Consider the following 105,116-nt stretch of genomic DNA (forward strand, 5'->3'; position numbering starts at 1 on the left):
CTTATACAATTTTAGTACTGACCTCCAATAGCTGCTGTGGCAGAGGCCAGTCAGATGAGACAAGGTAGAGGACATATTTAATTTCTGAGTGGGAACAGTTTCTCTCACACATATCTCCAGTCTTTATTTTGCATTACAGTACAATTTCCTTTTTTTTAAAAAGCACAAGTGATCAGACTCAGGCAGGAAACAAAGAGACTTATGATTGATTTTGCTTAGGTAAAACAGCGATTTCTATCACACTAGCCTTTACTTGATGCTTTTGGCTGCTACAAGGAATCGATTTACTCTACTTGTCATAAAAATCAAAACCAAAACCAGCCCAGCTCCTGGTACAACCTGCATGAAAAGAACGCCTGGCTTGCAGAACTTAACTCCACTTTTCTGCAGTAGATGGGCAGGAGTTAATTACCTTCAGCAAAGGGTTGCATTTCATTACCAGTGAGCCTGACTCTGACTAAATAAAAAAAGCTGGAATGGGAGAGCAATGATCACAATAAGTGGCCAAAATTCCACGTGATGAGAGGAATTATTTCCCACTGCCGACACTTAAATACAACTAAGGTGTTCTGCAATTTTACTTCCACAAGCCAGAGGGTTTATTGTAATCCTGATAAATTATAGTAACAGAAGCAGGCGAGAAGTGGGACAGAAGAAGGGAAATGGTAATGCAAAATATAATGGTAATGCAGAAAAGAATGGAGAGAGCCAGTGAGCAGTTTGTTATCATTTATTTTTCTTCAACATATCATTCGATTTCAGCTGTCTCCCATCTCACCCAGATCTCCACCATTTCTCAGAAACGTCTTTCGATGGCATCTCATTCTCCTCCTGTCTTTCACCATCGCTTCATTATTTCTTAACTGTCCCTGAAAGGGCCCGGGCAGGCGACAGGGGGAAAGTGAGCAGGGGACGCGGGACCAGCCTGCGCCCCACGCGTCCGCCGCATTTAAGCAGTTTGCAAAAAGCGGGCGGGGGGCGTTGCAAATAATGTTAAATGTGATTAATCTCCCGGATTCCTGGAAATCTGACATGCATGAGTTACAGCGAAACCTCTTTTATTTCGCCATGAAATGCTTTTGCATAATGAGAAAGAAAATGTCCTCTGTGCCCTAATCAACTCTGACAGGTCCTGGACTCCAAAATACTTTTATTTATGGCATTATTTATTTCACCCCTAATAACCGGGGAGGCGAGCCCGCGGCTCGCTCCGTGCGGGGAGAGGAGGAGAGGGAGGGAGGGAGAGAGGGAGGGAGGGAGGGAGGGAGGGATGCCCGGCGGGCGGCGGGGCTCCGCGCCCGGCCGAGGGGACACAAAGTTTTCGCGGCGGCCGTCGCTCGGCGGGGCGGGATGGTCTGGCAGCCCTCGGGCCGGGCAGGGCCGGACGGGGCCGGGCGGAGGCGGGGGGGCCCCGGAGCCGCTCGTCCCCCGCCGCAGCTCACCTGCCCCGCGGCGGGTGCCGGGGGCGGCGGCGGCCCCGCCAGCGCCCGCCTCCCCGCCCCGCTGCCATTAGCGGAGATTACCCTAAACACTTGCCGGTCGCCGCCCGTCTCCCTCCAGGCATTGGCGCGGCCGCCTGTCAATCAGGCCGGCGCCCCGCCGCGCCGGGGCTCCGCCGTGCCACAGAGACGAGCCGCGGCGGCGGCAGACACAGCCCCGGAGCGGGGCCGCGCCGCGCCGGGGGAGGCGGCGGAGGATGGAGGAGGAGATGCAGCCGGCGGAGGAGGGGCCCAGCACCCCCAAAATCTACAAGCAGCGGGGTCCCTACAGCGTCCTGAAGACCTTCCCCGGGAAGCGGGCGGCGCTGGCCAAGCGCTACGAGAGACCCACCATGGTGGAGGTGCCCCGCGGGCGCGGAGCGGGGCAGCCCTTCCCGCACGCCGCCGAGCCGCTGCCCTACGCGCCGCACGGCGCCTTCCCCAACGGGCCCGCCCGCCCCGGCGCTGCCCCCGGCGCTGCCCAGGGCCACCCCCGGCCGCCGCCGCCGGCCCCGAGCTCCTCGGGCCGCTACGGCCCCTGCCCGCCGGTGGCGGGGGGCGGCGGCGCGGAGCTGAGCGCAGGTACCCGCAACTCCTCTCTCTCCTCCGCGCAACTTCGCGGGGCACTTTGCGGCAGGCGGGAGCGGGATGGGGCTGCGGGCTCCGCCGCCGAGGCGCGCACCCCTCTCCCGGGTGGCTGGCGGAGGGCGCGACGCCCGCGGGGTGGCCCCGCTCGGGGCTGGCGGCGGGCGGGGACGGGGCGGGCGGCGGGCTCTGTCCGGTGCTCGGGCACCGCCGAAGTTGCCGCGGCGCGCGGGGCCGCTGCCCGGCCGGCGGCGCCCCGGGGCGGTGGGCAGGGGTGGCGGCGGCGGGGGCTGTGCCCGCAGCCGCGCAGGACTTGGCGGGGCAGGCGCTGCCGGCCGGTGCGCACCTGCGGGAGGGAGGGAGAGGGAGAGAGAGAGGGAGAGGGAGAGAGAGCTGCTGCCGCTGCTGCCGGCGGGGCGGGGGCGGACGGGGGGAGCCCCGGGCCGGCCGCTCCGCTCCGCTCAGCCCCGCTCCGCTCCGCCGGGGAGGGCGGCAGGCTGGGGCCGGCTACCGGAGGAACTGCTGGTAATGGAGAGGCTGCTGATAGAGCGGTGGTGATTTTAACAGAAAGAAAATAGATCGGCTGCTTGCCTGCACCGTTTTCATAAGATGCAGTGACAAACAGGAGATCAAATTTTTTTTTTTTTCTTTAAAGGTGTAAGATACCGAGATGCTGAACACATATCTTTCCTCTAGTGATGGGTTGGAGTTAAAAAACCACGTAGATCTTGATATGCAACCTAAATTTGGCATCAGGAAATGGGAAATTGCATCTTTAAGCAGAGTACAATCAAAAATGAATTACAATAAATCCTATATAATTGCATAGGTCATTCTCTTTAATGAGATTTTATTAACCTGACTGTCAAGCTTTTGAGTCAGGCAGATATTTTATCTTCTTCAACTGATAAAAGTGTCAGCTATAAACCACCATATAAATATTCATAAATCTACACATCTGTGGCAGCCTATCAGCATCATTCTTTTGGACATTAAAAGCATTCTAATTACTTTCTGTCTAGCAGAGCTGAAATGCTGCCTGTTATAGTATGTGCTTGGCAGGCATGATTGCTTTTGTTTGCCATCACAAATAGCAGCATCCTATTTTATATACTGATGGTCCAGAATATATTCAGGGTTTGACTGAACAGGATGAATATTATGAAGCACCATCTGGTTTTGATATCATCGGGTATATTAACTCATCTGTTAATTTTTGACACATCATTGATTTATTTATTTAGAAAAATTGGATCCTGTTTTGGTATGTTGCTGTTTGCCTTTGTAACAAATGTGATGACATTTCCTTACTAAACAGGGAGATACTCTAGTTAATAGGATATATGGCTATGTTCTAATGCCTGTTTATGCTTAGAAGTAGCCTTGTAGTGGATGAATTTAGCATGTCTTGTTACAAATAATTCAAGTACTTTATCAAAAAAGTTTAACACTTGAATAGATTAGCCAGAGAATTCACATCTCTGGGGCATAGTTCTGTGATCCATGGCAGAAGGTCATCTTTCTTCATGAAATTGCTTCTTATATGAAATGCCCAAATGGTGATATTTAAGTATTCTTTGTGGCCCACAATCAAAACACTGATGATAAATGTGACACCTACATTTCTTTACAGAAGCAGATTACGCCATGGAAAACATTCAGCTGTCTGGTAGATGATATATGACACCATATTCACAGCAAAGCCCTCTGGGCTTCGATGAGCAGAAGTTTGGACTTTCTTTTTCCTGATACATTGTGCTAACCAGGCACTAGAGCAGGCTTCAGAGCTTGTCTTTGATTCAGTTCTATGCTAAAGAGAGTGAAGGAACTGCCATGTGTGCCCCAAAGTTCTTTGAGGTCCCTGTCCCTTCAACTGCACATTCAGGCTTTACTTTAGGTTCCTGTATGAGTCCCAACTCACCCTTTGCTCAGGTTAAGTACCAAGAGAAACAGAACAGGAGAAAACAAACCAGAAACTTGCTACAGTGTGTACAAGTAGTATTTTGCACAAGTTGTTACCAGAGGTGGCCCACAAAGTTGGAAAGGGGACTGGAGCAGGTCCCTATGAAGACAGGCTGAGAAAGACAGGCTGTTCAGCCTGGATAAGAGAAGGCTGCTTGGACACCTCATAGGAACCTTCCAGTATCTTAGGAGGGCCCACAAGGAAGCTGTAGAGGGACTCTTGAAGAGGAACTGAAGCAGGACAAGGAGTAATGGGTTCAAATTGAAAGATGGGAAATTTAGGTTTGATATGTGGGAAAAAAATTTACTGTGAGGCTGATGAGGCACTGGAACAGGTTGCCCAGAGAAGCTGTGGATGCCCCATCCCTGGCAGTGCTTAAGGCCAGGCTGGGTGGGTCTTTGAGTAACCTGGTCTAGTGGAAGGTATCTCTGCCCACAGCAAGGGGTGAGGAACTAGATGAACTTTAAGGTTTCAAGCAAAAACATTCTGTGATTTTATAAAGCAATAGGCAAGGCTTAGATCTCCTGGGTATTTTAATCCCATAGGTAGACATGCTTTGCTGAGCTGTGTGCCCATCCTTCCTGCTTGCTGGTGGAGTAACACAATGCAGCTTGTTCCTGGGAGCTGTAGCCCTAAGATGAGCAGGAAGCTATTTGGGACCCCAGTGCTGTATGCATGTGAAGAAGTCCCATTGTCCAGAAGCTTGAAATCCTCTTAACTAATGTGTGACCCAACTTAATAGCACAGGCCACCTCTGGGGAAGCAGAGTTGGGGTTTTGCCCCTGGAGAGTGAGAGCATTTACATGTTCTCCATGCACAGTCACCCTGTACTTTGGCCAGTACCTGTGAGGTCTCTGGGTTCCTCACAGCAGCATGAGAAGCAAGCCCAGAACACCTCTCAGCCAGAGGTTCATCTCAAGTGGATCTCAAGTGGTAGGTGTTGTAGGGAGGGACAGATCATCCCCTTAGGTGTCCAGCTGCATGTGCATTCTCCACAAGGCAGTCACCATCCATGATGTGTACAGTTTTCCCACTTAGCTTAGCTTATCCTCAGCTCTTGGCAGGTGCTTACTTGAATAAAGGGGTGGAGTGCTGTAGGGCAGTTTTGTAGGGATACCGACTTCCTAAGTTCAGAGATACCCCTGTTTTTGCTGATACCTTTTCACTTGTGCAGGCAACAGTGACCAAATAGCTAGTAAAACACCACTCCTGGGATGCCTAACTCTGTGCCAACAACTTAAACACCTAATGCAGTTGATTCTTAAACTTCAGGCATGGCATTTCTGGCCCCTTAGGATTCACAGCTCCAAGTTTGCTTTTGCAAGTGGGCACCTCAAACACAGTCACAACTAAAGATGCTTCCATAGTTTTGCAGCTTTTTCTAATGGTTAGAACGCTTCCCAAGGGTAACCAGATTTTCCCTCAGTTGCTCTCTAAGATACCACTCTCACCTCCAGACTCCAACAGAATTGTAGGAAGAGGGGCTAGGGAAAGGAAGAAAAAACAGGAATTCTCCACCCAGTGCCGTGGTGAAGAAAAATTTAGTTTGAGATCCCATCATGCAGGGAAAGATCCTGCTTGAGAAATGTCATCTTACAATGAGAAATGTGAAGCTGCACTGCAACACAATCCTTCTCTCTTCTCTAGAGGTTACTCTGACTGCTGTTGCTGCTGTGAGCCACACAGATGGATTCATTCAAAGCACCAGCAGATACCCGTTTTCTTCTGTAAAATATAAACTTTTTATTAATCTATTCAGGTTATTTTCCTGGCATGAAAACTATCTGTCTTTGGTAGTATGTGCATTGAACAGCACCATAATCCACCAAAGAAAGTCCTTTTCCTTAGGAAAACATGGTATAGACCTTAGGAAAACATGGTATAGACCTTACAGTGCAGCTTAAAATTTAGGGTGGGATTTCATGGAAAGCAGAGGAAGAAGAGCAGAACTGGTAACACCTGTTAGCAGTGCCAAAAGCATGGCATATTTAAAATGACCAGTTAATTAAGCTCTGTTATGCCCAGACAGAAAAACAGTTTGTTCCATGAACAGCTAAAATGAAGATTAGTGTTTTGGAACTTGGAAATTGTGAGTCCTCATCTGGAAGCAGATCTCTCAGATAAAGTACTGAAATGGCCAGACACTTGTAGTCTTAATCCACTGGACTGTCTTGATGATCTGTATGCAAAATGCCCAAGAAAACGTTGTGTAGTCATAGGAGGTGTCACATACTCTCAATTTTGTGACCTAAGCACGATATTTACAGCAGTGGTCATATCTAAAAATATAATGGCCAAGTCTCTATGCTTGGATAAAGGCCAGTTTGAAGGATACAAGGCTGCTGCCCCAGGGTCTCAATTAATAAAACTATTGTAATAAACAAATGAAGAAATACAAATAATCAGGTGAGAGGGCTGAGTCACTGCAAGGTGAAGAGTGAGACGATTGGAATTGCTAAGGAACCTGAACATCACAATCTTGCTGAAAATTAAATACCTATTAATATATTCCCTGCAGGGGAGAATGTATGGTGTTCAGACCCACTCAATACTTACAAAGATGACTTTTTAAACCAGCTGCCCAAGAATACAAAGGAAACTTTGGAAAATCCACAACCTGAATCCAGAGCCACTGAGACCCAACACAATGCTTATTACTAAAGCTGTCTGATCTAAGTATTGAAAAGATCCTTAGGTGTGGGAAAAGCTGAAGTTATACCTGCCAAATTTTCCAGACATCTTTTTTGATGCATTAGTTAGTGTAAATTATCAGAGTGAGTTTCAGACATATTAAACCCTGTTTTCAGTCTGGCAGTTGAATAGCTAAGAACCTCCCCTAGTCCCAGAGTCAATGAGAAAATTATGTAAAGATGAATGCTGTGTCTGGAGTTGGTACCTGATTTGCCATATGATAGTGTCTTCTGGTTGCTTGCGGTCCCTAACAATCTACTTAGGAATACTTATGCTTTTAGCAGTTTAATTCTGTTCTCTTGGCACTTCATGGGTCTTAGGCAGCAAGTCCACCTCCAGGCAAATGTCTAGTTAAAGTCAATAGAAGTTCTGTAAGACTAAAGACTCTGGGGTCTGAGACATTAGAATTACATGGTTGGTGAGCAAGGTAATAAGGAAAAGGAATATCACAATAAGACTTTAATAAACTGCTTACACTGTTTGAGTCCAGTGCAGTGATTTCACTGGAATCCTACTTTCATAGAAAATACATACATTATGTTAAATCAATTAAGAATCATAGATTGGTGTTTATTCAGTAGTAATCACATAAAACCAACTTTTTGTCATTTCTTAAGTGATTAGACATTGCACAGTGCTTGCATTTCTAATTATAGACAGTCTGTAAAAGCTGAAATCCCAATTTCTACAATATATGCTAAATGGGCAACATTTTTTTTTCTCCATCATAAGAAATAACTGCAGTTATCATTCTCATTTAGGGTTGTTCAGACTGTGGGTGTGTGCACTATTACTGGTGTAGAAGTCTCTTCAAAGTAGAACCTACTTCAGCACAGAGACAGATATTTCCAGAATATGTTCTGAGGGCATCCCTCACTATTGCTGTCCAGCAGTACCCAGAAAAAAAACATTTGTGATCTCTGGGTTAGCCTCTCAAATGAGCCCTGCTTTGTCATGGCTCATTTTTATGTCTTTGAGTATGGGTTGAAGTTAAGAAAAAAAACAGTAATTGCTGTTATTGTGTCTTTGTAATAGATCTGATACTGAAGATTAAATCAATAATGTCATTTCTGTATAAAATTTCAGTTACATTTTAAACCATTATCACAGTGAATATGCCTAATGCATTAAATTTTAAAACAAAACTAATAATTAATTTAATCTTTACTGCTATTAATGTGTATTTTGGTATTCTTCAAAACTAGTAATTTGAATGTCAGGTTACTTTTTGCTGTTTTTAGAATAAACCATAATATTGGAGTAACATCTCTTACAAGAGTCTAATCCCTTTTCGGTTGTTTCATTCATATCTTGTCCCCATGCAACAAGGATATGCAAAGAATACGTAACTGTTTGTGAACAGAGACAATAATGATTAAAATACAAACAGTATAGATGAATTCAGGTCTGGAATCAGATTATAGGATTAAAATGAATGAAAAAACCATTCTGTAGTAGGATTGCAAAGTCAATATCATCCTGTAATAATTTTAAAGGGCGAATGTGGAAAGAAGTAAAACAAAGAAAGCACATCTTGGGGTTGTTAGTGTTGCTTGAATTTCCTGATTTCCTTTTGGTTTATCAGGTCTCAGCTGGAAAGCTGCCATGTCACCAGGATTCTGTTCTTCTAATTCATGTTACATCTCCTGTGTTGTTTTGCAGTTGCATTGATTGTAAGGGTTAAAGACAGCTGGCCTTAGGTTAGTGTAGAAAAAGAGAAGGAGAGGCAGTGGGTAATGGACCTGGCACCTCTTTGGCACCCACTTGCAAAGGGGGCAGCAGTGCCTGTGCATTTCTGCCCTTTGCAGTTGTAGTATGGACAGAGGGTATTGCATAAAGCTTTGGATCAAAGAAGTGTTGTAGAAATCTGCCTTCATTAGTCTGAACCTGTCTCCAGGAGTGTGATATGGCTCATAAACACAGGAGGCTGATGCTGAGGATGCTTGCAGTGGTCTTAGGGCTACTCCAGTCCTTCCCATGGAGCCCCTGGGCAATCCCTGCATGGCCCCAGGCAGCCTCATGACCCAGCACTGGGCTTGGGCTTGCTCTGCCCAGGACCCTCAGGTTCCTGTTTTTTCAGTTAAGTCCTCAAGAGGTCACATCCTTGGGTTTTGTGCCAGGGAGGTCTCCTCTGGCTGCATTTGAGGCTGAAAGTATCTGTATGCTGCTTCAACCCTGCCCTCTTTCAGAGATCTGGAGGATGGTACAAATGCAAATTAGTGTTGGTTCAAATATTCTTCAGGTCAGCTGTAGTGACCTCAGTGTAAAGTAGATTTTCCACCAGACAGTGGTAGATCTTGAAGAAGTGCTGTGAAAAGTGCTGTGCTATTTTCAGGGTCCCCCGTCATAGGGAGGAAATGATGAATCTGACTCCATGATCTTAGAAGGCTAATTTATTATTTTATTATCTTATATCATATTAAAGAATACTATACTAAAACTACTAAAGAACAGAGAAAGGATACAAAAGGCTAAAAGAAGAATAATGAAAAACTTGTGACTCTCTCCTCAGAGTCCGACACAGCTTGACAGTGATTGGTCATTAAGTTAAAACAATTCACATGAAACCAATGAAACAATGACCAGTTGGTAAACAATGTCCAAACCACATTCCAAAGCAGCAAAACACAGGAGAAGCGAATCAGGTATTTATTGTTTTTATTTTTCTCTGAGGCTTCTCAGCTTCCCAGGAGAAGAAATCCTGGTGAAGGGATTTTTCAGAAAATATGACAGTGACAAAGTGCCACCCCTTAAAAGCCTGAATTCTGAACATTTCTGGTTTTTATGTGTTATGACTGTGATGAGTCTACTGATGAAGTTAGGGTAAATGAAGGTCTGGGGTGCTTATTCTCATGTATCTGTAGCAGGTTGCCTTTTCAAAAGAAAAAATGCGTTTGTCACTTTCTAAAAGTCAAGCCTGCCTGAGAAGTGCTCTCCAAAATTGGCAGTGCTTTAACCTACCAGTCTTTTTTTTCTTTTGCAAAATGTTAGTTACATCTGTTTAGATACCTAGAGGAACTTAGCTTTGAATAAGGTAAAAAAGATTTAAAAGGCACTATTTTTGCTGGGAAGCCTAACAGGTCGTATCATAAATATCTTGGTCATTTTCTATCTGGGCCCAGGAAGTATTATAGCAGCTTGAGCTATACATGTAGACATGGCAGAAATGAGCCATCCTACTCTGTAGGTTTAGCTTGTAGCTGCTATTGCTCCTTGAGACATGACACCTCCTGTCATGAGAGGAAAGCTGACTAGGTGCTGCATGGCATCCCTATCCTAATTCCAGAGCTGAGCTGCTGTCTCCAGAAGCTGCTGCATAATCCTGTGTAGTTTCCTGATTGTATGCTGAGCATCTTGAAGAACTCCACTCTCCACTGTGCCATACTGGCCTGCCTGCAAACCTGTAGGATGCCTTTGTGTGGTTTAAGAAGAGGGGTTTGTGCTTATCACTCTGGGTAGTTCCTGGGCATATCTGGAACCTAGAGCAAAAGGAACAGAAGCAAAGTCCATTGAATTTAGCGTCAGTTGTGTGGAGTGTCCTGTGCCCAATGTCAAACAAGTGCATCAAAGACAAAAAGGAGAAATAACAAAGCTTGGAAGCCTTGTTGGAGAGGAACTGGGCATAGGACAAAGGTATGGTGCTAAGTCCTACAAATATGTACAGTTAATGCCCTCCAACACCTTGAAATAGGCTTTCTGGGTAATACTTACTTGAACTTGTAGCACATTGGATGTAATTTGTATTTTCTTCCCCATTTTCCTGACTTAATCCCTCTGAAAGAAGATGTCAGTAAGCAGTGTCTATCATCACAATGCATTTCTGATTAACAGCAAGGTCACAAGGGCACTCTCAAAATAGAAACAGAGTCAGGATTGTTTTAAATCACAGTGTTGCAGAAGTATTAAAGCAGAAGCCATAATTTTAATATGTTCAGAAATAAAATGCATGCTACTGTAAACAGTTATGTACATTCATCTAACTGCTACTGTCTGGCATAACCTCTTGCATTAGGTTTCTGTGATTCATCTTTTCTTTTGTTGCAGAGAGTCGAATGATTCTGGATGCCTTTGCTCAACAATGCAGCCGGGTTCTAAGTCTCTTAAATTGTGGTGGAAAACTACTGGACAACAATCACTCTCAGTCCATGATTTCTTGTATAAAGCAGGAAAACCCAAATTATAGTGAAAGACAAGAGCAATGTCAGCTTGGGAAAATGGTCCATAGTCAGACGTCAGACATTTTAGACATAGAGATGCAGTATATGCAAAAGAAACAACAAACCTCAGCCTTTCTGAGAGTTTTTACTGATTCCCTTCAGAACTATTTGCTTTCTGGGAGCTTCCCTTCTCAGAACACCTCATCAATAAATGATTTTAGCCATTTGGCAGATGTGGATCCACTTTCAGCCTCTCCAGTACACACTTTAGGTGGATGGACATCTCCAGCAACATCAGAATCTCATGGTCATCCATCATCTTCTACACTTCCAGAGGAGGAAGAAGAGGAAGAGGAAGAAGGTTACTGCCCTCGGTGTCAAGAGCTAGAGCAGGAGGTAATTTCATTGCAACAAGAAAATGAAGAGCTTCGTAGAAAGTTGGAGAGCATTCCAGGTAAATAATCTCCTGCCATGAAATGTTGCCATTGAGTGATAAAAATAATGTGGGTGATGGTTTATTTCAAGTTCTAGTATTTTTTAAAGGTTACAATCATAATAATCAAACATTGGATTTTGTCTCCAGCCAAAATTCCTACATCTGTGCCCAGTGGAAAATTACCTGCTGATACTCATCTCTATGAATATTGGGTCCTACACTAGTAAGGTGTGTTCAGGTGGGGATGTGCTTGCAATCCCGAATTCCAAATATCAGGTGGTTTGTCATAGTAATTTCAAACATATGCTTTCATAACTCTTTATCTGTCTTGTTCTTTAATTGACATTGCAGCTTATAAACCTAATTCCCTTTTGGGGCTCCTTTTTTTGGTTACTTAAGGGAACTATTCAAAGTTACATCCATGGTTTTACCTGAAATAATTTTGGCTTTTACTTTGAACAGTTTCTCTTAAATTGCTGCTAGCTTAGTGAGAAGCATTACTACATCTCCTCCCATTCATCTTCAAATAAATCTGAAAAAAAAAAAAACCAAAAACCAACAACAACAAAAACTTAACATCAATTTTTCCAGTTCAGCAATACCTAGAAGCCACTGGGAGAGAGAAAGAAATCAAATAGAAACCCCTTCTGTGAAAAGCTTCTCTTGCTCTTTAAACCTAGGACCTCTCGCTGTCCAGGTGAGCCAAGATACTTGAAGAGTAGTATAGGATAACAGCAAAGTTTCTTGGACTTGTATTTTCTAAACTTTCAGCACAGGCAAAAATACACCTCAAATAGTAATGCTAAAAGCAGATTGCAATTTAGCAAAGAAAGAAGCATACATCATGCTTTTGACACATATAAACACTAGGGAACTGCACCTTTTTTACCTGAACTCAAGGTGCTTAGGGTAGATCCATAAAAAGTTGATTGAACTGATCTCTGAATGGCAGAAAAGCATGTCTAGTACAGTATGAGCTGCAAGAGACAAAATACTTCAAAGATGCTAACTATGCAGAAAGGAAGAAGGCAGTAACCAACTACTGCCCCAACATGTAGAGGCTGTTGCAAAATCTGAGCAAAATGCAAGCAGTAGTCTTCATCATTCTTCTCCCCAGCTATCAGTGATGTACTATGCATTATTTATAGCACATCCTGTTTTTCTTTTGTGCAATGGTCCATAGGGATGCTGGCAAGTCCCATAAGCAGCATTGTTCAGTGCAAAGAAAACCCAAAATTTAGAGTAACTCCCTCACCTCTCCCAAAAACATAGTTACCATAACTCATGCACTCTCACTGGTTTCAGCAGGGGTTAGTACATCACCTGGTACTGCCTGACAAAGGGAATTGTGTGGACTTCAATTCCTGGGGAGTCCTACCTTCAGGTGTAGGACCAGAAATGATCCTGTAGGGTCTGTAACCTGACTGACAACTTTCATTCAGTCATCTGTACTGAACACAGTAATATTTTTCTGACTTTCACTAATGCATAACTTGTATTTGACTCAAGTAGTATCTCATACAGCCTCCAGTTTCTGGTGAGCAGTGGCTGTATCCCTTACCTGACATTTGGTTCCAGTGCTTAATTACACTGGTGAAAATATGTGCCTTGTTCCCTGCCTGACTACCTGAAGTCAGCTTTTAGCCATTGACTTCTATGCTTTGCTCCACTAAATGAAGTGCTCTATAGGTCTTGGTACTTCTGATTGAAGGTACTTACAGACTGAAAGCTGACTTAATTCCCATTTTAAATAAACAAAGCAAACAGTACTGTTTGAAACTCCTCAAATTACTTGAATCCTTCTTTGCAGTTTTTTTCCTCCCCTTCTGCTAATTTCTTTAAAATCTGGGCACTGGAAATGCATGCAATATGTTCCTATGAGCCTGATCAAAGGTGAATAGACTCTTCACTTGTACCCCTGGTTTTCCTGGTGGGTTGTGCAGCTGAGCTTCTCATTCTGTGCACATTTCTTCCTAAAAGTACACACTTTGTGTGTGTTCATGTACTAAGTGTTCCAGATTGCTCTGACTGTCCCACTTGCCCACTGATTTGTCAGTTTCTGTATCATCCAGAATTTTTCAAATTGTTTTTAAATTAACTTTGTGATACTGGTTAGGAATGTTGAATAGTTTTGAAGGTATTGTTAGTCCTTGAAGGTATTTTGAGGGTATTGTTAGTCCTTGCTGGGCCTCTCAGAATAGAAACATGCCTATTAATGATGATTCCTGCAATGACAGATATTTGAGATGTCAATAGCAGGTTCCTAATATATATTTGGTTTGGTCTGCTGGTGTTGTGCTGTTACTTTTGCAATCAACTAACTCATGGTAGGAAGTGACGTGCCCTTCAGGAGTCTGGGTATCTTACATTGTTCAGCCCAGCTTTTTCAGGCTAATCTATACGCTTATCTAAGAATGACAATCAGGTTAGTCTGGCAAAATCTACTTTCCATAAGACCATTTTAACTGGCATTAATTATATTCATATTCTTTAGTTCTTTGTCATTTGAATCCTGTTTGCGATTACCTGTATTTTGCTAGGTTTAATGCTGGGTTAAACAGCAAGTATTTACCTGGGTCATCACACTTACCCTTCATCTCCCTTTAAAGGTGATAAACATGCATAATCATAGTCATTTTACACCCCCCAGGAGTCATGAAACTCCTTGTTTACAGAGTATCAAAGGAAGCAGACAAACATAAAAGATGTGCAAGGAGGTAGGACTTCATCTGCCAGCATAAAATCATCATCAGATACATCTGCTGCTTTCTGGTGACATATCCAAATAGATCTGAAGTGACCCATGTGTTTGCAGAAGTGTTAAGAGCCACAGAAGGTCCCTCAGATTTTGCTACATGGTAGAACAGAAATCCTCAGGCAGTCACACAGCCACCACTGAGCAAAGTTAATCAAAAATCAACTAAAGGCAATGTCTAATTATTTTTGTCTCTAGTGTTCATTTTGCTCTTGTGAGCTTCTACTACCAAAAAAGCTGGCAGAATTTTTTCTGTGGTGCCCAGCTCTGTATGTAAACAGGAGCTTGCTCTCTGTGCCTTTTTTTTTTCTTTTTTTTTTTTGGCCCATCAAGATGTTGCATGCCTCAGGAGGGAGACAGAAAGCCCTCTGCAGAGTGTCAGTGTTGTGTGCCACCATCTATCACATCAAAGTAATCTCAGAGCACAAACTTTCTTCCCTGCATGTTCATCCACCTCCTGCAGGCCATCCGCTGGGCCAGGGGAGGCCCTGAGCGTGGTGGAGAGGCAGCCAAGGGGGCAGCTGGGTGAGTGTGAACGTTGCCATACTGTCTCCATCGAGCCACTGAAGGGGCAGGACTTTTTTTTTACCTCGTGGTTTCTCTTCCCATGCTTGGGGGAGCGAGTGCAGAGGTGCTGGCTGAGGCTGGCAGGGGACCCTGGGGCGATGGCAGTGTGCACCATGCCCTCCCCACAGTCGCTGAGGCTCCCACTAGCAACTCTGCCAGCAGAATATAAAAGCACCAACCCCTCCCTTCTGCTGTATAATATGAATCATTCTATCCTTCTCCTGAAATACTTTGCATTTCTTTTTTTTACTTTCCATATGCAAAAGCCCTTTTAAAATCCATGAGAGTTTGCGATCTAAAAATAGTTGCCGCTATACATCTCTGCCTCAAGCTTTGCAAAGCAAGGCTCACAAAGAGGCTACCACAAAAAAGAGTGTTTTCTCTGCAGATGTAAAGGCAATGAACACTTTTTTCTTTTTTTAACAAATATTACAGAAGACATATCCTCCTGTAGCTTTTGGACACGGAAAATAAGATTTTTCAGTTTTCAGGACTCTGCCCTGTTGCTGTAGAACCCTTCAGTTCTGTAGGATCTTTTTGCCTGTAGCCTAGCATCACTCTTTGGCAGATTACCACTGGAGAGAAACGGTTACATGGATAAAATACCCCATATATTTTGGTTGCTGGATGGGTAGATTTTTTTTCTCAAAGAAACCCCATTTGATTTGACTGAAACAATACTTAAATTTGTGTGAAAAATTAATTGTTCCAGCTGTAGAATGAATGAAGAAAAAATTGTATTTTAGTGCTTGGTGTTTAAAGCAGTGCAACTTCTTTCAACTTGTCCAGTTTTCCCAATATTTAGGGCAAAATATTAACCAAGCATTTTCAGTTTTCAATTCAACTGAACAGAAGAGAAGCGTTTTCATTCGGTGTGTTATTGTGTCTTCTTCTGAAAAATAATTGAAGTTTAGGTAATTCCTGGAAGGAGTTTGGCAAACTCATCATTGATTCTTTAAGGTTTTGAGATCATTAAGAACAAAACAAAGTAATCCATCCACATGAGAAGTGTCTCCTAGTTTCTTTCCTCTGTATAGAAATGACTGTGGCTGTGATATTTCCCAGTAGTAAATCTAAAGACATATTTGTGGAGCAGCATACAAGACATGGATTTTAACCATGAGGATATTAAACAGTTCATTATTATCAGCATGATTTTCTCACACTTTTTTTATCTGAAAGGGGGAAAGTATTTCCAGGTAATTAAAGCAAAAGTCTATAATCATGAGTTAGGGTTTGTCTCCTGGTGCTCCCAGCTTTGCTGCGTGGTTTGGATAAACCAATCTGAAAGCAAAAAAAAGTTGTGATTTAGTAAGTATATGAAGCAGTGTGTGACAAATACAATGATTATTCTTACTTTGTTAGCCCAGCAGCAAAAAATACTCCAGCAAATAGCAGAGGGATGGGGAAGGAAAACCCCCTCAAATGTTGAGTCCTGGTCACCTATAGAGGCTGCATTCATGGTGGCTGGAAGTAGCCAAGGCAAAATGGGATTTGCAGGTAAAGTTAATATCAGTGTAATTGAAAAGTCAGACCAGTTTTCCAGGAGGTTTTGTATGCCCAAAGCTTGACTCTTCTTCCTGACTATTGGGTGATATAATAAAAGATATTACTTTTCCCTACAAATCCTGTCTCCTTTATACTTTCAGAGCCTCATGTTTCCAGAGAGCCTACCACAGCCACAGTGTAGATAAAGCAGCCATCAAGGGTTATGATGAACACTTTTTCATGTCCTTTTTTTTTTTGTCCTTTTTCTTGATGTTCACATTTAACCACTTCTTTGGTTTCCCTTGATGTTCAGATGTTTTGGTCTGATCTGTGGCCTCGTTCTGCTCTTCAGCTTCAAAGTGTGAAGTCACAGTGAGAAGAGAGAGCCTCGAGCATGGTCACCCAATGTTTGGTGCAAAAACCCCTTTGAATTTGTAGCGCAGCTTTGCTTGCTGCTGGGGGTGACAGCTTACTTTGCTAAAGCAGCCTGAGTACAAGAACTTACTGAAACATGTAATTGCAGCAGACCAGGGCTTGCTTTATCTGTTTTCTCTGTGTTTCTGGATACAAACCCACAAGAATTTGGGAGATCAGGTTTCTCAGCCAACTTGGGAAACCAGAGCTGGTTAGAGTTTTGTGGGGAGCTGCAGTTCAGCCTGTCAAGGGTGAACTCCCAGGTCTCAGCTTTGGTTTGGCCTTTGCAAGTAAACATTTGGTTTTTAGTGACACAAACTGCTGTCCCTTCTCACAGGGGACTTCCTGGTTTCCCTGTTAGTTACCAGCAGTAGAAATGTGTAGTAGAGGGGTTTGCAGATGATGTCCCTTCCAAAGGGAAGACTTCAATGCTGAATGGGATCACAAGAAGAGGCTCCTTCTAATGAGTAGATGGAAAGTGAGAGAGCACAAAAATAAAAGCCACAGGAGCATGTGGCAGCATCACTTAAATGAGATGCACAACTGCCTTGTTTTATCTCTTTTAATCTGTTGTTTATGCAGAGGTGTATATCCCAGGGGCATATGGGAGGGGAACATTCTTTTTGCTGGAAGAAATTTATTGCAAAAGAAAATTAAAAGTACAATGGCTTTTCAGATGCAGATTTATAGAAATTAAATTATTTGCCTGGAAAACACAGCTGAGAGGGATTTTTAAAGTAATGGGATATTTGCTTGAATTTTTCTCCCTTCCCTGTTTTCAGCTGGCATGTAGGTCAGTTTAGGAAATCTCTAACACCCTCCTACACATTGTGTCAATTCTTTTGATTTCTGCTTTATGCTTTCGCTACAAATGAGTGCTGGTTTTATTTTACCATCCAGTCACAAATATCCAAGTTTGCAGGCTCTTGAGCACTGAAATCAGTTCCTCCCCTATCTTTCCTTGCCTCTTGCTGTTTTTCCAGCCCATCACACTCCAAACAAACTCGTCTTCGTGGACCATCCATGCAGCTTTTGCTGGCTTTCAGCTGACTATTGAAATAAATGACCGTATGAGCTAAAATAATCCAAGCCATGCACACTTGTCCAAATCTCAGGCAGCAAAGGCTTCTCCATTAATGCTATAAGAAATTCACACAGCCCTGTGGTTCGTCAGCACGTTCCCTATCATTTGTTACATCTTTTTGACAGTCGAGCATCAATTTAGAAATGCCCTGCAATGAACTCGGAGAGAAGCCTCGCTCAAGGTCAAGTGAAGGAGGACACAGTGCAGTGCTGAGCCAGTCTGAGCTAACAGCTGCTGGCCTGAGCAGTGTGGGTATAGATGTACAGCCTTCCCAATTTTCCTCCCCTCTGGTGAGTCAGAGGTAAATGGTCTCGAGTGCTAAGGGATTCATCTTCTGCAGAGCACCAAGAGGAATACGAGCCAGTGTCAGCTACAGAGCACAAAATCTTATTAATTACAGAATAACCAGATTTCTTACTGTCTGTTTATGGGGCTGAGGCCACTGCAGAGACACACACAGCCAAACTGGGGTGAGCCATCCCATCTCACTGGGACTGTCTGATGCTGCAGGAGAGATTGGAGAGACACTTTATTTACCTTGGAGACGTGCCGCATTTACAGCAAGCCCAAGCATCTCTTCACAGTGCTGTGCTTTGGCAATGTAAACAGCTCTGGAATGTTTTACACTGAAGGCTGCAGTGGATTTTGGGTGGATAAATGAGAGTTCTCATTTTGACAGATATCAGTGTAAGTGATTGTGTCCCAGTAACATTTATAATGAGCAAAAACCCAGCTCTAACCAATAATAGGGATGTTCTTGGCTCTTCATAACACTGGAAACAATTATCAGAGGCAGAGGTTTAAAAAGAAAAAAAATAGAGTGGGTGATAATTGGGAAACATTAAAAACCTGTCACTGAAGGCCCCAAAAGGCTATCTAGGAGGAAAAGTATAATGTTGGTTACAGAACCAACCAGTTTAGAGGGAAAGTAAAGGAAGAGTTAGAAACATAACAAATGGATTCAAGGGGAAGTTAATGGTGATGTGCAAAAAGCAGTTAGGTCAGTGGTAAATTAATGATTAAAATTAAATGTGGAGCATTGTCTAGAGAAGGCTTCTTTTCCCTGGCAAAATAAAGGAAAAATATGATATCCTAACAACAGTGTTGGACCATTATCAGACAGAAATAGATTTTATCAATAATATGGAACTGTTCCTTGAGTATTTCTCTTCTGGTACTTGTGAAGGGTAGCATGATGCAGTCACACCAATATAATGGTGATGGTAAGCAGGTAGAAATATTTTCTCTTTCCATTGTAATTCTGGGTGTTACCATACATTCATCAGCAGCTTCATGTGGAACTGCAGCCTCAGTGCCTGTCCCAGCTGCCTCCCAGTGCTGGGACTCTGAAGAGCTGCTTGCACACCACAGCTTTTCATCTCTAAGTGCACATCAGCTTACTACCAGAGGCTCAAGGCAGCTGCTACCAAAGCGTGATGTTTTCAAAACTAGGAGGTTTGGACAGCTCACTTCAGGAGCTAAACCCAACATGAAAAACACAATTCTGATCATAACTTTTCTTTATGCTTTGTAATATATTGGATGCTTCAGAAGACTGAAAGATGGAAATAGTATCTGATTTTTTAAAAAAAGACATGAGATATCCTGGATGATGGTGATTTCGTTGGCCTGATACTGAGCCAGACAAACTAATTGCACAGCTGATGCCAGCTTCAATTAATAGAGTGCTAAACCAGAATAATGGCATTAGTACCAGGCTACATCTTGCCAAATTATGGTTTTGATGAGATGAAAAGTTTGGTTGATGAGTATTGCAGATATTCAGGGTGTTACATAACATTAAATTACAAAACAGGATTTAAAAATACAAATATATTTGTATTCAGGAAATTTGGGGAAACTGCCATGATGCAGTTGAATTTCTGGAGGGATGTTTTTTTGTGAAACTGTTCACAGCCCATGTTTTTAATACTTTAATCCATGAGCACACAGTCATTGCTTACAGCTTGCAAGAGGTGCAGAGGTAGCTGTGAGAGAGGAGGATGTGAGGTGTCAGACCTGGCTGATCTCTGTGTATTAGGGCACAGAGAACATGGCTCTGCTTGGTTTCAGCTCCTGGGAAATGCACTGGGAAAGGCACTGAGTGCCTTCAGTGCCCTGAGAAAGGCTTTGGGAAGTCACAGTGACTTTCTGCTTGGGTATTGATGCACAGCATGGCCAAAAGACCCATGGCCATCAGCTGTCAGACAGGAGATGTAAGGAGGTGTAGGGACTCTGCTTTTTAGCGGGAGCCCAGCACCTCTGGAAGGTCAGTGTTGGGCTTAGCAAAGAAAAAATTGAGAAATTACTTTACGTCCATTAAGTATGTAACAAGTAACAGGCATTTTCCATTTCTTTTCCAAAAAATTTTGTAAACCCCAGTTTGAAGGAAAACAAAATGCAGACTTGAAATAAGGTTTATGTACCTGTGGGTAGAAACTGCATCACTGGGAGATGACTGCTTGAGTTCTATGGTGTTTTACCCACTGATGCTGTCTGTTGCAGGAAGGATTTAGTCCAGGGAGTTGCTGTGCTGTGTGGCAGCTTGGGCTGAGAGATCATAGCCTGGATTTTGTCATTGGCACAGGGCATGCCCACCACAGTCGCTGTTCAACTGTTCATTAGAAATTAGGATTCTCTGCAGAGAAAGCTGTGACAAGCTGTGCTGAATAAGCACTTGTTACAACATACAAATACCTAGAATAACAACAATGTCTTAAACTTGGATCAATGACAGCAAACACCTGCCACCTCCTGCATGTGTCCTGGTTAACATCTTAGCCAGACCAGCCTTCCCTGGCACACCAGGTTCCCTGTAGGCCCCACTTCTCCTTGCCCTTTAGCTCCTGCAAAGACCTTGCTCTTTCATTCTCTGCAGGCCAGGCTACTTTGCCATCTCCAGTGTCCATTCTGAGACTCTGGCACTTCCAGAAAGTAAAGGCTGTGGAAACTTCTTCCCTAATGGGCAGGAAAATTAGTGCCTCCCCACAGGCTTTCTACTAAATCATAACAAGTGTTATCTCAATGTTGGTATCTCTCCCACTACTTAGATAAGAACAAATCCCTGTTGGTGATGTCCTGATAGTGGATACCTGCATAGGCATGCAGAGTATCAGCCCATGGGGCTATGGTCCTGTTAACCCTGTAGAGACCCCATCAAAGATAAACAGAATAAATAAACTAGTAGACTTAAATGATTATTCATCTTCTCAGCTGGGATCCCCAGGCTCTTACAGAGCTACATTTCCTGAAGGGTTTGGAGGAAACCGTTCTCAGCAAAGAGAATATCTGCAGAGCCATAAGAGGGACACAGCAGCAAAACCAAAGCTTTGACTCTCCACCTCGTGCTGCCCTCTTTGTGGTTTCTTCTAGGCTTCAGTTAATATGACAGCCCAAGAAGTCTGGATTTGCAAGTAGCACCTGGTGTTTGAAAGGTTGAGGTTGTTTGTACCAACAGCAAACTGTGCTGTGTCATGGTTTTAAAGTCAGAAGTCACCAGCATCCTTCAGTCACTACAATGGTTTAAAAAAATCAAACAGTGTTCTGCTCAAAACATTGCTGCTTTTATGAGGATAGAAGTTTTTATAAGCTTTGGCCAGCTTTTAGTACTTTCATGTTTCTCAGTGGTAATGAGAAGGCATTTTATCAGTAGCATAGAGTTCAAGTAAAGCTGCACTTCATCTGCTGGGGACACAACAGGTTAAGTAATTTCCTGTTGTCTTCTCAATTGTGCCCAAAACCCTTGGAAGAACATAGGTAAACACATCCTTGGATAGCCTGCAGTGAGATTACTTACTGTGTGAAAAAACAGAAGCAGGGGTAAAAATACACTGATGGGTTGTCTTTACAGAGAAGTCAACATGGGGTACAATATCTTTGAAATTTATTCATCATATCAGACACTTTGCATGACTTCTGTGTGCAGACTGCTGGATGTAACTCCTCTTATCCTACACTAAAGGGTCTGTTTTGCACAGAGTAATTTTGTTTTGCCCCCTGTCTGCCTAGACAGGGGCACAGTAAGCTGTGTGGTGTGAATGCCAAAGAAAGAGGGCAAAATACCCATAAATCCTACCTTCAGACATTCTCAGATATTTCAGACTGCCAGCTTAAGATAAAGCCCAAAACAACACATTTTTTCAGAAAAGAAATAATAAAATGCCAAGAAATAGTAATTTAAAAAAAAAAGGAATGTAAGTACTTCTTCTGGGTTTTGAGCTGAAGCTATGATTAAATCTGAATACTTTACAAAAACAACCCATTCAAAATGTGAAAGTCGTACGGTACCTTAAAAACTATGCTTATTTAGTCTTGCACAAGTCAGTTGTAATGTTGGATTAATATCTGTTTAATTCTCCTATGGTGTTTCAGGCTCAGGAGAAAAGAGCTGTATTTCAAAAATACTCCAGAGTTAATCAGGGATGTGGCAGCATCTGCTTAAGAGAGACCCATAATTGAATCATCCCTAATTAACCTATCACCTCAACAGAAGGGAATAGGATGTTGGTACCACTACTGAAATGGATAAGAGTGATGGGAATGGAAAGGGGGGAGGATGAGGGCAAAGAGAAATAAAGCAATTTGCCTAACACCTAGTTTTATAATAAATTTGGGAGGAGGGAGGGAGTAGAAATTGGAGTATACAGGTCATTGAATCTCTTTAGTATATTTAATCAGACTGTAGTTTCAAAAACATTTAAGCATATTTACATGTTAATCAATGCATTATTTAGGTCCAGTAAATGTTTCCTCCTTTGTATGGTTTGGGATTTTTACAGTATTTACAGATATTTTTTTTCTTACTCTCATTACTGCTGACCTAATTTGTATTTGGAGTAATTATATTTCCAAACTTGGAAAAAAGGCCCTTTGAAAACTAGTGGGCAGAAAAATAAAAGTAATTTCAGAGATCTCAGTATAGGCAATACGATATTTGTACATTTATTACATGAAATATCTTCACAAATCAAAATAAGAAGTATTTCCTATTTGAAGTAAATCTCACAGAGATAGAACAGAGATACTAAGGAACACTGCTTGATTAATGTTGTTGTTCTATTTTGTGCTTTATAGCTAATGTACAGTAATTGCAATTTGTTTCATGCAGTGCCCTGCCAGACGGTTTTAGATTATTTGAAGACTGTACTTCAGCATCACAACCAGCTCATGGTACCACAGCCAACAGACCACCCAACCGAGGTAGTGTACAGTGAAAACACTAAGCTGCATCTCTTTATGCTGGGTAATTCATTACAAACATGCAGGCAAATAAATCAGTAGGTGTTTAGTAGCAAAAACAGGTTAAAAACTGTCATTGTTAAGTACAGTAATACCCTAAATGGAGGAAACACATCATTAGCATAATCTAGAATTACTTTACTGAGCAGCACCTAACTCCCTCCATCAGCACCAGGTGTGCTTGCCTTGCTTTGGGTAGTTTTTCTCTCCTCTTTCTTCAGAAACACCATATTTGTGGGTAGAATTTGGGCTAGGCCTAGCTGGTGACAGCTATAGCTACATGACTGAGAGTGGCTGCACATGACATGCAGCAGTTCAGAGTGTGTATCACTTTGCTCCTCCATTCAGTTTTATCCTGTGCAAATGAATATATACATATTTATATTTATATTTATCACTAGCTGTTATCATTCAAGTATATTCCAAGGATTCATTTTCCTTTTTTTAATGCTCTTTTGCTTAACTAAAATTTTCAAGTACTGTAAAAACTGAGGCTGTCCTGTAATGTCTCACAAGAAATAGCTTGTCACAGTGTGACAGAATTTTTATTCAATTAAACGCACAAATATTAATCTTTTATTCATAAATTTCATCATGTACAAATACAAGCAGAAATACGTTTGTATTTTTGGTTCTTCCTTCAGAGTCTGCTTATTTCATTTCTGGGAGTTTTTATGTTTGTTTTAGTTTAATGACTGCTGGACACACCAAACCACATCATATATTTAGTGAGAATGTTTTGCCCAGAGTGCTTTACTCTCTGAGAAAGCAATGAAAGTGTATCTGTAGCAGGAATCCAGTAATTGTTTAACAGAGTAGCATAACACTATATCATGCCTTGGAGAAGAATGAGGAAAAATATCCAACATTTCAGGGGGAACAAGAGAGAAGTGTTATAAAATTGAGGCTGAGGAGTTACACAAAATTTATTACCCTCTCCTCAGTTAATAGCAGGGTGAGGTCTCACGAAATCTAGATGTTGGGCCTTTCTGCACCCTATTTTCATCAGTGCTATATATGTATAAACACAAAATAGCTTCTAGGATAGCTTGCTGCTTAGCAAAGCCACCCATGAGCATCTGTCCCTAATGCACATGAGCAAGCCTGGAGCCTAACCCTGTGCCATTATGGGCTTGCATTGCATAAGCCAGGCCTGGCAGAGCTTAAAAGCAAGGCAGCACCTACAGTCACCTGCAGCTTATACTATGCACTGGTATCAGTAAGAATGGTCATTGCTTCACTAAAGGGTTTTTTAATAGGAAAAAAATAGGTTTCAGAAATTAAAGGTAGGAAAATAACTTACTTTATATAAAAGGGATGTGAAGCTACCTGCTGAAAAACAATTAAGTACCAGCATGAGGATCACGTGGTCCTTTGTTCTGACGCAGTGGAACAAGCCAAGGGAGTATTCCTGCCAGCTCCCCTTGTGACAGAGTGGTCACAGCTACTTCAGCATAAGAATATATTACCTCCAAAGAGCTTTCCATGCTGCCCCTCTGCTCTTCTTCCTTCCCCAGCTCCTTCACAGTGTTGGAAGAGGACAGGGAGCTGGACTGGGTGGATTGTAATGTTCTTCCATGGCAGAGCTCTTCAGACATTCAGGCTTCCCATGTATGGGCAAAAACTAAAGCAGCTGCCTGTGTCATGAGTGGAGGGGCAGGAATTGACCCTGACCTGTTTGCGGTGATGTGAGGAGAAAATGAAGTGCAAAGAGAAAGCCACAAATGTAACAGGGCTAGACCCTAGGTGAAGGGTTTTTCTCTTAGGGGTTACAAGCTTGAATTTACAGCTACAGGGGAGTGAAGTGTTGAGGTGTTTGGGGAGGAGTGGCCCTTCAGACAGACAAAGCCCATCTCTTCCCTTATATTTTGGCTTTCTTTGCAGCTTTTTGGGCTTGTCCACAGCTGTCTTTGCCAGCAGCTTATAGCAAGGCAAACAAGTAGCAGACAGCCACACAGGCTGAGCCCTCAGTGATGCTAACCCCACTGGGAGGTGGTGTGACTCTAGATCATAGAGATTATCTAATGATAATCTCAGCACAGTCTTCACTAAATTCAGTCTTCCATATTTTATCAAACTCGCAAAAAAATTAAAAACAAACACCTGAGGAAAAACTTCAAAGATGCTCTCAAGCTGTCTCCCAGGTTGCTATAATAAATATGTGAAAGAAGGCAAGGGTAGTCCTTAAAATAGTTTTCAGATATCAAAGGCCTGGAAGTGAGAACTTTGCAGCACTTGCCCACAAGTGTGGCATGTGGCTGAGCACCTCCCTGAGCATCAGACCTGGGTTTCTCTAGCTCACTGCAAGCTCCTGTCAAACCTCAGGGCTACACAAAGAGTTCACTAATTGGGCTATCAGGTTTATGGGTTTTGATGAAGAGGTGCAGCTGTAAAAGTGAAGGAGTCTCTAGGAGGGTGTGGTTTGGGTTTTTACTGGGTACTTCAATTATTTCAAGTATATTAACGGTACCATCTTACATTAATTGGGTAATCCTGAACTATAGCGTTTTATGGGCAACAAGAATTAAGTACAATTTAGATACAATTGACTTAAGAGGGCTTATAAATGTGTGTGGATTACAGGAATCCCCATAATTAGTCCCACAGCATTCATTTAATGTTGGAATATTGAAGCACACAAATTATGAAGGTTAAAAGCAAAATTTCTTTCCAGCTGACACAGTGGCATTTCTTTAAAGCTTTAATTTGAGTTAATACAGCATTCATTAATAATAATGAAGCTTTTAGTTTTCATAGTTGCTTTACTTATTTTCTTTACATTTTTCACAGTAACATAATTGCTGTCAAGTTTCAGGTGTGTTCTACAGAAGTAATAAATTTATTATAAAAATAGACCAAAAGAGTCGCCTCTGAAGGAAACTATCAGCTGTTGATGAAGTGATCCATTTGATCAGGCTCTTCAAAGACCCTTTTTATGCATTTTACCATATTAAGAAGAAACATTGCACTTAAATAGTATGCCCAGTTGCTGATTCTTAACTCTTTTTAACCTGCTGGTGAAAGTGGAAATTAGCAATAGCTACACCTCTCAAAATGTATTCATTGTACCTCACCCAACCTGAGTTCTAGAAAATGGAAATGTAATTTTAGAAGTACTTATTCTCTGTAAGAGTAACAAAGTGTTCCCTTTGGGTTGTGTTTCACTGTCAGTATCGTGGATAGTTAAAAACATATCTTTTGTTGCAACTGACATCTTCACTTATTTGCCTTGTAAAATAAGCAACAGAAATATTTCTCTTTTTCAGGGGAGTAAGCAGTTGCTGAACAACTACCCTGTCTACATCACTAGTAAACAGTGGGATGAGGCTGTAAATTCTTCCAAGAAAGACGGACGACGGCTCCTCCGCTATCTCATCAGATTTGTTTTCACAACCGATGAGCTTAAGTACTCATGCGGCCTTGGGAAAAGGAAAAGGTCAGTGCAGTCAGGAGAGACAGGTCCTGAAAGACGTCCTCTGGATCCAGTTAAAGTAACATGTCTCAGAGGTACTGCATCTTTTCGCTCAGTGTCCACCATATGTGATCTCATTTCACCACATTGGCTCTGCCTCAGTAGAAGCATTTTTGGCTGAACTAGAAGGGGTTTCACAGGCAGGTGACAAGCACTCAGAAACCCTCCACTTTCTTTTCATACATACATACAAGTGTGTATGTATGTATAATATATGTGTTTGGGGTGTTTTTGATGGGAAAAAACAAGGCCTCTTATTTAAGAGAAGACCCAAATGCAAGGGCACATGACACTAATACACTTTAAAAAGCAGTGAAGCAAAACCAGACATTCGTGATTACACTCTTTTATAATAAGCTTAGGTAATTTGTTAACAGCAATACACAGCAAAACTAACCAAAGGAATAGTTACAGTCTGATGTCTAATAAGCATATGATGCACAAGAACACAGTGCATCATTAGAGTTAGAAGCTGAGTTTCAGAGTAGGTGTGAAAACATCTTCTAGGGTCAAGAATATCTTCAGGTTAATTACAAAGTATACATAAGCGTGTTATCCAAAATTTAACTTTTTTTTTGCATACTGATGGAACATTGCCTGAAAATGTTAGGGAACAACTTTCCCCCATGTTTGGCCTGAAAAGGGAGGGGAGTTTTGCAAGCATTTTACAATGTTAGAGAGTGAGGATATTGCACAGAAAGAGAGCAGATTGAAAAGAATGTTGTGTACTTTGGTTTCCTAAAATTGTTTGAAAAGGCTGGTAGCATGCTTTATAATAAAACATATAAAACAGGACTTTTTAAAACCAAAGTAAAAATATGTTTTTAGTTTCAACATCTGCATTGTATAAATGCATATGCTTATTATTTCTTTAATTAACTCATAGTTAACTTTATAGTATTTTTTAGCACATACGTGAAATTTTGGTTGAACTAACCTCAAGAATGTTGTACTAATCAATGCAATGTAAAAAGCTATATTGTGGTCAGTCAGTGATAAAAATATCTTCAGTTATCCAACTGGAGTCCAAAGTGGTTATACACATCAGATATGTGGGCCTCTTCCCATTTAGGGTAGAAGAATCCAACAAGGCTAAGTAGATAAGGCTTGAGGTTAGGGTACAATATTGATGTAACCAGGTAATGAACTCAGATTTGACATACAGATAAATTAGGCAAACGAGCACTTTTTGTACTACAAAATAATCTTTTAAGCTGCTGTATGAGACTCTACCAGAACTCTATCAGAGCTAAATTGGAGGGCAAATCCATTGTACACTGTGCTGCAGAGGTCTAGAGAGAGCAGGGGCCCAGAAGTTCTTCTGGAAAATGAAGGCTGGAAACAAGCACTTGAGCATTTACTAAGTTACTTTAAGTATCACCTAATAATTTATGCACAAACACAGTGTTGATACCCTTTTCTTCCCCTTTCTCTCACCTGCCTCCCAAGACTAATAGTAAATGCACCTGTACATGGAATTTTGCTTGCGGCCACTCTCTTTTTGAGGTCCTGAACACACAGAGCATGAGGAGCACTCCTTGGGAGAAAGAGAAAGGGTAATTTCTTTAATTACCAGAAGCTTGAAGAGGAAGCCAAAACATGCAGTATGTAATGACCAGCTAAGAAAGCAGAGTAGACAGCTCTCCCCTTGGGCCTTCATGTGTAGGTGGGAACATGACAACTTTCTCCAGTGCTGAGAGTTGGCCACTAGCTCCTACTCATTTACAAGCCAAGGTAGCAAGTGTCTGACTAATTCTCAACCCAGCTAATTATGCCTTTCCACCATAGCAGAGAGTGCAAATTGGTTCTCTGTCTGCACTCAGAGTTTAAATATATATAAACATTTTTAATATATTCCTACAACTGACTGGTGTCTGGAACCAGTTTTAAAACATTCTGGCATGCTTAAATTATAGCATTACTTCTTTACGTGGTAACCATTTCTCTGAGAAAAAGATGAGTGTGGGGGAACATGTGAACATAACTAGGTAGGAATTACTGTTGCCTGTGTGGATTTCCAGGGAAATGAATTTAAAACAGAGATTGCTATCACTTTTGCAGACACACTGCTAGAGGAGGTATGCAAAAATCACATCCTAATTGTCTAACAGATGAAATACCTTGCAGGCACGGGAACTCATGTAAAAGCACAGCATTCCCTGTCTGGAGATGTGGTGACAGTAATGAAGTTACCTTACGCCACTTATTGTGCTGTTGGCTTGTCAACAGTAGAAAATAGAATTTAAAAATATCCTGGGACACACAATTCTGCATGAGGGAATAACTAATGTTACAGAATAAATAAGCAGCTCCATTTCTGTATGAGGTACACTGTATCCAGTATCTCTAATAAGATGCCCTCACATTTAAAATCATATTTAGTTGTTTAAAAGTCCAAATACACCTATTTGAGCTATGTCTAGCAGTTACAACTCCAGACTTGGCAGGGCACCTTCTGCAAGTCTAGCATATAGCACGTCAAAGAATGTGAAAAATAAATTATAAAAAATGTAATCATCACATACAAATAGCTGTATGTGGCAGCAGCAGCTATTTAAATAGCTAAAATGCATGCAGTACAATTCATTTTCTCCTGCATTGAAAACTATTGCAAAGCTCCCCCAAATCAGCTCTCTGATCTCATTTAGCTATTTCTAAGGCCAAATTAGTCTCTGAAAAAATAGGTGTAAAATACAGGGAGATGAAAATAGCAGAACTTAAAAGAAAGATCTCCCAAACAGACAGGAGCACCAAACTGAAATAATGGCAGTGACATTTTCCAGCAGGCTGGGGGCTCCTGCAGGTTGCAGGTGCTGAAGAAGCCAGCAGAGGGAGGTCAGAAAGATCCAACAGCAATCACCTTGAGGTATAGATACCAACAGGTTTCTAATGAAAAGTGTCCTGGTTCGTGTTAGCTTCCACACATACTGCACGTGCTGAATCACAGCCTTCACTTCGAATTAGTTCTTTGTATTTCCACAAGAAAGGATTTTATATCCAGGTCCCATGAGTCGCCTAGGTAGCTCAGGTGTAACACTGCATGTGGAGAAGCACACTTATGCAGAAATAAAATAGGTCCAAGTGGCATTATCATGGCATCCCCCATAAGGCTTTACTTCTGCTTAAGCAGAGCAGCAATGCCTCCTTTCTTATTTCCCATGAGCTTTTGACACCTGGGCAATACCAGATGCTGCAAAGACAAGTTGCTTTTAATGCTTGCCTGTTTTCCTGCAGAGTTCATTAGGATGCACTGCACCTCCAACCCAGACTGGTGGATGCCCTCTGAGGAGCAGATCAACAAGGTGTTCAGCGATGCCGTGGGACACGCGCGCCAGGGCCGCGCCGTGGGCACCTTCCTGCACAACGGCACCTCCTACTACGAGGGGACTGAGCACCCAGGCTCACAGGATGAAGTCTTCAACAGGGGTATGCAGGATGGATCTGGAGATTGATGGCACTGAGAAACACATCGTACTGCAGTAGCAACCACCTAATTTAGGAGAGACTGTTTGTTAAACATACTTAACCCTGCTGTCATTTAGGAGTCCAGAGCATGTTTGAACACATACTGCATACATTTCAGCTTCTCCATCCTACCATATCCCAGTTAACAGAAAGAAATCCATTTCAAGACCTGCTTTATGGGACTTCTCAGTGCCTATTATTTCCAAACCCTTCATAGCACACTCAAAGGGAACGTGCAGTCCATTTCATCCAGTTGTAGAGGAAAGGTCATTTAAAAAGAAACAGCAGCTGCTATCTCTTCAGCCCATTGATAACAATCCCAGGCCCAGACTCAGAACAGCTGGGTGCTATTTGCTTTCCCTGACTAGAAGACTTGTACAAGTCTGCACACTTAAAACAAAAAAACAAAAAAAAAAGGAGTGGTTTCCCATTTGTTAACAGAAAAGAACATAACTATGAATGCTACCTTAAAGTACCACACAAGACAGAAAATCCAGGGACTTTCTTAGCCAACTCTGTCAGGAAATTAAGCTTCCTGAGTAAAACAGCAGCACTCATCAACAGCAGAATCCTTCAAAGACCCAGAACAATAACAGGCATTTCTAACAAATAAAAATTGCATTGTATATCAGATAGACAGTATATTTATCTAGATTTCTAGAGGATTAGAGTTGATCATGACAGTTTTTATTAAAAGAAGATTGCTAAAAACAAATTGCCATTTCAGAAGACAGATTTTCCTTTGTCCGTTCCTATTCTGCAGCCATATTGTGTAGCTTTAGAGGCTTTAAATTGCCTTTTCTTGTTTTCACTTTAATTTGTGCTTTATATCCGTTCCTTGAAAGAGGTGAGGCAGTGTGCTGGTTTTGCTCAATGTTGCATTCAGGGAGGGGTTGGGCTAGAAGAATCTGGTTTAGTGTTCTGTAGTAGGTAGACATGAGATCCAGACTGAGAGCTGTAAGAAATGAGCTGTTGGAGCAGAATTTGCAATGGTGCACAACATTGGAAGCAGATACTAGCTTTAAAAACAAAAGTTAATCCACAAAAAAAGTTTAATTTTAAATGTTTAGGAGTCCCTTGTCCTTCTAAATTGAACCATGCCAGAAACATGCAATGCCAAAGAAACGATGCCCTTTCCTTTCCACATCAGGGTGTTTCCATCTCCTTACCTTTGTGTGCTCACTCAGGCCAGTGTTGGCATCCTCCACAGCCTGAACCAGCACTTCCTGAGGCAACATTTCCCCACTGGCAGGTAGAGGGAGCTGTTTTTTGGGAAGAAAGCTCACTTCACTTTTGCCCATCCTTAGTGCTACCTCATCAGCGTTGGCTCTCCTGAACGCGTCTCTCATACACCCCCAGCTTTCCCCACCGCCTTGGGCAAGCCACAAGCATAGCTACTCATGGCTCCCTTTGCCTTCTCCTCCCCTTCCCCCTGCACCAGGCAAGGCAGGAGGCACTGGTCCCTTCCTCAGAGACCAGGAAGGGCTCTCTGGGGTGCAGTGCTCCTGGAGACCCAGCCTGGCTGCAGGGCTGGGGCAGTCTCTGCAAGTTCAGCTCACCCACACAGGAGCCCCTTGCCCTCTGCCCCCTCTGCCTGTGGCTGTGACAGGTCTCTCCTGGCCCATGGGGCATCTCTGGACATGGGCTCACCATGCACTGCCATAGAGAGGACCTTGCTCAGTCCCTGTGGGCTTTAGGCCCTCAAATGTCCAATACCTCTCAGTTCACTTTAATTTTGGTGATTTTTTTGAAAGGGGGTTGAAAGGTACTCACTGGCCCCAATATAATTAATTTATTTTCTTAAAGTCAACTAGAAGTTTAGTCACTCACTAGACCAAGGGGTTTAGTACAGCATTCCTTCATTACAGGCAGGAGGTGACTTTCTTGGAGCGGTCACACCACGTGGTGGCCTCTGGAGGAGAAATTCAGTGTATAGAAATGTCACAGTACAGATATCCTATAGTAGCTTTTTGGTGTTGAACTTACACTTTTTTAAAAAGAACTATAATAGAAGATGTTACATTGCTCAGATGGTGTAAGTCTTGCTGGTCTATGTTTAATGTGGTGACACATGCCAGAACTATTTGGTAAAACATGTCAGAACGTGTGAGTCAACATTATACTGTAAATTTGTCCACAGCGATATGTATCATGCTGTATTTTCGTAAACATTGTGATGGTTTCCTTTCAGATGCTTAATTGTATGATGTTTAAGATATAAACACTTTTTAACAGTCACAGAACAGAACTACTGAACTGGACAGACCTCTCACTTAATAACTGAAAGATTTGCTGAAATAACTAGTAAGCCTAGCTTTATTTTTAGTGTAAAAAGCGTAGCAGCATCCTGGAGCCACTCACAATCCTCTACTCTCATTGTGCAAAATAACCAAAAGTATATTTTCATCCTGAAAGCCACTTTGGCAGTAGAAATGGCTTTGCAGATTCGGACCTTTCTTTATGAACAAAATTTTGTCCTCAATTGCTTATGTGCACTGGCCAGTGACATGAATCATGGTCACAGACAGGCATTAACAGACACCAGCTCATTTTTTTGTTCACGTTTTGTTTTAAAATAACAGAGTATAAAAACTTTCGTCAGTTGTCTGTTTTCAATTGCCATTGTGGCCACTTGACCCACACATTTCATTTTAAAAATCCCAAACCTTGCACAACAACTTATTCCAGTTAATTTGTTCATTAGGTGTTATAAATTCATACACATTGAAGCATCTAAATATCTGCAATATGTTAGATATGGGACCTGAAATAATAGATAGCACATAAGCCCTTGCAGAGGGAGATATCCATATTTAGGCAGTGTGCTTTATAAGCCAGCACATCCCTTCCCAGCAACAGAAGGAAACTGCTATCTATCATGTCAATCCAGGAAGTCCCAGGAGGACAGAGATGCTTGTCTTATCCTTCCATAGGCTTTAATCTTACTGTCATTTATGTATCTGCCTTCTCTCAAACTTTGTGTAGCAGCACCGCACGCCCATCTGTGCCAACATGCCTTCGCTATATTTTCTATGACAAATATTTGTGGAGAAACTGTGATTAAAAAAACATTAATCCTGATATTTTTATTGTTATGGTGTAGTTAATTCTATGAATACTTTCTTATGATGATTGTACTGTGTAGAGTAAGTACAGGTTAGGGATAGACCTTTATCAGATATTGTACAAAAGAAAAAGTGCATAGTGTAATATAGACTAGTAAGGTTTTTGTGACAATTTCTATAGGATGTGTGAATTGTTTTCTATGTGGCAACACACATTTCTTTTAAAGAATATAAAATCTTAGAGAATTTTTTAAACAGTCAATATTTTTAATTATAAAGACATTTGTTACCTACAGTTTACTATTTCAGGTGTTAATTCTAATTTGAATATTGGTTTTACTACATACCTCCAGTTCCATTTGTTCTGTTGCATAAAAAATGCACAATAAAAGTTAGTCTCTGGTTAACCTGTCTCTTTCTTTCTCTAGAGGCAATCTTGTGTCAGTGTGACAGCCATGATACCTGGGTCTCACTATAAATATATATTAAAAGTTTTAGATTTATATAAAGGGCTAGAGCATTTTCTTTTGCATTAAATGCTTGTTTGGTATGAAGCACCAGAAAGCACAGGAAAAGATTATGAAGAATTCAAGTATGAATATCATATAAATCATTTTCACCTCAATGTACAGCCACATAGATTTATGTGCTGGTTAAATAGAAAGACTATTAAAAGGAAGTACCCATCTGCAATCTTAAAACCTGGATTTTCAAGCAGTGACGTTTAAATCCCATTTTAATTCAGAATCCAGTGATGGCTGAATGTATCCTGTTCTCTTAAACGCTTTAGAAAATCCTGGCTCCAGATAATTTGTAGAGGAATTACAGTGACAAACATTCACCATGGCAAACCTCTGCTGCTGGGCTGTGAAGCCAGGGCCAGCCCACAGGCTGGTGTCAGCCACCTGAAATGGTTATTTCCATTCACATGTATATGTATGGTATGTACACATATATACCATGTGTATAAATGGTACACATTTTATAATGGTAACAAACAGTACCATTATAAAACAGTGCTTTTGGGTGCCTGTAATGCTGCAAAATTAACTGGGGTTGGGCAAGTATTTTCTAGGTCAGGGGCTTCAGTCTGCTGCTTTTTTTTTTGGTGAAGATCACAGTAAGTGAAAACCATTTTCTAATCTCCCTACCAAAGTACTTTCGGGTAACCAAGAAATGGAGGTAGAAAACCTGCATTAATCCATCTGCAAACAATTATAATTAGCTTCTCTCTGAAAAACTTTGACTTCCCAGACTTTTGGGCAATGGCTGGAAATGTCTGAGGGTAGATCTGGATGCAGGAGGGAACAGGGATAGGCTTTGTGCAAACCAAGCAGGGTGAAGGAGCAGTAGAGGCAGGAACCCAGCAGGGAAAGATGGCAGGGAAGAAGAGCACCTAAGTAGGGGACCAAAGGCAGCAATTGGGTTTATGAAGCTTGAAAAGAGAGATTAGTCTAACAGCATGAGAGGCAGTGCCTGGGGCTGGGCAGGCAGAGAGAAGGGGTGCAGAAGAGGTACCTGGGATGGGGAAGAAGCAGGCCTGGGAAGTAACTGCAGTGGAACAAGCAGCACAGATGGGGAGTTTAATTCAATAATGTTGCATTTTATCACTCTTCCACTAAATACCTGTTAAACATACTGGTTAGGCAATGGCTAAACTGTGCTCCTGCCGTGCAGCAGTGCTGGTGCCCTCAGAAGCATGCCCATGCTGGCAGTTCTATCTCTCCTGAGGCATGAGATGTCCCTGAAGAGAACTTTAAGGTCCAAGTCAGACATTGAACCTCATGCATATGAAGGTATTCAGTTTTTACCTCATTTGCTTTGAACAAGCTCAGGTGCAAGCTCATATTATTAAAGTGTTTGTAATGTTACTTTAATAAGATTACTCACGTTGCAAAATCTTGTCCTCAAGAGTTCAGCTAGGCAGGGTTTAGTCTGCCTCCTTCCCTCTGCTGAGGCACTGACTGCAGCCAGTGGACTGCCACTAGCTCAGGCAGCATGGACAAATATACAATGTCTACTGACTTGCAAAGCTGTGTTTCTGTTTGGAAACATGCACATAATTCCCAAAAGAACACCATATCTCAAAAAGAACTCATCTTTCCCTACCTGGTTTATGCTCATCAGTTACTACAAACAGTACCCCAGGGCTTCAGCACAAGGTGAGTGTGAATACAGCTCCAGGAAATCATCACATAAACCTTAGTTATTGACAGAGCAAGCCAACACCACAGAAGAGCCCTGACCACTCCTTAAGGCCTGTTTAAATCAGAGGCTCTGTCTTGGTCATTTCCTAGTGAGTTCATACATAAGCAGCTCTCCAGAGATAAACCTGCCCTGCTGCACCAGGGAGCCCCTTGCAATACTTGGCAGACCTCAGTATCTGACCTTGCCCTGCGAATGTAAACACCCTCCTCCACAGACCCTTCAACATCTGAAGCATAAAAGCAGCTTCTACTGCAAATGTCTCACACTAAGAAAAAAAAAGCCACACCAGCAGATTAATTAGCTAAGTTGAGAGAAAAAAAAAAAATCTGATATGAACTTATGCAACAATGTTGGGAAAAAGCTAAAAAACCCTTTTGTCCTTAAAAACACTTCAAACTTCCCCATTCATCTGACAGATGTAATTGCCTCAGCCTAGGTTGTCTTTGTAGGAAAATTGAAAGAAACAGCTTTGCTAATGACTCAAAGTGATTTCCCATTAGAAAAGTTAATATTAAATTTAGTTCCCATTGGGAACAGGGTCAATAGTAGAGCAGAAAAAGTCTAATTAAACCTTTCAAAAATGCTTGGTAGCAATGTGATTGAAAAGCTGCAATTCTTCTTCCAAAATTATGTGAGAACCTCAAAGAGCCAAAACCTGAACTGCTTATTGATGGAAAGAGGGAATTGTTATTTGCTAAAGGATAATCCAAAGAAGCAGAGCAGCAAGTTCCAACACAGTCTCTTGACAAACAGAATGTCAAGGAAACACCTGAGGTATCTTTCCCACTTACAGCATCAGGAAGATTGTTCCAGGCTGAGACATTTTCATGGAAAAAGTTGACCTTGGCATAGTTCTAAACCCACCAAATGCTAGCCAGAGTACCACTGCACATCTCCCTCAATGATCCAGAAGTGTCCAATTACCTACTCATCAGATGGAGCACCCAGAACACAGATTTTGGAATTAGTCTTCTACACCTATAACCCTTGTTTTGGACCACCTGGAAACTGAGATTCTACAGTAAAGGTCAAAACAATGAAATCAGTGCAAAGCATAAAGGCAAAGGAGCAGAATGAGTTCAAGCCACAGCCTTACTGGAAAGTCTTTCTTTCCTCAAGGTTTCCAAGTTGTCCAAATTCATTAGCATCTTCTTTCACAGTATTTAATTTTTATTTTTGCTGAGATGCTGAGAAAGTTGTCTATCATGAGAAACATCAGTGAGTACAAATCTGCAGCCAAAGATATCTATGTACAGTTACAAGATGCAGAGACAGAAGTTCATATATGAATGCATTTTTATGTGCATCAAATTCAAGATGGATTTTCTTTGTGACTGCCTTGGATAAAAATAAAACCCCCAAATTTAAACCCTAAGCTTAATGCTTTGTGTCTCCAGAATAGCCTGATTTAATAGCAAACTGCTGTTGAATCAGTATTTGGGGTAAAAAAATATTTCTCTAAAACACTGAATATCAGTTTACACTAGAGCAATGAATAACATTTCAGTCACCTCAGATGGTAGAAAGAGAACCTAGAAAAGATCTTACTAAGCTCCAATTCAGCATCAGAACTGAAGTCTAAATTAAAAAAATTAATAAAATCACAAAGAGCTTGGGTAAATCAATACACGTAATTTATTGGGAGCTGAGCTGTCACAACTTCTGTGAAAAAAGAAACTATGTCCCTTTTCCTAGGGTTTTCAAAAAAAGTTTAATTCAAACACTAAAGGAAGGTTTACTTTTCATGATCTTTTAATAAGTCCCTCATAAAAATATTTGCAAAGACAGACAAAACTCATTCTTGAACAGGATTTTTAAGATCACCTTCAACCAGCTGACTGCAAGGTCCCACTTCAGCCCATTACCCCCAGTTTAACACAATTATTTTGGAATGACCTTTCAATAAATGCCAGACTGCAAATAAAGAAAGGATTTTGAACATTCCCGGTCACATCACGTGAAATGACAGAGCTCTCTCTCTCCCTCTTTCAAAGTGCCTGAGACCACTTGCTTGGTTATTCCAAGAGCCCAAAGACAGCCCAGTATTTGAACTTGACCTCAAATAGACAAGAGATGAGGCCTGAAGTCTGTCACTTCTCTGTTCAGGTGGATCTTATGCCATTTGTTTCATTAGAGAAAAAAAAGCAAGCACAACAAAACCATAGGAAACCAACAAACTTCCCTTGAAAAGGGGTGTCTCTAAACTATGAAATGAAACATCTTTAGCAATATGGACATACAGTGCATAGCCAAAATCTTTCCTGCAATATGTTGCTTGACCACTTTATTTCTGATATCTGATACCATACAGACAAAAACCAATTTTTCAAGTTTCTCCACTTCATCAGCCAGATTTTGGACATTTTTGACTCTTCTTTCCAACCACATAAATTTTTTTAGCCCAATTAGAAGCAGTTCTTCCCATAAATGGATAAATAAGCTGTTTTATTGGTATTAGTGATAAAAAGTGGCACTTAAGTGTACCAGACAGTACATTAAATCCTTTCTAAGCTGACTAATTTCAAGCTTTTTCTTAAGAGGCTTGGACAGCTTTGCTGGGATTGTGAAGCTATGGTTACTATGCAAGCCTAACACATAAATCCAACCTCTTCAAGGAATTCTTCACACCCTTGGCTGTACACAGACATGCAACCCATCTGTAGTACTACCTTTCGTCACGTCACCCTCACACCTGGATCAGGACAGGCAGTCCAAACCGGAGCCAGTGCCACTGGGGCCTCTGAGCCAGGCCAAAAGTTTTCCCAGCACTGGGGAAGGAACCACCCTCTTTGAGGGAGGGAGTGAATAGGATGAAAGGCAGAGCTGCAGTGAGGTTGAGAGAACAAACACAGAGCTTGGCCAGCCTGGGCATGCTGCTCCCTCACTGGGCACATGCTCTTGAACAGTGTGTGCCAGCGTTGTGAAGGCAGAGTGCATAACCAGCACACATAGATGGACAGAACCTGTGTTTTGTTTTGCATCCATAAAATAGTTATATGCAATGGGAATTCAGAAACACAGCAAATCATCAGCTGCCTAAAGCCAGTGTTATTGCTTACTTTTCTAATACATATAAAATTGCTTAAATTAACAGAACACGACCCTTACTGGCTATGTAACATTTTACTGAGTAATTACAACTTCCAGCCATGATACAGAATGTACTGAATTCAAGTATAATTACAAAACAAAGAACATATGCAGGTAAGTATTCCAATGTCTACACCTCACAAATCAAAATGACTTCCCCATACTAATATGGAGTAACCAAGACACAGAATGAAAAAGCCAATACACAAAATGCAAGGCATGGAGTGGGGAGGGGGCTGGTGAATCTGATTAAAAGACTGCAAAATGGAAAAATGGATTTTGACTTTGACATTGTCCTTTGAAACTTCTACCACAAGTGAAAAATCCTCACTGTTGACTTTCAAATTTAATACCATCTTGGCAATAGCCAAAATGCTTTCCAAACAGTTTAGGCATTTTTCGAACACTTTTCACACAGTCCTTCAGCATATTTAATTTGAAGAGAAACTTACAAAATCCCTTTTATATTACATCATTTACACATCATTGCTTTTTTTTCCTTCTGACTTCAGATTTGAAGCAGCTGATCACAACCTCAAAAGTTTTTAACACAGTCTAAATTTAGATTACAAAACCCAAATTTATGCTAGATTATGGACCTGTATTCCACTATTTTAACAGGCACCTCTTCCCCAGAACAGAACTTTGAATGCTGGCCATACAAAAATTTGACTGGGCTTGCTGTTAGTGTAACACTTCTAAAAAGTAACCACCACCTTTCATTTTAATTGGTGGCTTTGATTTACACAGGAAAAAAATGTCCACAAGCACGCTACGTAATACAGAATATTTTCTGCCTATCTATTATAATGTACTATAGTGTCTGTGGTATTTAAAAAACATACATCCTTTTCACATTACATTTTGAATGCTTTATCTCCTCTTCAGAATGTGATTTAATTATCCACAGACATCTCAGCAAATTGAAAAATAAAGACTAACGTATTCATCAATGACTACAGTCCACTGCAAGGATTCTGCAGACCTTAGAACAGAGCACTTCTTTTCCCACAGCACACTCAGTATGGTGCTTCAGTCATCTTCTAAAATAATCAATTAATTTTCTCTTTAATTGACTCCAGCTCCCACTTCCACAAATAACATTACTCACCCTCCACTTACCAAACACATACCTCACCAGCAAAAACTGAGATTACAACATCACCCTCAACAGCTTTCAGTGGACAAACAGGTTTGTACCTGCAAGGCTGAACACCGTAACAGGACATAGTTAGAGGCTCTGATTTTCAGTATAGGAAAAAAGAGTTTTTGCTGGGGGAATTACTCAACTATCAGAATATTGGTAAAAGAAAGAAAACATCATTCTACCTAGTTTTATACATTCTAATAAAATATCATTTCTTACTATTCTTTTCTTCTCCAATCATTACTTCTTATTTCTGGATAAGTTTTTTAGATGATTTTCATCCTTTCTTGTTTCCAGGTGCTCAATGACTTGGGTCTTTTCCTTCCTTGGATTCTTTTCTTTTAATCATATACTTCTAGTTTAATTTCTTCTGCTTCAGCAAAGCCTGCCTGACTGCAGCTTTTATAGACCATACATCCACTTAAAGCTTCTGTTTTATTTTCCTCAAAGGACATACATTTCAAAAATTGAACTACTGTGCTTTAGAGTCTGGATTCCTATTTCTTTTTTTATGTAATACAGTCTACTTTTGATCTTAATGATTTGTGTCTCACTAACAAGAAAGGAAAAATTACTTAAGCTATGCAAACCCTCTATTAAAAACAAGTCTTTTTGGTACATCTCAACTTCTCATTTACATTATGCAGGTAAACTGCAAGAGAGATGTTAGTGGTACTCTCTATTCAGAGACAACAATAAGAATAGAAGCAGCACAATACTTAAGCTAGAAGGAAAAAAAGCACATTGTCATTTTATACTCACTTCTTTAAGCCTTTGGGTATGCACAGAAGGGCAGGTTTTGTACAGGAGTCAATATTCATCAATTGTTCTACCATGCCAAAATGCCTCAAGAACATAGGACCATAAAAGGAAACACATTTTTTTCAAATCTTAAACAATATGGTGCTCTGGTTTCCTCTCTAAGGAAAACATCTAAGTCAAGTTTAGAAAAAGGATTACTTCATTGATAATTTTCAAAAATTGCCACACTTTGAATAGACAGGGGCATGAAAACTCTTTGCATGAAGACTGTATTTGATGTACTCATCACTATTAGAGCTACTTCTATAATGCATATTTTTTTCTTTGTTACAGAAAAAAAACCAGCTAAAATTATTGCAAACAAAGAGGACACAGGACTGCAATCAATGTATAATAGACAAAAGATACCTAAAAATATTCCTGTACTCTCCTTTTATCAAAGAGGGGGCAGTAGAAATCTCTCAAAAAATGAGTCTCCAGACACTGATGAAAAAGAATCTGACAGAATCAGAAAACTTGGTTTTGGCTAACATGGTTTGTAACTTTCAAAGCAGTAATCACTATTCTTAACTATTAATGAACATGAAGTACAGTACAAAATTCACAGACCAAGAGTAGAATTCACCCCTGCTTTTAAAAACATAAGATGTTCATAATAGCTTCTTCCTCAAAAAGTAAGAGTTACTTTAAAAAAAACAATAAAATCTGTGTGGGAATTCAAGGAAGGAAAAAAAATAGAGTTTAAAAAGTCGTCAGGTCAAGGATAAGTCACAGGGAATAAAGGATGTAAACTTGTCCTTGTAAAAATGTGCTCCCCCCAGTACTTCTGGAGCAGAACACAAACCACCAAACAGTCCCTGTAACACAGTAATCCACTGGGGTGTTTACTACTGGCCCTGTATCCTTCATAAATGCTTTAAAAGGGGAGGGGGAAAGGGACACCACATCAAATGCTGAATTCCAGTGTATAATGGAGACAATTTATACTTGAAGTTCATTGCTTGGGGAAAGACAATCACTTCAAATTTTTATCCTTTACAGAAAAAAAAAACTCTATAGAAAAATCCATTATTAGTATCCAGCCAACTTGGACTTCAAATACATTCAGATCATTCAGAATATTGGAACACTAAGACAAGTTTCGAAAACATTTCAAGTTTTACAGAACTATGAGTCACTGCACAGCATGTAAGAAATCTTCCACAAAGCAGAGAGGGTGGGCAGCCATACTTTGAACAAAATTTGAAAAAATAGAACCTGCAAGGTCAGTCTACAGAAATAAATTATTTTAAAACACCACAACCTTAAATGAAAAAATCCTAGGATATAACTTTATTTTTAGGTAAATCCTCACTTATTTTCTTTAAACTCTGTAAAAAAACCCATTTTGTAATTCCATTTGTGATAAAGAAAAATTCACTCCTCCACACATGTACAGTTCTTTAATCTGAGGACTCTATAATGTAAATGTAAATTTATTAGCTAATTATTTTCCTCAAAAACATTAAAATAAGAGTAAACTAAGTAGTGGACCCACATTACCTCAAAGTTTTGATTATAAAGGCAGTTAAAGAAAAAAAGCAGTAAAAATGTCATATCTCTTAAAAACAATTTGTGAATTTTAACATATAAATTAAAATGTAACAGCTTGGAATTACTATTCTTTTTGAACCTGGGAAAAGAATAGTACGAATGAATGAGTACTTCCACCATTCAATGAATCAGTACTTCCACCCAACTGCATGACATGTAAACTTCCAAGGTACTGCCAAAACCAGTCTGCCTGCCTTTTTGGAACTGGGTCCTCAGACTGGTCAACAGTAATGTACCAAAACCACTCAAGTCCTGGCATCTTGAATTTAACACATTGTGATGCTATAATCAGCAAACCAGGATACAATTAACTCAATTCTTTCTTGAATATAAACAAAAGGTGTGAATGGGTGTTCTTCTGACTCAAATAAGGACACTAAGATCAAAATTCAGATGAATTACACCTCCAGTGAATAAAAAAAAAAAACATTTTAATAGGCTTTTGGAGCAGATGCCTTGTAAGAATATAAGCTCATACCCCCTCTTGAAAATGATAGAGGAACACTTTGCTATTGAGATAACATTTACTAAGCTTGCAGGGAAAGTTCTGCCCTGTGAAAGTTCTGCACACTGACACTACTCATTCATCAGTAACTCCAGCATGCAAACCACTTGGATCACATTGGCTGTCTTCACTAACCTCTGCAGGAAGAACATTTTCCCAGTTTTACTTCTCTTCAGGTTTTTGATTTCTGAAATCTCTGGTTTATTAATGTGTTTATTCAAATTCAAAATGCATATAAATATTCCAGGGAGAAGACAACAGGTTATGCATTACCAGATTCCAGTGCTCTTCATGAATAAGACTAATACCAGGAGAGTGCACACTGAGATGAGATGAATTTTACATAGAAGGGTGAGGAGAAAGGTAAATTATTTATAATGTGCTAAAAATATGCCTTATTTATTTGATATGGGAGACTTCCAAATTACCTTTAAACTGCATTTTAAATCATCAGGCTTAAATATACTACCTAGTTTTGCAATAGGAGAAAACCAGATAAAGTAAGCCTTCTTTTGAATTAGCCATCATAAGGTAATATGCTATAAAGAAGCCATCAGTGAATAGGAATTATGGAAAAGGGTACCAAGAAGATCCTTTCACCCACAATTACTGTATGTGAAGCCCCATCTGTAACTTAACTCTGGAATGTTTTTCTACCTAAAATGACCAGCATGCAAAGTGCTTTGCAGTTGTCAAAAAGGCATGTTATTTTAAACTCTCATTGTTCATTGGTAAAGAGACACCTAGTATGAAAAAAAAATACTAAAATGCTTTTAGTCAAATCTGTACATATTGGTCTCCACAATTATTTGCTGCAATGCTTATATTATAATCTTAAATTGATTTTTGAAGACTTTTGTTTCATATCAACATTTCTTCTTTCAGCAATTCAGCCATTACTCAGCAACTGAGTTACTAGGATGGTCTTATTGCCACCTGTCACCCATGAGTAAATCTTATTTTACATTAAAGTGCATAAAGACTTTTCCTCAGTGCTACTTAAATATGGTTATTTCACTCATATTTCAACTTGCATGTTCAGTACTCATGGCCTAATTAATAAAGACTGGGTCTCAAAGAATCTGGTACAACTTGAGTACCTACTGCAAAAAGACTTGAGACAATTGTACATAGCTCTAGAATTTCACATTTCCAAGTTATAAACTAATCACTTATCTCTGGATTGTTGAGGACCACTGATAGAATTACTCTACTTTCCCAAACAAGCAAGGTCAAGTTATACAAAAATTCAGAGGAAGTGGTTCTGAATTCAGGTAATATCTAAAGGCAAATAAATTAAAAATACAATGTATTCATTTGTTTAATTATAAATAGATCATTTTTTACTATTATATATTCCAGCTACATCTCTCATATCTTCTAGCAAAGCCCATATCTGGCAATAGAGTCTATTAAAATATAAAAAGCCAAAAATGCCAGGTAACTTTTAATAAGCACTACCATAAATATCTCCCAGATCACATCTGAAGATACTTACAAATAAGAAAACAAATGTTAAAGTAGGGAAAAAACCCCAAAATTTAAAGAGAGGAAATGCACCAAGATTTGTACGCAGTAATTTTTCACAGTAACTCAATGTACTCTGGCTAAACCCACCCAGCTGGCTCCTCTCAGGTGAAAAGCCTCATCTTCCTCAAGTGCAGTAGTAATGGTGGCAAAAAACAGGTTTCTAGGTCATGGTCATTGAGATAAGGCCAGCGCCCATATGAAACAATTTATCTCATAGAAAAGAAAAACTGTGAAACAATCACATAGTTGAAATATTACAATTTAAGGTTGGCAGGTTCCACTGGAACAAACTCTTCCTATCTAATCTTAATATCTCCCAAGAACCTTTAATGATATCTTGAAAGAAACTAAAGAAGTGCAAACAGACTGCAAAGGGACACAAATGGAAAAACTACATGTGTTGTATAGTTTCAGGCAGCTGTATTTGCCTAACTAAACCTCAGGTTGTAAGTTCTGAATCACAGTAAATATTCTTGGACAGACTCTCCTGTGGAATTTAACTCAAATAGCTTTTTGAAATTGATTTTTCCATGGAAATTTTTGTCTGCGAGTCTAGCGCTCTTCCAGAAACAGAAGCAGTGCTAAGAGTCCAGGAAGCTGAGGGCAAAGGAAGCGAGGTACGGTGCTGAGGTTCTGCAATCCCAGAAGCTTTGCAGCCCTTTATGTCACTTCTTCCCACAAGGGCAGCAACCTGGAGACTTCTCCTGTTCAAGTCTACAGTATCTCCAAATCCACATGACGAACATCAGGATTTCGTTGCTGAAATAAAATTTAAAAACAATGAATTGAAAATATTCGAATACATTTTTGCACATGGTTACAAGTAATGTGTTTCTGGTATGATGTTGTCAACTGGATAACAAATTTCCTTTTTGGGTAACATAGGGACTATTTTAAAACAATAAACATTGTCCATTTTATAAGGCATTTTTGGAAGGCTAAGTCATCTTTTTATTTGAAAAATATTTTTCAACATCACAGATAAATTAGTTCTTATGCTTTATAAAGTATGGAGGTGCTCTCATTTTAGCAAGGCAGTAGAGTTTTATACAAACTGTTCAGATATGTAGACATTCAGATATCAGACATGTATATAAATATCTCACTTTCTTAAAGTTTTAACAGATACTTTCCTGAACAATGGGTAAGATTGCTGATATAATTTGTTCTCTGCCACTGAAGCTATTTATAAAAATTCAGAACACTGTTTCTATTAATAAATATGCATTTTCTGATATTATAGAAATATGTTATCACCATTACATGAATTGTACAGTCCATGAGAAAGTCATGACTTCAAAGACATCCAGCATGTGAACCTGACTAGTATATTTAGTAAAGCATATTCAATACCAACAAAATCACTACATATACATATGCCTATACCAAAAAGCAGTATCCATATTTATAAAAAATTTAGGCACGATCCTGCTCCTCAAAAAACATGCATGAAGAACTGATTCAGATGATGCAATTAAAAAAAAACCATAATATTTTGATTCTTAAACAGGGCAACCCTAGGGACAGAAACTTAAACTAGAATGTTCATGAAATATAACAAGCAAGGACAGACATGCTCTTGAGTAGCATCTCATGGCCAGAAGGAACAGTCATGGCAGGACTGCATTTGTCTGGGGGTCAGTATACTGTAGCTCTGAACTCATACCAGGAAGGTAAGACTGACAGCCCCAATATACTTACAAAATCAAAAATGGGAACAACCCTTTCTTGCATCAGCCAGAGGATATTTAAATTGCATAGTGAAAAAAAAAATATAAGACAGCTGAGAGGTTTTTGTAACGTAAAATAAACACTGTACAGCTTCAAAAAGAGTCAAAGATGTTGAGTAGCAATCCCATCACACAGAAATATTTGATACAATTCTAAGAACCAGGTAAAAAAAATTCTTTTTACAGCCAAAACAGACTTCAACAGCCTATAAATAGTCTAGCATTCTGAGAATACAGTAAAAAAGACACATTCAGGTCTATTGAATGAAAATTTTTTTCTATGTTGGTATAAAATGGAACAAAAAATTTAATAAATGGATCAGTGGAAAAGTAAGGATTTGCTGGTGGCCAGAACTTAAGATAATAATACTAGAGCAAGAAAATCTGCATTTTTAATATCAACTTCTTTCCCTCTCTCATATTTACAAATTAAATCCCAGAAAGTAGATGCAGAAATTTTGTTTAAAATAAATCACAGAATAAGCACTCACTAATAAGCAGTTAAATTTACCTTCAGGTCCTTCTCAAGTCTGTCTACTTCAGCTCCCAGCGTGTCAACGATATTCTCACCATGCTTAAGCATAAAGGCTTCTAATTCTTCAAGGGTTTTCACTTGCTGAATTTCCTAGGAAGAAATTAAATTTAAGAGATTGAGATGAGGAAAAGAAAATAAAGGAATAACACTCCAGAGGGTCTTGACATATTTCAAGAGGGAGGAAAAAAAACCTAAACAAAACACTTCAGCTTTTGCCATTTACTCTCAAAACATCATCTGTTCCTGTGTCTCAAAGACCCAGAAGAGTAGCATCTAGTTGATGAAAACAGCTGGCTCTGTCATTACACCTGCATTTAATACAAAACCTTCTTCTATCTTCAATTGATTTCCTCCTTCAAGTTTCCAAATAAGTTTAGAGAATTTCATTCATTTTCTATAAGTTTCTGAGGTATTCCTCACAGCAAGGCAGAGCAGGATATTCTTTCTCCATTTTCTACATTCACATGGAATAGGAAGAATGTAGAAAATGGAGAAAGAATATCCTGCTCTGCCTTGCTGTGTATTCTGTCTCCATTTTCTACATTCTTCCTATTCCATCACACTGTCTTCTCTGGGCATTACATTACCAACCCATCTGAAAGTCCACAAGGATTTATGACAAACACTGCTCTAAATATGACTCCTCCATAATATCAGAAACTTGAAGACAGTTGACGGGAAGTCAGACTAAGAGACCAACAGCATAAAAAAGGGAAGGAATGGGATTAAGGAAGACAGGATTTTAAACTCCACCCTCCAAAAACCCATAGACAGCAGCAGCACCAAAGCAGGTACTACAGTATTGCCATAGAATGACACAATGGTTTGGGTCAGAAAGGTCCTTAAATATCACCTAGTTGTTACCCCACTGCCATGGGCAGGGACACTTTCTGCTACACCAGGTTACTCAGGGCCCTATCCAACCCAGCTCTAAACAACTCCAGGGATGGGGCATCCACAACTTCTCTAGGCAACCTGTTCCACTGTCTCACTACCCTGGCCACCACAGTAAGAGTTTTTTCTTGTATCTACTTTATGTCTATCACCTTTCAGTTTAAAGCCATGAGCTTTCCTTAGAGGTCTCACACCAACCTGTCTGGAAACCATTTGTCCTGTAGTTTATCTCAGCTGAAGTATGTTTAGGATCAATAGGTTATTGCAAAAAGACAAACTATGAAACAACTTATTCTTCTTGTGCATACAAGTGCATGACAGCAACTTCTCTTCCCTTCTCACTACCAAGAGCAAGCTTAAAACATACCTCAACCACAATAACCCATGGCTACAATCACAGCAAGTCTAACAAGAAAAACACCAAGGTAGTCTAAATGACAGCATTTCAACAAATACTTCACAACTGTAGAAAGAATAACGTTGTCAGCAGTGCTAGTTGAATGAGCTGCTTATTTGAAAAAGTATAGGTCAAAAGGCAAGCACACTGTCTGCCTTTGACTTCAGATGGCTGAAGCCTTCTGAAAGGAGCTATCCTTCAATGACATTTTTATGGCTGACGTGAGGTTACCACATGTAACAACAATGACCTGTGAAAGAAGCAGTTGCCAACCTAGAATCAATCAGGAAGATCTTTCCCAACAACACTCGAGGTATTGTAAGAACTAGTGGAGGTTGCATGCAATTGCCAAAGGGAATAGCAGGTAAAGAATAAAAGCTAACAATGGCATGAAAAGAAGACTAGTGTACTAAAAACTGCAACAGCAAAGCAACTGGCAATATAAAATCAGGCAAACTTGCAGTGTCTCAGTGGTACAAAGCTGATAGCACTCTTCCTCTCAAAATGTATTAAATTGAAGTCCTGTAGATGAATAGGTCAGATATTGCACTATGCATACACACTCCTAATTCTTATTTTGACATTAACAGGATTTTAAAACTGGGATACTGACTTAATGATTTTAAAAATTATAATGTAAAATTTAAAAGTACACATAACTTCTAAGGCATGCTTAATAGACAGACAAAATGCAGATACCTGTATTTCATTTTGAAAGGGTAGAAAAGAAATTTTATAAACAAATGTACATAAGAAAGTTACCAGTGAAAACAAAAACATTGTCTTGTCAAAACATTCTGCTCACTTAAAGCTCTCCTTTTAATTTAGATAAATAATTATTTTCTTCATATTTAATAATTTTGCCATATAGAATACAGCAGAGAATTAGTTCTGTCTCAAAAAGAGAGCTTAAGGAAAGCTACTCTGAACTATACTGAAATCAGAGACTGACACTTACCAAAGATGGTTAATTCTTAAACATCATCAAAATGCTAAATTATAATGCAGGCAATCCATATTCACACCAAGTCTGAACAGCTGGACCTGTAAACCCTAGCACTGCACCACCAACACCCAGGGCAAATGGCTCTGTCAAAACAGATGCCTATTTGCAGGTGACAAGCTTCTAGTTTTAACTGCAGATCTTGTAATTCAAAAAATGTATTGGAACAATTATGTTCTCATTATTTTTTTTTTTCAGATCTGTATTTTCTAACAAAACAATCACAGAATCATAGAATATTGAGAGTGGAAGTGACACACAAAGGTTATTGACTTCAACACTTATATGAATGGCCAGTGCAGGGAGCAAATGCACAACCTTGGCATTATTAGCACCTGGCTCTGATCACATGAACCAATCTCAAGGGTAATGAGTTAAAAAACATCTGCCTTCCTCCTTCTCAGGCCAAAAGTAGGTCTTCTTCAGCAGCACATAATACAGATCTCTCTAAGTACATTTAAAACACTAACATAAAGCAAGAACATCTGCAACCCTTCAAAAGAAGAAATGAAATGTATCTCATCTACTTTCAAGTAGATGGTAGTAGTAGAGGTACTTGAAATTGGAAAGTATCAAATATTGGGGGTTACAAAAGCAATTTTTTCTACATACTTGTAGCAGCTGTTCAATATCTTGTTTTTCCAGGTAAGACCGAGTAACAACACGTCCATCAAAGTCTACTTCTGCCTTAAATCTCACTTTGCTCATTCCCATGTCTGTGGCTTTAACATCATGAATTGCTCTGAAACACATACATTTTTAAAGACAATGTAAAATAACATAGAACAAACCACTAGCTAGTTTGACTTCTCATGTTAACAATACTGTCACCACAAAATGATCCTGTAATTTCAAAAGGTCAGTCTTTGACAAAATAACCTCATTTTGCCCACCCACACTTCAATTAAATACTGATTTATGTTTAACTGGTTATATCACTTCCACAGATTTCTGCAACACCAACATATCTGTAAATCACTGCAACAGAAGAACAGACAACCAGAAGCATCACAGATTCAGAACTAGACTAACAGTATATTAAAAAAATTCCACAATTAAAAATGTGACAATTTCCCCATTCTGTGTTAAAAGTTTAAGTCCAACTTATTTTCCACTGCAGAGAATTTCTTGTGCATGTACATGACACTATTTAACAGCCTTTAAGTACCCTCAATTCTGAGGAAAGGAACAATAACCTGTTGAGAATTATTGAAAGGACACATTGCAATTATAGAAGTGTCCTTTCCTAAAGTTGGTAAATGCATGATCTTTTGGAGAGTTTTCAAAAATACATTTGACTCAAGAAAAAGTTATGGATATTGTGTTTGGAACTCATTTTTGATCCTTCAGAACTATTAATCACAGCTTATCAAGATACACCTGTTTGTAAATGCTGAAAATCTCTCTGTATTTAAAGGCTCCTAATAAATACTAGAACACGAAAGCTCTGTTTATATTTTGGTCCCTTGAAAAATTCTGAGTTTCTGTAGCAGAGTTTTGTTCCAGCTTGTTGGACAAATTCTAATACATGCATACAGGTAGTAAACAAGCTCTTAATTTTTCTGGGATAAAAAGCAAACTCAGGACCAAGACATACTGTGATAAATTTCAAGAGTGAAATAAACACGAAGTAAAATACTTGATTTTTTCCTAATTATACTAACAAAAACTCAGTTTATCTTCAAAGCCAAGAAAATTTTAAATTGCCACTGCAGAGCAAGTTTCCATATTTTCCCATCAAAGTCAGAAAAAATAAGTGGACACTAAAACACAGGACACAAATCACAACAGGTTCACATTTTTTAAATTCTTGCTTCTAACATTTTCAAAGTAAAACAAGTATAAAAGATTTGAAAGACTTTTAGTTTTATTAACAGAAAAATGCATTCTCGACTATTTGGTAAATTCTAACACAAGATTTAGATTCAGCAATGCAGCTCACTTGATGGAAAGTACCAAACTTTACTGAATTGTGGAACATCACAGAGTCTGTAAATTTATCATGCCCTTTGTCTTAAGCAAATTTACTCTTCCCAACTAGAAATGCTTCTTTGTATCTGAATTTTTATAAATCAGAAATAAATTCACAGGCAATGCAGGAAGAAAGCAGAAGGAATGTATGTTGGAAGGAGCCTGTTCAAATGAACAGCCAAAATAGAGCAGGAGACAGAAACTTTAAGATAAATAATCACAGGAAATTTTTACAGAATACTTCTTGTAATACTCAGGGTGGAGGAGAGGTAAGCATATTAAAAAAGAAACAGAACACTAACTAAATAGAGAGACACAAAAAAATACATCTTAGTAAATTTTTAAGCAGATGAAAAGAATCATCAGCTTACTGGTACCAATAAAGGCTTTCCAGCTCCATTCCAATTCACACAACTATTCTGTGGGAAGTTATCAAATCAAAAGAGTATTGATTGGAGCAAACTACATGGCATCAAACTACCTTATCCCAAAGAGGGTATTTAAGATAACAGATGGGATTAATAAAGAGAATTTGGAGCCATGTGATTCAAAAATGTCGAAGACATATCAAGCGCCTATCAGAACTAAGAAGATAACAAGTGGTATTTGAGATTCTCATTAAGCAGTAACCTGATAAAATTCAGTGAAATTAAGCATATTCTATAAATATGAAGGAAAACAGTCTACCTTAGTGCACATAATCTGCCCAGGAAAGATAAGACAGTGAGTCAGAAGGAAAAAAATCACTAATCATTCAAAAATACAGATGTGTATGGTAAATCTTAAGCTACAAAGGTTGCTTATGGAAGCTTCTGGATGGTTAGTAGAAACCATAAATTCTAACTAGGGAAAAGAGCAAGTTTCAAATTAATGAAAAATTTGTCAGAGAACATCAAGTTACTGGGTTTGAGCAATTGGTTGTAATATTTTTGGTTTTCGTTCAAACCAGAATGACAGATTTTCCAGCACAACAGAAGCACAACTACACAACAGCTGTTACAATGGAGTAAAATTAAAGATGAAACTGTCACTAAAAATAGCTTATGTCTAGGAATCTGTGATTAAATTCCATAAGAACAGAATCAGGACAGAATCTGTACCACATCACATATTTTATTTCACAGTTATGAAGGGCTAATCTCCCACAGTTCAGTTAGGCTGAACACAAGAATGATTTATGCACCAAAGGTGTCAATGAGAGTTAAGAATTGAATGTTTGTATAGCAAAAATCAAATCAAATCATTTTCCAGCTGAGAACAACTCTGAAAGCTCATTCAGGATCATGAGTTAAATATGGGACACAACTAGAAATTACTTAGAAAAATGAAAAGAAAGGAGAAACTATAAAGTCCAACAAGCTAAAAGGAGAAGCAGAAGAAAAAGTCACAGAGTGTGATACAAACCAACTTTTTTTAAATATATCAAAACCAAAGGATAACATGGAAACAAGCCTGCTACTAGACAGAAATGGAAAATTGTTACTGATGAAACAGAATGGGAAAAATCATGCAGTAATTGTCTTCTTAATCTAAAAAAGCAAGATTATATTAGTACACAAAGCATTCCCCTACTTAGAGCAGAGAAGCATACTGGATAGTTAAATGCCAAAAAAATGCTTCTAATCCAACAGGTTCCACAACTTATATTCAAGAGTTAAAAGAACTAAGAATAACTGTGGAGGCAAATTAATTTTTCATCTAGCAATGCTGATGAGAATTAAAACAAAAAACAGATTAACACTGTGTCAAAATTTAAGAAGAGTAAGTAAGTCCACCTATTTAAGTGAGGACAGTTTCACCTGACAACCGAAGGAAAATAGAAAGGTGGAGAGAAGAATTCTATATTAAGAACACTAATTCCAGTCATTAAGATTTTAGGGAATGTAGATCTTGTCAAACAATCTTGCTACTAAAAAAAAAAAATCAATCAAAGATTTAGTTGAAAAAAATATCACCACCAGAGAGACTTATTTTAGTAGGACAGCAGTTAGTATTGCCTGATAATCAAATACTTTATAATTAGCAGTGGATCACAATGTTCTGGCAAGCTACTGCTGGAAGCAGTATTTTAGATCCAAATTGACAAAAGGATCCAGGGGCTCTGAGATCTACTCCCTTAGCCCCTGTTAGCAACTTAAGTGTGGTGCTAACAGGGCTAAGGGAGTAGATCTCAGAGCCCCTGGATCCTTTTGTCAATTTGGATCTAAAATACTTTCTGATGAAATACTGAATGATTCCCTAACAGATCTCCTTCTGATTTGGCAAAACATATCTGAAAGTAAACATTGCAAACCATGCCTGAAAGAATAAGGGAGGAATATTCTGGGAGCAGCAACTGCAAAAAACAATGCATTGAGAAATGAAAGCCCTGAAAGGTTGAAATAAAAAAGCAAATATTAGTCACACTATTAGAAGCAGGCCAGTAATCAGGAGCTTTTTCTTTTACATTTGGTTTCAGAAGGATATGTAAGAGTACAACACACTACTACACATCTCCATTTAAGAAAATGTGAGTTTGAATGTTCAAGAAAATGCTGACACTCCTAGAAGTCCAAAGCTTATGTTGAGGAAAATATACAGGTAGCCCTTTGAAGAAATACTTAATATTAAAAGGCTTCCTCTTCCTCATTTCAGCTGCCATGATTTTTTTTCCTTATTTCAGCCTTAGGTTTGTTTTTTTCAGCCTTTTCTCCAAATCATACCTACCTATACCTAGTAACGAGCAAGGGTAATATAAGTTTACTTTGCAGAGAACTGAGATTAATACCAGTTGTCATCTTAGAAGATCTATGTTACCCAAGCTAGAGATAGCAGGCTTGTTGTAAGAACTCAGTCAAAGACAAACTGGGCACTGAAAGGAATCAAAGCTGGTAACATCATGGATCTAAGAAAGAGATAACTGAAGACAAAGTGAATACAGAGAGTATGATAAGCACCTAAACATGTTTCAGCTTCTAACCTCAAAAAAATCAAAATATACAGTTTCTCACAAGTCTTTATTTCTTTTATTATTTATGTTTTTTTTAATTAAGTTACTTCTTGTTTTTAAAAAAATGTTTACAGCAAGAAGAACATGAACTATGTCTGCTCTGTTGGGAAGTTAGAGCCACCTACAAGATGGAATACATTATAAAATGGTACTTGGCCTAGGAAAAATTTTATTATTTCAGCCTGGGACAAGCAAATGCCACCTGTGCACTTTGGAAAAAAGAACTACAGAAGTCATGTACATGTGAATTCACCTACTCTAACACAGTACTGTTGACACATCCTTCACCATTCAGATTAATCCAGGGTCACCACAAATGCTTAATTTACTGACATGTGCAAATTCTAACAGAATTCTATTCCAAACAGGTTTCTTGTTTAGTTTCTGGAATGAAGGGCATGTCATCCAGACTTCCTGCTTGGAACTGTGATGGTGCCAGCACTTAGTTCCTTTCAAGTACTCTGGTATCATTAACTAATGGACTTAAAGTTTTTCCCTCCACAGCTCAAAAATTACTTCAAATTAAAAAAGCACTACAATACTTCAGCTGATTTACACAGAAATATATTCCTAAGTAAAAATCTAAAAGAAAACAAAAAGAAGTTTGCTTCTAAATCAAGGTTAATAGGGTAAAGCTAAAACAGCTCATTGAAAAGCATTTAAGCAAGATTTAGAATTACTATGAGCTATCAGTTTACTACAAATTGCAGACTTGCTAAGAAGGAGAAATTAGCAATGAGTTAATTTATAAGCATGTAACATGAAGACTCCATTGCATCATATACTACTGCAGCATGTCCTGCCAACTGCTACAGAATTCCACACACTGAATATTAACAGTAACAGAATCTAAATATTTAGGTGCTAATAAACTATTCAAGCAACATAATAGTATAATTTAAGTGTTTGCATTTCATGACTTTGAAAATAGTTTTAAGTTTGTGATGGCTTTCTCATTAGGTCATTGTCAATTCCTGTAAGTAATGTGACAGTTAGAATGTATCTGCAATGCTATTTTAGCTGTTGAATACCCAAGAGGTACAAGTATTCTTTTACTAAAAGTTTTAGCACAGAAATAGAAATCAGCAATAATAAAGACTCTAGAATCCCAATACAGAAGACTCCACACTAAAAATAATCTTACCAGATTTCTCTCATTAAATGTTGCTGTCTTGTTTGTGGTTGTTGCTGTAGAGACTGAGCTGTAGAGGTTCTTACCTTACTACAGGATCACTCTCCAGGAACTCGGTGAGCCGCTGCAGCTGCTCAGGCTCGATGGATCGTCCCAGCAGGGCTTCAGTGTTAGTGTAGATTAGAAATGCTGACACAGTTCCTAACAAAGTTCCAACACCCAGAGACCCCACACTGTCATAATAGGGGTTTCCTAAACGAGATATAGCAAATCAGTTTCACAGAGTGTTTCTAAAACATAGCAGAGAACTCTAATTTCACACTGAAAAGAGTTCATAGTTTTGAGGGGTTTTCGGGGTTTTGCTTTTTAGTGAGATTTTTTTGGTTGGTGGCTTTTTTGTTTTAGTCAGTCATTTATTTTACTTTTTTCTTTTCTTAATTCAGTGGAATTTTTTTCCTATTGAGGAACACGATGAAGCTGGAACAAAACAATTTATCATAAAACAAAGCCTTAAGTCCCTCCTGTCCCTTGACCACTCCTGTCTCCTGCAGGACTAATAAATGAGTAAACTCTTGTTTGTATGTGTTTCTATATTAGTAAACATAAATTTATACACAAAGTTATATACACTGAAACATAGGTAGCAGCACAAAATCCAGTGTTCTTTTACCAGTAACTCAAAAATTTGCAAATATTAACTATTTCTGGAATATAGTACTTAATAAGTTTCAAACACTTATTCATGCTCAGACCTATAGAAATAGTACTGTGTTTTTAAGTTGATGAAGGAAACTAGAAATTAAATTTTAAAATTCTTTCTATATAAAAAGTGAAACTTGCAATTAAGTCATTGAGACAATGACAAGAAACAAAATTCCAATATTTATTCTCTTTAAAAAAATCAATACTTAAAAAGAGATTAATAAGTAATCATCCCTCTTTAGAAAATTTGACTATGCAGCAAAGATGATGCACTTTGAACCACTTGGCATACATATCATCTTACCTTTAGTAAAAAATAACTTAGTTTGTGTGGTGAAACACCTCAAAAATCTGCTTACAGAGTACAAGTATCAGAAATTAAGAGCAGAGACATATTTAAATCAACCAACTAAATGCTCTGTGTCCATATCCATACATGGAAAAAAATCCACATTCTGCCTGCCTCTATGCAGAATTTTACCTGTTAAAGAAGTCAGTCCCATACAGGTAGCAGCTACAGCCACGCTCAGGACTGCTGCAGCATCCTCCAGTAACACCACGTTGGTACTAGGATCACGACTCTGCACAACTGCACACACAACACAAAAAAGTTACATTCTCTGAAAATTTAGCTTTATTCTGTTATGCATTGTACTTAAACTATACCAACAACAGCAATTTAAAAGAACAATTTATGCAATTATATAGGTGTAAACTGAATTTTTGCACATGCTCACACTTCTGAAAGCATTTATACATACACAGAACAAGCCCAATTATGTCAGCTTCTCAAAAATGTTAGAAAAATTAAAGGGGCATTTATCCTGAAAAATACATGCACTTAGGCAAGTGTTTAATAGAACTCTTAAATCAACAGTTCTCATCTAATTTGTAAAATGTTATTTGTTAGTAGAATAGAAAACAGATCAATAAAGGGAAAAGTAAAAGGGAAAACAGAAAATTGTTTCTATCATTATGGAAATACTAGCGAACAGATTGTGTTTTAAATAACACCACATACCTTACTGCTATAATGATACTTACCATATTGATAAAATGAAAGACCCTTGGCTCGAGCACTCCTCCGAATTTCATTTATAGCAACAAGCAGGGTGGCTGAAACAACAAAGTTGTTGCTGAAAATTGCTAGAGGCAAAAGGACTTGTTTCCATTTTGAAAAGAGCAGCTTTTTGTTATAATATCATAGCAAGAGATCATCAAGAAAGCACTGATTGTTGGTACTTTATTCAAAGTATAGTTACTTTTTTTTCCACAAGTGTGTCTCCCACACAAATCAGAACAGTTATATTCATTGATAGTTTAATACCAAAAAGTCAATCCATGTCTACTTTCCTAATTTTGCGTTCTTCAACTTCTTACTATACAGACATATATATATAAAAAGTTTTCACATGTTTCTTTTTGTTTGTTCACAAGTATTTGCAACAGAGCTCAAAATTTCACTGTGTAAGCAAAGATCAATTATTACTGTAATTACTGACATTTATGAAATGCTATTATCTTAAGAGATTACAAATACTTAAATAGAAACTTGAAACTGCATACCTCCTTCTGATACCAATGATCCTGCTAAAATGCAGTATGCCTGTACAGAAAAAAACAAGAATCAGATATGATATTATATTATATGCACATTTCTACAGATCTTTTCACCACAGGCTATCCAAAAGTAGCATTCCAGAACCACATTACCCACAGTGTCATGTAATTGTCCCTAAACAGAAGGAAACCAATAATAATTGGATCATGCAATATATTCCAAAACAGGAAAGCAGGACCTCTTGGAGGGGGAAGATATGAAAGGAAGATGCAGGGTTTAGAGAACAGCTCATTTTGCTGCAGGATCAACTATAGTTTAAAGATTTTTAAATAAATGTGTTTCTTAAAACACATTTTCATTAAAAATGGTTTGAGTTAATTGTGCTGGAACTCAGACTGACTCAGGAAGTGAGTTTCAGACTATGCCACTATTTTTTATTAAGTCACTGGTGTTAAATACAATAGCAAACAAGATTAGCTTACCCAGAGAAGAGATTCTACAGGATGAGGGTGGAGTAAACCTATGATCCCATGATACCAAGAAAGCCCTGCACCCATCATGAAAATGCCTACTCCACTAATCAGGGAGGCAATATAGCGCATATTTGTGAAACCATACCTAGAAGAAAGAAAAGAAAATTATTTTAGGAATATAAGATTCTACATCTCTACAAACATGCCTCATATTAATTTTTACATGTCTTAAATTATCATCATATGACTTGAGATCTATTTAAAACAAAGCTGCTAAATCCAATCTAATCCAAGGGGGAAAAAAAAACCTACTTGAAAAAGGATATCAAGCATAAATGTTTTTCTAACTTGGTTTTAAACAGCTGTATTCACTCTTGTACCATGACTGAGGATTTTATTTTACAACTGAAAAAACCCCAAAATAAACAACATTTGTACCACTTTAAGATTTTAGTGAAATGCTACTTCTAAATATGGACTCTAGTTTTGTGAGCAGCCAGTCTACATAATTCATAAAGCTAACTTAATGGGAATAAAATTTACACATCTCTCAGTAGTTCAGCTAACTACAGGCATCCAACACTGGCAGTTTTTAAGTGCAGTGGAGGAATTAAAGCAATATTAAAAGTTTGTGTTTATTCCTTTTTTTGGTTTTAACTCCATCTACAAACAGTGCACTTCTTTTGTCTATATTGAGGAAAAAGGGAAAGGAGCAAGAGGGAGAAATGAGATATGATGAATATTTGCACAAGTTTAAGATTGAAATTTTTCAAATTTTAATGATGCAATTAATGAAAAAAAGCATAACTAATCCCATAAATTAGACGTATTTTTGAAGTAGTTCTTAAAGAATGAATGACTTGTCCAAACATATGAGGAGTAAAACAGCTCAACACTGAGAAAATATAATGGAGAGTGCAGCTTATAACTTTCATGAACTTGTAAGAACTTATCAAGTAATATTCCTATTGCTAGATACAAACAAAGAGCAGTTTATATCAAACACATCTCCTTATGGTACAAGTAACTAGCTTGCATAAAAGCACTTTGTTGAAAAAGGAAGAGGACAAAAATTACAAAAAGTAATTTTTATTAAAAAAAAAAATCCCGTGATTCACATGAACAGTGTTTTCAAAGCAGATCTATTAGTTAGAAGAGGCAGAAGAGCCCAGAACAACTTAGAGGAATAATGGCAATTAAAATAAAACATAGCAAAAGCATACCAGCAAAAAAAGAACAAACAAAAAATACCCCAACACATGCAACAAGCCATTGAAGCTGCAACTCCTGGAGCTTGAAAGAAAACCCTTTTCTTATTTTATCTGTTGTAAAAGCAGAAACAATACATCTCAAAAATGGCCCAAAACAGCAAATCAAAACAACAAGGTGATGCACAAACAAGAACTGCCTGATCTTACTGCTATATATAGTTAGCAAAATCTTTATTTACTCAAAAAGCTTACGGATGACTGGGGTCAGGTGTCCTCGCAGACTGACTGATGCCCAAAGCTAGCAACGCCTATTTAAGACAAGAAGTTAAAAAAAATATAGAAACTTTCTGTATCAACTGAACATGAAAGATAAAGGCAGATGAATTTGTTGAACTGCATATATGCTTTGGTACTGATATCTTATTAGAGCTGGAATATAATCCTCAAAATTTGTCATCTAAATTTACCACTCCCAAAAAATTGTTAGTTATATCTACATACATAATATATATGCAATTATATGGTGTGTATATATAATTACTGTTAATTATCATTTTAGAATCACAACTGAAAATTAACATTACGTGCAATCACAAGTGCTGTTGCTGTGCTTCAGTGTGAAGGAATGAAGTTGCTCAGGGAACAAAGCTTTTTAAATAAATCCCTCTTGAAGAGAAACTATACTGAGACTGTGGTGTAATAGGGTGAGGACAACATTTAAAGCAGTAACTTACACTGCAACTTGTCAGCATATTTTGAAGGAAGAAATAACCTTATGCTATCTAAATTGCCTACCTGGGATATATTTAATTAGGCATGTATTAAGTTGTTGATGCAGGAAGTTATAAATCTAGACCTGAATTTTGCAAAGCATGTGTTTTGTTTAAGACTATGGATAATGAAACATAGTAACAATTAGTCTTAGCAGCAGCAAGCTGCTTTGAGGAAGCAAGGCTTCTCCTGTGTTTTTCCCAAAACCACACACTCAATTATTTGGAAAAACAAAACAAACCCTCCCACCTCAGTGGAACTTTCAACTTTGATATTTAAAAAACAGAATAGCTCTTCAATATATATAATACCACTAGCAAACTTGGTTCACCTGTACATTGACACACTTGACCAAGTGAAAAAATGCACACTTTAATACTTAAATTTATGGGGAGGCTGGCTTTATCAGTTGAATTAGAAAACACTGGAGAAAACAACATTAATTTTATCCTTGCATATTAATATTATATGTCCAATTCTGAGCCTGCCACTCTACTTCTCAAAGTAAACATGCCACATATGTGGCTACTTGTGCTGTGACAGGCTGATAGGTAATCAAGGAATAGAAAAAGAAAACAAGATGCTCAAATCCTCATCATTATCCTACCTAGAGATGAATAAGTAACAAAGTCTGTCATTGTATTATAGTAACTGACAGGAAAAGCATTTCTAGTTAACATTTAACCAAAACACTAACCAAGATAATTTTAGATTCAAGTACCCCTCATGATCCATGAAGTAGCTGAGTACAGTTCTTATTGCAACTCTACTCTTTCAACTTATTTCTAAAAATCCTCAAAATCTACATTCTGACTTCTCCTTTTTACACTAATACAAATTTAGAAGCATCCTTTTTTTTTTATTCAAGTGCATTACAACTACTGTAAGTATCTGTCTTTATTCCCAGTTTTATTACAAGTACTAACTTGAGCAGAATGGAAAAAAAATACTCACCTGGTTACATGTGTCTGCTAAAGAATGTATGGCTTCTGAAAACATACTTGCAGAACCCGTGTAAACCCAAGCAAGTAGCTTAAAGAAAAAATTCAACCCATTTCTGAAAACAAAGAAGAAATAACAGAATATTTGATGTTTAATATTTTCAGCAAAGCCAGAAGTGCTGTACAATCATGTGTTATCTACCAGAAAGGGATCAACTTGAATATCAGTTTAATAATTAGAGAGCTGTGCAAACAGATAATTGATAGAGATTTTCTGCATGGATACTGTGAAAAAAGTCCTTTCAGCTACACTTGATAAAGACACACAGTTTATTTTTCAGAAATCATTAACTTCTAAGCGGTTCGAAATAAGTTACACTTCCTGAAAACTACCATCACACTTACTACTCAGAACAACTAATTTTCTACCAGTGGAAGAATACAAGTCTTTACATCTTCCTTTCCAATTTTTTCAATCCTTTGCCTCCTACACATCCTCCACCAATACTGTAGTGCAAGGTTCCCTACTTCATCCTCAGCCTGAGCCATTCTCAGTAGGATACAGATGTGAGACAACAGACAGGAAGACAAGGCTGTCACTACATTATATTGTAAAAATTATCTATGGAACTTCTCCATTAAGATGTTCAGTGTGAACTGTAAAGCTACAGGTTTACTGGAGTAAACATTGTCTTATGTTGCACAGAGGTAACTATTAATACCAAAGTCCAAGTCTACATTCTCACTTCAAACATTATCAGAATCAGTAGGTTAATTGATACAAACCTATTGCACAGAAAATCAGACTAGAGAATTGTAATATCCTCCTCTATATTTTTTAATATGAGTTTCATTTATTGTCAATTTTTTAAGTATCTAGATAAATTAAGTGTTATAAGAAACTATTAACAACATCTTCTAGTGGCATATTTTAACAGGTGCCAGAAATTATATTCAAGTTAGAAGAAACAAACCCAGCAGCTTCTGAGAATGCAGCTTTCAATTAGAGAAGAAATAACAGTTTACAGAGAAAAGTGAATTCTTCTCTGTTGGCCATATGGAAGATTCTTTAAAATGTATGAAAAGCTTCCTCTCAAGAAGGAGCAAGAAAAATGGACATCTTTAAATACCTGCTGCTTCAGATCCTTCAAAATTTTGTTTTTTCTTTAAGAAACTATATAGGGTGATACATTCAGAAAAAATTGCTCTTCTCTCATCAGAGATTTATTCAATACCTGACCTCTATGTATTGATCAATGTATTCACATAAACTCTCTCCTATCAACAATAAACAAATAAATCTATTAACTTTAGTTACAGACACAGGCATCTTTATCTTAAATACACACACTGTTACTATTTCCAGGATAATATAAATAAATTACTTTTTATTACATAAACAAAACTTTTTTTTTTTACTTACATGCAAATAGCTACCATTACCACCTTCCCTGGTCCCTTGAAAAACATAGTTGCTGTACTGGAGCGTGGCTACATAAAGAAATAACAGATTATTTAATAATTAAATCTTGATCTCATTAGACGCCTACTATACAAATTAAATAAAAAACTTTGCACTGCCCTGTATTGCAAAAGTTCTGGAAGGCAACTAATTTACTACTAAATGTTCAGCCAAACTGCAGTTGGGTCTTATGTATGTCTACAAATGGTTGGCCATTAAAGAGATCAACTCCAATGAGGTCTCCAGCAGAGGCCACTGCAGCCATAAGGCCCAGAGCCCACTAAGGAATCATTCTGTACACCCAAGCACCAGGATCTAGGGTGTGTGTCTACTTAGGCAAAAAGGAAGGGCCAGCAGTGCCTAGAGAAAAGCAATCATCTTCTATGGTCTTTTTTCTTAAAGAAACTTACTTAGGTTTTTAAAATTAACAATATATTCACTACACATAGTAGTAGGTTTTACTTGAAATCATGAGTACAGCTGCAATTTTGACAAGAAGGCAACTGAAAGAAAACCCTCTTTCTGGTGGATAACATTGTCACAGTAGGACCTCATTCAAGTTGTCATCACAACATTTACTACTGCATAACAATCAGATATAGATCTGGTATATTACAGGGCAAAAAAATCTTCCAGTAATATTCAGTTACACAAATTTTCCTTCAAAAGGTGTCATAACACATTTCACTACACTTTTCTAGCCAAACACTTGAAAATGACCTTACCTTAGTATTTCCAAAGAACTCCTTGTATTCCCACAACAGCCTTTGGTTTCTAAACAGATCTGCAGTACAAAATTTGCATTGTGAATATGTACTAGCAACTAGTAGCTTCAGGAATTGAAGTCTACTTGTTTTATGCAGCAGCCAACTTCTAATAAGAGCTAGATGATCTATGAAAGAATTTCTCCCTTGATGTTGTTAATCAGAAACACATGCTGTTATACACTCATGCAAAATGCCAAATACAATCTGTTATGATCCTATACATTGTTACTATTTCTACCAACAAATGATAATGCACAGAGAAAAAACTCAAAATATACTTCTGCAAATTCATTTTGTTTATATCCAAAAATTTTATTTATATCCAAAAATTATTCTTCAGGTCAATAAAAATTTTGAGGCTCCTCACTACACTTTCAGTACACTTATAGATACCTCAACAGGTGTCTGCAGTTCTAGCCTTTTCTGACAGAAGGGTGTTCTAGTGGCACAATGTTCCAAAAAAAATTGACCTCTTATTTTAAGGCACACAACTAGACTAAGTAACTTGAAGCAGTATTGCCTCTTGTGTGATTTTAACTGACTAGACTGATCCAAATACGTCACAAACTATCGATTTGGCTGTATTGATAATGCCAGCAAGGATAACAAGAATAATATTACACAAAGAAAAAAGTATGATTTGGGGGTACCTCTCCCCTTCTGAAACACAAAGGCAAGCTGAATTCTTCTCAGAGGAAAAAAATTAAAGAATAGTGGCATGGTGTAAAGATTTGGATCAGTTTTAACTCTTTTCAAAATTCTCAATTAGATAAAATGCAAAAGCATTGAAAATGTAAATTATCATCTAAAAACTGAAAGCCCCCTCTCTGTTCTACAGAACACAAAATGCATGTTCTTCCTGTATCACAAAGGTGATAAATTGCAAGATAGTAACAGACTGTATCTGCAGAGATAGTAACATTTTACTCTAAGATTATGCCACAAAACCTAGTCAGCAATTGCTAGTTACAAATTTACATGCTTTCAATAAAGTAACGCTATCTTGTAGATACACTTCTTGTGACATTTGAAGGTATTTGAACACTCTATACTCACTTTCTCTGTACTTGATCTCTGCCTCTTTACGTCGCTTTCTTTCTCTGGCAAGCGCCTCTGGACTACCCCAAACTTCAAGAGACCTGCATGAAGTAAAAGTATCTTAAAAATGTTTCTGCAACTTTTTTTCAAGCATAAAACCATACTGTTGAGTTTTTTATACACAATGTAATTATATCACAATATAACATATGTTCAGATAGAAAATGGAAAACCTTACTGCCCTTTCACATTGCAAAGCTGACTTTTAAAACTCTTTTCTCTCTCTCATATCATCCTTTTCAAACGTTCTTACTTTGCCTCTACGTCCGATCTCAGGTACACCGTGAAAGTCTCAGTGTCATCATGGGGACTTCGTCGTTTGATTTTTCTCAGCTGGTCTAAATCACTAAGGAAAGGGGACAAAGAGTTTAGTGTAAAAAAAAGGATCACATTGTTCTAATTTGACTTTTATGTCTGGGTGATCATCCACCATTTTGATATTACTAATTTATTATACAAAAAAAGTGGAGTTGTCTAATTCAAACAGAACAGACAGACAACATGAAGCAAGTGATCTCTAGCAGGCCATTGAAAACTACTGTTTTTCACATCCAGAAGTCCAAATCTTGTCTTCATACAATGAAATACTACACACTGAAGACAAAGAATTAAAACACTAAATAATAAAACATTCAATGAATGATCTGTATGTAACTGATAATGCACACATATGCTAAACAAGAGGCTCTATGAATTAGCCTCCTTAAATGGAAATCAGCAGTCATGTGACAAGAAAATTTAATCCCAAAATTTACACTCTCAGCACAAGCTGCAAAAGGCTGAAGATAACAAAGCTACTTGGGGAAACAGATAAAATTTCCTGTGCTGAGCTACACATTAGGACATCTACACCATTATGTAAAAACAGGAGGAACAGAGTAATTTGTACTTATGAGACCATAAATCCAAGCAGATTTATGGTCTCATAAGTACAAATCAACTACTTTAAGAAGCAAGTACTGAAACATGAATATTAAGTGCAAGCTCCTAGTCCACTGTAAAACTAAGCAAGAACTAGCTTCAGCCACTTACAATTATGTACACCACAAAAACATTTAGAAAATCTGTGCAAAATCACTCTACAATTACAATTACTTCTCATGCACATATGAACAAATATTCAGTATTTAAATCTCAACTCAAACCCATCATACCTGGATTTAAGACAAAACTCATTTATTGCTCTGACTCCAGTGATGAAGTTATTCTGTGTGTATTTTGGTCCATACTCTCTTTTTTTAAGGACTGGTTTCACTTTAAAAAAAAAAATAGATACACAAGTCACTCATAGAAACTACAGCAGAAACTTCAAAAATTAATTCAATCTAGTGTCATACTGTGATATCTCTTAGAGGGAATCTGAAAAACAGTGTCAGTGATACAGAAAATTGCCAGTGAAGAGAAAGGTATCTTCCTCATTGTGGAAATGAGTAAGGTAGAATGATTTACCTCCAAAACTGCTACTTTCTAAGCTGTAGTTCAGGTTTCTCAAACCTAACTGCCACAGTCAGCTACTTCTCCAGCTTTGATGTCAGAGATGGTGCTTGGCTACATAAATAGCATTCAAATATGGCCATTTGGAAACCCTTTGAAAAAAAGTTGTTTCATTCAATATTGCCATTTGGAAACCCTTGGTCTAAAAACTGAAATGGCAACAGACTGCTCCATTTCTATTTTTTCCAATAATCAAGTCCACTTTCTGCAGATAAGACTTTTGACCTTTGCAGAGCATACAGACTGTATACATAATTTTTCTCAACTATTATGTTCAAATTTAGTGCTCTTAACATTGAGCATTTATAACAATTAAAAACATACATGATTTATTTATAATGCTTTTTATGTCTGGAAGATGTGCTCTTATCACATCAGATTTTCATGCACAAGGAAAAGAATACCACACATATTCAGAAAAATTATAAATGGAATTTTAAATTTATGCTATTATTTTCTACTTGTCTGTATGTACATAACTTCATCTTATTCTCAAATGTAAGTCACTGTACACTAACATGCATTAAAAACATGATTATTGGAAGACTAGTTACATTCAGAAGAATATAACACAACTAACTAACACTGTAATGTAACTAACATTACAGAATACAACTTAAAACAAAAAGCTGAGATTCTACTGGTGAGAAGACCTTAGAGAACACATGAACTTCTTGCAAATCACAGGATTGATATGATTTCTATAGCTGGTCCAGAACTACTCTAAGTCACAGAATACTTACAGAAAGATAATGCTTTTAAAGAGTTTGAGAAAATTTTTCCCAGAATTCTACACTGCCTTATTTCTGTGTTTTGATGCTTAACAGCAAAATATATTGTTTGACTCTCCATGACACACTAACAGCACAGGTATTAATATTTATCATAATAATCTGATTTCTCTCATCCAATTTGAACTTGAAGAATTTTTTAAGTCCCTGAATAATCACATTCATCCCACCAAGCTCCTGAGTGAAGGTGATGAAAAAAACTTTGGGTATTTCCTAAAAACAGTACACAATTTACTAAGGTTAGGACAAACTGATCATTTTTAATAAAGAACACTTCCCATCTTTTATTTAAAACAAATATATGCCCAAATCATATTAACCTCACTAAAAAACAACTTATGGATTTATCCAAAACTTACTAACTCACCTTTCAGAAATACAGGTAAATTTCACTAAAATAAATCATATATTGTACATTGTATATATTGTACTGTAATTGTATATTGCACAGCATACCAACGATCCTACTCTTCATTCAAATAACTGTATAAAACTGTAGTAAATATGGGGAAAAAAACCCTATTTGGTGTTTTCAAAAGAAAGACAAGCTCAACAAAAAATGATGTAAATAAAACATTTTAAAAAGCACATTTAAGATTAGTGAGCATTTAAAAATGTTACGGTCTTTCTAATACTTAGTAATACTCGGAGCGGTAATTTTCTAAGCCAGAGCAGCATTTTAAGACTAGAATTCCACTTTCTAGACACTAGCAAAATCCTTGACATAAGCATTTCTCCTTGCACATCTTTAATTAAGAGAGGGGAAACTCTTACTGAAACATATATCTATTTTCACAATTATTTCACAGAAATTTCTCTGATCTACCTTGCATTTTTTCCCTGCATGCACACACTAAGAGACAATAAATCTAAAGAAACTGACATCCCCCTGCACCACTGGGGTTGAGAAGGTAGAGAAAGCAGGAAAAGATTAAGCCTGGGAAAAAGTGAAGGGTTAGAGGAAGGTATTTTAAGATTTAGTTTTTATTTCTCAGTACTGTAGTCTGTTTTGACTGGCAATAAAATAACTGATTTTGCCCAAGTCCGATCTGTTTTGCCCATGATAGTAATTGGTGAGTGATCTCTCCCTGTCCTTATCTCAACTCATAAGCCTTTCACCACATTTTTGCTACCCTATCCAGCTAAGGAGGGGAGTGATAGACCAGTGTGGGTGGGCACCTGGTGTCCAGCCAGTGCCAAGCCCACCACATTACTGCACACAAATGGGAATTGTACAGAACTCAGATTAGGCAGTTCATGTGGTCAAAATATATTTAGAAGCAACACTGATTAGATTAACTCAGTAATAAGAAAGAACAGAGGAAGACTTAGAACAAGGAACGGGGAAGATCAAGTATTCAGCTTAGCTCCATTAAGTCTGAGAGGGAGAATGGACATGACTGAAAACACGCAAGGAGGACAGACTGCATCAACACATGAAAAAACAAATCAGTCTTCTCCTGATGAACTCTGCAGCTTAAATGAAAATTACAAAGAAACACAGAAGAGTGAGTAATTAGAAGGAATACTGCTATGCTTGGTTTTTTATGAATCATTTTCAAACAAACTGTACCAAACAAAGCTGGCACACAAGTGTGTTTTAAAATGCTATTCACATAACTTGCTTACACAATTGAAGAGGAGCCACAGTTTCCTTTTTTTTCTTTTTTTGACTACTAGCAAACAGCAGTAAAATTCCAATACACCAAGTATTTCTTTACCTTTTACTTGGATTGGCTGTTTAGGTGAAGACTGCTTTTGGCCTGCATTGGTTGTATCTTGTCCTGTAAAATAAAATTAAAGCTCACTGTAAATATGGAAGTACCTACTTTTCTTTTTAGTTAAGAGTTTGACTAACATTAGAATATATCTCAATATTGCACTGCACCCTGACAATTAGGAAATGTATTTGCCAGATTTCCAACACTTAAAACTCTCAAAAGACAGAAACAAAAAAATAACTAAAGTAAATATTTAATATAGCATTGATCAATAAACTTCTAGCAGCTTGCAGAAGAACACCAATTTGTAACATACTTCACCCAAATTTAAAAATAAATATTCTAACAGTGCACTTGTGGTTTGGGACAAGTTTTATGCAAAACTTTAGGTTAGTAAATATAATTAATTCTATATGGCTTATGGCTGCTACGTATCAGAGTGTTTCAGAGCTTCCAAGCTGGGATTCAATTTTAAGGGATGGAAGCTTCTTCATTTACAAAAAGTTAGCTCCTTAAAACACAGAATATTTAAACTAAAATCCACAACTCATAGGTAACAAGCTGGAGCTAGAAAAAAAAACAAAGTCTTTTAGCTGGTTTTGAAACCTGAGGATATGATTCTATTAAAAAACCCAACAAAATATAACTTACAATAGTGAAATGAATCTTAATATTTGGAAAACTACAAGTTCCAGTAATTTTAGTGATATTTCTAGTTAGAAATCAGAAGTACTACTTGGAAACTCAAACAAATATTACATCCCTGTCTCATACATCTCAACATAGCTTTCAGAACAAAACCCTTAGGGTTCTAACATGTCAAACCAATATATTCATTCTTTTGTGCCCTACCACTCTATAACATTGGAGGTTTGCCAGACATTCATAATCATTCACAAAATTAAAAATTACCTTATTCAAAGTGATATACTTTTTTAAAATGAAGATTTTTTAGCAGGTTAGTGTTGAGTAATGTGGTACTCCTAGCCTAACATGGTACTTAAATTATTTCAAGATCAGATTCTCTCAAAGCTTGCACTACATAACTATGTTTCAATAAGGCAATTAGTTAATGCCCTAAAAGCAACTGAGAACTACAGCTAATAACAATTCAAGGATACTTTTTTGGAAAAATAACACTTATAAATCTATGAAGTTGATCTTACTACATAGCAAATAAGGTTGCACCATAACTAACTAGCATTCCTTAAACAGTCATCCCTTTCACTTGAAAACAAAAGAAACAAAACCCCTTTGTTTTTCCTTTATTTTCTCACCTGGGAAAGCACAAAAATACTAAGACTATATCCATGCACAGAGATCTATGTACATCAAGTACCCTTTCAAAGTTTACTGCCTCAGCTTAATCAGAACAAAATCACAGTACATCACTGAGGAAAAGGATACAGAATACTTCCATTCACAATCAGTTTTTCAGACAGGTAGAGGTCGATATAATAGAACTTTCAAGACTGAACAATGTTTAAGAGTCACTTTTGTACTTCCAAACATCAGAATGTAATCCTCTTAGCTGGCTACAGTTACTAGCTTTTAAAGACTGTTGCAAGCCCCAGGAATTTACAAGTTACTAAAGAAGGAACAAATATCTGCTATCCTGACAAGCAAAGGAAATTCTCTTTAGAAGACCACTCCATTGTAGACAAAAGCACAAAGAAAGAGAGCTTTCATTTTGAAAAGCATCTGTTATCTCCTAAGCACAGTCTTCCGAGCCTGTATCTGTGCAGTCCCACAGTTAACAAGCATCAAAAATAGAGGATGTTACAATGAAGCAAGGACAAGACAGTTCTGAATTTCACAAGCACCTAACAAGCACCAGATCGACAATCAAACAGCAGGGAGGGTCAGGTTATGCACACTGTATCAAATGTTTAATGTGAATGCTGCAGTTCTAACAACTGTCAGATTAGAAAGCTAGAGCAGATGGGACAGCTCAACCCTCTTTACCAGTCATTTATAGCCTGGCCTTGAGATGCCACAATGCTCAACAGTGGCACTCATTCAATCTTTATCATTAATTCCTTTGACACAACACACCAGAAATGCTACCAAAATAAATCAAATAAACAAGCAAAGTTGTGAAAGATGAGTAATACATTCTATTTCTTATCCCTTAAATTACTTAAGCCCTTTCAACCTCCACATTTTTCCACCACCACTTTAAATTTGATTACTCTAAACTTAAACCCTTAAAATATCAGAATGACAAAGAAATAAATTTCAGCATTCCTCCCTGCTTATGCACTTGAATTTCATATAGAGATGCCTACAACCCAAAATACTAAGAATTCTGTAATCGTAATATCATACAATTAAAAAATACCCTGTTATCAGTGAATATGTTAAGCTTTTACATTTTTATAAACACTCTTTATTGTAGCTTAGTATTACCTGTTTCAACTTTATGCAGGGTTTCTCCACGGGCTGATCCATTTGTATCTTGTGATCCAAGATCTTTCTTCTGACCATTGGAGGTATAAACTCTCACTTGACTCATCAACTGCACAGGCAGGCGATTACATGGCAGAATATAAGACAGGCTCCCACTTTTCATTGAAACTTTCCATCCTAACAAGGGGAAGAAAAAAAAGCTATTTCAGGCAGCCATTTTGGAAGGAAAAAGAAGGAAAAGTGGTCCTGCTCTGGCAGGAAAAGTTATGGAAAGTGAGCTTTTAAGTACTGACCCGTGCTCATTTTACCCATGTTTATGGGTAAAACTACAAAATGAGAGTACATAGCATGCTTTCACTACCTCCCTTCAAACATCCACTTTTAAATTTCAATCTAACACTAGAAAGTTTTTCCCACACTCCAGTATGCATTTTTTCCCAGAGACCTCTGGATAATCTTAAGGGTTAAAAAAAAAAACAAACCCAAAGCTATTTGACAAGATCGGCTTTGTGATACGTTGTCTCATTCTAGTCATACTGCCTCAAAGTCTTTAAAAACCATATATTGATAAAAGAACAAATACAGATCACTACAAAACCATTAACCAGGGTTGCCATTTCATTTCACTCTGTGCACACTCTGTACAAATCACAGCTTACCAATGAAGAGAAACTGAACTGTGTGCAAATTATACAGTTGCTACAGAAATCACATAGAAAAGCAGACAACATTGTACAAAACATTTTACAGGGAAGTGTCTTAAATTTTGCAGCATTCACAAGAGACAAATTACAATACAAATATGTAAAAAGTCCATTGAGAAACCACCCTGGGTAGGCAATCTTCCATCTCAAAAAATTAGCCAAAAGCAGAGCTGCAGTACAGACCAACCTGTATTAGCAATCAGTTTCTTTTAGGGAGCACAATACTTCTGTAGAGAGGGTAAATAACACCTCCAACCAGTAATGCAGCAGGGAAACTGCTGTGAGTGCTTTGGAAAACACTCACTAAAAAATAAATACATTTTTAAAAATAATTAAGAGGTGCCAGTAAATAAAGTCATACAAAGCATGACCACTTAACCATGAATAACACAGCTCTCACAAAAAAATAAAACATTTTACAGAACTGTCCATTCTGTAAAAGTCTCAACAGCTTTCCTTTTTTGTTTTAGTCTTCTGCACACCTGCATGTCTACATGCACTGACCTAAACCTTACTGAAGGAAAATTTTCCCAAAAAAAGGACAGCTCTTACTGACAGTTGTCACAATGTGACAAAAGCCTTTAATACTGAACTCGACGCAGTTCACTGAACTCACTGATTACGAATTTTTAAAACCCTACAATACGTGGCACAAGATTAGCATTGTTGTTTCCTCTGCTTTGGTGATGCTGGAGCAGTTAAAAAGGGGAAACTTAATCAGCATATTTAGGGGGCATTTTTTTACTAATTCATGCACACATAAGAAACAGCTAAAGAAAAAGAACATTTGCTGCAATTTAACCGTGACTACGCAAAAGGGGAAAAACTGCTCGGAATTGAAATTCCATGAGATGTGTGGCCTCCTCGTACCAACACAAGCCCTGTAAACCCGTGCTATAATTTATGTAATTCCTGCAAACTTCGGCCCGGCACGGGCATGACGCGCCCGCTGTACGTCAGACGGGCCGGCACAGCCCGGCCCCGCACCGCGCTCGCAAAACGCCTGCACGTTTTCCTTCTTTTTACAGCCGACCCTCAGGCAGCAGCCGGGGCTCCCCGGACCGCGGGTGCCCGCGGCCGGGAGCAGTGCTACCGCCTCGGGAGGGACCCCGGCCGCCGCCACCGCCTGCGAGCGCCGGCACTCGCTGCGCCCCAGGGGAAGGCGGAGCTCCGTCGCAGCTCCCGACGAGCCCCGGCCGGCGCGGCGCGGCGCAGCGGCCCGGGCCCCGCAGGACTCACCGTGGCAGGCGCGGGGCCGCGGCGCCGCCTGGCACCGCAGGTACAGGCGGTAGAGGCCGCGGCAGCCCCGCCGCTGGGCGGCCAGGGCCGGCATCATGGCGGCGGCCGCTCGGCAGCGGCCGGCAGGCGGGCGATTCGCATCGGCGGAGGCCGGCGCGGCTGCGGCGGAGCCCCGCTGGCCCCGGGCGGCGGCGGTGGCCGGAGGCCGGCGGTGGGCGGCGCCGCGGCACCCGGATGTGCGGGGGCACCGCGGGGCCGCCGCTGACTCACCCGCCCCGCCCGCCGCGCCTGCGCCTGGCCCGGGGAGCGGGGCCGCGTCTGCCGGGCTGGCCCTGGGAAGGGGCTCGGCCCCGGCTGCAGCACCTCGGGAGCAGCCCCTGCTCTGTTACCGTGCCTGGTGGAGGCACGGTACGATTAACAATACATAGGGCTACGAGTAACAAACGTACGGGCCTTTAATTTCTTAGCAAAGGTGAAACACACATTAGAGAATTTTTTTAATAGGGTCACACTATTAAAATAATTAGGTTGAGAGGACCTCCGAGATCATTGAGTTCAACCTATGATCGAACACCACCTTGTCGACTAGACCATGTCAATAAGAGCCACAGCCAGTCTTTTCTCGAACATCTCCAGGACGGTGGCTGCACCACCTCCCTGGACAGCCCATTCCAATGTTTAATGACCTTTCTATAAAGAAATTCTTCCTGATGTCCAATCTACGTTTTCCCTGGCCCAGCTTCAGACTGTCTTCTCATCCTGTCACTTGCTACCTGAAAGAAGAGCCTGACTCCCACCTGGCTACAACCTCCTTTCAGACAGTTGTAGAGAATGGTAAGGTTTCCCCTGAGCCTCCTTTTCTCCTGGATAAATACCCCCAGCCCCCTCAAAAACTCCCCACAAGACTTGTGGTCCAGACCCTTCACCAGCGTCACTGCCTTTCCCTGGACATGAACATTAAAGCATGTACACTAAATATGTTTGCATGATTTCTAGATGAAAATGTGGTCCCCTAGCCTAAGCCATCCCCTAAAATACACTTCCCAGATCAGTGCTGATAAAATAAGTTTTAAAATGATGTCTTCCTCCAGGGAGAGTGCCATGTGGCTGATCCTGTACTCCAGGGTTGTAAGGGCTGCTGTGCCCAGCTGTGACACCTCCTGCCCTGCTGACCCTACAGCCTGGCTCAGGACCATGCCTGTAATCAGCCCCACTGCCACTGTATTACACTCTTTTTTATAAAAGGGTTTTTTCCAGTATAGCTTTGATATTGGTTTACATGACTGAGAAAATGTCTCAGGCTTCCTTGTCTTCATTTGCACACTGGGAGGAACATGGGAGCTCACCAGAAGTTAGGTTGACAGGGAATTTGGATAATGAATGTACCTGATAATCCACAAAGCATTTGATCACTGAGGAGGGCTATTACGGTGCCTGTCTTTAACATACACAATTAGATTTTAAAACAAAGTTTGTTGGCACATCTTTACTGGCTGCCTAGTGAGCAGCATTGCCAAAACAAGTTTTCCTAGAAGCCCAGGGGAGGCAGATTGAGGTAGAACATACTTCCACAGAATAATTAACACCTATCTTCCCAGAAGTACAATTGCAGCCATACCAAATGAATCAGAAGTGTTGCAACAGATGCTGTGTCATTAAATACCAGATGTACAGCACTGGAGTTAGATACTAAATTGACTGCAAGTTGTAAAGTAGCACAGGTGAGGTCAATGGAGTCTAACATGCAGCTGATATATTTGCTGGCTGCTTGTTATTTTGGCAAGAGCCTAACAGTTAAACAAGAAAAAGGAGGTTAAGGGTCCCTATTTTTTCCCCCACATAAAGATGTTTGAAAGCATAGAGAAATTCTTGAAACATTTGTACCTGAAGAGTCACTGCTATACTCCAGAAGAGATGCTAAGTTTAGGTTTATTGTTTCCTCTCTAAAACCAAATGGAACCACTAACTATTTCATACTCTTTTATCCATCTGAATAACTGAATTTGTGTCTGGTTTTGGCACTGTAAGTATGAAACAGGAAGGAAAAGAATAAAACTGGAATATCATAGACAGATTAATAGATACTAAGTGTGGTGGTCAACCAGGATTTACACAATCAGCTGCTGTGCATGACCCTTTATATTGGCAAACACTGAAAACTAATGGAGACAAACAGCAAATAAAAGAGCATCAATAACAGCCTACTCTGCACAGGACAGCCAAGTACATAAAGCAATTGTTAATGAAGTACCAAGACTCCTGGCATGCAGCTGCAGCATCCTAAGAAAAAAAAATGAACCTTATTTATGAGCATCTCAACCATTAGTTATCAATCACTAGCAATGAACAGAGAAACATCCTAAATTGCATGGTATTTCAGGACATCCAAACTGGCTACTTTAAGCCTGTATTTCATAAAATCAAGTTAGTAAAAAAAAAAAAAGTCTCATTTACATTCAAGTTGCTAAATGCTAAACTGATAAAAAATATTATTTCTATATACCATGCTTGTATATGGGCTTTTGTGCCACCTGAACCTCTGTCTAGGGGACAGTTGTGTGAAGATCTTGGTGTGTTGCTCATAAGAGGGGGGAGACTTGCTACCATATCAGTCATTTCCTCAGGCCTCCTTTTGCAAAAACTCTAGAACCCTTTTTTATACAGCATATTACCTTGCCTACAAAAAATTACAGGGTTAAGTTGCCTTACCAGGTCTTCAGGAAGAACAGGGACTATGATTACAACCTTTTAAGATTTAGAACCTGTTTTACGGAGACACTAGAAAAGTTTGCATAGAACCGGTTGCAGACCAGGAAAGACAGGTGACTGGATTGAAATATAGGTCTTTGAAATCTTTTTTCCTCATCCCTGTTTATTTAAAATAACTCAGTAACTGACTGTACTACTCTAGCTACAACAGTCCATCATGGTTCTCCAGTATTATTATCTAGCAAGAAATATGTGATATGTAAAGCCTAACAAGAAATGAAGGATTTTTAGTGTTCCTTGTATGAAAAATGAAGTAATATAAAGCAAATTTGAATATTTTTTAATCTGAAATTCATTAACAATTTCAAGTTCATACAGTGGAGAGATATTTGCAATGTCCCCAGATCCACTGGAAGAGCTGATGATATTGACTTAATATAGTTTAAATTACCCTTCAGGACTCCCATCATATCCTGCCTTGTGAGTCTCTCATATAGCATAGCAAGGGGAAAAAAGGAAAAGGGAAAGATTTTTGATTTTTGTACCTTTTATGATCCTACACATATACAGTTAACACAAAGCAGATACATACCAATAGTAGAAAAAAGTGTGAATACATAATGTCCAGTGATCCCAAACAGCCTTTAAGTTTTTCAGGGAAACCATTTAAATTCACAGAAAATGAGACAATATTTTGTGACAGGCAGGTGCACGAGGGGAATGACTCTTCTGAAGCAGGGAATGGTGCATCTTCAGAAGCTTGCATAACACCACTGAGTCATGCAGCTCTGTAAAGCTATTTCATGGTCATTAGGTCAAAGATCTACATAAACCAAAAGTAAACATTTTCATTTCCAGCACATGGATAAGTGTTTCCAGTTATTCACATGCAGTTCATTCACCTTAACATCAGCAGTCTGCAGTTTCTTAAACTGGGAGCAGGAGTCCTCAACAAGACAGTTCAACCCCCCAGCAGCAGCTAGTAACTGCCAAAGGACAGTAAATCGTGAAGAGGCATTATTCTCCTGAGAAATTTAAACTGAAAATTACTTTCCTGTAGCCAATAGACTCAGGAGGAGCACATTACATTACTAAAATTTTTAGCTTCATAGTTGCAAACCAGCCACTAGAGGTCAGTGGTTTGGAATAAAATTAGCACATGGAGGAAGAATTCAATTTCATTTCAAATAGACAAATTATACAATCAAATAAAATTTCCAGCCTCTGAGTAAGGAAAAAGAACTCTTAAGGTTAGCAGCACTTAACTTCATCCAAAAGCAAGAAAGCTAGCTTAAAATTCTTTAAAACAATACTAGGTACATAATACATAAAATACTGAAACAACTACTCATTCTTTACAGTAATATATAGACATGCATAAGAACACAGGACTGGAGGAAGCTTCTATAATCAGCTCCAGTCTCTTGCTCCTTGTCCTACAATTTCTTGCATGAACCAACCAAGGACCAGCTTAAAAGCAGCTTGATTCTTTTGCTTGTAAGGAGCAAAAAAAGAATTACAAGAATGTGAAATAACCTCAATTAGTAGTTTCCAAGTGCATAAAGACAGTATATTAGAAACACCTGTGCAGTGCAACAATCTTCTTTAACAACTATTTCCCTTACAAATGTAAGGGAGAGAGAGAAGGATGCCAGAGGACAGGAAGAGGCTGTTTCATCATGAAGTGTGAAGTGTATTACCATTTCTAATAAGGGGAAAAAAACCCCAAAGTACTACATTTTATTTAGTCATTTATCTACTGCTGTAAGTATATATACACATCATCCATCCACAGTACATACATATTAATACAAGTGAACATCTTACCTCTGCCCGAGTGATGTTAAAAATTTTGAGATCATTAGAAATGTGAATAGAGCCATTGGATGCTCAAATGCATGCTGAACTTGATGCTTGTTGCTGTACCTGTAGTTTTCTAAGGCTTCAATGTTTCTCTGTATTATACAGTTACACAGCTGAAAATGCCATTAGACATATGAAAATTCAGAAAGTCAACCTCAGATTTCCATCTACCATTACAAAAAACTTTTCATCCATGGCTTTGATTTAAACTTTATCACTGAAAGGATTCACAATTATTTTTGCTGTGCTTTAGTCAGAACATAACTGAAGTTGTTACACCAGAAAGTATGTTGAAAGGGATCATAGTATGGAGACATCCGTTTGGTCAGATTTTCTAGATTTAAAAAAAATTAATCCCAAAATATTAAAATGCTAAGTTACATCGTGTTATAACTTAAAACTAAGTTATATCGTGTTCTATGCAAACATACATCAGGACAAAACTCATGAGTTGCACATACAAGGTCTTCCCCCAGATTGCCAAGAAAAATATAGCAAAGCAACATGGAAAGAGAAAAGCCAAAAAAAAAAAAAAAGGGCCAAGAAGCCCAGATTATTTCTTTCTTTACTTTTTCTCTGCAGAACTTTCAAACAAAATAAGAGAAGCACACACAATTCCACTGCAGCTGTTTTCCATTTTAAGTAAATCAAGATTAGACTGTCTGCTCCTGTACACTGTGGCTATTTCAACAGTATTTTAATGGAAAATAAATTATACATAATTTACTTGAAAATTTAAGTACTATCCAGAGGATACTGATGGCATGAAACCATGAATGGTGAAACAGGGTTTGTGAAAGCAACAGAGCATCCAGCAGGATTTCCAGACATCTTTATATCAGAGAATTGGTGTGACTCTTGGAGTGTCCTGCATAGGGCCAGGAACTGGACTTGCTCATTGGTCCTGATTGGTCTCTTCCAATTCAGTACATTCTATGATTCTGTGATTTTCTGTGTTCTCATTATTTTTCTCCCCATTCTTCTACCTTCTTTTTCTATTGCATTTCTACTTTCATGAAAACTGTAGTTGATACTGCTTTAAATCCTACAGATAGTCTAGTCCTGCATCTTTTACAATTTCTGAATTTCAGCTTCATTTTCCTGTGAAATATCTGAACTGATGCATCATCTTCATCTAACATACTTTTAACACTGGCAAAGTAACATGAGTGAATATTCATAGGGGCACACATAACAAATGAAAATACCATGATCTGCACTTGTTCAGGGAAAGCAGTTTCCTCAAGCCAAAACACAGGTATACAAATTTCTCTGCTAACACCTGCACTGAAAATATGGCAGTAGACTGGGCACATAGGTAAGATTTTTTCCCACAGGACTTGGTATTATCTATGCCAGATATAAAGCAGAATAGTTCCAAGACAAAAGGCAAAGATCAGCTCTTTTTTTTTTTTTGTTTTGGTATACACCTTAATCTTCCTGTTTCTCTAGAAATAGTAAATGAGGTGCTGCAGTAGCTCACTGCATTCTGCACTATTCTAAACCCATACACAAAAAAACAACACCCAACATGCACCTGGAACACTTAACACGAAGCTGTTGGTCAGTAACTCAAACTCACTCAGAGATTTGAACTTAAGTGCTGTTTTGCAACACACACTGGTAATATTTAAAATCCAGAAGCAATACACAGTTTGATTTCAAGAACATCAACAAAACAATAGGTATCAATACAGAAAACTATTTAATTTGTTTCAAAATAAATATTTGACATACAAAGCACATACAGTGAAAAAGGGTCACAATAAATTACAAATGGAACTACTTGCTCATTCACTGAGAGAAGCCCTTGGTATTTCCAATTCCATACCATCAAATTTATCATTCTTGCTGATTTAAGCACAGCACTGAACAAATATGGATCCCAGTGCTTTCTTTCACAGGTACTGGTATGGACAATTTACTGCAGTGATCCAATTTGAAAATCAGTAGGGACCAGTAAATCGCTGCATAAAAGAAAGAGCGAATGAGGTGCTTTTTCCTTAGTGTCAGCAGCCTGCGATTATTATGTTTATTAGATTTTCTTGAAAGGGCTTCACATTTTCTCAAATATGCAGGAGAACTATATTTCCCCTCTGAGCCCTTACATTAGCATTTTGTGCCTCAGTCCTTGAATACAAGTAAAAGATGAATTTTTCAATTAATTTTAAAAGTTTATACCATCTGGATGGCACAGAACTAAGCGATGAAACTCCGTTACCTCCACAACATCTGCCATTATCACAGAGCTAGCTTCTGCAGAGAAGTTAAAAAGTAATGCTGAGATTTTATGAAAAAGATTTTTGAATCCACATTCAAGATTAAATTCTATTACACTATCCATACTGATATCTTTCCAACTTGGAATAAAGAATTGCTTAAGGTTCTGTCCTTAAAAGGTGATTTAAAACAGCAAGGCCTGACTGTTCCTGTGACTTTAAGAAAATTATAGCACTACAGAAGTTACAATACAAAGATACACTAACCAATTTCAGTGTATATATAGTTTAATCACAAATAGATGTATGACAGCGATTAAAAATGATAGACAATTAAAACAGATTAGCATACCCTACTACCATCTAGCACATTAAGGGTTCGGGATCTTACTTTGCTGCTAATGCTAATTTTTTGTCAGAGATGATGATACAAGGGCCATACCTAGCACTGCACGTGAAAATCAATTTTGACTTTAAAAGAACGTGTTGTTCTAGCACACTATCTTCTTTCCCCTTAATCTGAGCACTGTAAAGTACAGCACTTTTTATCTGAGCAAGGTAAGGTATAGTACTTTTTAAAGTATTTAAGACCACAGTTACAATAGTTTTAGGAGCAGGACTAACAAGTTTTATGTAGAGCAGGAACAAATCAGTTTCATCTGAGCACCTCTCCAACTCTTTTCTATTTCCTGCTCTGCCAAAACTCTTACATCAAGTGCTCTTTCCTTCCATGTCTCCATTCCTGTCTTTAAAATGGGTAAGAACTTCCTTAATAAACACAGCATCTGTACAGCAAATGTTAGAATACAGGTGCTTAATGGTAAAAGGGTCTAACACAGACTGTAAAAAATAATTGGCTTTGTTATTTGTTTGGACAGTACAATCACATACATAGTTAGCAGCTCCAAAACTGTTGGAAGAAATAGTGGCTCATAATTATAATAATTTTTATTTAAATCCTTAGAACATTCACAGATATTGCTCCACTTAAACACCCATCAAAGAAAGGAGCAAAACATAAAACTGGCAGCACAGAAATGACAATATATGTATAAAATCAAATAAAAGGCAATAAAGGAGAGGATGGATGTATTGGTGAATTACTTTGTGTGTAAGAATTCCTAGCTGGCATTAGCTGCTCCAACAGACCCAATGGCTCCTGATACTTTATCTACAGATGAAAACAGACAAGTGTTAAGCTGGAGCATCACTTCTACAGAAAGCTTGTACAGAGCAAGGGGTTGGTCTACCCACAGAATCTGTGCAATGCTGTTAATATACAAAAGCTAAGATGACAAAAAGCAATGAGCAGTATGATTTATGCCAGTGGAAACAGTTATCACATTAGGTAGGAAACCTTTCAGTAATACAAAAACTCTTCTGCTTCATTTTGGGATTGGCAGGCACTTTATGGTCAGTTGCAAAATTTCTCTACAATCACAGACTTCTGTCACAGCCTCTCCATCACAGCTAGCTGTTGACAGCATTAGCAGCATGAACATACAGCTCTCTTCACCAAAAAAAAACCCTCAAGCTATCAGGATACTACCAGCATTTTACATTCAATTTAATCATTAGAATAGAAACAGTCACAAACTGTTGTGAGGAAGCAGGGTCAAGGATAGAATGCTTTTGCCAGCACTGAGGAACCTCGATGTTATCACTTAGGCAGCTGAAAGGCTACAGTAAAAATCAAAGTTGATGCAGAGCACAGGTCAGTTGCCCTGTTTATTTGGCTTAAACATTATTCTTACAACACTGTTCCATGTTTTCTCGGCACATCAGAGAAGCAAGTTTTACCAGGCCACAAGCTGCTCATTTGTCAGGCTAAGAATATGCTACTAAGAAAGCTAAGAATATGCTACTAGCATAACCAAATCAAATCCCTTTTATGGAATTTCCTCCTCTTGGTCCATTTTCAAGACTTAACAGAAAGAGATAAATTCAGTATTCACATCTAAGTTCTACTTCACAGGACTGTCTTCCAGCTCTTTACTCACAGCATTGTCATTCACTTACTCCTTTTAATCCTTCTCCTGCATTCATTGAGTTGGATCTCTATTTAGCATCCTTCAGTTACAGCTGCATTACATTGGATCCAGTTTAGACTCCTCTCTAATTTAGTACCATCATACAATTAGGGAACAGTAGAATGCACCCATAACAGCAGTCAGACCACAAAAATTTGCTCAGAAGTAACATGTTATTTTGCTTACTGTAATTACAGATTTATTTGCTTTCCACTCCCAGGCTGGGGGATCAACTTAGATGACCAAATTCATATTTACATCGCAGTGGTGCCAACAGCTGAAGAGAACCTGATGTCACCATTCAGAAAACACATCATGCAACATGACAGAGGGTCTAGAATCATGCTGAGAAACTGAAACACTAGTAAGTAGGTCTGGATTTTTCTCTGATTAGATACCATTGTTGCAGTGCTTATTCTTGGGTTAGATTTTGAAGAAAAAGTCATACATTTTTGCACTTTAGAAGGCAAAAATTCCCTATAAAATAATTTAGAAATGCATAAGACATTATATCCCAATTCAGAAGCAGCAGTGGGAATATAAGAACATGCACACATACACACAGGACAGCATTCTGCTCAACTTCCAGGTTCAAGCATCAGTAAGTTGTGTTAAAGAGAGAAAATGAGCCTGAAGAGCCTAGCGAGTTACATTTAACACTCCTTTTATTGCAGTAGAAATTTTAGTTTTTATCAAATCCTCAAATTACAGGATATACACATAATCAATCTCATTGCAAGTCTTTAGCAGCTGTAGAGCATTAACTGCATGCAGTTGCTTCTGCAGTGTGCAAGTATTCTATAAATAGCTAATCACGTCCAGAGAGCAAGACAAGTAGTCAAAGAATATCATATTCAATTACCAACTGGTTCATCAGTACCAAGAGGTTGAGCAAAAAAAAATGAAATAAGTTTATAAATACATAGCTCTGATCTAAAAACTAATACAACTGGAAAGTCGGAATGATATCCATATCACAAACAAGATAACTCAATAGTTACAGGAAAATACTTTGCTTCAAGACTGTTTTTGAAACTGTTTTCTCATGAAGTTTCTCTGACTGTGGAAGAATACTTGAGTGCTACAGAATTTTACAAAAGGCCAATGAAAGCTCTTTAACTTTATGCAATTAGAATACTAACACTAACTACAGAAAATTTGGCAAATATTTTGCCTTGAATTTCTGGAAAGAAGTTGTGTTCATGCAGTATTATTTTTCCATGACCTACCCTTCAGCTGCTGGGTGAATGCATAACCAGTGTAATTAATTTATGCACTTAATTTAATATTCACTTCTGTAGTCATGGCACTGGCTTCAGATCAGTCATCAGATGGATTTATGCCAAGAAATCCTACACCCATTTGTTTCAGAAGCTGCCTAAAGAGGTGCAATTCTTTACGAAAATCTCTCATCACAATGAGGGTCTCAGAAACTGGAATAACAATTTATACAGAGCTACCTACAGATTAATTTTCTAAAAAGCTAACATGCTTGAATTACTGCAGTCTCACATTTGTGTGGACACGAGATCAAATCTGCAATGACTCTGCAAAAGTTACTTCATTAACATTGATTAGTTCATTTGAGACATGGTTAAAAGTTTAAGCATTGCATCTTAGTCTTAAAATCCTACAGGTCAGCAGTTTGGCTTGGTAAAACAACTTGTTATGACAAGAAAACTGCACAGTTTCCTGTGATCAGTCCTGGTATTTCTTCCAACAGCGTAACGTAAGATTATGTTACAAAGTAGAAACATGGGAGAGTTCTTTTAAAGTATTATTAATAAAAATAGCCTCTCCTTCAGAAAGGAGTGTTATCTCTGTCAGCTTGATAGATTTTAATCCCTTGTGTTAACTTCAAAGTGAGCCATATTTCCACACTGACTATAGCAAATTGGACAAAATAGTTCTACAGATACATTTAGTAAGCAGAAGAATACTGTCCAAAGTGTACTGCATAGGTATATGGATCAACTGCTATCCACTGGAGACATCCTAAAGTAGCTATAGTTCCAACTAACATAAACCTAGAGAGTACAGATCTCTTATAATAATTTTCAATCAATCTCAAACAATCCTTGATTTAAAAAAACAAAACAAAACAACAAACTCATATGATAGGGCATCTTTAGGTAGGATGCAGCTACTTTTTTTCATCAATTAACAATACAGCACGGTTAATTTAAGTTTCTATTATTTGTTTTTGATATGCTAAATTTCATATTATCTCCAAGAAAAGCATTCATGTATTTTTATACAGCCTGGAGTGAAAGCAGTGTAAAACCAGGAATTTCCAATCATCAGCAGAAGTGCCAGCTGCTCATAATGTTCACAAAACACGAGTGCCTGAATTTGGCTATGCAACAGTTGGTGCCAATCTGCTTATAAAGGAAATGCCACTGAGGCATAGTCTTCTTACAAAAACAGGGCACGAGGGCTTCGTTATTAAGTGTTCAACAACAATCCTGAGCTCAGTGAAGAGAGTCCTGAAAAATCAGATTTAAAGATAAAAATCAGTTTTAAATCCTACAGCATTTATCAGAAGTATTATCCACATCTATCTTTTTCATTAACTTCTTTTCTCAATATCACACTCACATACACATTTTAAGTTAAATTCTTTAGACCAACTCAGTACTGCTTCCAAGGGCTTCAGAATTCTTGACTTTTAAACATTAACATTTCAACTAACTCTATCCCCAGCTGGAAGTTACTGAGCTAGAGACAGCAGAAAAATTCCAGCTTCAAGCGAAAAAACAAAAGAAAAAAAAAAGAAAGACTATAAAGGCTACACAAGCACTATTAAAAAAAGGAATAATGCTTTATCACAAATAGTGTAAGGAGCTGGGAGACTATTGTGCTTGTGCTACTTCTTGGCAATATGCAAGAATCCTGCACTGCAGAAGCAACTATTAGAAGACAGATATGAGAAATAAAACTCTCATCACCAATTTCCCTTAAAACTACAAAAATGCCAGCAGAACATTTTGGATAAACTAGTTCTACTGAATGTCAATTTTAGTATTGTACAGCTTAAATTATTTTTAGATACCAAAGTAGTAAAGCAACTTCATAGATGTCGTTGGTGTTGTTAAAAAAAAAATACATGTAGTAGGATGGAACAATTGATTTCTTACAAAAATAGGGAACAGAAGAGAATTAAGCTTATGATTCTCACACCTGTCCTTGCATATCGTGGCAGCCAAAGCCACTTTCTTGGCACTCTAGCAAGCCATTTCCTGATCAAGTAGACTGGAAAGTCTGTTCACAAAATCTTATGCTATGCCATGCTCATAAGAAAATTTCTAAAAAGCACTCACCTGAGAAAACACTTATAGGAATATTTAGGATTTCAAAGTCTAAAGCAATAATATTGGCTTGACCAACTTTCAAAATCAGTAAGGTTCTATTTCAAATAGAATTGGCTTTATTTTGAATTTAACTAAAGAAGGTAATGAACATGTTTAAGATCATCCATAGAAACTTTTTTCTCTCATTATTACACAAGTTTTTAAGTGCCTATTCATACTTGGGCTTAGTCTCAGATGTACCTAGAATCTAAAAATAAGGATATCTCTCTGATAAGAAAGACTTTCTATTCCTAAAGTGTAGTTTTAATTACACAAGCATGTTCTGAAAGCTCCCATTCAAGAATGGTGGTACTTTGCTGATCACTTACATTAAATAAATCTAACCTTTAACCAGCCAGGGTTTTATTTAGCATCCAGGTGTATATCACATTCTACAACTTCCATTTGCAGATGTAGTATTATGAGTTCTGCATTCATTTTAGAATGAGAAGTTTCTGAATGCCTAAGCACCATGCAGTTAAGCACAAACTTCCAAAATCAATTTAGCACTTACCGACAGTACGGATTTCGCCGAGAGGAGTAGCGTAATGTAAGAAACCTGTAGTAAATGAATGGCTGCAGCAGACTCCCTTGTCCACTGAAAGAGAATAGTTCAGTAGAGCTTACTAGTGACAAACAAAAAACCAAAATAGAACACCAAACCCAGGAAATTTTATGAAAATTTTTTAAAGAAAAGCAAGTAAACTACTTGGTCTCCAAAACAAGTTAAGATTTGGGTCACATTGGATCAGAAAATCTAGATCTGACAAGCAAAAGTACATAACTATACACTTACAAATGCACAAACATTATAGAATAAAACTGCTCAACGAAGCAGTTAAAGAAGTGCTGTTCTTGTATTGATTTTATATTTATGAAGCGTTTTTATATGCCTCATTTCTGGTGGTGTGCAAAGAATTACAGGAATGACGGTGGACATGTGTTCCATAGCAAGAAAACACTTGCTGGTAAGCCCAGAAACTGGCTGACATAAGCACTCCAGTTTCAGTGACCCTGTTCAATCTAATTGCAGCACTTTGAATATCTGAACCATATTTCTAGCATCTTTTGCAAAACTTCTCAGAACACACTGCAGACAATTACAGATGTATAATGAGTCTATAATGCCAAGCTAATATCCAGTTATTTCAGTTACAGTGAAATTAGGCTTTGGTATTTCACAAAACTGCTGTTTGACATGGCTGTGCTGTGAAATAGTGGAAACATAACACACAAACCATACACAGTGAAGCTCAGAAATGCCCTAAGTTTTAGTGACTGAAGTCACTTTAAATAACACATTATTGAAAAATTCTGTTTGAATTTAAGCATGATGATAAGTAAGTTCCAGTAAGTAGAATTCCTTCAAGTATTAGCAGCATCTTTAGCCAAAAGAAAAATATAAAGTGAAAGTGAACTACAGGAGGAAAGAAAGAGGAAATCTTGAAACTTATACAGTACTGACAAACAATTTAATATGCTACAACATTTAGAGAACAAAATCTCACAATAGCTGCATTTAGCAATTCAATTATTTTTAAGTTTGGCATATGACCTTTTACAAGGTTCAGTATCTACCAGATGACATATCAAGCAGCAATATTTCACATACAACATTCTCCACAGAGAAGGAAAAGGAAAAAAAAAAGCTGTACTAAGTTCAAAGCACTTGAAAGTTTCAGATACTGGACAGAGTGTATCTGTCAGCTGGTAAGTGGTCTCAGATGGAATGCAGTCCTTGAGGGCTGAAGCACTGAAATTTCAGCTGATATATTAAAAAGATAAAGACAAATTATGCATCCTATCCAAGAAGGTAAAGCCTCCTTTCTACTGTTTATGAGACCACTCATGAGAAATGTTCCCACTATGCTATAACAAAGGCTGCATTCCCCTTCCAAATATTAAAAGGCAATGACCCAAAGTTCTGTGACTGGCAGGTCATTATGCCTGTACAACTTCAGTAGGATTCCAACATGTTTGAGATCCCTAAAATGACTTCAACAGGCAACACAACAAGCTCAATCAAATGGAATAAAAAAACCCAGAAGGGTCAATGCTCAGAAGCAGCATAGGAGAGAATACAACCTACTCCTGCTTGCACACTTTTTGCATAATGAAACTTTGCCATTTAAATTTCAGGAATCAAATTGTCAAAAATAAGAGTTCACTTTAAGTGAAGCTGAAGATCTTAATATTCTACTAAACGAACCAAAATTGAACTTACTGAACAATGTACTGATAGAAATGTAGGCGAATTCAAGTGTCAAGCCTGAAAAACTCCCATGTGACACATCACCCACACTATGAAAGGGAAGGTTTTTTGGTGCTCAGTTACATCATAGTGAATGCCTTTTGATGTCAGGATGCACCAACTTAAGAAGCCTAAGAATGACTTAAATTTTATTTGAAGATTTGAAGTTCAAGCCTCTGTCAGCCAGAACTGTACAAATGGAGTACTATGAGCCACATAGAACTCATTTGCAAAAAGCAGTCTTGTGTAGCAAGTTTCTAATTATTGAAATATTTACCATTATTCTTACCTGAAGAGCATAAAAACTGTAGCTGGCATCAGGAAAATTTCATTGCAAGCAATGAATTTTAGAATATTCTGTTGATTAGCACTCAGTTTCTCTAAGAGATTTCTCAAAAAGGGCAAACTATTTGAACTTCGTGCCTTTAAAGAAGAAAAAATTATTTACAGAAAACATAAAAGTTACATCTATCTCCATTAGTACAGAGAAAACAAAATGCAAACAATTGCTATTTACCACCCGTTTCAACATTTTAAGACCTCATCAGTTTTGAGATTAATATCCTAAGGAAAACTACTGCAGGCTTGGAACTCCATAATTTATAGAGTTCAATTAAAAGCATCAGATGTTGCAATTCCCTCACCCACCAATTTTAGGTTCAACTGCACAGAGACAGCCACGAGCCTTGTTCAGTCCACTATGAGGAAGTGCCCATGGTAGCAAGACAGCCCACAGGAACACCAAAGCCTGGAGTTATGTTAACATGCACAAGGCATTGAGCAGCAAGTCCAACTGGCAAGTATTTTGCTTGCTAGTCTCATCCTGCAGTTTGTTACTTTATTACTGAAATAGAACAATAAAATTCAGAGGCTATGGTTTAGCTTGAAAAAGACATGTCGTAAGTTTCAACTTAATTGTTCCACAGATTTTGTTTCTTTCAAAGAAAAGCATTTGAAGAAAAATAATTAGTGAGAAAAATAATTAGCTGAGATAAATAATTAGCTGAGATTCTATATTACAGTTTCATTCTAATTCCTCCAATGCAGACAAAGAAAACCAAACCAGAGCAGCAACTCAAACCTGTTTATAAACCCCAAGAATACTACTAACTGTATTCGTTGTAACACATACATATCATACTTACATCAAGAACCTTCTTTGTGTATGTGGCAGCATGAAGCAAAGAGAACAGCAGAACTGGAAAAATACTCACTGAAGCAAGCCATAAGGAAAATTACAGGCTGTGCAAGTGCTTCATTTCTCCATGATGTTACACCAGTGACAGCTTGATGATCTTTGCAAAAGTTTGGCTGGAATGACCTATACTGGATGAAGATATGTCTAAGTCTATGACCTAAATTTATAGCTCTTCCTTCTGCTTCTTACACTTTTTTGCTATGCACTTTTATTACCTTCAAAATATGGGTGTCTGCAAGTATGCAAAAGTATAACACACACCATTAGACAGCAGTGCATTTCTACTGAAATGTGTTCTCTCTGTACAGAAGGCACACCTGAGCTTACTACTGAAAACCTCTGAAATATGTGTAGTCATATCTTTGGTTAAAAGATGCTACAAAATTAATTTCTTTACCAAAGAACATGCAGTTGCCAGCCATTCTGATTTTACAGAGCAAGAATGTGGGCATTACTCTGCCAGAAGGATTTTAAGAGTAGGACATTAAGCATATATCATGTGGCATTAAGAAATGTCAGCTCTGACATGTCACTTTGACAATCCACAGGAGCAAATTTTGCAGACTTTTATCAGTTTAATAACTTATCTGAGAAAGTTACTACTAAATAATTATCTCTCTACACGATGAATGTCTACTACAGTGAGAAGACATATAAACCCTGCACTGGCAATAAATGAAATACCATCTTCTCCAAATATCACTGGAGGCTGGTCATAAAATCCACTAACTTAAGCCTCAAAAAAAGAAAATCTAAGTAGACAGAGAATGCAGTGCTCTAATTATAGAGCTGATTAAACTGAATATGGATCAATCAACATAAGCCTCTCATATTTTAGACAGAGTATGTTCTATAAATAGCAAACATATCAAAGTAGTTCAACTAGCTTTTCAAATCATGGCAAAGGTGATGAAAGAATCATGTTTTTAACATATTTAAAAACATTAGCAGGATGACACAAGAAAAGGATACTCGTAACAGGGTAGGAATTCACAAAGATAAGGGAGTACAACAGGTAATGGCAGCTGTCCTCCAGCAAAGCCTGAGCCAGAAAAGCCCTGCTCAGCTGGAAGTGTGGTAGCCTTTGGTGTAGTCGGAGGGCACTGGTAAGAGCGTTTGCCAGCAAGGCACGCTGGTAAAAGCTTGCTGCTTCGTGCAACCTGCAAATCATCAGAGGAGATGTTACCATGTGAACCAAGCTCAGAAGTCTTCTACCTTCGAGAATTGCATCACAACTGAACAATGCCTGAAGTATTTATTTATATTATTGTACATAAGCACTATTCCCAGAAAATAACTCAAAGGCTGTTTAACACTGACTTTACTGCAGGTGCCTAAGACAACTCAATATAATACTCCATTTATACACAAAAACATGCATTTACCACTACTTTACATTTTTTCAATACATTTTCCAAACACATCTATAAGTGTTTTAAACCAATCTAAAATCTGTAAGCTATTCTGACAAAAAGCATCTAAGTAACCCAAATAACAGCAATTTACCTTACATGAAAAAACAATTCTGTGCAAAGAGAATCTAGTTGTTTGTAAATATTTACATTTATATTTCAGTATGTAATATTTATATTTTTATTAGAGTACATACCCTAGAAGAGGCAGGACAAATAAAGCTGAGCAGTAAACCGTGAACAAGCGGGAAATCCACATTGCTGTATCCAACTTGTTAGCCATCAGAAATTGCTATATTGGAAAAGAAAAAAAAAAAAAGAAAAAAAAAGACCAGCCCCACCAGAAGTTGGTATTTTAATACTTGCATACAATGAACATTCTTCCCAACTCTATTAAATTTCAAATCTTTCTCCAACCTCAAATATAAGCAAATTATAGCCTGAGGCAGAAAGCTTTTTTTTTAGTTCTATAATACTTGGCTCATATGATGTTACTAGCCAGATCAAAAATAGCTTAGCTTCCTCAAAACCAAGAGTTTCCTTTGTACATTACAATCAAATACAGTGGTAAAAACTTAAAAAAAAATTGTTTTTCTATCCAAATATGCCTCACTAAACCGTCAGCTTCACAAATGTTATCATGTAGGGTCTCTAGACCTGACTGACTTTTGCTTCAAGGTTTCTTTTATAATTCAATGCACAAACCTGGGGCTAAATCTCCACAATTCTTCCAATTTAAGGGGGAAAAATACAGGGTCAGGTAAAGCTAGCAAAACCACATTATAAGGAAAGTGAAATCGTTTTGGCTTACATATTCCTGACCTTGAAAAAGCAGAAAACTTTTCACAGTAATCCTGCAGCTCTCTTCCCTAACCACTGCTCTCCTCAGTCTTGATATAGCCAAAGTGCCTTAAAGGCTCTAATGAAACACAGAATGCTTTTGGCTCTATGTGCACCAGTCTAAACAAGAGCTTCCTTCCTTCTGATAGAGTTCATATTTTTTTCCATTTTTTTTGGACTAGCGTTTGAAGATTCCTCTTTTTCTCTATAATTCTAGTGCACCTCTATGGAAATAACCAGAAACCAACAGCATCTTCATAATACGATTTCGTATCTTACTTGCACAATATAACTACAGAAATGGCATGAAGCTGTGTCAAGGCTAGGTTAGATTATCAGGAAAAGGTTTTTCACCCACAGGGTGTTTGGGCACTGGAACTGGCTCTCCGGGGAAGTGGTCACAGCACCAAGCCTGACAGAGTACAAGTCTTTGGACAATGCTCTCAGGCACACAGTGTGACTTCTGGGGTGTCCTGTGCAGGGCCAACGAGTTGGACTCGATGATTCTTGTGGGTCCCTTTCAACTCAACATATTCTATGAATCTGTGAAATACAGATGCTAGCACACTGAATTACTTTCAATTCAGCCATTTTCTAGAGCGGCGCACACCAACAGCACGCTTTCGATCGGAAAGCGAAAGCAGCTCGCCCCTGCCCGCACCCGGGCGAGCAGTGCCCGCTGCCGTCCCCCCAGCAGGACCCCCCGCCCGCCGCCGGAGCGGCACTGCGGCCGGCCCGGGCCCCCAGGCCCGGCAGCTCCGGCAGCTCCTTACCACGGCCCCGCCGCCGGCCCCGCCTGGCATGGGCCCGTTCTGCGTGGAGTCCGCCATGGCCGCACCTGCGGGGAGAGAAGCGCCTCAGCTCGTGGGACACGGGCGACCGCAGCCGCCGCCTCCCGAGCTCCCGCTCCCGGCCCGGCCGCGACCCACCGCAAGCGCCGCACCGGGCACGGAACACGCTCCGGCAGATCCGTACTCCCGGATGCGGCCGGACGCCACTTCCCGCGGGCCGCGGGGCTGCCGGGCAATGTAGGCGGTATCTGGGATGCTCCCGACGGCGCCTGGCGGCGTCGCGGGCCGGCGCTGGGAGGCAGCGCGGGGATGGCCCGGCGGGAGCGCGGCGGGCGCGGGGCTGCGATTGCGGGCGAGCCCGCCGGGCGGGACGCTGATCCCTGCTCCGCTGTGTACAGCAGCCCGGACATCAGTGCTTGGCTCCGTCTGTAGGGTCTGTTCAGGGGCACTTGTGTGTGGTGACAGCTACAGCAACAGTATTAATGCTCGCTTCGGCCCCAGGTTGGGGAGTGTTTGCTCACTGAGGGCCAGCTGGATTTCCAGGGCTCTGGATTTCCACAGCAGCCTGATGAGGCTCAGTGCTGAGCATCAGCGAAATAAATGGGAATCGTAGCGTCACAGGACCCGTGTAGGGCGCTCCGCAGTTCCTGGTGCTGCGGTGGCCCGGTGGCGTCAAACAAAAATGGTGCAAGGTTGTGCCCCTGTGTTTTAGTGTCATTGCTTCCCTATAATGTAAAAAGATGGGAGAAAAAACCCAAACACGCACCTCTTCAAAGCCACGTAGGCCTAAACACTGTCAATGGTATTATGTTAAAAAGCAGGATTTTTGAAACAAGTTTCTGAAATCTTTGGTCAATAATCATCAAATCATAAATTAGGGAGCTTTACTCAGGTACAGGTATATCAGCCACCTCTGACAGAAGGATGGCACAAAGCAGAAGCAGCCTTCTGTTCGCTTTCCAACATGTAGTTTATGTAATTTGCAAGGTCTTGGAAAGGTTTAATCCTCCCTTCATTAATCTTCCCCTTGCCTTTAATATTGATGGGTTTTTAAAATTATTTATGCCGGATAGCTATGTGAACATGTTTCTGTTCTCAGCTGGAAGTCTGTAACTCGTCTGAAGTGGCATCAAAACAAAATGCAAGCCTGGTGACCGACACCTTTGACTTTTGGCTGCTGTGGCTTCATGTAGTTGTGCTTCTGGCTTTCTCTCAAGGATGTGCAGCAGGTTCCCCCTCCTGGCAGCACGGGGCTCAGGACAGCAAGCCGTCTACTCCAGGCTCTAATCGTAGTTCCCAGAGGCTTTCAATTCAATTACTCTTTAACAGCAAGAAAGGATGCTGGGAATCAACATCTGCAATCATCCTTATTTCTGACTTAATAAAGCCTCTGTTCTGGCCTTATCATAAGGCAGAGCAGTAGGGCTCAGGAGCTCAGTCCCCGAGTGGGGACCGGGTGCCCGAAGCTCGCTCGCTCATGCCAACGCCGCGGGTCAAACCCCTAGCAAGCTCAGTGATTCTCAGCTCTTATAGTGAAGGCAAGCTCTTAGGATATCAGCCCTGCTTGCTAGGTAAGTTTGCCCTTGGCTTGAGGCTGCAGCAGACAGAGAGAGAGGGGAAGGAGAGGCGCAGGCTGTTCCACGGAGATGGCTTTATTTGGGGAGGTCCGGGAAGGGTCCCAGCGACAGCTCTTCTTCTGACTAATGGGCTACAGCATGCTTCTTCTATAGGGTTGGATAGGATCCAAACTTGACCAATAGTAAAGGTTTAGGGGTATCCATAAATGACCCAATAGTTAAGGGTAACATGATATTGCCTTATAGGGTTACATAGATAGGTTAAGGGTGGAGGACAGGAATTTCCTTTGCTGTTTCATCATCCCTATTATTCAGATTCTCCATGGAGCTTTTCCTAAATCTGTGGGGTTTACTACGCTGACTTATGGTAATTAAACCTGAAGATTGATTGGAAGACACTCAGGAAGAATATTTAATGAAGTAGGTTGACAAGAAAGGAGCAAAAGAGTCAGTTGATAGGGATTCTAATACCATAACAATTACAAATAATCTAAGCAGTCTTAGGCTAGTTAACACTTTTAAATTTAAGATGCAGAACCTGATTTCCCATTTCTCTCCCAACCATTCATCTCTCATTTAGGTGACTGAGAAGTAGACTCAAGAACTGCCTCCTACTTTGAGTTGATTTTTCTGCAGGTGGAGGAGACTCTACTAAACAGCAGTAGAGAATTAGGACTCTCAGTGTGTCTGCTGGGCATTCTCAGGTGTGTAATAAAAACACTGACAAACACTTATGCTAAACCAAAATTAAGACTACAAATATAGCCCAGTAAATTCACGTTGAACCATTTCCAGTTACTATATTTCAAAATGAAATATTGATATATCCAGGAGATTTGTTTAGATGCAACTGAAACATGAAAACCGCTGAATGTTTAACTGAAATGTCACAAGGAGATAAAAACCTGGCCAGTGTTCAAGATTACTTGTATTTCTTAAATGAACCTAGGATGACAACTCCATGTCTTTAGCAAGAGTGCCTTTTCATTTCTTAGCACTTGTAATTTAGGAAATGCTCAATGCACCTTTATGCAAAGCATTCATTTTTAGATTCTGGTTTGGTCTCTTGGTCATAACAGCAAAAGTTGTCTTTCATAATTTTGCCTTAATTTCATTTATAGAGAATGTTAAACCATTATTTATTTCTGAAAGTTCATGGATTAAAAAATGTCATACTTTGGAAGATTTAATACGAAATGTCCCTTTACGCCCTTTGCAACTAGTCCCCTTTTCCTTCATACCAGTCTTTGCTCTTCTGACTTTGCCCTTTTGTTCTGCACCTCTTGTTACTTCTTGTTCGATGTAGTCTCTTCTGTTGAGCACTTCAGACCATGCTACTGTTTAGTTTAACTTGCAAGAAGACATTAAATTATATTTTTAGAAATCAAGTGTCAGCTCTTGGCTCCTCCTTTTCCCAGTTCTCCTCTGCTATGATATTACTGATTGAGCCAAGAGGAGGAGCAGAAATTGATCTGTGTGTTATGAATGATTTTGTTTCCAACAGTTGTAAGAGGATTCTTCCATACCATCAAGGCACCCGCTTGCTTTCATTGGTAATTGATAGTTCAGATGTTTATAAGAGTGTCATTGTAATTGCTGAGGACTTATCTACCTCATTAGCAGTACAGTCCCATTTCTCCACTGTGGCAGTCCAACACAATCAGCACAGACACAGCTGAAATTGTAACTAGCACTTCCATGTTTTCCCCCCAAAAATTTATACACCTATCAGAGTATTACTGACAGTAATGATACCTGGGAGCAGCTTGCTCTTAATTAAAAAAGTTGTGGATGCAAAGGGGTATATTTTGACCTTTTATGCCCAGATGAATACACCTACTTCCACTAATCCATTTGATATCTCCTGGGGAAAAAAAAAAAGCACCTTAGTATGTCTGCAAAATAAGTCACACATTTTAGAATTATATGGAAGAAAATATGAATGCAGTGCTTTACATTTGTTTAGCAAGGCTGAGACTGAAAGGCTGAGACTCTCCAGAGGCAGTGCAAGTTTACTAATGCTCACATTGCCATTAATTAGATGAAGTTCAATGAAGACTTTAGATCAAAAAATTTAGTAATATACTTGTAGGCACACAAGCAGTAGCATATGGGTAGAAATGGAATATATAACTCCAGAGCCAGCATTGCCAGTTTTCTTAGTCACTATGTGTTTTCAGATGAAATCATATGCAAAACTTCTAGACAATTTGAAGCCAGTTTGAATATCCAAAGAAGGCTCTGATGGTGTTCAAATTAACTACTGAGAACCTCATTACAGACACTATGGAAATACTTTATAAACAATAATTCTTTGTCAATGCATTTTGAAAGCCAAAATAAATACCTTATAGAACTGATATTTTGCATTAAAAGTTGTTTGAAATTTGATTTTTTATTGTCTTTTTAATAGCATCACCATCACAAGTATGCAATGTCCAGTGGCATCAGTTCTCAATCATTTTAACAGATGATGGCATAGCATTGTTTAGGTGGTGTTCATCACCTTGCAGCAAGGGGCACTTGAGGTTCAAATGATGACTTATCTCCTTTGTCCTTGATTTGAAAGAAGATACTGTTGCTAACATCTCTATGCAGTTTTCATTTATTTCAAATAAAAGAGAGAACATTCCTCCAAGATTGATAGGATTATAGTTTCTCGTAGCCAAACTAGCTCCATTATTTGTATCAGTAGTGTATAATGCAAAGATAAAATAAGTTTTTATGCCAAGTTCTAATGAACAATTTGGTTCTTGTTTGAGGTTATCTCAAGCTGGCTATCCAAATCTCAAGAAACAATAAAGGACATTGGGTAAATGCCTGTTACATTTTTCAGAAAAAGAAACAGAAGTCTTCTGTCTCTAGCAGATTGCATTGTGATTTTTGCTGGATGGTCTGTAGCAATATCAAATATGTTCTTTTTTCTTCTCCTTCACAGCTGGAGTTTCCATTTACTCACCCTTCCTGGAAGCATTACCCTTTTAATTACTGAGTGTGTGCCAAAACAGTGAAAAAGAGAAACCACAGTTTTTGAAGATGTGTGAAATAGATGTGCAAAATTCCTTACAGTTGCTTTCTGTGTCAGCATTTTCATAACTCTCAGCATTTTGTTATATCCCTATGTTATTAAAATAAATGACACAGAAGCTTCAAGTGTAAGCTTAAGACAGTACATAAAGAAATATGATAATTTTATATATGTGTTTTATAGGATTCAAGGCATGGCACAAGGATTGTGATTGAATCAGAGAGCAGCCTTGCCAGTGTATTTTATTTGCAATGTCCTACCCATTAATGACATGAAAAATATTGAAAATTTAAGAATGGAAAGAAAGATGGGCGAGTGTTCTTTTAAAAATTAATTAAAGGAAGATTAGGAAGATTTTAGAAATCTGCAGCAAGAGACCATATCAAGAAATGGAAGGATAGTGAATTATAGTGAATTATAGATGTAAACTTTCGACTACCTGTAGTGTTTGATTATAAATACAACAGCAGGAGAGATTGATAAGCATCATCTTCCAAGTTCAGAAGAGTATCTGAAAGTGTATTGATCAATGCTGAACTCAGTACTGGGTTGCTGGTAAATGGCTTCCTTATCTCATACTGATCACAGGCTACAATGAGGGAATCAATAGAGGATAAAGGACAAAACCCCAAACCTATGAGCTTTCCCCAGAAGAAGTTCTGTTACAATGCAAAGAATGTTACCTCTATCTATGCAGAGAAATGTGAAATGAAGTAAGTCACTTTTTAAAATACTGTCTGTTACATGACCTGAGCAAAACTCCATCAAGATTGATGCAACACTTAACATGGTTCTGCACTAATAACTAAAAACTAATAACACTGTAATCTGTGGTCCTGTTTTCTTCAGCAGAGATATTATTATTACATTCTGCCACTCATTCAGTGCAAGCAGAAGTTTGCAGACAAATGATTGGGGTTGCAAGCTGTATAAACCGAATAGAAATGAACCACTGAGAAATATTTTTGCTTTTATCTGAAGGTGACAAAGCCAAAGACTTCTTTTGACGAAAGTGTACTAGCCAGTATGTTGGGAATCCCATCCCATTCACATACAAAAGTTTTCTCACACAACTGCAACAAATGGGCTGCACTTTTTTGTTCTCTGCACCCACAAAACTGCCTCTGGATTCATTTACAAGCATCTTTAGACCTTTGATCATGTCTGTCTGCATCATCTGTACTCTAACCATTATTATAAATGTCCTAGGCAGTAAAGGTATACAGGTATATATAGAAGACCTTATTAAAATTAGAGGAGGCTTCAGAGAAAAGCTTTAGATTTTGGACAGTTTTTTACAGGTATGTTTTACTAACCAGGGTAGGTTTGAGTGATCTCATTTATTATATTGTATAAATTGTTCTTGATCTTTTAATACATACTACGAGTGCTGAATTTTCAAAGGCACTTTGCAATACAGATAAACTCAGAAATCAGTAACTTTCTAAATTCTTTGAGAGATCCCATTCAGAAATTCAGTGGCAGAAACTGGATGGGTGATTACATGATAGGAATACATAGAAGTATTTTTAACCTTCAATAATGGATATTAAATTTAAAGCACAGTCAACTGACATGTCCACTGACATGTTCCACAGATATTTTATTGCTTATTTTGGAGGTGGGGGTAATTTTATTCATTGGTGTTTATTCATTCACAGCATATGCAATTCCAGACATAGCAGGCAAGTGTTCCAGTTTATAAAATTATTCTCTGTATTTTTAGTTTTATTCTATATAATTTAGTTAGATTAATTTAAGTTTATTATCATTGCCAAAAAAAAGGTGTATGTGTATTTTATCCAACTGGTTTTTGTAGCTACTGATAATCAGTAACAGCTTAAAACTTATAAAAGATAAAGAATACATGGAAAGACAATCAGGTTAATTTAATTTGTCCTTCCAAACACTCATAGGTAAAGTCCATCCATTTAAATCTGATTTAATCATGTGCTGAAGTGGCATGAAATTGAATGAAATCAAGCTGTCCATAGCCCAGAAAATGTTCTTACTGAGATATAAAAATCCTCAAGGATACCAATTAGTCAGATAGTCTACTTGATAAGTCAAGGATAAGCTTCTTGCTCAGTCACAAAGCTTCTGATTTATATATTGACCAGAGTGACTGGTAATGGAAGGATATTCTTTGAGGCTTGTAACTTTTTATTGAATTCCATGCTGTGACTTTTGCAGAAATGTCCTGCCTAACACTTCTTCTTTAGCAATCTTTGCTTGTTTATATAGAGCCAGTAGAAATTACTTCATTGGGAAGGTAAAATACAGGGAGGTTTGAGTTCAAGGGAGATATTTGGCATTTACACAAGGAAAATTGTAAGCAGTCTGGAGAGGGTCACAAGTAAAATGAAGAGTTAAACACAGAGCAAGATTATTGACATGTACGATAGCTTCTGAAATTTAATAGTTAATCTATTATTAGTCAGTGACTTGGGAAGAGAAACACAAGGAATTCAGGCTATGGCTATATAGTTCACCTTTGTTTTAATCTTCATGGATGACATTAGGAAGAGGGTCTTTATTAAAAACCTTGAAATATTAAAAACTCTGGCAAGCTCATCACATGATTCCTTCAGAGTCTTTTATCTGCAGCAAGAAACAATGTGCAGATGCAATGCTTAAAATAATTCTGACAGAAGCTGGAAAAAAAGTTCTGGCAGTTCACCCAATGTGACAAAATTCAATGACTGCATGGATAATATCCCAGGAAAGATGCTTAAAGGAAAAGAAACCCAGACAGTTCTCAGTATGATTCTCTGTCAGCCCATTGAGGAGACCGAAGCTATGAGAAAATATCCTCAGCAGATAAATTCGTGATGAGAGAGGTAGGAAACAGGGGAAGATGTTTGGCCACTAGGAGTTATTCAATATAAGGATTTTGGGCAGCATTCTAGGATTAAGATTGACAATGTGGGAAAAAAAGAAGGTGGGAGAAGAAGATGAAAAGGGAAAACTTTAATTTGTATACTAATTTTAACACAATTTAAAAAAATCCCCCAAAACCAGAGAAATAGAGGTATTAAAATAGCAAAAGAAATGTCAGTCTAGAGAAGGCTGAGTTGTAAGAAGAAAGCTGTAGCAGACTTAGTGACAGGAATGTGCTTGACAAATGAGAGATGAACAATAAGAAATGAGAGAATAATTTACATGCAGCAGGATATGAATCTGTGTCCTTGAAGATTTTCAAGATTCAGCTATAGTCCTACTTCAAGGGGGGAGTGGGACCACCTAGTCCCTGGGATCCCTTCCAATCAATATTTGTTTGGTTTTGTGCAAAGTGAGAATCTTAAGCAGCAAAAAGGAAGAAAGTGGAACAACTAGTGCTGGGTGTGGCACCCACCTTTGTCAGGATAGCAAATACCTCATGGAGTAGCAGACGTTGTTAAGAGATACTGAAGGATAAGGAGTCTTAAAGATTCATAGGAAATAAAGTGATGAGTAACAGTGAAGGTTAATTACAGAATAAATGCTTTAATGAATTCCATCATCATGAGAAGTGTTGATTTCTGAGATACAGGCACAAGAATACAGTTATTTGTATTCATACAGTACAGCTATTCTGAAATGCTACAGCTCACAAACTTCCTCATCAATACTGCATCGAAAAGCTGAGCTGCTGCACCAATCTTGAGTTTGGGAAAAAAAAAATTCTATTCTAACTATTTGTTGAAAATAACACTGGATTAAACAATTTCAAGTTGACATGGTCCAAAATAAATTGAATAAACAAAAGATATTTCTCTAAGCTTTTTATATTTTACAAGAATATCCGTCAATAAATTAAGTAAATTAGCAGTGATGACATCCATTCAGAGAAATTTAATTAAAAGTAAAATAAGAAAAGAAAAAATTATATATGCTGCAGCAGAATCTCTGTAACCCCTTCCCCAGTCTCTTAAAATGGCCAGGAGGGAAAAAAAATCTCAATATTAGGGAGTGTAGGCTGGTGACATACATTAAAAAATAGGGAACTGAAACAGATTTTAAAGATTTGTATTCTTCAGAGGCATAGCAGATTTTATGAGAGGACAGTAGAAGAGAATTGCTCTGTATTAGGTAGCAGCAGGACAGGCATGCAATTTGGTTGAAGTTGATGTAAAAAGAAAGGAGTATAAATTGCTAATCATGTATTTAGAGTAGAAACAAGAAGAATCTGTAAGATCCTTACAGTGAAAATAGTGGAATTAAAACATCTAAATATTCTTAAAATGCAGTTTAGTAAATTTCTGGATGATTCCTTCTGGGATGCTAAGAAGAAAGTCTCTGAATCATCCATAAAGGGTTGGAATTAATTTCACCCATTCATTGGGAGGCTTGGAACAGCATCAAACATGATTGTTTTTACTGTTTTGTTTTGAAGGACACTATGAACAAACCCACAAAATGAAGAGGATTTCAGTGTTTTGTTCATCCTTTGAGAACTGCTGCTGCTGGTGCTGCCACGCTAAAACTCTAAATAATTATTAATTTTTCATAGCAAAAGTGTTTCTCCATCATGCATATTTATTCTTTTGTGATTTTATTTTAATAATCTCAGAAATGTTGCAATTCTGCAATTTCTGAGAGAAAACAATTTTGCAAAATGTCTGTAAAAAAGCATCTCTGAGGTTCTGTGACTAAAATGAGATGGCATAGTGGATTCCATAGTCAAACAATTAAAATTTCCCTAAAAATTTGCCCCCTGCTTTCAAGCTGGGGACAGAATCCTCTTAGAAGTGTCTAAAAAACAAGTCACAAGGCATGAGAACAGTCTGTCAATGCTGTCTCCAAGCACAAGGTAAAATCTTGACTTTTGTCTGAATTTCCAAACATCAATCTCCCAAACTTCACTGAGTTTCTAGTCATTGGCTTCCTTTTGGATCTCTTTTGGGCACCAAGAAAGTCAGCACCTCATTCATCAGCTTCTCCTCAGTAGCACATGGATGCTTTGGACCTGAGGCACTGATGAAATATGTGTCACAGGGCTTGTCCTCTTGAAATTCACAATGAAGATGTGACACTTTTGGCCAGGACACCAAACATTCATTCAATTAACATGGTGGAGTTGCCCGTGACTCAGATGAGGATGCTGTCAGAATTCTAGAGTTCAAAACATGGTAAAGGTCTTGACTGTTCACAGAACCTGCTTCTTCAAGAATGTTTTCTGCTGTGTCTGGTTTTATGAAGACTTAGCTCAAAAGAAACAACTAAAGATGTTTTTCCAGAAAAAAATATGAACATTGGTAACATTTGCTAGTCTAATGACCTTACTATGCCATAGTGGCAGTGTACACTTCTAACTCTTAAACATGATCTGTATTTTACAACAGTTCTCTACCAGAGGTGCCTCAGGCATAAACTGTAAAATTTAACTCTTTTCAGCCGTAACCATCAGCTCATGCAACAAAATAAAACTTGTGTCAATCAAATGTTTATTTGTCTTGGCTTTACATATGCTTATCAGAGGATTTATCATGTAACAATAGAACTGGAAAAGAAAATTCAGAGGTAAAACATGGATGAGTCAAAAAAGAATAAAATTAACGGTTTTGAGATCTAACTGTGACTTTTTATTAATGTTAAAATTATGAGTGAATCATCAGGTTAGTACATTTCTATTCCTAAAGTGGTTTTACCTTTAATTAGAATATAATTTAAAATAGCCTTGTGATACATGAAAAAAATCAGCCTAAGAAAATAAATAGATTGTTGTCCTCTTTACTTGGTCAAATACATGGCTATCATGAGGGCACAAATGTCTTTTATGTCCTCCTGTCAGGGTGATATCCTGTGTACTACTGCATGGCCCAGAGAAGAGATGAGATGCTGCAAAACTGATGAAAATAAGAATGGAGGACCAAATAGCAGGTAAAGGGAAAGGCATGGTTAGTGGTCAAATATATTATTTTATGCCAAAAGAATAAGCTGGGTTTTCAGATCTCTTCTGAAGATACCACACCTTGCTCAGCAAGAGATAGCAGGGCCAGAAGACAGATCTGTTTTCATTATGTCCCTGTCAGTGCTGGAATACCTCACAATTGATTCTGTTGTGATAACAAGATCATATCAGACAATTCAAGTCTTCCTCTCACTAAACTCCAGTGAATGAACCTCAGTAACACAGCAAATCAGTGGTGACCTTGGTTTTGAAATGCATTTTGTTATTCTGGAGTTAATAAGAGAACTCTTACACAGTAAACGGGTGATGAACATGGGTGAATTTCTTGTTTCTACAGTTTTCTCAGGGTTTGGTTTAACGGAGATTTAAAGCATTATGATCTGACAGTTTGTATTCTATGTGCACTGAAAAATTAAACATTTTAACTCCTACCATGCCTTTTAAGTAAGGTCATTTATAATAATCCAGATGTCTAATTATCCAGAAACTGGATTATGTCTACTCATTGGTTTTGAAAACTAGGTAGACCAGTACATTTGTACAATTTCAGTGAGCACTTAGAGGTGCACTTACCTTGGTTGATATAGACCCATCTACTTCAGTCAGGGCCTCAGACTGCAAAAGCCCAGGAACAAAAGAGAAAACACCAAGATTTCTTTTAATCTGAGTAAGTGCAGCATTCCACAAAGTCTCACTAGCCTCATTTGAGGCCTTTAGAGGTAGTGCTTACAAAAGCATTAAAATACAGAACAGTGATGACTGCAAATGGTACGTTCATCATTTATTGTATAATTATCTCATAAAATTTCACTGGAGACCCTCAGACTAAGATTCTTCTTGTTTAAAGTATAAAACAATCTAACACTGCTAAAAAGGTCACTAGAAATGAATAGTGAATAATATTTATTACAAGAAGGATAGTTAGGAGATGAATTTTATATATTGAAGGACTTTTTCAGTGGTGTTGGCATCCCAGTATTTCTGGCATCTGCAGATGTTGAATTGCATGATATCTTGTAGGAATGGTATTTCTCAAAGAACAGCAAAGTTTACTAGGAACCAGAAATAGTGTGGGGGGAATTTCTTCTTAAAGTCATAAGAGAACTTTCATGCTATTTATCTATTCTTTTGCAGATGGAATACTCATGCCATCTAATCACGACTTCCTCAGATTCTGCAAGGCCAATAAAAGGGGCACATTGATATCCAGTGAATAGAAATACAGTATTGCATTCTGGATTTGATCTGTTCTGTGCATTCTTTATATTCAACCCATAATATTAAAAGATTGTTTTCATGAACCTAGCTTGCTCAGTCACTAGTCATCTGATTTTGCTCTCCTCTGGAGATCAGTGTGAATAGTTTTTCTTTCCTATTTGAATACTGAATATCAAGCCAACTAGTTTGAGAAATACTTTAAATTATGTCTACCATATGTATTAGTTATACATGAATAGAGACAGTGTTTCAATTTCTATTAGTTGCTGAAAACTTTTTTAGTAATGCTATCAGCTGAGATCAATTTCAGTAAAGGCATTAACACCTGGTATCACAGTAGAGCTTTATTTTGTGAAGGAACAAATTCCTAAGGCTAATACCAAACATTTTACTTGGTTTTAATCTTTGATTGGACGATCTACTGGTTTTGAAACCAGTAGTGAAATTCAGCTTAGTGGTTTCCTACTTGTTCCTTGTAGATATTTGTCCAGGTAACAAGTCTCCACACAATTCAGTGTGTTACTCAATCTAAAAGTAAAAACAACTAGAAAAGACAAATATTTTTCTAGACGAAATAGAATTTGGATGATGGTTTAAACTATCACAAGAACCTATGTGTGAGGAGGTTCAATTGTAAATCATTAGGTGAGAAAGACAGAAACCCTGTGCCTTAGTCTACTATCTGTTATGAGGCTGCTGAAGGATATCCTTACAAAATGTGATGGCAGTCCTAATTCAAAGGCCTATCTGCAAACTTACTTTTCCTATCTATTTCAGGAAGTTTGGACTCCTGGCCTCTCTCTGCAATCCATCCCACAGAACCATCTGGCAGTCCCTAGATGAGGTTGGATTGGACCAGCATAGAAGGTATAAATGCAAGTTTTAAAAGATTCATGTGCTGAATCCACTGCATAATTTCTCATTGCACCAGAAATCCAGGATAGTCAGGATGATGCAGAGGGCATTTAAGCTGTTTAATAAAAAAGATTCATAAAGTGAATTTGAGCAGTTATGATAGACTGACCACACTACCCGTTCACTTTCAGTCCTTGTTCTGCTTTAAATTACTTCCATAAATTTTCTTCAAAGAGAATCTGTAAAGGAGACAGAAACCCATGTGGACAAATGTTGTTTGGTCATTTGGAGTCAGTCATACTGCCTAGCCCTTTTAAATTTAGCAGTACAGATTACCTATCCTGTGAGGGTTTTCAGAGACACTGGTACTCAGGCACCTTCTGACTTATCCTGAGCAAACAGGGCTCTTGCCCATTAAAAACACTAAGAAGCTGTAGAGATAACAGAAATTCTGTATTCTGATTCTTTTTTTCCATATCCATACCATCCACAAGGCTCAAGGTGGCTTTATTGATGGAACATTTTAACTGGGAAAATCAGCACTATCAATTCTATGCAGTTCCTGTAAGTTTCAGAAGAAATTTCCCAGCACAAAAGAAATTCTCATTCAAGATCAAAACTGGTCTTAATGAGCTAATAATTGCTGTACTAATTAAAGACATTTCTGCTGCAAGATTTTTTTACAAAAGCTATAAGCAAATGAAAACTTATTCATACTCTAAACTCTGATTCTGTCAGAATGGAATTAGTTCCTCCTGAATGTTTAACTGCATGGCAGGAAATTACTTGGTCCAACACCTTTACCTAAAGATCCCCTCAAAATTAAACAATCAGATAAGAAGAAATTACTTCATTTTTCAGCTATTTATAAAAGATACTATGAGAAAATAGCTGTCAACATAAGTAAATAAAATTGACCTGGGTCTTTTTCTGGGCATACAGATAAAATACACAAACCCTGCCTATATACCCTGCCAGGACTACTTATTAGGAGCAGTCCCAGGTACATATTTTCCCCCAAAATAACATCCATCCCTTGGAATGGGCCAAAAAGCTGCCAACGAGCACTGTAAAAACTGAATAGATCTGGGCAAATATACAGCCCCCCTTAGATATAAAAATTACTCCAAATGTTACTCAAAACTAAATAAAATTACAGGCAATTGCAGTGTTTTGTCTTTAATTCTTGCAATCAGTCTGGCTATCGCCACACACAAAGACCAGCCATATTCTGCCATCAAGCTGTCCACAAGCTCTTTTTACCAGAGAAAAACAGGCTTATGATCAGATATATTTTCCTGAGATGTTGCAGAATACACAGCCACATAATTGCATTATACCTCTGCTCCTGACTGTAAGCAATGAACCTGGCAAGGCAGGGTTCTGGGCTAACTGTCCTAATGGGCTATTTCAGTTGCTTGTTTTCAATAAAAAACTTTCTGCATTGTATACCAAGATTTAGGGTCCAAAGAGAATGTTATTAAGCTTGATAGATTTGTAGTCTGTTCCACAGTAACAGACTTAATGTAATATGGCAAATTTTGAAAGAAATGTAGGTTATTTCAGTTGTATATTCCAAATATTTGCATAGTGACAGCCAAATTATTTGTCTATAACATATTGCTGAAAGTGGCTGAGAAAAATGCTAGTTCCTTCCTTCCCCTGCCCCTTGACAATTTTTTGTCAAGGATGGGGATGGGGAAGGTAGGAGAGACACATATTTTAATAAAAAATATTCATGGTTCACCTTTTCCTTTTTTTTTTTTTTTTGGTATATTGAAAATTATTGGATACAAAATAATTTGTTTGTTTCCTGGATGTTTAAGTGAATATTAGTCTGGAAATAAGGGAGTATGCAGTCTATTAAGTACCATCTGTCTCTGCACAGAAAGCTGCTACAGAAGACCAATGACTAGATTATCAGCTTTAACTGCATCTGGTGGAGCCCCTGAAAAGAGCCTGAGGTGAAATTAGAGGAATGTGGTGGAGGTGCAGATCCAGCTTCTTCTGTGCTCCACCACCAGACCCTGCTTCTTGAGAAATCAGGGTGGGTAGACAGCTAGTTTGTAAGTGTCAGCAGTGGTTACTCAGGAGGTGCACATAAACAGAGGAGAAGTCCTGAAATGCTGGTAAACAGATTTATATACCAGCAGAGAAAATGCAGTTATCTGTATACATTAGGTTCTTTGGCAGA

General features: G+C 38.4%; 3 protein-coding genes across 5 annotated transcripts; 1 reads left to right on the forward strand and 2 right to left on the reverse strand.

The window, feature by feature from the left end:
• The first annotated feature begins 1,647 nt into the window (after positions 1 to 1,647).
• On the forward strand, positions 1,648 to 33,265 carry BEND4 (BEN domain containing 4). Of its 2 annotated transcripts, XM_066548477.1 has the most exons (6): positions 1,648 to 2,022; positions 2,455 to 2,501; positions 10,747 to 11,328; positions 22,726 to 22,817; positions 26,123 to 26,363; positions 29,563 to 33,265. In XM_066548477.1, exons 1-6 carry the CDS (start codon positions 1,697 to 1,699, stop codon positions 29,778 to 29,780), a joined length of 1,506 nt encoding a protein of 501 aa, XP_066404574.1. In that variant the 5' UTR covers positions 1,648 to 1,696; the 3' UTR covers positions 29,781 to 33,265. The 2 variants fall into 2 exon arrangements, with proteins under 2 accessions (XP_066404574.1, XP_066404573.1); XM_066548476.1 differs by lacking the exon at positions 2,455 to 2,501 and having other exon boundaries at positions 1,648 to 2,060; positions 10,762 to 11,328.
• A 3,418-nt stretch (positions 33,266 to 36,683) lies between these two features.
• On the reverse strand, positions 36,684 to 71,796 carry SLC30A9 (solute carrier family 30 member 9). The gene is made up of 18 exons (XM_066548478.1): positions 71,689 to 71,796; positions 69,746 to 69,922; positions 67,337 to 67,399; positions 64,485 to 64,584; positions 63,584 to 63,676; positions 63,289 to 63,371; positions 62,191 to 62,249; positions 61,427 to 61,494; positions 60,017 to 60,119; positions 58,544 to 58,599; positions 57,090 to 57,225; positions 56,613 to 56,652; positions 56,091 to 56,162; positions 55,528 to 55,635; positions 54,431 to 54,596; positions 48,865 to 48,994; positions 45,935 to 46,048; positions 36,684 to 44,452 (listed from the first exon to the last, which is right to left on the reverse strand). Exons 1-18 carry the CDS (start codon positions 71,783 to 71,785, stop codon positions 44,408 to 44,410), a joined length of 1,710 nt encoding a protein of 569 aa, XP_066404575.1. The 5' UTR covers positions 71,786 to 71,796; the 3' UTR covers positions 36,684 to 44,407.
• A 6,150-nt stretch (positions 71,797 to 77,946) lies between these two features.
• Positions 77,947 to 90,566, reverse strand: TMEM33 (transmembrane protein 33). 2 transcript variants are annotated; one of them, XM_066548479.1, is made up of 8 exons: positions 90,490 to 90,566; positions 90,334 to 90,398; positions 88,918 to 89,012; positions 88,281 to 88,468; positions 87,256 to 87,323; positions 86,400 to 86,533; positions 84,374 to 84,457; positions 77,947 to 82,995 (listed from the first exon to the last, which is right to left on the reverse strand). In XM_066548479.1, the coding sequence occupies exons 2-8, from the start codon at positions 90,388 to 90,390 to the stop codon at positions 82,866 to 82,868; spliced, it is 756 nt and encodes a 251-aa protein (XP_066404576.1). In that variant the 5' UTR covers positions 90,391 to 90,398; positions 90,490 to 90,566; the 3' UTR covers positions 77,947 to 82,865. The 2 variants fall into 2 exon arrangements, with proteins under 2 accessions (XP_066404576.1, XP_066404577.1); XM_066548480.1 differs by having other exon boundaries at positions 90,504 to 90,522.
• Positions 90,567 to 105,116: the final 14,550 nt, after the last annotated feature.

The sequence above is a fragment of the Molothrus aeneus genome, chromosome 4 (genome assembly GCF_037042795.1).
Source record: "Molothrus aeneus isolate 106 chromosome 4, BPBGC_Maene_1.0, whole genome shotgun sequence".
NCBI lineage: Eukaryota > Metazoa > Chordata > Aves > Passeriformes > Icteridae > Molothrus > Molothrus aeneus.

Excerpts from the sequence above, each read along its gene's own strand:
- TMEM33 (XM_066548479.1), bottom strand. The coding sequence starts at position 90,390 with ATGGCGGACTCCACGCAGAACGGGCCCATGCCAGGCGGGGCCGGCGGC. Across the intron at positions 89,013-90,333 it reads GGGCCGGCGGCGGGGCCGTG|CAATTTCTGATGGCTAACAA; the intron begins GTAAGGAGCTGC and ends TTTCCAATATAG. Across the intron at positions 84,458-86,399 it reads ACAGTTTTTATGCTCTTCAG|TGGACAAGGGAGTCTGCTGC; the intron begins GTAAGAATAATG and ends ATTCTCTTTCAG.
- SLC30A9 (XM_066548478.1), bottom strand. The coding sequence starts at position 71,785 with ATGATGCCGGCCCTGGCCGCCCAGCGGCGGGGCTGCCGCGGCCTCTAC. Across the intron at positions 58,600-60,016 it reads TAGCAGACACATGTAACCAG|GCGTTGCTAGCTTTGGGCAT; the intron begins GTGAGTATTTTT and ends TGTCTTAAATAG. Across the intron at positions 56,163-56,612 it reads ATCATTGGTATCAGAAGGAG|CCACCCTGCTTGTTGCTATA; the intron begins GTATGCAGTTTC and ends TTGTTGTTTCAG.
- BEND4 (XM_066548477.1), top strand. The coding sequence starts at position 1,697 with ATGGAGGAGGAGATGCAGCCGGCGGAGGAGGGGCCCAGCACCCCCAAA. Across the intron at positions 2,502-10,746 it reads GGGGGCGGACGGGGGGAGCC|TTTCTTTTGTTGCAGAGAGT; the intron begins CCGGGCCGGCCG and ends TGTGATTCATCT. Across the intron at positions 11,329-22,725 it reads AAAGTTGGAGAGCATTCCAG|TGCCCTGCCAGACGGTTTTA; the intron begins GTAAATAATCTC and ends TGTTTCATGCAG.